We start from the raw sequence: 102,500 nt of genomic DNA, 5'->3' as shown, positions 1-102,500 counted from the left end.
GCGTGCAACTGCACATCTAGGTGAAGGTGTAACCACATGTGTGCAAATGTGTGGGTACCTGTAGGTTAAACAGTGTTGATGAGTAATTGCACATCCAGAATGAGCATGCACACCACTTAAGAAGCTCACATCTATTCCAAAAAATGTCCACACATATAGGCCTGAGTAAATGAGAATATTTGCCGCATGTACGCTGATTCCAAACAGGCATGTTGCCGTCATGTGAGGCTGCTGTCTGAGAGGCTGTCTGTAAGGTGTTATTTGCTTCCATGGTGGCGAGTGAGCACATATGGGAATCGATGAGTGTGCACCCGAACGCTGCAACTCGTTAGACACAATCGTTAAAGCACGCCTGTTTCACGGTTTCGTTGGCACCGTCTTCAAAGCACCGAATCGGCTTTTCATCTCTGTCTCACCTGCTCCACCCACACCCATGAGGAAGAGGAGCAGGAGGAAGAACCCCCACCCCTGATCCCCAGCTTGAGCCAGTGTACGCGTGTGCTCAGGTCTCACACACCTTCACCCAGGATTTGACAGCGTGGCGTGTGTGGGGGAGGAAGGCGTACGTGCGTCTACCTCACCAACTCTAGACCATACCTGCTGGGCCTGTGGGGAGACAAGCCTTTGGGGCCGAATGAAACCAGATGTGCCCTGAGTGAGCGCATGTGCATGTGTGTGTCAGGGGATCGGATTGTCGGCCGTGAGCCTGCCGGTGTGATGGGGCCAACGTGACCCTCGGTGACCCCAGAGCCTAGAGCCCTGCAGGCAGGAAGGGTTTGCAATTGGCTTCAGCTGTGACCCGCCTCCGTGGTATTCATCAAGACAAACTGTTTTTAAACACCACACAGCTTTCTCCTTCAGAAGGAGCACCCTGCAGTGGGGGGGGGGGGGGTACAGAGAGGGTGAAAGAGAGAAAGAAAAAGAAAGAAAGAATGAAAGATTGAGAAAGGGAGACCTAAAAGACAAAAAGGGCTAAAGGAGCACTGGAAAGAAGAAAAGAGAAGAAAAGGGATCACTCCGCGATGCGGGGGGGCTGAGTGATCTGAGGGGAGGCGGGGTTAAGATAAAGGTGACAAGGCAGGTGAGATGAAAGCATGGAGTGATGCAGAGGAGAAGAAAAAAAGGACTGAAGTGTAAATGATTGAAAAGCCAAATGCAGAGCAGGGCTGGCTTCCGGGTTCGCTGCCCCTGCCTGAGTCCAGCGCTGTTGTGGAAAGGCCTGCGGCTCCAGCCAAACGCTCTTCTGTGTGGCGCAAGACGGCACTTATTTCACCGAGGCCAAGTTGGTGTGAATCCAGCCGCCAAGGCCCTGCTCCACGTCCTGCCGCTTGGCGTGCTCGTCCGGCTGACGACGCCGGGGCCCTGGCTGCTTCTCTGTGGCAGCGGCCCCGGGTCTCCAGAGTCAGACTAAGCCCTCAATTTCACACGCCTGGAGCTCCCTTCTCCCTTGCTTTCTCTGTGTCCCACTCTTTCTCGCCTCGTATTCAGGATGAGAGGCAGTTCCTCTGAGTTTGGGACCATGATGTGTGTGTGTGTGTGTGTGTGCGTGTGTGCGTGTGTGTGTGTGTGTGTGTGTGAGTGTGTGTGTGTGAGTGTGTGTGTGTGTGTGTGTGTGAGAGTATATGTGTGTGTGTGTGTGTGTGCGTGCGTGCGTGTGTGTGTGTGTGTGTGTGTGCGTGCGTGTGTGTGAGTGTGTGTGTGTGAGTGTGAGTGTGTGTGTGTGTGTGTGTGTGTGAGAGTATATGTGTGTGTGTGTGTGTGTGCGTGCGTGTGTGTGTGTGTGTGTGTGTGTGTGCGTGCGTGTGTGTGAGTGTGTGTGTGTGAGTGTGTGTGCGTGCGTGTGTGTGAGTGTGTGTGTGTGAGTGTGTGTGTGTGTGTGTGTGTGCGTGCGTGCGTGTGCGTGTGTGCGTGCGTGTGTGTGTATACATGTGTATGTACGTGTGTGTGTGTGTGTGTGTGTGTGCGTGCGTGCGTGTGCGTGCGTGTGTGTGTATACATGTGTATATACGTGTGTGTACGTGTGTGTGTGTGTGTTGTGTGTGTGTGTGCGTGCGTGTGTGTGTGTGCGTGCGTGTGTGTGTATACATGTGTATATACGTGTGTGTACGTGTGTGTGCGTGTGTGTGTGTGTGTGTGTGTGTGTGCGTGCGTGTGTGTGTGTGTGTGTGTGTGTGTGTGCGCGTGTGTGTGTAAGTGCCACGGTTTGGAGAGTGGAAGAGCCTGCTGGGTTAGATTAATACTGTGCGGCCAGAGGGGGGCTAACCCCTTTCACAACTGACTGATGTCCGTCCCAAATTGATTTATGGAAATGGCTCTTAATCAATTATGTGTGGAGAGGGGAGGAAAGGGGGGCAGGAGAACAGAGGGAGGGGCAAGACAGAGCGATGAGGTGAAGAAAAATGAGGCAGGGAGGTGTTGATGGGGCTCGCAGGCAGAGTGCTGGGTGCTGGGTTGTGCTGTGCTTGAACGAAGGACTGAGCGCTGTGGTTGCATGTGGCTGTGCTTCTCAGCGTGATTTTACAGTGTTGTGTTGATTTTTGGGGGGGGGAGTTGCGCCACAGGAGGTTATGTTCTAGCTTAGTGCTGGAGTTGTGTGGGGATTTGATGCTTACAGAAATACACAATAAACTTACTAGAATTTATTGGTATATTACAGTTCAACTAACATCAATAATAATAACTAATCACCAGTGAAATAGGTAGTTTATATTTATCTTTATCTCATCATTTTTATGATATTAAAAATAAATTACTAGCGCATTATTTATCTATTTTTACATAGTATTTTTTTAATCTAAGAAATTTTGTATTTTTTGTTTTGATTTTTTACATTTTAATTTCCACAATTCCTTTTAAGCACAATTTAATTTATTTCAATATGTGAATGGGCCTTTTTTTTTTTTTAAGTACCATAATTATTATCATTGTTATTATTATTACCAAGTAGTATCCTACTCTGATGCAGAATTTTATAAGTGTCGGATACCAATATGCTGTAAACATGCAATATCTTAGGTTTCTTTATTTGTTTGAGTGTCCAGCATATGAGGCGAAATAGTTCATACATTAAGCTTTTAAATCATGTCTCATACTGCAGATCTCATACAGGGACAGGAAAAAAAGTTCCTTAGCTGTGAATGATATGATATGACTCTGTTGCCTACCCGCTTCTGTTGGCTCGAGGAGAGCACTTCACAAAGCACTTGACAAGAAAGCTCTTTTGAATGCTGTGATGTAGTTATGGCATGTGAGAGGAGTATGGAGTGTTTTCTAAAGCTCTCGTCATGCTGCCTCTATTGTGCGTGCGACATGGCAGGGGATGGGGGGTGGGGGGTGACACACTGTGCACTCATTTCTCCAGCCTGTCAGAATTCTATCTGAGATTCAGCCGGAACTAATCAACTCCAATAGGCCCTCCAATTACCCACAGTGCAATGCAGCAGGCTGGGAGGTGGCCTGTGGGAACAGAAGGGCGAGAGCAAAACTCCCCCAAACTCTCTCTCTCTCACACACACATACACACGCGCACACTCCTGGTCTACACCCACTCATACTAGCCGACACCACATACAACAGTCCCACTGTTTCACACTGCAGTAATAATAAACACTTGCAATAATATTTTCACAGCAAGCAACAGCCTGCTTCAGATCATAGCACTGCACAAATACAGCAGAAACTCGCACTGTCTCTGTCTGTCACTCTCTCTCTCTCTCTCCCTCCCTCACACACACACATAAATACACACGTGTGATAAAACACATGCAAGTAGACATACATGATGTTCTTACAGAGATGTACAGAGACTTTTTTCCTCAGTGATAACTGCAATTTCCTGGATGTTCGTGCAAGGGTATGTCCAATGAATCATTTCTGAGTGCAAATATACACAAAACCTCATCTTAAAAAACCCTGCACTATGTAAACAACGCTAAATAGCAGAGTTAAGGATCAGGAACAGCATGATAACACCACATGTAGCATGGCCTCTGTCCAATAAATGACACGGTTTCAAAGTTCTTCACCCATCCAGTGCCTAAATCACACCAAACAAGATTAAAACAAACCTGCAAGCATCAGTGCAAAAAGAGAAAATAAACTATAACACCCTGCGCAGTGGATGGTTATGGGCAAAGCACAGGGCCTGGGGCAAGCTGTGCTCCCACTCAAACAACTGGATGGCTCCGGGTAAGGTGACACGCACAGTGATACCAGCCCCCTGCTGGACACTTTCTCTAACTGCCACGTCTACCCTGAAACTTCCACTTCAGAGAAAAATGGAGGGAAAGTGAAACGTTTTGAGGTTATGTCAAAACCTCATTTTTTAAAACAATTTAGGGGAAAAAAAGATCTGAGAAGCAACTCTCTACAAATTGAAATGTTATTACTGGATTTTATCATAACTACATAGACAGAAAGCTGAGAGCAAAAGGCCAGCACAGCTCTGAGTGCTTTAATTAGTTCACTGTCCACTGTCCACTCACGACAGTGACCACACCTTACTGCACAGGTCCTGCTATGCTACTCTGCCCACTAAGGCTATCTATACTATCAAGTGGTGGAGTAATTGAGTGTGTGTGTGTGTGTGTGTGTGTGCGCGCACGTGTGTGTTTGAGAGGTCTGGCGATATGGCCCTTCAGGAAGGTGAAGTGGGAGCACTTTTTAAACGTGTTAAGAAAAGCCCAGGCTGCACCCGCCCTCATAATGAGACCTCCTCAGTGTGTTTCAATGAGCACGCCAGTCAATGACTATGTGTTTAAGTCCGTGTGAATGAGAGTGTGCGTTAGGGAGGAGGGCCAGGATAACAGTGTGTGTGTGTGTGTGTGTGTGTGTGTGTGTGTGTGTGTGTGTGAGCAAAGGAATTAATGCTTTTTCTGGGTGAGGAGAGTGTATGAGCAGACGTGAGAAATAATGCAATCGATTTCTGAGTGAATAAAGAGGCCATACACACTGTCAGCAGCAAGTGGCCTTAAAAGGACTTACACGGCAGAAACAAACTGAAAGTACTCATAATCTCGGAGCTGATATGGTCATGGTCTGGGCTGGTCATGGGTATTTTAATTGTTCGTGTTAATGTTCGTGTGTGCATGTGTGTGTGCGTGTGTATATGTGTGTGTGTGTGCGTGTGTATATGTATGTGTGTGTGTGTGTGTGTGCGCGTGAGTGTGTGCGTGCTGGGGGGAGGGAGGAGGGTTACGCTGTCTATTGACTCTTGAATGGCTTAAATGAAGGCCAGCGGATGGGAATGGGCTCTTGGCTCACAGCAGGGGGCTGCATTGAGAAGCACTGGGGCGGGGTTAATCCCCTATTCACCCTCTCCACCACTCAGCCGCTCCGCACACAAAGAGCCCCGCCCCACTCCTGCCACGTTTCCGTGACGACCCCTAACCTGGCATCTTCTGACGCGATTCCCAGCCACTCTCTGAAAGCGCACGGTTATTACCGGGTGATATTTGCCTCGTTTGATCGCCCCACGGCCCTGCGGTGCGGGCCCGGGGGGACGCAGGGAGCTCCCGCAGCAGGGGAGCGGAGCGGGAGGACGCGCTGCCTGGTCTTCAGCGAACCGGGCGGGTGTCTGGCATGCAAAAGACAGCGGCCTCGGCAGCAGAGAGGAGCAGCGGACGGAGAAAACGACGCCAGAGGAGGGCGGGACCCGTCCTGCCAGAGTAAGTGGACTGGACGCAGACAGAGAGGGAACCCAGAAACAGAGGGACCGTAAACCTGACACCAAAAGCAGTTTATTTTTTACCTGCATGCTGCCTTTGAGCCGTCACTGAGAAACATCACATGTGGAAAACAAGCGTGTATAACTTCCCATTGGGGTTCAAGGTAGCAGGCGTGTGCACCTGCAGGAATGACAAGGTTGTAGGATAATGAGCAAAGATTTCCCTCATATGTGCGCCCAGGTCTGCGCTAAACGGTCTTCTCCACCCCGTGGTTAGTGCTGGCGGTGTGGCCGTAAGTCGTGTGGCCACGGTGTCTGGCAGACATTACTGCAACGGGGGCTGAGCAGGGCTGGGCGGGGGGCAGGACTGGGCCACCTTTGCGGGACAGGACTCTGATCTCCTGCCGCAGCGATTCCATCTCCCCCATCTGACTCTGGATCAGCTGCTGGAGCCTTTGCCGCTCCTCTTCCTCAGCCTGCCGATGGCCTTGGAACTGTGTGCCCTAGTTTCCACCCACACAAACACACACGCACACACACGGGGGCTCACTTATGAGCATTGGGACAGAGACACATGATCGATCGATCTATCTATCTATCTATCTCACACACATACACACACACACACACACACACACACACGCTACCATCTTCCTGTGTCGTGCATTGAGTTTCTCCTCCAGTTCTTTCTGCTGTCTCAGCAGGCTGTTCAGGGCCTTCAGGCGTTCTGTGTGCTCTCTGGTCACCTCAGTTAATGCCTGCCTGGCTACTACCACTTTCTCCTGAAAAACACACATGCAGTTTTAATACAGCAAACACACACACACACACACACACACACACACACCTTCATGCATGTGCTTACATGCACACATGCACGCACATACACACCTTGTTAAGGTATCTAATTCTATATTGAAGGCCAAGGATGATAACACCCTTGTCCTATTTATCCATGTTTCAGGCCAAAACAGCTGTGTTAGCGAGTCTGTCCATATATATGACACAATGTGTGTGTGTGTGTGTGTGTGCCTGCATTTGTGTGTGTGTGTGTGTGTGTGTGTGTGTGTGTCTGTGAGTATGTGTGTGAGTATATGTGTGTGTGTGTGTGTGTGTGTGTGTGTATGCCTGTGTGTGTATTTGTGTGTTTATGTGTGTACGTGTTTTTGTGAGTGTGTGTGTGTGTGTGTACCTGCCAGACACGGAGCTCCTGTGTGTACTCTGCCTCTCGTATTCTGCCCTCCTGCCTCATCTCCTCCAGCATCCTGCTGCCTGACAGAGTCTGTACTGCCTCCACGTCCACCAGCTTCCCAAACTTCATCATCATCATCTGCTCACAGCGCACCTCCAACTCTGCGCACACACACACACACACACAAACAAAACAGATCCTTAAAACCTTCAGTTCAATGGGAGCTACTTAAGGTACGCTGCTCCTCCCACCCCCAGACTCGGTGCCTGACCATGGATCCTGGCCTCCATGCCCCTGCGGTCTAGGCTGAGCTGGGCATGTCGCTGCCGGGCCTGCCTGTAGAGCTCCCCCTGCTGGTGCTTCTCCTGCTGCAGCTCCCTGATGCGCTGATGCAGGCGGCCCAGAGCTGAGGCGTTCAGCACCAGGGCAGAGTCCAGCTTAGCGTGGAGGGCGCCCTCACTCACAAACTCGATCTGACAGAGGAGATAGCAGGAAGAGGAAGAGCTGCAAGTGCATACTAACAATCCAGAGAGTTCCGTCATACTGACACACACACACACACACACACACACACACCTACCTGGTGCAGTCTCAGTGGCACAACCACATCAAGCTCATTAAATTTCTGCTGCTTCTCTCGGTTGAAGAGCTCCAGATCACCCTCTGCTGCCTTTAGACTGCTCTGTACTATCTTCTCCTGACAGTGCAAACACACACACACACACACACTGTTTAGTTCTCTACTTCTCTGACTATAATAAATGGAACTGACGTGTAGAGAAGAGGAGGGAGGAAGAGACAGAGAGGAGACGAGAGGAGAAGAAAGGAGAGGAGTGGTTTTCTCACTTTCTTGGCCAGTGAGTCCTTCTCTTTCTTCAGGGCGTCTGCGTTCTTCTTCTCCTCTGCCAGCAGCTCCTCCACATCCAGCCGATGTTCCCGCAACACCAGTGTGTTCTCAAAGAGCTCTGGGTCACAGTCTTAAGACACACACACACACATACACACAAACATGCTACTCTTGACTGTATATACATTTTAGGGATGCCAATACTGATGGGGCTAGTATTTGGCCTGTTATTATCTCATGTAAACTTACTTGGGGGGCACACACTGTCATTAAGAGCATCTGCACCACCCTCTGACCCTTCATCTTCCTCATCATCATCCCAGTCTGACTCTTCCTCAGAGTCTTCATCACTGTCCTCTTCTACTTATATCAATAGACAATGTGCAAATAAGCACAAATACACAAAAACCACAGACACCCACAATCTCACCTCACCACACACACAGTCTCACCCCACCACACACACACCCACAATCTCACCCCACCACACACATACAGTCTCACCCCACCACACACACACACACAGTCTCACCATCAGTGCCAATCTTGTCTTTCTTCTTCACACGTTTGCTCTTCTTCTTGAAGACCCGTGTAAGGAAGTCTGCAAACTTATTGTTCTCCCCAAGTGAGGCCTGGAAGGAGGTGGCTATGGCCTTCTCTCTCTCCTGCAGTCTGGCTATTTCTCTCTTCTTCAGCTCCAACTGCTGCTTAAGCTCCTCCATCTTTAACTACAGCACACACACACACACACACATGAAAAAATGAGCACACAAATGGAAGGAGCTGTTTAAAGCTGCTGTATGCAACACTCTCAGTTCTTGCTAACTTCCCCTGGACGTGGGCAGGGGAAGACCCAGTGCCCTCCATTCAGAACTGCAGCCTCCATCGGAAGGTTCCTTCAACCACACACACGGTAGCACTCCACCCATTTCCTTGTGGAGAAGTTTCCTGATTGGTTAACACAGCCAGAGCTTGTTGAAATGTTTACTTGCTGATTACTGAGCTTGTCCAAAAAGGTTTTGTTTTGTTTTTTCTCAGTGATAGCCTGACAGCTATCAGTGTATAAAAAAAACAGTTTAGGTAAGATACTTTTAAAATACTCTTAGGTCAAATACACTTCAAGTACTCTTAAAAATAACTTTCCACACATTTAAAGACAAAATAGTAATCAAAGATATTATGAAATAATATCTTTATGGTAGCACACATGTGCAAACACGCACACACACGCACGCACGCACACACACACGCACGCACGCACGCACGCACGCACGCACGCACGCACGCACGCACGCACACACACACACACACACACACACACACACACACACACACACACACACACACACACACACACAGCCCTCACCCTGAGCTCCTTCTCCTCCTGCCCACGGGCAGTGAGCCTGTCCTGCAGTGTGGTCTCCCTCTTTTGAAAGTCGTTGAGGAGCAGCAGCTCCTCCAGCAGCGTGACGTGCCGCAAGTCGGCCATCTTCATCTGAACGTCCAGCCCCACCTTCTCCGCCCGCAGGATGCGCAGCTCCGCATCGAAGCGACACATGCCCTCCTCCATCTCCACAGGAGAGAGAGCGCGGGAAAGGGGGGGGAATGACACTTTGACAAAACCGTAACTGAATAGAGTCGTGCCGTAGAATAGAGACTTGCTGAACTGAACTGAACTGAACTGACAGGGAGGGACAGAGAGGACAGTGGGTGGGGACAGGAGATGGACACAGAGGCTTGGAGGAAAATCACAGTTTAAATGATCCTTACGCCGCTTAAAAAAATCCCACGTGATGTTAACCATTACAGTGTAAAAGTGCAAAATGGAATTTCAGAAACATATCTGAACACACATTTTCTTGCTTGTTGGACTCACATACAGACACACACACTGCATTGCAAATACACACACACACACACACACACACACCTGCTTAAGCAGTACGTCCTGCAGGTAGAGGTTCCGGATCTCCTCCACCTCCAGCACCTCCTGCTCCAGCTCGGTCAGCTGCCCCGCCGTGCGTGTGCCTGGCTCGCCATGGTCCCGTGGACTCACGTCTTCCTTCGCCACTCGCTCCTCCTCCTCCTCGATCTCCTGCCAGAGCAGCTCTAGCACATCCCAGGGCTCCTCCTGCTGCAGGGAGAGGGCGTCGCGGGCAGCCTCAGCCCGCAGGGCGGCGTAGCGCTGGAGGGTGGTGCGGGTGTAGCGCAGCCTCCGCTCTGGCATCTCCTCGGGTGCCATGGTAGGGACCGCAGGCGGCGGGCGGCGCTTCTCCGGGGGCAGGCGACCCTGCAGCGCCTGCAGCTGGTGGGAGAGGAGGCGGAGCTGAGAGATGAGCTCCACTTTAGAGTCCCGCAGAGCCAGCACACGCGCATTCATTTCACTTTTCTTCTGATAGATCTGCAGAACACACACACACACACACACACACACACAAACACACACACACACACACGAACACACATTATTTAACTGGTAGACCTCCACTGTGCATAAATCAGCATACATGGACCAGGAAATGGTCTTTGATTGCCCTCATCATTTCCTGCTGTCAGCTTCCTCTGATGGACCCTGTGGATGTAAACTCTGGAGTCATCATAGATATGTTGTAATAATATATTCATTATTTCTCACTCATAGCTCACAAAAACAAATGGTAAAGTGTTGAAAGTGGGGTCATGGTTAATTATCCTGATCAAACTTTATACACAGAAATATATATACATTTAAGAAGCAGTTAAACCATGAATAAATAAATGTTATCAGCTGAAAGTTTAAAATTTCTCTTCTCGTTTCTATGAGCTAAGAGAAATAACTGCTTTTTGCCACGACAGCACTGACATCAGCGCGTTAGTGTCTGTTCCCCTGCTGCTGACCTGCCGGTCCAGGGTAAGCAGCTGGGCTTTCTTCTTCTCCACGTTTATCCTCAGGTGCTCCGGTACCGTGAAGTCCTTTGCTGTTTTGAGTTTGAAGTCACCGAGGTACTCGGCAGCCAATTGGATTGCTCGCACATCCTCTGGGTCCTCTGAGTCCTTGCTGGGTTTTGCAGCATAGCTGAGAAAGGAGAGCATTGGTCTCTGTGTGTATACACGCACACACGCACACACATGCACAGGGGCCAGACTCACAGCTCCGCCCACTCCATCCTCCTCTTCTCGATCTTGGTGCGCGCTTTCTCCGCCTTCTCGGCTGCCTTGCGTAGTTTCTCCGCCTGCCTGCCAGCCAGCTTGCTGCCTCCAGCCTGCGGGTAACGTCTCTCCAACACCAGCACTGCGGCTACATCCGTTGGCTCTGCTGAAAGAACACAACACGCACACGATACACGGCCACAATAACACATATACACGCAGACACACACACATATACATTCACATACATATATTATACATATATTATAAACATGCATACAATTTGGCAATCCATCTTAACCAAGTACCATATTTTATCTCTCTGTCAGATTAGCATTATACACAGCAACCACACACACCCAGTGCCCCTTGGCCTCTGACCTTTGATGGTTTTATCGTTGACGTCTTTCTGTCCAGCCGTGGCGGCCTGCTGTTCCTCAGTGCTGGGGCCCCCTGCCTGTGTGTCTGGCCCGCGCTCACTCAGCTCCTGCACCATGCTGGACAGGGCCAGCAGCCTGTAGGTGCTCAGCTTATGATCACTGCTAAAAGCTGCAACTGTCACAGTGTCACACACCACCGAGTCCCAAAACCTACAGGGCAAGAGCGAGAGAGAGAGAGAGAGAGAGAGAGAATGACAAGTTCAAGGGACTGAACGGGGACAGAACCCCATGCCATTGTTAAGCAAACTGATGTAAGGAGCGGGAGGGAAGCACCTGCGCTGCATTTTTTGGAGGCCGATGCGGTGCCTCTCCTCCTCCCAGGCAAGCTCCCTCCTCACCTCTCTCACTCGCTCCGCCGTCCTCCTGTCTGCCTCCTCCCGGAAACAGCTGTCCAGCTCAAACTCCTAGGCCACCCACACAGACACACCCACACACACATATATATACATATCCCTGGCTGGTCTCAGGGCTATGACACAGAGCCCAGCAGCGCAGAACTGTTGTGTACACTGATAAGTAAGAGAGGTGAGAGGTGAGAGGTGAGAGGTGAGTACCGTGGGCTGCAGGCGGGCGTGTGCCGGCAGACTCTGGTTGAGCTGCAGCAGGGCCTGGAAGCGTTTGCGGAGCTCGGCCAGCTGCTTGCGGCGGTCCTGCCTTCTCAGTTCCGCCTCCCGGAGCAGACGGTCCAGCTCCAGCCTCTGCTTAGCTGTCTCTATACTGCATACACACACACACACACACACACACACGCACAGGCACAATACACATACCATCGCACATAACCACATGACTACAAAAAGCTCCTTTCTAACTCCTTTCAGTATCTTATTCTCTTACCTCCTCCAACTGTTGATCCTCTCTCTCTCTCACACACACACACACATACACACACACACACACACATACACACACACCTGTATGCAGTGGGATCCTCTATATCAAGGGCCAATGGTTCCGCCTCCAGACTGGGGCATGGTGACGGCACCGCGGCCCGCCCTCTGCGCAGGGCATCCTCCAGCTCCTCCTCGGTCACCACGCTCAGCGAGAAGATGTTGCCGTCGGCGCCTGCGCTCAACACGAAGCGGCCGTCATGGCTGGAGCGAAGCTGCCGCACGGCGCCGCCCTGCCCGTCATGGAGGTTCAGGGCCCAGTACGCCTGCATGGCGCCAGGGGCCGCATTGGCCGCGTCCACGGGGTATGCCCGGACGCTGCCGTCCTGCATGCCGCACAGCAGCAGTCTCCTGGCGGGGCTGAGAATGAGAGGGGGCGGGGCGGGGCGGGCGGGTGTGAGCAGGCACAGGTGGACAGACGCCCGTGTGGAGGTCCGAGCGGAGGTGAAGCGCAGGGGGGTGGGGGGCTTACCTGAAGCAGGTGGAGAGGATGGGGTTGCGATCCGTGCCCTGGATGGGGAGGAAGGAGAAAGGCTCGTCTCTCCTGTCTGCAGGGTCCACACCCTGCTGCTCTGAGAACTTACAGTGGTACAGGTAGCCTGAGTCATAGCCTCCCTGAGAGAGAGCAAGAGAGCGAAAGAAAGAAAGAAAGAAAGAAAGAAAGAAAGAAAGAAAGAAAGAAAGAAAGAAAGAAAGAAAGAAAGAAAAAACGGAATGAAGAAAGGAAGGAAGCATGAACCAAAGCAAAAGCAAGAAACAGTGTGTGTGTGTGAGTGTGTGTGTGAGTGTGAGTGTGAGTGTGAGTGTGTGTGTGTGTGTGTGTGTGTGTGAGTGTGAGTGATTGCACTTGTGTGTACCATTGAGAGCCAGAAGGCTCCAGGCTCTGAGTAAAACATGCAGAAGAGAGGGCTGGGGGGGCTGGGGATGTAGATGGGCGGTAGCTCCGCCTCCTTCCCCGCCTCCTCCTCCTGTAGCTCCTCCTCCTGTAGCTCCTCCTCCGTGGGCTCTCGGCTTGCTTCCTTCACCTTCCGCAGCCTCTCCTCACGCTCCTTTTTTCTCTTCTCCTTCACCACCTGCCTGCGTGCTATCTCCGCATCCCTCTGTGGAAGAAAACACACACACACGCTACTATAACTATTACACCACATGGCTTTGTAAATACAATATACCCACTGCATGTCACACGCAGAGCTGCCCAGCTGAAAGGCAACTCTAGTCCCATAACCCAGTTTATTCAGGAGCAGAGACATGTTAAGAAACAAAGCCTTTTACTTTAAACCAATCTCCCAACACAAGCCAGCTGATCACCGACTGACCTCAATACGTGACCTGATGCTGTGGAAGCAGAAGTGTCTGATGGGAAGGTTCTGCAGAAGGTACGAGCTACCCACACTCACACCGCCTAGTCCAGGAGCCTCAACCTCTACGACATGACCAGTCTGACATGCAACCAGCAGACTGTTTCTCTCCTTTAATAACACACACACACACACACACACACACACACACACACACACACACATATGCACTTATAATTTGCATGTGTCATATTTTCTAAACAACAAACCAAGGCATTTCATTAAAGTAAACAAAGACAACATATCATCAACAACAACAGCAACAACAACCACCAAACATGTTATTTCAGTGTGCCTGACTTGTTCACAGACACACACACACACACACATACGTCATGCACAGACTCACATGAGAGTGAGGAGCCCACTGTAGACCCTGCACTGGTCCTGGCACAGAGATAAAGCCGATAGGCTCATACCTGCCCCCTACTGCAAAAAAGAACACAGTGCAGTCCACACTCTGCAGAGAGAGGCAGAGAGACAGGGAGAGAGAGATACAGACAGTGAGAAAGAGAGAGACAGAGTGAGAGAGGGAGGGACAGAGATACATGTCTGGCGAGATGTCACGTGATTTCTAATACAAACCCACACACATAAAAACCTCGCCCACAGCCCCTACCCCGGTAGCCATCATCTCTCCGTCCCGTTCATAGGAGATGGCGGTCACAGGTGCATTGTGGGGCTTGAAGGCTTGCTTGAGGCGGAGCTCGGCGTCACCGGAGCGACTAATTCCGGCAACTACGCGGAGCCTCTGAGGATTGTACAGCTCCAACAGACGCACCACGCCATCGTCAAAGCCCACCGCCAGAAGACCCTCACCACTGTTCACCTGTGAGAGAGGGTGCAGTCACAGCATACATCATACAGACCACTCTGTTCCATTTAAAAATAAAGAAAGAGAGGAACACGCATGCACACCGCATGGGGGGCCCAGGTGAGAGACGTCCCACCCTGTTTGAATCGGATGGTTGTGAGCTCCTTGTTAGAGAGGTAGTCAAAGATCCTGACTGAACCTGTTAGAGAAAGATAATGCGTCTTTACGTCTTAATTCATTTTGCTCCCAACCTTACCATACAACAGTGATCTTAAAGGACCAATAAATCGTTTTGGTTTTTTTTCAAACTACAAAACAGCCATTATAATGACACCTAGTGGCCTGGACGTATCAGAGATGCTGTACTAAATCTATTTGAAACATGGCTGCCTCCATGGGCGCGACTCGCTCTATGGAGCATAAACTGGTTCATTCTGGAACTACAAAGCCACTTGATTCTTGTGAGCTGCACGTGAAAGAAAAAATGAAAAAACAAATAACCACTTTCATGAATATAGTTTGCTACTTTATGGAGGTAAAAATGACTTATTGCCCCTTCAGTACAGACTTTACAGTATCGTATTAATGAAAAAGCCAAGTTCAAACTTACTTCATACACATCCTAAAATATCGAAAAATACATGACCTGCATTTGTAATCCAAGTAGACTTGATTTGATGCAAAACTAATGTGACACAATACATATCCTGTACCAACATTTTAATGGGAACAATGTACAGTTAAATCCCTAAGTGACAGGGAGCTGTCCTGAATGGTAATGCTCTTGTATGTGCTAATATGTGCATGCATCCTGGGTCTCACAGTCCAACGCGGTGGTGGCCATCAGGTGACTGCTACCAGAAACATCCATGCCCTCAATCGCCCCGGCGTGGAACGAGAAAAGACACTCCGGGTCGTGGGTCTGCAATAGGCCCAGACACACACATAAACACACCAACACTCCCTCACCACCCACTTTATCCCTAATACAGTACACCTACACTTGCATTATGAAGCATATATATTTATACTGTTGCCACACACAGTTTTTCCATGCTGTTTAACGCTGGTCAGTGGGCACAGGCCCACAGCTGGCTGGATGTTGCATGCGTGGTGATCCACTCTTGACGTGGCAGTGGCACTGGTGTGACAATGATAGGGCATCAGCCCCAGCAGGTTCGCTGGGAGCGTTTCCACAGGTCAGTGTCACTGCGGGGCCGAGAGCTGCCCAGCCACCCAAAAACATCCGACGAACAGCGACCACTGATGACGAGCTGGAGGACGGCTACGGCTAGCACAGACGTGTGCTATAGATGGGCTATAGTCTCCAGCGATATGACTACAGAACACACATATATGATGGCTGCTAAAGAACATCACTGGAAGGCCTTGTGAAACTTACGAGATTGGAGAATGACAGGTCCAGCTTCCAGATCCCTCCGTTAGAATCCTACGGCATTACAAACAAATAGATGGTGGCTGTTCCAAAAGTGAGCCTCACGCACAAAGCCTGACCCACCCTAGGCCATGAAACACTGTAACACTGGTGTAGCACTCAGGCTTAGCAGAGTGATACACGGAGCTGTCAAATGACATTTTCATACCATGAATCTCTACATAATCAATGCACACATTTATGCGCATTTTTAATATCAGTTTGTGTGTGATCAGCTCTGTCAAGCTCGTTGTGACAATAAGGTTTTGGTGATACCGAAGCTCTGTTTTCCTAAATTCCAGAGATGATCTCAGGTGCTCTCACCTGGGCAAACCAGAAGGTGGAGTCGGGCACGGAGCTCTTCACCATGGAGGACAGGCTCACGCCACGGCCGATCATCACCTCGTTCATGGGCTCGAGCTCAAACAGGCCGCTGTCATCCACACAGTCTGCTGCGTCGATGGTCTCGAAGTCCCAACACTGCAGCAAGGGTGACATAAGGCAGGCGGCGAGAAAGGAATAAAGGCAGAGACACGCCGTTGAATCATTCTGAAACTCTGTGAATCATGACTTATTTTGGCATGTAATGGCTGGTGGATGTGATTTTCGCATATCGCTTTCTACGCAGGCTACTCGCCCGGACTGCTCCGTCTGTGCCTATGGTCATCAGCTCCCCCTCGTCCAGGGCAAACTGCTGGATGGTCCCAGCGTGACAAGTGCGGCCCTCTTTCCGACAAATCTCGACCTTTATCAAGCCCCCGTCCCACAGAAGCATATTGCCCCACTCTGAGCCCGACACCACCTAAAAGAGAGACAGAAAATGTGACAGAAACAAGGGAATGCAGCTAATAAAGACATTAATCAGTATATATGTGTGCAGGAAGCACACTGGTAGCAGACAAAACCACACCTTGCCATCAGGAAGCTCAACATATCCCTCAATATCTGTCAGAGCTGTCTTCCCAAACTTTCCCAGCATGCCTTGCAGCTTCAGGCCTGTAAAGGTGTTCGCCATCTTCCAGAACCTACCCATAAAACAGAATCCGAACCATCCCAGGAAACAAAAACCCACTCAGCATACCAATACTGGAACTAGCAAATGTAGAAGCATCTTAGCCCACTTGAATGAGCACACACTAACTTGATGTGTCCGGAGCCTGAGGTGGTGAGCTGCCCTGGATTGTCTGGGGAGAAGGTGACACGGTAGACGTCCTGGGAGAAGGCTTTGCAGCGCAACATTACCTGCTCCTCTCTCCAGTCCCAGAGGGTCAACATGTAGTCGGGCGCACTACCAACGCTTGCCAGCAAGGTGCCCTCACGGTTGAAATTCACAAAGCTGTATGCTTGACCTGTGCCTCCTGATGAATACATAAACACACAGGTTCAGTTCAGTGCAGGTGTGTTATCATTACACTTAGGGAAAAGTGCATAGTGTGATAAAGAAGCATCTCTTATTAGTTCAAGAGTTAGGCAAGTTGAGAGTCAACACATAAGAAATCTGTAGTCCATAATTCTGTTGGAAACCCAGTGAATATTAGAGAGTGTGTGTTTTTACTGTGGGTATGAGACAAATGTCATCAAAAATAACATATACAACCGCCCTGATCTGTTTTTCTTCTTATGTTGTCCCATATGAATAAAGGCATGTGAAAGTGCAGTACCTCTGAGGAGTCGGTAGGGGCGCAGTGAAGGGTACTCATAAATAATGATGTTGGGCAGCTCGCCCTTCTCCGCCACGGCAAGGTATCTCTTAGTGGGATGAGTCTTAAAATAGAGGCATAAAGAGACTGCTTCAAAACCTAGTCTAACACCAGTGTCAGACTTGGAGTAACTAAGACACTTTAGCACAAACGCCAACAAATAAATACACACGTGATAGCACGCAGAGTGTCTTCTTGATGTGTTATTATCTTTTTTTTAATGACCCATTCGTTACTGATCCCAGGCCTGTTATGAGCGACAGATAGTACCATAATCGCGCCGATGCCGCCTCCGCTACAGCTGCGGACGTAGCGCTGCTCTTTGGTGCGAACGTCCAGGAGAACCAGCACGTTCCCCGCCATGAAGGCCAGCGTGCTCTCATCCAGCAGCTGCAGGTTGGCCCGACGCTTGCAGTCGTAGCCGAACGAATACCTGGCTTGTTGTTATGGCAACTGTGACTGAAGCGTGAGGTCGGTGACACGACAGTGTAATTGTCGCAGTCACCACATGAGGACAGTATTTGCATAGCGTGTGCATGAACCTAGTCCAACTCAGTTAACGGTAGTCATTGAATAATGTCATATGTGTGATCATTTAGTGGAGTATTGTTACTATGAGGAAACAACGATATTTTTTTTGTTTATTTTGTTTTGAGAATATCATCTTAAACTTGGTACAAACAGTCCTGCGCACAGTTAAAATCCCTCTGAAGCAGACCAGAGCTTCTAGGATACGAGAGCTGCAGCAGATTCGGAGGGATGTTGGAGTCTGCAGTAGTAAACGCTTTCGAACAGAGTTCTTCATAGTCGTAATGCAGATGCTCGGCAGTTGTTCTCCTCTTCTTATCCTCATCGTCCTCACCTGCACGGGCTTCATTTATTTCAACGCCGCAAGAGACCTCTACATCTAAAACAAAAACAGTTGAAGTCCGGTACACTCAAGGTCTGTATTTAGCAAGCCTTAGACGGAGTCTGAGTCACAGTGAAGGGAAGCCCACTGCGGACTCACTCGCTGGTGGCTCGTTAGCCCCCAATTTTGCTGTGCGGGCTGTCTGGGGATCGGTACCCTGCTCATCTCTTGACTGATCGAGAGCATCCGGCCGTTCAGGCGGATAATCTGGATCAAAGAATTAAAGACATTTAAGATAAATGTTTATGAGACCAAGGGAGATGAATCTATGGGCAGTGGTAGCTCAGTGGTTAAGGTACTTGACTTGTAATTGGAAGGGTGCCCGTTCAAGCACCACCACTGCCAAGTTGTCACTGTTGGGGCCCCTGAACAAGGCCTTTAACCCTCAAGTTGTACTCACTCATAATTGTAAGTCGCTTTGGATAAAAGCGTCAGGTAAATGTATGGCATTTACGTTACTGTACTGTTATCAGTGACATAGATAACCAACAAATGTCAATCATAAACAAATATAATACATATAACTTATAATAACCTAGCAAAATCTATTAACATATATGGTAGTTAGCTAGTATAGTTAATCGATATGGCAAGGCCGCATCCACATTTTGGCTCGGTGTCAGTATTTTCAGAGTAGAGACGCCAGATGTTGAATGACCCAGCTCGACAATTAACTACCAGGTTAATAAGCAAGTTCATCTATCTATATTCTGCTAGAAAATGTATGGTAGAGGCAGGTCAAGAAGACTATAAAACCCTCTCGGCTGAGGATTTAGACTGCACCACTTTCATCTAGTTTTAAACGCTACCTTGTAAGGCCACCTCCTCAGTCATGTCCTCCGAAGAGTCCTTGTTCGTTTGGCATGTTGCCTTAGCAACCTCTGGGTGGGTTCTCGTGCTCGCAATGTATTGTGGGAACTGTAATTTGTCAGAAATCATTTTAGTTAGTGACAGGGGAGCTTTTGCCTGGAGAATTAAATGCGACTAACTTCGTTACAGCAATTATGTGTCAGGGTTTCATCGGTTAGTTAGCGAGTGCTGATAGCACAGCAAATGGTGGCCTCGTAATTCGGCTTTTAATGGGGCCAAACCTGTTTCTTTTAATGTAACCTAGATAGGGATAGCTATCTTAGCTAGGTTAGCTAACAGCTAGCTACTTCTAACTTGGGAGGAAGTGGACTTTCCGTTTTTGAAAGTGTACGCAGCCAAATATACACTTCAGTTTCTGACTGCTAACCTATAACAGAATAGTCTAGCCAAATGTGTCATCTTAATCGAGTCTGCTTCCTCACTGTTTCTGTTTTCCTCTTTTTCTGCCAGTTTTTATTTTAGCAAGTCTGTTATCTAGCTAGCTTGTTAGATTATCTTTACTGACCGTTTATGAGTAAACCGTAAATTTGACATTCTGTTTTAAGCCTTTTTTTAATTCTGCACACATGTCCTGGATGTCCTACGATGGAATCCAGGCCAGAGATGTCTCTTGATTTAGGTGGGTGCACTTTGAGTCACTGCTGTGCAAATATGGAGCGTTGCTTATTATTTGAAAATGTCCGGGTGTTCGGTCCTTGAAAAGTAAGCAGTCAGCCAAGCAACCACTAACCTTTCACGCACATACTGATGTCACTCGAAACTCGTCTGTTGTCCAACGCCAGATATAGGAATAAGGCAAACGGTGAAGGCTCATCTGCTAGCATCGCAGAAGCTCCTGGTGCCATCTCTGTACAACTTGGCCCCGCTGCTGGACTCTGCTCTGGCTGTTGGCATTCTATCTCAGGATAACTACCAGGAGATAAAGGCTGAGAAGACTCCACAAAACAGTGCCCGCAAACTGCTGGAGATCGTTCATGGTCAGATGGATGAGAGTGAGGCTACACGCTTCCTGCAGTGCCTGAAGGAATGCAAGCAGCACTATCCTCGTCTACGCCCGTGGCTGTCTGCCCATTCAGGTATCGCCCCACTTCCTCTCTTAATTTTTCTGCCACTTAAGCTAAAGTAACTAAAGTTAAAAAAAAAATTCTCGCTTTGTTTTCTTATTTAACAGATATTCCACGAGGACCCACAGGTATGTCGAAATTTGCTTCAACCCCAAATGTCGTCTGCATGAGTACATTCAGGTGTCTGTCCAGCTGTGTGAATGCATGATCTCGCTCCTTTCAGAGCGGCAGCTGCAGGCCGACTTCTCTGCCCTGTGCAGCCGTCTGGGTTCATCTGTGCTGCCTGTCTCCCTGGCCCTGTTCTCCAGCAGCACCCTCACCCAATTTGACCTGGAACGGATCCAGGCGTCACCCACACCTACTCAGCAGGCCCAGATCCTACTGGCCACCTGTCTGACTAAAGGGGAGACTGCCTGCAGGAACTTCTACACAGCTCTATACAGTGAAGACCAGCAGTTGGCTGAGGATATGAATGGTAGGGAGTACTGTGTTATTAGATTAAGCTTCATATACAGGATTAGTTGCCATGGCAAGGCAAGTAGCATGTCTCACATGCTTTGCTCTCAAAAGTGCAAGGGGCATGATTTATGTTAAAGTGTAGCACATAGAGGTGTAGTTCACTGAGTGGCATTTGTCATTCTGACTTGTAAGAATGACTGTCATACTCAAGTCCCATCCTGACTGGCCCCTTGCTTAGCATAGGGTTTATAACTGTTTGGTCAGATCTTGACTGTGTCAGGTTAACATTTACATGTGCATAAATATAGATCGGTGTTGAATATAAAAACTGGTGGAATCAGCAAGCAAATAACAGAGATGGTTGTTATCCAACTCTGCAAAGCTAAAATGCAATACATTGTAATCACTTTTTTTTCTAATATAAAAACAGTACAGACCTTCTTACCAAGCCCGACCTTTGTAAGAAAAACACTCTGAAATTACATGCACCAACCACAAAGACCTAGCACAATTTTTTTTTCTTTTTTCTCTTTTAAACCTTGTCATCTGTTTTATTTTCCACAGTCAGTAATTTGGTGAAGGATCTGTCCCTCAGCAACGACTATGAGGTCAGCAATATTGCCATGGGTGTAGAAGAGACAAGAGACCAAGAAGGAGGCCTGCTGCCTCAGTCAAGTGAGTGCTCATCTATCCGAACCCTCATCTGCAGACATGTACGCGACTGCAACTGGATGCAGCTGTTTGCTGGATGGTGACTGTGACACTGCTCTCAGGTGTGCTGCAGCAGGTGAGCACTCGGCTAGGTGTGTCTGTGGACACCAACGCCCGGCTGAATGTCTGCGAGCTGGGTGTGGCGCTGGGCCTGCCCCGTCGGGATGTCAGAGAGTGCCTCTTGGAGGGTGTGAGCATAGAGGACATGCCCCAGCTGGAAGCTCTAGTGTCCCTCTTCATGGAGAAGACGGAGGATGTGGAACGGCTCCTCAGCCGAGTAGCAGAGCTTGACATCAAAAGTATGTGGACAATTGCACCTCGATGGTTTTTAAGAGAGAAGTTATTTTATTGTCTGCATAGAGACAAATGGAATGGTAATTTCCTGTGATCTCCAGGGGTGCAGCTCTCTGAGAGGGGCTGCTTGTCTCTGAAGCTGCTACAGGAGGCTGAAGCTCTGCTCCGAAGAGGAAGCCACAGTCACCTCCACTCCTGGGACCCCCTGCACGATCAGGATCACCTGCACGGCCCAGAGCGGCTGCATGTTGGGGATTGCAGGGACCAGTGCATGGTGTGGGCCGTTTTCAGCTTCCTTGTGGGGGACTGCCTGGCCGAGGCCCTGGAGGAACCGGAGCTGAAGCCCAGCGACAGCCTGGCTGGGATGCTACGGCAGCTGCGGGGCTGTGAGTGGATAGAGGCAGCGCTCCTGCAGGAGGCGGAGCAGTGCTGGACGGAGGGAGGGCAGGAAAACCTGTTGCAGAGCGTGAGGGTTCTTGCCCAGATACTGAGGGACCTACATCCTTTGCAACACGACCTGCGGCTGTCGGCGCCAGCGGAGGGTGTGTATTCCTGTAGGCCCAGCAGGCTCCACAGGGTCACCTCCTTCCAGGGCCTGTCGGCTCGGATTATCCGGAAAGCCCTGAGCAGTATGGTTCCTGCCTCATCACGCCAGGATGAGACGCCTTACGCTCCACAGTACCGGGATGTGTGCATTTGTGTGGCCCAACTGCTTGATAAGGTCGAGTCAGAAGTGGGCACTGGTGAACTCACGAACGCCCCCGTTGCTCAAGTCACCAAGTGCATTCGCCTCTTGCTCTCCCGACCCGCCTTTAACTCGCAGGCCTTCGACGCAGGCGTTCGGTACCGCTTGCTGTCTCTGGCAGAGTTCAGTTCTGCACAGCTGGGCCTGGGCCTGGGCCCTCTCGCACAACTGCACCAGGAGACCCTGTTCAGCCTGCAGTACCACCTGCAGCCAGGCGAGCACCACAGCTTCCACCTGTATCCGGAATCCGTTCGGATGCTTGGTCCCTCACAGCCACGCCTGCTCTCGGTGCTCAGCACCAGGGGGCCAGTCGCCATAGACAATGGAGTAGAGGAGGACTTCAGTTTCAAAACGTCTGAGGCAACTTCTTTCCTGGTGCAGCTGCGCTGCCTGCGCTACGAGGCGGGCAAAGGGCGTTTGGAGGTTCGAGAGCCATGCTGCGTGCTGGCGTGTCACCTCAGGGAGGAGGGCTCACGGGCGGTTCGTTGGTTAGCGGTGGATATTTTAGGAGAGGAAGATGACAAAATGTGGGTGAGAGAGGGAGGAGGGAGCAGGTGGCGGGAAGAACTGGCAGATGTTGTACAGAGACATTCTGCCAAGCTCCAGGAGGAGGGCTGCTGCTTCAGGGTCACAAGCTCAGAGCCACTGTGTAAGGTCAGGTTTAGCTGCAGGGGTGGAAGACTGTGGGCCACACCACTTGGAGGCTGTGAGGTACTCTGAAACTGTCTTCTCGTTGTGACGTTCACTTTAAGTGGAGCTTGACAAGATGCCACACTAACAACAGGCAAACTGTGGGCAATCGGGCAAACTCGACTCCAAAGGATAATCACTGTCTTATAAGCGCTACATTGCAGGTCATCCTGAAAACTTGCACCGTTTCAAATGCACCAAATCCTCTTAAACTATCTACATATAGTGCAGATGACTTCTGCTCACTCAAGTTCATGTAAAATTTTAATCATCTAGTGTTTTTCCGTCTCCTCTGCCTGCTGGATCTGTAGTGTATGTCCAGTTACCATGAATAATGCTGACACATTTCAATGCACTTAATGTCTCAGGAAGGGTAGCCAAAGGGCAAAAGTTATAAAAACGGAACAGAAAATGGCACCTTGTTAAAACATTTCCTCATTCGTAAACGCGGATTGCCAAAGTACCAGAGTATTTTACTGTTGTTTTTTTAATATACAAGTATGTTCTCATTTGCATTGAACATTAGCGATTCATAATAGAATGCTGCCCTCAAAAAAAAAAAGAGAGAGACTTGAACCTGCCACACCAGTTTCCCGGTAAGGAGACAACATTCTACACCCTCACCCATTTGGCAAATTTACTTAAAAAGCACATTTTTAGACTGAGTGAACATGATGGCACACTTTGCAAAGAGCTTTTAACAGATCTAGTCAGGAGAGACAATTTTGCTGCTATTCTATGATTTAGAAGAACCAAAGTCATCAACTCAGCACAACCACACAGTTCCCTCTCGGCTAAAATTACAAATATGCAGCATTTATATGCAACTGTAAGCAAACCTCTCTCAAGACTAGGGTTAGTCATCCATTTCTGGGTGTGGCTCTTTACTGTAAATGAAACAATACACATGTCGATTCTGAGTGGTTTCATGTTGGGCACAGGTGAATTCACTGCAGCTGCAAGTTGACACCGGTACGCCAATTATCACCAGACTTTATGAATAAGAGTTAAATATCATGATGCTCATTTCGTCTTGCTCACGCAGTTACCATCATTTATGAATCTGGCCTAACTTTGTTTTTAAAAAAACAAAACAAAACAAAACAAAAAAAAACAGTAAAAAGCCATGCCTGTGGCTTTAAACATGGGCTGTCTGGCTGTCAGTAAAAAGACAAGCACCTCCCTCTATCCACAGACCAATTAAAGACCTACATATTTACAACTTGAGTTACAAATACCTGAAAAAATATATATATTAAAGCGATTTCAAAAGTGCATGTTCTGCATGAATGTTCACTGACTACTGCAAGTTCCTTTAGGCTTTCATTATTTCAGGTCAGCAGGTTTGTCTTTAAATCCATTGAAATGCATCAAAATGATGTTCCCAGTAACCACCTATGCTCAACCTCTGCATTAGACAGACATTAGGTTGAAAAATCCTGAAATGTTTCTTCACAACTGAGGTGTTTATAAAACACAACATGAAAATGGTATTTAAACCATTACATCAGTGAAATTATTCAATGAAATTGTGTAATTTATTAACATTTCCAATATTTAAAAAAGAACAAAAACAGTAAAAGTAAGGAGTACAGTAGCTGTGTAGGGTGGTGTGCCGCGGTCAATCCCAGCAGCCCACTCCTGTGGCACCCTTCACGGTGAGCTCATGTGCAGTGACAGACCAGGCTACCGTATATGAGTAGACAGCGCAAACCAGCCTTCTTTTAGTTTGTCCACCTGCACAAGACACAAGCATCAGCACGGCTCACATCTCTTCATTACATTTTTACTCCTTTCAGGAAGAGCAGATTTCTAAACGAATGATGAGTTGTGTTGGGGATAGACATGGGACAGTAAGAAAAATTACTATTATGATGTCAGTAAGGAACAACTATGGTTTTCAATATTACAGTATTGTTAAAATACCTAGAGCAAAATGTTAAAAAGGCACTTTTTTCCAACCATATTTCTTTATAACACTATAAATATAAAATTCACTAGCATATGCTGTTCATATTTACAGCATTTAGCTGACACTTATCCAAAGCGACTTAGTCTTAACTGTCTGATTTCTGTCCTTGGTAGCAATAAATGGCCTACTGCTATTGTCATAACTATCATAATGACGTACTGCCATATACAACCTAAAACATGATGGAAAAAGTACGGATTTTTATAAACTGGGACGAATGTGATATTTGTAGGATTTGTACAATGTCAAAGATCTATGACTGACAACTGACATAAGTCCAGTATCTGACACGAAGGCAGGAAAGATATTAATACCATGTCTATCTTTGCAATTTTGAGGGCTTTGTTGTTGGGTTTTTTTTTATATGCTTTGATGTATGTGTGTACACACCTGTGTCTGCCTTTCGCCTCCATCTACACTTAGTGGAGGAGCTGCTGACCTGCAGAAAGGAAGTTTGCAGCTAAAGGTTTTCATCCCTTTTATAAAAATTTATAAAAGTAGTAAGAGATTTAGGATCGACCAGAAATATCTTGGACCGAGATGGAAAGTACACTTAGCACAAATTCTTAGAAGCAGATAGGTTGGTGTGTGAGTAACGCACCTTCTGCCAATTCCCATAGCTTGAGAGGGATGGCCTCTCTCAGGTACAGATACACTTCCAGCATCTGCAGGAGAACAGGCTTGATTAAGAGGCTTGCATACATAGTTAAAAGCTTTTCTTCTCCCTTTCCCTTTTTATGTTTATGAACTAGAAGCTGCTACTTTAAGTCCTCTGGCCATTTTACAGCTGCGGAACATTAGAACAAAACAGTGTAAAGTACTTTTCTCTCAGTAAAAAAATAAAATTAAAGGCTGGAAATACAAGGTTCCTCCCAACACAGGCAAGAGAACACACAGGCATAACTCACTGAGACAGTCAGTGACACTAACAGAGATTCCATGTTAACATCTGTAATACAGACATTGTCGAATAGAACAGATTCACTCTGCTCACCTTTGCCGTGCTTATTTCAGAAAGATGAGAATGATTTACATGTACCAGCTCAGAACGAAGAGGCTACTGGCGTTCAGACACGCCGTACTGGCAACGGTTGGCAAGGTTTGCCATCTTTTGGTATTGCTGTAAGAAACACGCAGACACAACAACCTGTGGTGGGGCTGGTGGAGTGCGGCGGTACGGGCGAGACTGAGGGAGAGGCGCTGACGTAGGCGCTCTGCCTCTGCTGCTCTATGAGCTCCAGCAGTTTGGCCCTGGCTGCTGTACTCTGTCTGTTCAGCTCCTGCAGTCTCTCCTCCATGAGCCTCACAGAAGACTCATCTGTACCCAAACACTTCATAGCAAATCATGGGGGGGGGGAAAAAAATAAAAAATACAAAATCGGGTTAACGCAGCTTTTTTGCGTTTTTATACCAGATTGACTTTGGATATGAATTTCGCACAGTGTTTGCATATACTATGAGAAAGTGAGAATCCAACCAAGTAGTAAAATGAGTAGATTAGCACTGTTGGTTCAGCAGAATTCTTTTATAAAAACCAAAGCAAGCAGATTCACCTGTTGTGTGGGTTGTGGAGCAGTAGGGGGCGATGCTTGTCCATCCAGAGTGGTGACTGCAGACAGCCTGTCTGCACTCTCCTCACTGGAAGCTGGTGCTCCAGCAGGAGTGAAGCGGGATTGGTCCAGCTGCACCCGAATCGCTGCATTTTGGTGGGTCAGCTCAGCAATCTGCCCCAGCATGGCATCGTGGGACAGCTGGTCCGCCGGCAGGGTGCGGCGTGGCGAGACGTTGACAGGAAGGCTGACGAAGGAGGGAGGGGTGCACGAAACGTCCGACTCCTCTGTAGAGCCAAGATTAGCTGCTGCATTTGAGCTCTCAAAGTGCAAAGAGCGGGGACATGCTGTAGAGAGACAAATCATTTTACAAGCATGCAAGAGCTTATGCATGCAGGTGTAGTCCCTCATTACTCCAATCTGCTACATGCTAGTGATACAAACTATGCTCTAAATTTGCTTTCTCCTCATCAACGATTTAAAAATTTAATCACTTGTAAAAATCATGCAACAAGGTTATCAATTGCTGCACTTTACACTCACCAGCAGCAGGCACTCTGCTGTCTCTCTGATGTGGAGGGGAGAGCAGCACAGCAGGAGAGGCTGAAGCTTGCTCCTGTAGGGCTCGCTCAGCAGATACAAGCTTCAGATCAGCACCTGCATGGCCATACCACACTCTTGGTACTCACATGACCAAATGACTGATTCTAAATCAGCCTTCATTTCAGATGAACTAAAGCACAAATCTGTTTTTGATGGTACAGTGAGAGCCTGCAAAAAATGTAAAGTTTCATTTAAAACTGATATGTACATAAGATGGCTTTAAAAGGCAAATTCTTAACATCAGCAAATAGCCAGTTTCACTTTTTTCCAATGCAATAAGCACACTAATATATTTTGAGACAAACATATCTCTCTATGAACAGTGTTCATTTGACGCCACTTGAGACATGATCTCCAGCGCTACACGTGTCAGTGTTCTTCAATAACTAAACGTTACAGTATGCGTTAGTTACCCATCACAGCACCCTTTGCTGGTCCTAACTGTCTCTCTGCAGCTTCACTCTCCAGCCCTCCAAGCACAAGGATCACCACGTCCAGACGCTTTTCCAGTTCTGCCATCTGCTCCTGAAGACTTGTCTGTGTGAGAACAATACTCAGATTTTTCTGATTATTAGCCATTGTGGTTGTCATAAGATGTCATTACTTAAAGAGAACAGTTAACCTGTGTGGCAGCACTCTCCTCCCTCAGAGAGAAACATTCAGCCGTGAGAGCATTGATCAGACTCTTTTGCTCCCTCACCTCCTCTTCTAGTCGCTGCCTCTCTAGTGCCTCCTTTTGCACCTCCTCTTCTCTCTAAGACACAAGCAGACACTGTTTTTAGCATCACAGCGGAAAAGGGGTTCCTGCGTTATTCAACACACTACACCACAGTGCTGACTTAAAGAGGTCGTTTCCTCACACGTCGGAGGTGCCTGGCGATGCGTGACAGAGCAGCCACCAGAGCCACGGAGAATCCAGTGAGGCCACGGCCCTGGTGCAGCTCGGGCTGCTCTGGCGAGCCCAGAGGCCCCTTCTGTTCCAGGAAGTGCAGCTCAGTCTCCACTTGGCCCAACTTATCCTGCAGCAGCTCCAGGCTGGACAGGTTAGTGCTCCGAGAGCTTAGTCCAGAGCTGTCCAGTCTAGCCGAGTATCCCCTTTGGGTCCTGCTCTTACCACCTGAAAGACATATGTCCGTAGGTTGTTTTTGTTTTTTTTTGTTTTTTGCATTTTTGTCAAGTTCCCCAGCATAAAATGCAATTATGCCCAGAACCACCATCTCAACTTTAAATATAAAAAAACCCCCAAAAAAACCCCCAAAACCCCTCATGCATGGTGTGTTCACAGTTTCTCTCTACCTGACTGAGAGGGACCAGCATCAGGGTTGAGGACTTGATTAACCAGAGTGCTGGACTGGCTCAGGTCTGGATGCGCCTGCCGTGTCTTTAAACGCTGCACAGCCACAGTCGCGTTTAGAGCTTTTCACCATCAGTGACAGAAAGACGAACAGTAAACAAACTACTACAAGCCAACACCATTACAAGTACACAGCGACTTTGGTCAAATTACAGGAGTGACCGGGACTGCCCCTACCTGCTTGGTCTCCTGGGCCTCCCACATTAGACGTGATCTGGGCGAGGTTCTGTTGCTGGTCTGCTCTCCAAACAGGGAGCTTGGGTTTACATGTTTTCCTCTTCAGCCTAGAACACATTACATGAAATTATTTTTTAGATGGTTACAGCAAGCTTCAGTGATCGACGTATCAACGGCAGGTGAACAAGTGTTAGTACCTGCACACTTGACTATTTAAGGAGGTGTCCTCTTCGTCCTCATGTTCTCTGCCAGAATCCTCCAATTCATTTAAAGCCTTAAAAAAATTTATTATACCATGTACGTCCTTCAAAATAAGTTTGCTACATTTCATAACCAACAAAGTGACAAATAATTTGCGGGTGTGTTAGATACTACTCAATCTCATGCACCCAATATGGTATACAAATGGTGCCTTTTTTTAAAAAAAAAAAAAGAACTGTACTTTGGCACAGTACTTTTTATACATACATACATACATACATACATACATACATACACACACACATGTACATACATACATACAATAAGGACATAATCACAGTACCTGCTGATCCATCATGGTCTGGCTGAGAAGTGAAAGCTGTGTTGGTGGGTCTGGCTTTTGCAGTACTGGAAGTTCAGTATCAGACCCACAGTCGGGTACCATGGTAACACTTGGAAACCCTGCAACACGCATACAGACACACATGCATATGAAAGAAGACTAATACTTGGAAAACATTAGCAAGTATGGCAGCTAGTCCATGTGCTACCTGTCTGTCTGCGAGGTGCGTCTCCAAATAGATCTTTAACCACAGCCATGGCTCTGTCTGACCGTGCAAGAACATCCTGCAGCTGGCACCGATCAGAGAACACCTATACGGACACACATGCACATTGTTGTTCAAAAGGTAACAGGCCTTTCTAAGGCCAACTGTTCCTAGTGCTTTTGAGTCTACTAAACAGAATGCAGAGAAAATTCCTTCTAAATAATTTCACAGTCGCAATTTTGCAAACAGTAACACAATGAATCCGGGGGGGGGGGGGGGGGGGTGTTGTTTTTTCAGGCTAACTCCCAGGCAAATTTAATTTCACAAAAATGAAAGCGTGCTCTGGAGGGACTGATGCGAATTAATGTGCACGCATGAAAGACAAGAATCCCATCTGAATGTTTTTAACAGGCACTTTCACATGCGAAATACTCGAGGATAACCTTGACGCACACTCATGTAAAAGCTCACGAATGTCAACGCATCGAGGCCCTCACACAGACGGCGCTTTTCGCGTACCTCTTTGATGATTCGGAGTCGGGTCTGATCTAACCCAGTGGGGCTGGCCGGCTGAGGCTTCCTCTGCGCGCGCTTAAGGGCCTTCTCCCTCAGCTCCCACTGCGCGAGCACTCTGTTGCGGGACCTGTGCGTCTCGTGTCGCTTGGACTAACGAACCCAGACAAGCGAACACGATGCGCTCTAAGCACACGCCTTAATAAAGATTTCTTTTTTTGAGAAAACGTTGAGATATCTTACCAGGTCCTCTGGGGTAGCTTTGTGTACCGATAGGTCATTTACTGTGCTCTAAAGGAAATGAGATTTAAATGAGCTAGATGGGACAAAACATTTGACACCATGCAAAGCCGTTTATTGAAATATCACCTACCACCCATTCCTTCTTGGTAACGGACACTTTCTTAGTTCGCAACGGCCGTCGGTTAACTCTCACGAAGGACATCCCCTCACAACATAAAACATAACTGAGTCAAAACATTAGAAATCTGCCTGGCTATCTAACTGCAACTGTCAAATCTGTTAGCTCATCGATAAAGTATATTAGGCCATCTCGACCAAACCGAAATCGTAATGTCTAGCTGCATAAAACTTTAGATCCTTATAATTAGGTTGGCCAGCTAGGTTAAATAACAACAGAAAAAAACAGCCTATCCCACTTTAGCTAACAATAACAATAGATGTCAATTTTACTCACAATTGTGAAGTTAGCTAACGCTAACAGTTCTAAATTTGGTTGGCTGCATGCTAGAAAGTGTATCACGGATAACAGCTACATAGCTAAGAATGGCTAAACCTCATATTTAGCCAGTTAACCAGCTACCTACCTGGGTATAAAACTGGCTTAAGATAGCTAGGTTAGGTTGGCTAACCGCTTTCGTTGCCCCGAGAGTCGCTCGTACGCTGGTATCAGTGATGACGCATACTGTTAAGAAACCGACTGAAGACTTTTTAAAACCACCGCCAAAGTTCCTTTCAAAACAAAAGTCCTAATCGTCCCTGCTCGGATCTTCGATCAAACGTGGCCGACTTCTGGGCACAACTTTCAGGGTCAGAGAACATTATTAGAAATAAGTATTTTTCTGAATTTGACAGTAGGCTTTTGTAGTATCTTTTACAATTTTTTTAATTTTTATTTTTATTAACAATAAACTTAATGCTGTCTCTTGACATTCGAGATCTGCTTTCCTGTTATGTTTATTGTGTTTAACACGCCAAATTAAAAATGTTTAAAACAGTAACCAACTTTATTCTATTATGTTCCCTTTTTATAATACAGTATTTAACATCAAAATAACATCACAGTTAGCTCACATTATAGACGCCACATCAAAGGGCACAATATGCCTTATTGCATTAATTACATGTAGGCTACATATTATATTTTCATTGTTTTAGCAAACAAGGACATGTATGTAGCCTACTTTCTGGACAAGGAGTAGTCTAAATTAGCTCTGCTGTTCGTCATTAAAGTCATTTGTCCATCAGGTGGTGGTGTTGATTAACATGTAGTCTAGACGGCGCCTCCTTTTTAGTGAAGTCTCCCTAAGGAACACCAGTGTAATTTGTCACATCATGTGTAATTAGTGACGCCAGTGAAAGTAATAAAGAATTTAAGGTAGTCTTTACTGGTCTGTTCTAGTAGGATTTCAACCTCTGTAAAGCAGAACAAGCCTATCACTTTATAGAAGACAGATTACCTTTTAGCCTACTCACTGCTGGAAATAAAAATTGATGAGGACTGGTAGTGTAAATTTCAGAAGTATTAATTATCAGTACCATGTTACGTATATCGTATAAACGAACTCCATAGTACTAAACGTCCGCTATTTTTAATAAAGAGCGCGTGTGTTAATTGTCTTCACCGCATGGGGGCTACTGTCCTCAGGAATATGCCAAGGAACTATACCGTGACACTTGTTAGCACGGGCAGTTGGCAGAGTTGTTAAAACTCCAAAAAAACGTAGCGTTAGTGTAGGATACCAGTGCGCAAGCGCCGATGAGTAAGTAGCCCACCTCCTGGATGTCAGAAATACCCTCAGCCCATCAGTCCGGCGTGCGGCTGTAACGTAGTGAACGGAGAGGGGGGGGGTTCACGCTCAACTTCTTGGTAGATGACACCTGGGAAATCCTTGATCGCATTGTAGAGGGTCAGTCATTAGCAGAGCTCTGAAAAGGAGACTTCTGAGCAAGTAGTACCCCATGACATGGATTAGTGAGGAGAAAACCCTAACTTGCTTGTCTGGTGGAAAAGAAAGGGATTTCGTGAGAACGCATGCAGAGATTGAGCGTGTGGATTACATACAAAGTCGGTGTTGGTTTCGCTGTATCTCTGGGGAAGATATTTGAGAAGTGTATTTTCAGGAGACATGGACTGCCTCGCTTCCGCAACAAAGTTCAGCTTGAAATGGATTGATTCACAATTTGCCTGAGGTCCCAAAAGTTTGTATTAGTCGCGCTGGATGTACCGATTTTTAAATCCTCCTTGCTTACAGAAAAAAAGAAAAGGGGGGGAAAAAGCTCCGTTCGGGCATTAATTCACGTTAAGTATCCTGTTTGTCTTTCATTCAAATTAAAACTGCTGAAAGTATTGCGACGACTGGAGGATACTTCTGGAAACTTTAATCGCACGCTTGTGGATGTATTAAACTAATCGCGGGATTTCTGTCAAATGACATTATTAAGGTTATTTATTTGGTTACATTTAGGCGCATCACCTCCTTTGAACATACTTATTTGTGAAGTTACTGACTTAATCGGTGTAAAGGAACGAACCAAAAGGTTTTTGCTACGGAGCATATCTCTGGTGGTAGGATGCAAGGCATAGAATTCCCGATGGCCGTTGCTGTGGTTTTGACTCTTTTAACTGTTATTCACGTTAAGGCAAGCGGAGAGTATTGCCATGGTTGGCAAGATCCGCAAGGTGCCTGGCGAGAAGGTTTCCAGTGCCCGGAGCGCTTCGACAGTGCCGAGGCCATCATCTGTTGTGGAAAATGCGAGCTCCGCTACTGTTGCTCTAGCACAGAAGCCCGGCTGGACCAGGGGACCTGCGATAATGACAAGCAAACTCAAGAACCTAACACTGGAAACAAGGACGGCAAAAATACGGGAGCAGGTAATAATTACATAATACTCGCAGAGGCTGCAGTGCTTCTTTTCTCTTTGCAGTGCTTCTTTTCTCTTATTTTTGCAATCAGTTACAGAAGCGCTGCTTCATCACTTTTCTGGAATGGCCAGATTGCTCAGTTCAGTCTCTTAACCCAGTAAATCACCGGAGCAGATGTATCTCGGTGTCATTTTAATACCACTTGTTGCATTCAAATGATAGAGACCACAGTGCATCTTTTGCCGGCATCAAGAAATGGCAGCTGTTTTAATCAAATTTTAGTCTAGATTGGTTAACTTATTAGGTTATAGTACAACAGTAAGGGTATATCAGTGTGTGGACGACTAATCTATTTGCATGAGGCTTATTTTAAAAATTAAGCCCCTCGGGCGCTGTGTTGGAAAAAGCTCCTTCAGTGAAAATAAGTCTCGAATTTCAAGCGTCCGATTTCGAAAACTTTTTTATTTTCTGATTGCGTAACGGTATAGTGGCTGCAGGACGCACAGTTCCGTTGGACCCGACAACTGCCTTCGAATTAATCTGCATTGTGGAAAGCAACCGGCCACTCATTCACAAACGGCAAATTGTGCCGCGTGGTTATAAATAGCAGTTTGTTCTAACAGTAACGCGCTTGGGCTCAAATCGCTCAGTCCTCACGAGGATCAAGTTTGGACTTGACCGGATCCCCATAGCGACGGTGCTAACGGCTCGTTCATAAAACAGCAACGCATTTAGTTTCTGAAGTCTCTACGCAAATCCGAAAACTTTTCATTCGGTTATTTAAACATTAGTCTCCAGTTTGGTTTCTACACGGGTACCGTAAATTGGCTGCTTCTCCCATTAGACCTTTTTGATGCTTATCTCAGTTTGAAGAAATTCCGTCCACGGTGAAAGTGGAAAAACGTGTACATGAAAGTCCGTGGGCCGCGGCACAAACCAGCCGGTTAACATTTGTGTCCTTAAACAGATTAATAAAGTCAGAAGAAAAAGCTTTACAAGCACAATGGACTTGTACAACAGTTTTCTTGCAAGGACTGGGAAAATTCCCCGATTTCAACCATAGTAGTATAATAACAGTGAAATCCGAACCAGCAAACTAGTAAAGACTAAAATTGGCTCCGAGGAAATATCAGCAAGAGGAAACAGAAGACAGCTGCAGTCTACAGCCAAGGACTGTGACAGACTGTCTAGCTTGAGACTGCTGGTCCCAGTTGAACAAAAATGTAACAGGTGTGCACATACATTGAGACAACACCTTTTAAGGATTACAAGAAGGCTGGCGTCTCCTTACACCTTTTCAGTATAATACTTTCTGTTGATACTTTTTTTTATCTAGTTCATTTAACGTTAGTGTATATTTGACTCCTGCCAAAATCGTCTTAACAAAGTGTGTTTCCTAGGAGTGCAAGCATCTACATTGGCATTCAGCGACGTGTTCAGAGTCTGTCATTGTTAAAAATAGGCTTTGGATTAAGTTGACTGGAAAATGTGACTTGGACACAATAGCTCTACAGAGATCATATTTAATATAACAAGTGGCCTACTGTTTTTTTCTTATTTATATTGAAGGTCACGTTGAGAGGAAAAGCATGTGTTCCATTAGCTACCACACACTACTCTGTGAGCAGACCCCTTGGCCTCTACTCTGGGGTCTCTGGATAACAGACCGTCCCACTGTTTTTTGAAATAAGTGCTGAAAGATAAATGTCACTCCCAGATGCATGTTCTCATGTAAAAGAAAAACAGTACCTGATCTATGCTACAACTGCATAGCTAACGCTAACCCCATTTACATGGTTATAATGAATGACACTCCTCTACTAGTTAAACATGATTGACTGCCTCACCAGACACTGTGTGAAAATGATTCCCCAGTGGATAAAAGAAGCCTTGGAGTAATTTCACTAGAAACATGGGATGTACATTCCACCAGCAAACACACACACAAGCTACAAGGCCAGAGAGGTTGTGACCTGTTCCAATGGATTAGAGCAGATCAAAATAATCTTAATAAGTGCTAATGAGGGCCCAGACCCCCTGGGGTTGCAGCTCTGAACATCTCTGAACTCTCCCGCTCCATCTCTCTCAATCATCTGAACTCCTGGGCTTCAGCCAGCATTTATATCCTCCCCATCTGAAGAGCTGAAGCACTCTCTCTTTCACACCTTACATGTATGACTCCACTGTACACGCCTGTGGACTGGTGGCGGTGATGATCAGTGATGCAGGATAAATTCTAACTTTATATACACTGCAATAATTAATGAACACCTGTAACAGAACTGCAAATATTCTGCTTAATTTCCAAGTAAATCACAGTCACGGGGGCACCGTAGTTCCTTTCCCAGGATGCCACAATGAGAGTTCACTCCTCAGTGTTTTAAGCATCATCAATGCAGTTTCAGTTACATACATTATTTGCCCACAGGGGCAGTGGATGCTCAGTGGTTAAGGTACTGGACTAGTAATCAGAAGGTTGCCAGTTCAAGCCAAGTTGCCACTGTTGGGCCTCTGAGCAAGACCCTTAAGCCTGGATTGCTCAATTTGTACTCAGTCATGATTGTAAATCACTGTGGATAAAAGTGTCAGGTAAATGTAATACTGTTTCACACAAAGCAGGAATTCAAACCTGCTGTATAGTCCCTAATTTTTCAAAAGCCCTAAATTCAATATTCATATTCCGAACACAAGTGTTCGTGTATGAATCTAGATGCAAGTCTGCCATTCTAGTACCTTATAAATCCCTTCTGCCCCACACTTTTTTAAGTGTAGTAAAAAGTTGTAATGTTATTTCGGGAGGTTAGTTGTGAGCCTGTTGCTACATTTTTGTTCTCTGTCTCTCTGCAGTGCCCATCTATGTGCCTTTCCTGATCGTTGGCTCAGTCTTCGTGGCATTTGTGTTGCTAGGCTCAGTGGTCGCCGTGTGCTGCTGCCACTGTCTCCGCCCCAAACAGGAACTGGCCTCTGGGGGCGGGTCAGGGTCTGGCTCTGGCAGTGGGCGTCTCCTGGAGTCCATCCCCATGATGTCCAGTACGAGCACCTCGCGCGGCTCCTCCTCCCGCCAGTCCAGCACAGCCACCTCCTCCAACTCCTCGGCCCCGCCCACCGTCTCGCGGCCAGCCCCCGCCCCCGTGCTGCGGGCGCAGGCCTCCTGCTGCCTTCCCCCTGATGCCAGCGTCTATGTCAACATGCCCACCAACTTCTCTGTGCTCAACTGTGCGCAGGCCACGCAGATCCTGCCTCACCAGGGGCAGTTCCTCCACCCGCAGTACATCGGCTATGCCCACCCCGTCTCCCCAGCACCAGCCTTCCTGGACCCCACGCAAGGGGCCTACAGGCCCTTGCAGTCCCCCTTCCCCCCACCCACCAGTGTCGCCAGTGTCACCAGCCTGACCAATGAGCAGAAGCAACCTCCTGTGACCGTGTGAGGACACACTGGGGCCTGCGTGCCACTCAGCCCACCCGTAATAGGACCCTTGTTGTCAGGCGACGAGAGCGGGCTGTGCAGAGGGTCCAGGCCACGGAGGGGCAGAATGAAAGTCGCATGAAGGGGATGTGCTAACATGGGCTGCTTAGGTCCTGTTGTTGTGTGTCACGTGTGTAGCACAGGTCAATTTGTGTGAGTGTGTGAGTGTGTGGGTGTGTGTGTGTGTGTGACTGTGTGTGTGTTCAGGGTTGAGGGCTGTCTTAGAAACCCTGGAACACTTAATGCACTCATGTGATTATACAACACAGTTCCAATCAACTTGGACAGGGGGTATTGCCAACATATGTTCAGCACAAAATGAATGTAAGCTATGATAAAGTTTGTGTAACATTATTTGCAAAGCACATGTGTTCTCTGCAGTCAAGAGGAGTGGGTACCACCATGTTGGTAATGCCCTATGAATGTGTGAGACTGCAAATGTTTGCTTTGTATTAAATGTAGCATATGTGTGGGTATCCCTGCAGAGTGTGTTTGTGTAGCCTCCATACATGTTCCTTAGAAACGTGTGAGGAACTCGAATGTGTGAGTAATTTTGTGTGTTTGTGAGTGTTTCAGTGTATGCGCTGTGCAGTACATGTAGTGTGTAATGGGAATTACAGGTGCTGTAATGTGAAAAGCAGTTCAGGCTCCCAGTTGGACACTTAAACTCTAATGAAGTGAGCACAAGACACAGACTGTGACGCTCCACCCCCTGACCACTGCCCTGACCAGAATACACACACGTGCGCACACACACACAAACACACACTCCCACACCCATACCAAGGAGCTCACTCAAGAGGGAAGATGGAAACACACTAAACATACTCCTCACAGTGCCAAGGAACCCTCTTAACAGAAATATACAAATGTAAAAGTATGTGTGTGTCCTCAACATAGCTATGATCGGCAGTCTTCAGAAGGCAGCCGAGTTAATTATGCAGTAAAAACTGTCTGCCAAGTGTTCCCCTTCACTAAGTCTCTCTCTTGTGAAAGAGGTGTGTGTGTCTTCGTGCCACTTTTTCTCTCAGTCTGTTAGCATAAGGTACACATAAGTAGTAGTACCATAATGTTCCAGAATATTTAATCTGAAGTGGGCTTCTTTCAGCAGGTAGAGGACAGCGAAACACTACTGAGCAAAAACTCTCAAACTCTCAGTCTGTGGGAGATGAAGCCTTGTATATTGTTGCCAAAACATGCCCTTAAACTGTTACTTCCAGACTTTTACCTGGTGGGGAGCCACAGAATACACTCCAATTCCATGATGCAAGAAAACTGCTTTAGGATGTGTTTCTGTTGTGCCACATTGGAAGGACTTAAAGTAGAAGAGTGGAAGCCAGGTCAACAAAACCTTCATCCTCCTCCCAACCCCCCACCCCAACGCCAGGCAAAACCAAATGGAGACAACACAGGGCTGAAAAAAACAGTGAGCTGCATTTTGGTTTCAACTAAGAAGGCCACACAGAGGCTGCCATTGAGTCTATGAAACATTTCATGTCACAAAACTGTGTCTGCGTCCAATAATGTCAGAGAGTCAAACAGAATGGTTACTCTGATTTAAATGTGTGAAAACAGGGCCACCATATTTCATCTTCATATGAATTGTATTAATTTTTAATAAATATTAAAGTGTGCGGGGTATCAGTGATTTGTTTGTGAGCTATGCTGAGTCCGGCTATGCTGATTTGTTTATGGGCTATCTGTCAGCATATGTCGTCATGTGCTCTGGTTCCATACAAAGACCCATGATGTCTGTTTAATTTACCCTTCTATATTGAACCAGGGGCCTCAGTTACACACACAGTGAGGTGCTGATTTCAGATCAGTTTTCAGTGTGTCAGAGAAATCCATTACTATAAGTATGGTAAAGAACTGTTGGCTAGTAGTTGTACTTGGCTTCACCAGTGGCCCATCCAAGCCAGGAGCACAGAAATTCAGATGAAATGTAAAGCTAGAGGTGTGGGAATAAGACTTGGGGATGTTAAAATACAAACATTTGAACAAGCCTAAACACATTTCAGGTTTGGACACCCATGAACCCATTGGTGTCCAAAGCTGAAATGCGTTGAGGCATGTTCAAACTTGGGCAGTGGAAAGCAAACCACAAAATCTAGCAAATACACACACACACACACACACACACACACACACACACACACACAAACCTAGTAGAAACTTGGTCCATCCACACTGCTCAGAGGATGAAGACACTCAGGAACACATTGGACAAGAAACCACAATAATTACAGTCAGTTAAGCCTGTCTGTTGCCTAAAAGTGGAGGAGTGTATTCTTGGCATGTTTCTATGGAAACGGGGAGGGGGGTGAGGTGAGAGGACATTTGAGGAAACATTGGAAGGGGCTGAAATTGATCCATGCATCTCCTGCTGAGGTGGAACGGGGTTAGTCAAGGAGTGGGAATGGAGTCCTCATTTCAGAGGCGCTGAGCTGGACAAGGCTGGGACCAGTCCAGGAGGCTGGGTGTGCGCTTCCCAGCACCAAGAGCACAGGGACAGGGAAAGGGTTACACAGACTCGCTCACACACACACACACACACACACTCACACATACATGCACTGACACAATCAGAGCAGCAACTCTGCACTGGTCCCAGTGAACACACACAGACACACACACCTCATCTGAGCATTCACATTCTAAAGCAATTCTATCAACACAATCATAATAATTCAAAAACATCAGCCAGCACATACTCATAATTCATACATTATGCAGGCACTTGAGGTGAACTGGGTGGTCTCTCTAATTTCTCTCTACATTCACACACACACACACACACATTCATAACTCATACACTAGCAGTCTCTGAGCACACAGATGTATAATGTGTTCTTTGGACAGCGCGCAAATTCAAGGAGTCCCGCAGCGTCTAAATCGAGGTTAAGATCTACATATGCTCTGAATGGGTTCGTCAGATCCCTGCTTTTCCTCTCCACAATCTTACTTCAACACCTCTCCTTGGGCCCTCTTCCTAACCCTACGACTGTTGGATCGCCCCAAGAGCAGCTTCAAAAGAGCTGCAGGGGGAAAAAGAGCATGGACCCAGCAGCTGAAGAGCACCAACATGGCTAGAAACGAATCCCTCAGTAAAAAATGGGGCCTCTGATTTTATCATTTTGCTTTTGCAGAACAATCACCAACTGTCTTTGGCTGAACCCAGGAGTAAATCTCGTCTTTCCCCTCTGACAAATGGTTCTTCTGTAACACTTGAGCCGCACATCAGATGTTCTTGGACAGAGCGTTCTTTCAAATAGCATTTTTAAGGCGTTTTAAACGACACGGTTGGTGATAATAAGGGGCAAGCTCCAGTATACAGCTCAGGGATATGGTGTCTGAAGCAGAGCAAAAAGAGGAGCCAAGACTTTGGAAGAGAAACAACAACGATACGCAAGTCCTGTTTATTTGTGTGAAACAGGCAGCGGGGAATTGCCACGAAGCCAGACAGTTGCTGCTCTCGCACATTTATTCTGGATCTTCCATTTACAGGAGCAAGACAACAAGAGGACAGGAAAGAACGAGGGAACAGGTAGGCATGCCAAAGGCGAGGAGAGACATGGGGGGAGTGCTTATCCATAGAGGAGAGGAGAGGAGAAGAGAGGAGTCAGTTCCTGTCCACGGGAAGGTTTAGATGGAAGACACCAAGTGATAGAGGAAGTGAGAGAGAGGGTGTGTGCGCGCGCGTGTCGGTTCTGGAGGGGCAGTGAGGTTTGGGAGCTCCACACTGCAGGGAGGAGCAGCAGTAGGGGTTCTGCCTCAGTGCCATCACTGTGTTCTTTGGCAGTGAGGTCAGCGGTGGGAGGAGGAGTGTGTGTGTGTGTGTGTGTACATTTACTCATAGGGAGGGTCAGTGTGAGGTATGACTCTTACTCAGCCTCATTCTCACCACATACACACACACGTACACACACACACTCATTCCCACACATGGAAGTTACCACACATACCTGGGCTCTGAAAAAGGAATTCCACCACAGTGAGTTTTTGATGTTTATTTTAGAGTGCGCCCCCTGCACTGCTGATGATGGAGAGGCTCCAAGCTCAAGAGACAGATGAGAGAGAAGTGTAGACACTCAACAAAGCACACACACACACACACACACACACACACACACACACACCCACACACAAACATACACAAATGCGATCTCAGTCTCTCCTTTACATGTCTACTGTCATTACCACCAGCACACAAAAATATGACAATAGAGTCTTGCCACACACTAAGGAGCAAGTTATATAGCCAACACACACACACACACACATATTCAAACACGCATCCAAACATAGGAATAACGCACATGCATGTCAACATCCACAGGGCTGTGTGTTGCAAAGTGATACAGAAAAGAAACATCACTGCCTCCAATTTCCTTGCATCAGGATCTGTATGCTGATTGGCTCCTGGCACCCATCTGTCACAGCGTGCTGCATACTGACTGGCCATTCTGTTGTGAAAACACTGCCCCTCCCTCCTGCCCCACCCAGTGCCCATCCCACCAGCCCACCCACATTCCTATAACAATAGTCCTGCCTAGAAAGGCATGGTAATATATAGCAGGGCCTAAGCACAGCGCAGGCCATGTTCAGCTCAATCCAGTCCACTTCAAAGGTCCAGTAAGGCCACAGCAGGCTCACCCGGGGAGGGGCATGTCCTGTAAAAAAGTCTCTGTGGGCTGTTGCTTTGGCAACCCTTTCGTGAAGTGCTGCGTTGCTACAAGCTGGGCCGCTGGCGGGTGGTGTCGTAAGAGCGCACTACCTGGGACTGGGACACCACCCCATGCTCTTCCTGGGAAAATGCGTAGCCATCTGCAAAGGGCAACAGAGAGCATCACACGTTTCTACACACCTCTGACACGCGAGTATAAACGTACGATTCCGTTTAGGACTGGGCAGCACTTACGTGACACGGTCTGCTGCACAGAGTTGGACCGGCCCACGCTGGAGGGCGTCTTCCTGAACACCCGAGTCAACAGGTGGGCGCGCTCGTTCAGACTGGCCCAACAAAAAGGGAGAGGAACATATTAATGGCCAATCAGGGCGAAGGACCACCGACATGCTGCACCTCCAATCACAGGGCGGAGGAGGCGGAAAACGCACAACAAGCTAGAGGTCAAAGCACAACAGGGAACTCTACAAGCTGGTTTTAAAGACGTGAAGGACTGGGAAGGTGAATCTGAGATTAAGCATAAATTGCGTCCAAAAAACCAGCTCAAATCAGGTTAGAGATTAAATCACAGGGCATACTTCAATGACTGTCAGATTAAATCAGCAATCTTAAAACACAATTTTGGTCAATTTTTCCAGCCCTAGCCTATGCACGCACTTAGATCAAATATGCTTTGGGTGATTACCTTAACAGAACAGAGAGAGAATCAAATACACACACACACACACACACTCATAAAAAACATAATTTAACCCCAACAATAACTCTAAAATTCCAGGTCCGCTTAGAACCAGTCCTCCTCAGAGATGTATTGCAATTTTTCACCAACACCAGCTGTGCTCCTCCTTTTTTAAACCTAAAAGTACAAAATGCATCAGTATAACAATGACATGCGGACTCGTATTTATGTCCTCAATACGGAGCCATCCCATTTCAGTGGGAAGGGAGAAGCTCTCGGCTCCAAATGGAATTCCAATGCCATTGCCAATCCCATTCCTGAAGTGGAACCCCAGTGGGCCTAACCCCATCTTCGATAAACATAAGGCACAGTCTATGATTTCTCCCCGTAAATCAGATGAAAGCGATCACCCCCCCCCCCCGACCCTCCCCCGACAACCCCATCCCATGTATGAGTAAAAAAAAAGTGCATGATTTGAAATCCAGTTGTAATGGAAAATGGCCAAGCTGCTCAAGGTTATGCCTGTGACGCGCGGGGGCTGGGCTAGGGGCGGGCAGCGGTGTTATCGTTGGGAGGACGCGTCGATATGTTTGGCCCCATCACCAAGGCACTCGGCAGCCGCAGTCAAGCGTCAACAGGCGGCCAACGAAAACGCCGTCTGCTAAACAGATGAGTGGTTGACCGAGTGGGAGGTGATGGATGGATAAATAAAGAAATAAATAAACAGAACGTAAAACGAGCTCGTTCTTCCTGCACGGGACAGTGGACGGGGCCATTCAGGGACACCTGCCATGGGGTGTTCGGGGGGGGGGGGGGTTACACACTTTGTTTTTCGACACTTCCTCCTCCATTTTCTGCATTTGGCAGACGATCTTGTCCAGAGAGACTTACATATATTTATCAGAATGACAGCATGTGAGTTCCTTGGAAATCAAACTCATGACCTTGGTGCTGCCAGAACCTGCTTTAACCAGCTGAGTCACAGGAGCACACACAAGAAATTACTCATTCATGAGCCCAGGCCTCAGGGGTAGCACGACCCCAAGGCCAACCTCCTAACACGAGACACTTCCTGCGTCTGTAACCTCGGTCCGGTGCAGGACTGATCTCCAACCAAAGTTTAATTATTCAGCAGGCCTTGGGGTCTGACCCAGCACAGCCTACACGGTTATACTTTCTACAGCTGGCTGTTTACCGAGACTAACCGAGGTTAAGTGGACTGATCTCACGAACAACACAGCAAGTGCAAGCCAGGCAGCAAGCCAAAAACCCTGCTGATTAGCTGTTAGTTCTGTAAACTAGTGGGCGAAAAAGCCCCGCAAAACTCAGTAAGCATTAATGAACATTAATTCTAATAGAGTAGAGCGCTACACCACCATTCGCATGCTTAAGGTATTTGATCTATATTTACAAGAAACACACCACACAAGTGGATTCTACTCTATACACAGAGAGAGAGAGAGAGAAACACACAGGGACACACAGAGTGTGAGTAGACATACACCAGCTTCTGCTTGTATGCACGTGCACGAACACACATACACGCACAGACGTGCACATCTACAAGTGCAGAGTTCCACACACCCAGTCCTCACGGCTGCTTGAAGCTGACCAGCTCATGGCCGCCTGACAACGCAAAACATATAGGAAGAAAAAAACCCACAAACATGAGAGACACACGTCAGGTGAGATGGTGATAAGAGAAAGGTGAGGAGGGGAGAGGTCAGAGGTCACTCGTTGTGTGGGTGAGTGGAGCGCCTGGGTTCTACCTGCAGGTCTCTAGCCCTGCAGTAAGTCTACACCACCACCACCGAAGGCCTGCGGACCAGCGGTCTGGGGTTAGAGACGCATCGTACAACACATGGACAAAGAACAGTGTGTGTGTCTTCAGCACAAAGAGCTACTTACAATACTTTACACATCATACAGTGGTTTAAAAAGCGAACAAATATGGTTATAACAGCAAATCTTTTTCGGCACACCCAGTTCTGGTTTGAAATAAGTGTGGCAAGGCTGAATGGTAGCCCTGTACTGACATGGTAAGGCAGAGACTGAATGGTAGGCTTGCACTCATTGGACGTGGTGAGGAAGGGTGGACCACCCACCTGCGTCCGCTGGCGTCTCTGAGCACGGCAGCACCGGGGTCCACCGCCCGTGCCTCCAACTCCTGCACCTCCTCCAGGAGAGTCTTCCTTACTGTACGCCTCCCCCTGCAGACACACACACACACACACGGATAATGTGAAATTTATTATATTTATATATGCATGCTTGCATATCATATGCAATGTATTGACTGAATTGTGAAAATACATATGTTACATATCAGCTTTTCTGAATATTGAAAGAGTGTGTGTGTGTGTGTGTGTGTGTGTGTGTGTGTTACTCACGCATTCCACGCCACATCTTTGAGCAGACAAGCTGCCGGCACCAGTATGAGACCCAGCCAGAAGCTCCAGCACTTCATGACTCTGACAGCCTGCAATAACACCACCCACCCCCAGGGGCAACATTAAAACAATGCCAATGCCATCACTACGACAGCAGGCCTCTTCTGGAGACCCCCATTAACCCACGGCCCCCCTCTCTGCCTTCTGAGCAGCTGCAGTTGGACAAGGTCACCCCTGACCGCAACCATTGTGGGGTTTAATTGACTTTTCAACTACTGTCTCTGGCACTGAGGCCCCCCACCCCTGCCCGTCTCTATACAACTATACAGTTGTTCATGTGTTCTGTAAAGCGTTCTTAGGTATGAGTTTCTTGAATCCACTGTATCTCAATTCCGCAATGCTTCTGAACCTAATTATCACTTTTGAAAAGTGTCCCAGAAACTAGTGGTTTGTTAGGCAAAACTCCACACAATAAGTTTAATATGTCCTGTAAAAGCAGTTTTAAAAAGCTTTTAATGAAAGTGATAAGCATCGTGACTGCTTTTGAGGCCAAAGCGAATTCTGATTCCCTATATTAGACGAAACCTCCAGCATACAGACAGCCAACTGAGTGCACACCCATTCAGGAGTTTAGCAGGTCTGCTTGCTAGAAGGATGGAGTTTTCTCATCCTGATAGACTCAACCTGCCTTCTAGGGCTCCGACCTGCAGTGTGAGGATCTGTGTCCACTGTGGAGAGGAGGCTGAGAGCTAAATACTGACACTCCCAATGGAACCTTCTAGACTCAACCTGAAAACCGTTAGCAGGCATTTCCTGTGACAGCTGCATACACACCCGAGTGGCCAGCCTCCCAATGCAAACAAGGATGGTCTGAGACGAACATACGCTCCCACCACAAACACACACTCAAACACACACACAAATGTGTGTGTATTATGGAGTTATAGAAATCATTGGGGGGATTGATGGAAGAAACAGACACATGCTTATACAGAGCTTCTTGATAGCAGGAAATGAGGGGAAGAATGAAGCAATAAAGGGAGTGGAACAGAGATGAAGAGAGTGTCCTCTCTCTCTCTCTCTCTCTCTCTCTCTCTCTCTCTCTCTCTCTCTCCCTCTCTCTCTCTCTCCCTCTCTCTCTCTCCCTCTCTCTCTCTCTCTCTCTCTCTCCCTCTCTCTCTCTCTCTCTCTCTCTCTCTCTCTCTCTCCCTCTCTCTCCCTCTCTCTCTCTCTCTCTCTCTCTCTCTCTCTCTCTCTCTCTCTCTCTCCCTCTCTCTCTCTCTCCCTCTCTCTCTCCCTCTCTCTCCCTCTCTCTCTCTCTCTCTCTCTCTCTCTCTCTCAGTTCCCCTGTTACCCCTGTTGGAGAGTGAGAGCAGCTGCAGAGTTACTTGAGCACATTCCTTATTTCTGACACAAATTAAATTAATGGACTGAGGGCCTTCAGAGGACTCAGTCTCCCATCAGCCCACAGGCACATGGTCCCACCTCAACCCCGCCACACACACACACACACACACACACACACACACACACACACACACGAGCGAGCGCATGTGCGACGAACGACGGAAATAGGGAACACACACTCTCAAATCTGATGGCTCGATCGAGCACCTCCAGAGCAGGCCATAAAGCCTGGGACTCGGGTGACTCAGGCGGCAGGTGCAGCGTCTGCTGCATGCTGGGCCGGCGTGGCATAAATCTGTCTGCCGTTCCGGCCGTGCCACCATGGAACACCCAGAAAACAACCAGCAGGTGCAGGCTGGAGTGTAAGACATGCTATAAACTTCATTTTGCGTGTGTGTGTGTGTGTGTTTGTACTTGCCTGGCCCAGCATGTCTGGGGCTATGGGAATATGCGGCCAAATGACAGAATAGACGGCGAAGAAGAGCATCCAGAGCACCATACTGCCCCACACAGCCAGATGAGAGAACTGCAGCGAGACGGAGAGGAAGAGAGAGGAAGAGCATGTGAACCACAGAACGATCGCTAAAGAGAGAGGAGGAGGAGAATGGAGAAAGCACGGTCATGGTCATTCTCAGGCACAGCACACACATTCTGAATATAGACCTACAGGAGATATCCTCCGTTTCCCTTTGGAATAAGACACTTTGTGAGTTCTTCAAAGAGGCTGCTTCATTATAGGTCCTGGGGTGTGTGGACAGCTGAATGGACAGGAGATGTCGACATCCCCATCACACACACACACACACCTGTATGGGAATGTCCTGACATGGCAGTGCACTCTAAGGGTGTAGTGTAGAAGTGATTTATCCAAAGCACTGTACGGTGTTCTGATTTCAGTGGTACAGTGCTACTGTAATTGCATGTGTGTGTGTGTATGCGTGTGTGTCAGTTTGTATACGCACACGTTTGTAGACACCTACCTTTGTCCATGCAGTGGTCTCCATACCAGCTTTCAGACAGACTGTAAGCACCACATACTGGATAAACAGAAAGATAAAGAAAGAAAGACAGACGATGAGGGTGGGGGGTCATAAATAGCAGAATGTACACACACCTGTACACCAGCTTTTAATTCAGGTAACACACACTCACACATTCACTAATGGACAGGCAGGGAACAGTGACAGTAACAAACCAACCCCACTCTCAAAACATAGCGCATACACACACACGCAAACACACACACACACACAGACACGTTTGAGAGCAATAGTGGAGGAAGTCTAGGAGAAAGACCGAACCCCCACGAGAGTAATTCATTAGAACTTCAATGACTGGTGTCTTGCATCACTTCCAACATCACCAACATATTTCACAAGTGTCTCTCACTTACACACACACACACAATTTTTTTTCAATAATGAAAAAATGGCAGAACATCACCAAAGCTAATAACTGCAGGAAGTCTGATTATGAAAGCAATGTCTGGCTTTTAGGACAAAAAAAAAAGTTATTTCATCACATGATTATAATCCAAACCATGCCTAAACGTTGCTTGAATTGGGGGAAGTCATGAATCTTGGGTAAATTGCAGTGCCTGGAACCAAAGGACAGGTATAGACTATGCAGTGTTTCTTGCTTTTCAAAGCTGCCCCACTTCAGTCATGTTCCTTAACTTCACTAGTAAATACCGACAAGAAGAAAAACCCATTTACAAGTGTAAACCCTAAGAGAGAAAAAAGACCACTAGTCTCATAGCCTATGAAACAGCAGGCAGTGCTATGACATAATAATACGCATACTGCGATTGGCTGGGCTCTCACCGTGTAGACAATGTTTCCCACAAACAGGTAGTCAACGCTGTGGCCGCTCTCAAATGGAGTATCTATACAGGGAGAAGGGAGTGATGTACAGGACAGGTTCTTAGTGGCAGGTTAGTGTGTGTGTGTTTGTGTGCGTGTGGGCATGTGTGTGGTAATAAGTGGGCTGGTTACCATGTTCCAGGACTTTCAGTGGAAACCAGAAGAGGATGATGGAATGGATAAGAGCATTTATACAGTGACCCCAAAACACCTGGGGTGGGTAGAGAGGAAGAGAGAAAGAGAGAGCGAGAGAGAGAGAGAGAGATGGAGAGGAAGAGCGAGAAAGAGAGAGGGTGGAAGAAACCAGAGCAAATAAAGATAGTATATTGCCAAGAAACACATAGCCCACACAAACAGCTTCTTTACAGTTACAGTTATACAATCAGCACAGTGTCCTCCAAATTACACGCGTACACACACAAACACACACACACACACACACACACACACACACACACGCACGCACACACTTACACAAGCGCACACATACGAACAGGAACTCTTCCCCAAAAATGAATGACTTCCTTATTCCATCTTCCTGAATCTCATTATAATCCCTATGGTAACACCACTGCTGCCCTGAATCTCATTATAATCCCTATGGTAACACCACTGCTGCCCTGAATCTCATTATAATCCCTATGGTAACACCACTGCTGCCCTGAATCTCAATATAATCCCTATGGTAACACCACTGCTGCCCTGAATCTCATTATAATCCCTATGGTAACACCACTGCTGCCCTGAATCTCATTATAATCCCTATGGTAACACCACTGCTGCCCTGAATCTCAATATAATCCCTATGGTAACACCATTGCTGCCCTGAATCTCAATATAATCCCTATGGTAACACCACTGCTGCCCTGAATCTCATTATAATCCCTATGGTAACACCACTGATGCCCTGAATCTCAATATAATCCCTATGGTAACACCACTGCTGCCCTGAATCTCATTATAATCCCTATGGTAACACCACTGTTGCCCTGAATCTCAATATAATCCCTATGGTAACACCACTGCTGCCCTGAATCTCATTATAATCCCTATGGTAACACCACTGCTGCCCTGAATCTCATTATAATCCCTATGGTAACACCACTGTTGCCCTGAATCTCAATATAATCCCTATGGTAACACCACTGCTGCCCTGAATCTCATTATAATCCCTATGGTAACACCACTGCTGCCCTGAATCTCATTATAATCCCTGTGGTAACACCACTACTGCCCTGAAATGCTGTTTGCGTGCTCTAACAACCCATAGACATGATTAGTCCATCACAGAGTCTCTATCAGACCTTAAAAATCAATTACTGTGCCAAATCTCACTGTGTGTGCATGAATGTTCATGTTTATTGTTTGTGTGTATGTGTGTGTGTGCATTGTGTGCATGCATATTGTATTTGTGTGTTTATGTGCATTGCATGTATGTGTGTATTGTAATTTGTGTGTATGTGTACGTGTGTTTGTGTGTGTGGTACCTTGGTGTTAAAGCCGTCTGCGTTTTGGGTGATGCGGTAGAGCTGTGGGAAGCGCAGCATATTCTGCTGGCTACATGGCCGATCAAAGATCCCCAGTGTGAAAGGAGGGAGTGCCGTGAAGATCTGCCACATGCACACACACACACGCACACACACGCACATATAAACATGAGATTTCATTAGGAGATCATTTACAAGGATTTACACGGTCAGACCCACTCAGTTTGTAACATGCAGACAAATCTGAGCCTACTCCAGTAATCTGGTTTATACTCTTTTATGACCGTGGTAAAGGTATGCTCTAAAAACACACATATAAACGACTTGAGCACAAGGCCAGACAAACACTGAGAATTTGTGTACTGATCAGACACTCTGATAACGTGTGTGTATGTGTGTGTGTGTATGAGAAAGATAAAAAGAAAGAAAGAAAAGAGAGAGAGAGAGAGAGAGAGAGAGAGAGAGGGAGGAGAGACTCACCATGTTGTATAGGCCAATGCACCATCTCTCGAACAGAGAGAGAGAGAGAGAGAGAGAGAGAGAGAGAGAGAGAGAGAGAGACAGAGAGAGAGAGGGAGGAGAGACTCACCACGTTGTATAGGCCAATGCACCATCTCTCGAACAGAATCTGACCGGAGAAGCCATTCACGAAGGCAAACCACAGCTGTAGTGGGGGAGGGGGCAGAGCGAGAGCAGAGATGTTGGACCAGAAGCTCTCTAGAGATGGCATTTTTTAAGATAGGATCACAACACTTTGACCCTGGTGTCAACCCTTACAGGGTTCAGATCACACACACCCACACACACCCACACACCCACACCCACACACACGCCTTCCAGCATATCCCCCCCCCCATTTCTGCAATAAAGACAAAGACAGACTGTGAACTTTGACCCTGAAAGCTCTTCTTTGCTTCAGCTAATCCTCACTAATAACCCTACACACCCACCCACCCACACACACGGACCGACACACACCTACCACAACACAGACATACACACAGAAGTCAGGAGGTTGGTGGGTCATATTGCTGCACCTGCTGGCATCTTTAAAAGGACGCACAGCTGACAAATGTTCCAACAGACAGGGGCCTAGCTCTGTCAGTAAAGCTCACACTCTACTTAAGACCCCCCCCAACACACACACACACACACACACACACACACAGCTCTCGGATGACAGTACTCTTGGTATGTCCTGAACTGGCTGGACCCAGACGGTCTAGATGAGGGTCAGTGGCTATGAGTGTGGGTATGTGTGTGTGTGTGTGGGTGTGCGTATGGGTGTGTTTGTGTGCAAGTGACAGAAAACAGAGACCAGAGGAGGTGCCTCATCTATCACTGTCAAACACATCTACAAACAGCTGCAGAATGTCTCTCTTAATGTACTTTAGGGTGTGTGGTTATGTCTTTGTGTATGTGTATGAGTGTGTAACACAGAAACAGTGGGTAAGTGTGTGTGTGTGTGTGTGTGTGTGTGTGTGTGTGTGTGTGTGTGTGTGTGTGTATGCATGCAAGCAAGCGTGCATATAAAGACTGAATGAGTTGAGGTAACCTGATGAAACCTGATGTCCGAACTCAAGACATTTAAATTAAACACATTCCAAAGGCAAAAGCACTCTCTGAGCCCTCTCCCTGTCCAGACAATCAGACTCCCTTAAACACACACACTCACAATCTATATATAATATATACTATTATTTTCTGTGGGTTTTTTGGCCTCATATAAAAGCTGCATTTTGCATTACCAACAAAATGTTCCAACAATGCAGAATCTTTCCTACCATTGTAGGGACATATGCCATATGAGCCTGAGCCATCTCCCAACACACGGAAGACACACAGACACACACATTTGGCACACACTTGGCAGGCAGTAAGAGCAGTGCATTTACCTCTATAATGTATAACACCACATTCTTATAGAAACAGTACAGGATGCATTTGGTAACACGGTTGTAGCTCCAGGCTCCATGGACCAGTAAGAGCTTCTCCAAATAGGAGAACTGAAGAGAGAGAGAGAGAGAGAGAGACCAAGACACACACACACACACACACACACACACACATCAACAACAGTAACAACAAATAACAAGTCATCAGACAGCTCCATAGTCCATGCACACACACACACACACACACACACACACACACACACACACGCGCGCGCGCACACACGTACACGTGTGCTTTCGCATGCAGTAGTGTCTGGGTGCTTATGTACTAATGGCTTACATGTGTTCCTGTGGGCACAGTATCCTTGGGGAGATTAATGTTCTGTGTCTTTGCGTGTGTGTATACACGTACATATGTAGGCACAGTATCCATGGGGAGATTAATTTTCTGTGTGTGTGTGTGTGTGTGTGTGTGTGTGTGTGTATACATGTACATATGTCTTGCTCTCTGAGTGTCTGTGATCCTGTGTGTGTGTGTCTGCGTGCTGGTGCACGAGTGTGCTTGCATGTGTGTACTTGTTTTGATGTGAACGTGCATCCCACACCTGACCTATGCAGTAGTCTGATGAGTTGTTACTGTGTGTGCATTTATTTCTGTGTGTGTGTCTTGTACACAAGTGTGTGTGTTTCTATGTTTGTTTGTGTAGGAGTGTATCCCATACCTAACATATGGAATAGTCTGATCAGTTGTTGTTGTTGTTGCTGTGTTGTATGTGTATATTTCTGTGTTTGCCTTGTGCATGAGTGTGTGTGTTTCCATGTTTGTGTGTGAGTGTTTCCCACACCTGAGCGATGGAGTAGTCAGATGAGTTGTTGTTGTTGTTGCTGTGTTGTATGTGTATATTTCTGTGTTTGCCTTGTGCATGAGTGTGTGTGTTTCCATGTTTGTGTGTGAGTGTTTCCCACACCTGAGCGATGGAGTAGTCAGATGAGTTGTTGTTGTTGTTGCTGTGTTGTATGTGTATATTTCTGTGTTTGCCTTGTGCATGAGTGTTTCCATGTTTGTGTGTGAGTGTTTCCCACACCTGAGCGATGGAGTAGTCAGATGAGTTGTTGTTGTTGTTGCTGTGTTGTATGTGTATATTTCTGTGTTTGCCTTGTGCATGAGTGTGTGTGTTTCCATGTTTGTGTGTGAGTGTTTCCCACACCTGAGCGATGGAGTAGTCAGATGAGTTGTTGTTGTTGTTGCTGTGTTGTATGTGTACATTTCTGTGTTTGCCTTGTGCATGAGTGTTTCCATGTTTGTGTGTGAGTGTTTCCCACACCTGAGCGATGGAGTAGTCAGATGAGTTGGTAGCCTGCATGCCCTCATTGCCACTAATTCCCACTCCAACGTGGGCCGTCTGAATCATGCCCACGTCGTTGGCACCATCACCGATAGCCAACGTGATGGCCTTCACATGCTTTTTCACCATGTCCACTATCTCAGACTTCTGCAGAGGAGACACCCTGTGGACACACACACACACACACACACACACACACACGTCCATTCATTCCCATTCTCAGAAACCTGTCCATTATGGCCCCATTATGATCCACAGTGACATTTGCAATGTCTTTTCAGTGCTAGAACAGCGTAGATGACCATGTACCTCTTTATACGTTGCATGAACATGTGTTTCATGTCCAGATCATATCTGCATATACTCTGGCCAGATTCCGTCTACACTTCTCACTAAAATGCATCCCCACTGTAACTAGATGAGATCCAGTTTTAACCACACATGCATCGTTTCCGTCTTGCTTCCTTCTGTAAACATGGTGTCTCACCCCACTACCAGTGTATTATACGCTTTCAAATACTGAAAGGAACTGTTTGATGCGGGCGGTGAATAGTCTGGAGAAGGCTTGGACTTTGTCTTCGCTGCTGTGGTCAGCTATGTCCACGTCGCGCTTTGGTCTTGAGAGACTGCGTGTGGATAACGAAAAAACTCATTCCATTTACACCTGTATTAAATGTGGTCAGGGCCCACCTCTGAGCACCTCCGGGTGTGGTCAGAGCGATCGGATCGTAATCCAAACGCAGTGTTTCCTGGGGGTGTTTACACCCGGCTTTTCGTGCAGCCAAATCCCAGTGTGATCCAAACACCAAAAAATGGCCACAATGTGCAGGTGTAAACAGCTCTATGACGCAGGTCGTTCCAGCTCCGTCTTTTTCTGATCTTTTGCTCCAGCTGCTTGGAGACATGGGTGGTAATGTAAGTCTTGTCAGACTAAAATGACTGGGTAACCCCTCTTTCTCCTCTTTTTTGATTTCTGAAGGAACCCCCAATGGAAAACATTTGCATAAACTCATTCTGGTGTAAAGGGGGAAGGCATATCTGTGCTGGGATCCTTCAACGTTGTTCAGGCACTCTCTAAACATGGTTAAAAAAAAACAACAAAAAAAAAACAACTCCCAAATCTTCTGACATTTCTTGTCCTTTGAACTTATCTTTCTCTATCTGTCTCTCTCTCTCTCTCTCTCTCACACACACACACACACACACACACACACATGCCTGCGCACAGCTGCTTCTAGCAGTGCGTAGATTAAGGTCTTGGTAATGGTCTTCATGGTGGGATAGAGCAGAATATAAGGAGAAAGGAGTAGTTGTTTAAACAAACAGAACTCAGGAAGTTCAGAAAACACTAATACGCACACACACACACACACACACACATCCCCACGTATGCAGACGAACACACGTACACACCTTCATTCTTTCTCATGCACACAAAAACAGCCAGAGAGGATCACTATCACCCCTTAAAGGGAGTGTGTGTGTGTGTGTGTGTATGTGTGTGTGTGTGTGTTTGTGTGTGTCTATGTGTGTGCGCGCGTATGCCTGTGTGTAAGAGATTGAAAGGCTTCTGGATAGTAGGGGAAAGTGGGGAGGGGCAGTTAGCCAGTTTGTGAGGCCTAAGAGACCACAGTCCGGATATAGGATTTACACAACACGGAGGCAATTATTCCTCACACACACACACACACACACACACTGCAGTATTACACTACCTGTGCACAGAGTGCTGTGTTCTGCATGCCAAGCTTTCATTAGCACTATTTGTTTATTTACCCCAGGCAGAACAGACCCTATACGTCCACACACACACGCATGTGAAAGCACACAAATACACAAATCTCCCTCCCAACACACACAGGCATTTGCACACAGATTAACGCACACACAGGCATGCACAAACACACACCATGCATATAAAAGTGACACACAGACATACAGTAAAGCAGTAGGAAATTGAAGTAATCTTTACAGGAGTGAGCATGTCCATGTGCATGTGTGTGTGTGTGTGTGTGTGTAAGAGAAAATCTGCACCTACCTGCAGCAGATCACAGCCTTGCAGGAGAGGGCGATGTCGAGGAAGGCCTGGCGCACCTCAAAAGAGAGGGCGTATTTCAGGGTCTGCCCGTCCATGATGAGCGCCAGCTCATTCTCCTTCCTCAGCGAGTCCCCCAGGGACGAGCAGTGTGCTACCAGTGTGGCCCGTGTCGCCTGCACACACACACACACACACACACACACAGTTATTACTGCACATACACACTCAGAATGCACACACGCTCGCAGGGTTCTTTTGCCTACACACCCACCACATCTCAGCGATCCTGCTTTGTTATTCATAATATAGGCATATACTATGACCTTACCACTCCCTACACAAACACACACACACACACACACACACACACACACACACACACACACACACACACACACCACAGGCCAAGGCTCTATTGCCCATGGATTCAAGTGGTGTCACAGGGACTGTTAACACTTCAGCTTCTTTCTCACACGCCAACAACACACACAACACACACATCTGTTACACATCACCCTGTCACTCGAGACACCCTAAGCTCTCAGAGCCTACCAGGGGGAGAGAGAGAGAGAAAAGAAAGAGTAATGTGTGTGAGAGAAAAGGCACAGAGATATGAGAAATATAGAGATATCAGCCAAATGCCAAGCATCTCACTGGAAGCCAAACTCCTGTGGCACATTTGGCATTTGGCTGGGCTACCAGCAAGAGCAGTACTGAGATACCCAGAAAGCTTTGCTCTAAATGTGATTCTGTGAGTGTATGTTTATCGTAGTTACAGGCGGCTTTTGATCAACATCTGATAACTGGAAGAAAGACTAACAGAGAAAACAAACATTCTATACTCCTTAATGAGAACCATGTGGACAGCACAGCATGCATCTCACCCCTCTGACACACACACACACACACACACACACACACACATATACGCACACACACACATACACACATATACATACGCGCACACACACACACACACACACACACACACACACATATACACACACACACACATACACACATATACATACACACACACACACACACACACACACACATATATACATATACACACACACACACACACACACACAAAGACACACGCAACCACACACACAAATGCACAGAGAGAAACAAACACTCCTGGTATTTCGCTTGGTCATGCATGCACTTGAATGGTCACCTGAGCATTTTTCTAGTTTGTTTGTGTCAATGCTATGGCAACCACCAGACCTTTTCCTACACCCATGACAAGTGCTAGGGCCTTCAGAGGATAACTGATCACAGATCAGTCTAAGAGTCCATTCAGGCAGCTTCAGCTAGGGGCATGTGAAGTAGGAGCTGAGATCATACAGATATTAGGAGGACCTACTAAACTAATCATCCAGGCAGTGTGTGCATGCATGCATGTATGTATGTGTGTGTGTGTGTGTGTGTGTGTGTGTGTATATGTGTGTGTGTGTGTGAGAGTGTGTGTGTGTATGTGTGTGAATATGTGTGTGAATATGTGTGTGTATGTGTGTGTATGTGTGTGTATATGTGTGTATGTGTGTGTGTGTGTGTGTATGTTTGTGTGTGTGTGTGTATGTATATGTGTGTGTGTGTGTGTGTGTGTGTGTGTGTGTGTGTGTGTTTAGATGTAGATCATAGAGCATTTATCTTTTCAATCATGAATTCTTGTTCCTGCAGTCACCTTTCCTGTGAATACAGGGGAAGGCAAAACACCACCGGAATGGACGGATTAACCGAGATTACAAATACCGGAGCACAGAGAGTCAAACTAGTCAGCACTTATGTGGGAGTGAGGGAGTGAAAGTGTGTGTATTTGTGTGTGTGCACGTGCGTGTGTGCGTGGGAAGAATAGTAGAACAGTAACTGCTACTATTAATGTATTACAGACTGTCATAAAATTTAAAACACTCATTTCCTTTTTCTCTCTGTCCTGGATCTCTCATTTTGACACAGGCAGGCATTGTCGACCTTTCCTGCTAAATTACATATTAGCCACAGGCAGGGTGTGTTTATGATAATAGCCACATTATGAAAAGCTTATTAAAATGAATTTTTGCGTGGGCGGTCTCCCTTCCTGACTCGCAGCACTGGTGTCGTGGCTCAGACACTGAGTGTGCATTAGACAAGGACAATCTCCTTCCAGTGGAGGACTTTTGTGAATATGTGAATGTTCTATGTGTGACAGAGATGGAAGATGAAATGGGACAGATTGTGTGTGTGTGTGTGTGTGTGTGATTAGCTCCACCCTGCCGTAAACATCCTAACGACTTTGCACCGAGGTGCTAATGAGACATAACACACACACACACAAACACACACACAGACTAGCAAGAAGATAAGTTGAAATGCACACTGCATTCCTGAAAAGCATGTGAGTGAATTTAGTCCTTAGGAAAGTGATGAAACAGGGAGGGTCTACATTTAGTGTTACACGACACAGCATGAAGTCACTGGAGTTTGCATCTGTAACTGTACATGGATGTAACTACCCAGCTGTAACTGTACATGGATGTAACTACCCAGCTGTAACTGTACGCAGCTGTGACTACGCAGCTGTTACTGCACTGCTGTTACACACATATGTGGCCAGTCTTGAAGTCCAGTCTGGCATGCTGGAGATCCCCATGTTTGGACTCAGGCTGATCCGTATGGGCCGTTTTTCATTCTCACACCATGACAGTTGTCTGTAGCAAGTGGATTTCATAATCTATGCAAAATGTTATTTTCGTTAGCCACAGGGCTGGGAAAGGACTGAAATACATGTTCACACCAACACACACGCACGCACGCACACATGCACGCACACACGCACGCACACACACACACACACACACACACACACACACACACATTCATTCAGTGGTGAGTATATATGTTGTCAGCCTCTTTGAATCATATCTGTTTTATATTTAGATAAAGGGGGAAAAACTTTCTGGCAGCATATCACAGATCGCATATCGCATTCTCTCTCTATTCATAGACAGACATACACACACACACACAGACAACACTAACACCGTGACCATAGCATATACCTACTAACAAACACCCACGCAGACACATACTCATAAGTGAATAAGTGAGTGAGTTAAGAGCAACTGCTATGACAGATTGCAGGTCACCTTCTGCATTTAAAGCCAGGTTTAGATTACAGCAGTTTTTCCACATAAAGTAGAGGTAGGTCAAATGTGCACACACACACACACACACACACACACAGAGGAAAAGGGTCAAAACTTATAATCAACTCTTATGAATTCACAACCATCTGGAACATCTGAGCCAACTATTCTCACACTATATGCACACTACACACAAATGCGCTGATGCCTTCAAGCTTAATTTATAGGTACTTTATATGTGTGTGTGTGTGTGTGTGTGTGTGTGTGTGGAGGGGAGTGTCTGTGTACGAACATGTTTGACAACAGAGAAAGATTCTTGGATGTAATGATACGTATAGACTGCATACACTACACCTGACTACGCTGGGAGATGGAATGACGCAGATTGTGTGTGTGTGTGTGTGTGTGTGTGTGATGAATGAGGAGTATGACGAGTATGTTTATGGAAGCTATGTAATGCGGGCAGTGTGACAGGAATAAGGGCAGCTGCTCTAGAGATGGATGAAACGTGGAGCTCAGGAAATCAAACAGATCAGAGCATGTGATTCACGAGCCAAACAAAAGAGCAAAATGTGTGTTTGTGTGTGTGTGTGTGTGTGTGTGTGTGTGTGTGTGTGTGTGTGCGTGCATCTGTGAGGGGGGTAACGACCAAATTAGTTTGAGTGACAAAAGAAATGTGTGAGAAAGAAGAAACAGAATAACTGAATACTGCAAACACCCGAGCTGTGAGTGAGACTGTGTGTGTGTGTGGACATGTGCATGAGTGTGTGTGAGTGAGACTGTGTGTGTGTGTGGACATGTGCATGAGTGTGTGTGTGTGAGTGAGACTGTGTGTGTGTGTGTGTGTGTGTGTGGACATGTGCATGAGTGTGTGTGTGAGTGAGACTGTGTGTGTGTGTGTGTGGACATGTGTATGAGTGTGTGTGAGAGTGAGACTGTGTGTGTGGACATGTGTATGAGTGTGTGTGTGAGTGAGACTGTGTGTGGACATGTGTATGAGTGTGTGTGTGAGTGAGACTGTGTGTGTGTGTGGACATGTGCATGAGTGTGTGTGTGAGTGAGACTGTGTGTGTGTGTGGACATGTGCATGAGTGTGTGTGTGTGAGTGAGACTGTGTGTGTGTGTGTGTGTGTGTGGACATGTGCATGAGTGTGTGTGTGAGTGAGACTGTGTGTGTGTGTGTGGACATGCGTATGAGTGTGTGTGTGAGTGAGACTGTGTGTGTGTGTGGACATGCGTATGAGTGTGTGTGAGAGTGAGACTGTGTGTGTGGACATGTGTATGAGTGTGTGTGTGAGTGAGACTGTGTGTGTGGACATGTGTATGAGTGTGTGTGTGAGTGAGACTGTGTGTGTGGACGTGTATGAATGTGTGTGTGAGTGAGACTGTGTGCGTGGACGTGTATGAATGTGTGTGTGAGTGAGACTGTGTGCGTGGACTTGTGTATGAATGTGTGTGTGAGTGAGACTGTGTGTGTGGACATGTGTATGAGTGTGTGTGTGTGTGTGGACATGTGTGTGTGTGAGTGAGACTGTGTGTGTGTGTGTGTGTGTGGACATGTGTATGAGTGTGTGTGAGAGTGAGACTGTGTGTGTGGATGTGTGTATGAGTGTGTGAGAGAGAGTGAGACAGCAGAGTGACAGATGGAACCTGTCACACAATCACTGTCACAGGCTCCCATGTTTACCCAGGAGGCTTTGCAGCCAGAATTTGTTTTGACGAGATATAGCGGCAAAAGGAGATCACATTACCTCCTACTCCTTCACACACACGCACACACACAGACACACACGCACACACGCACACACACGCACACACACACACACGCACACACACGCACACACGCACACACACACGCACGCACACACACACGCACGCACACACACACGCACGCACACACACACACCCCGTTCCTGTCCATTTGGACGCTGGTGACAGCTTGTAGTAGGGGTTGCATGGTGATGAAGAGAAAGAAAGTCTACCAATTACAAAATCATGATTTATGAAGATGACCTCACTGAATACGTGACATGCAGAGAGAGTGCAGAGTATTCCCCTATACACCAACAGCCGTTGCACAAATGCACAAACAGAACACCACACACACACACACACACACACACACACACACACACTACAATAACATCTCCTCAACATGCATATTACTTCACATCTTTAACATAACATACATACATTACTTCACATTAATGGAATACGATCTTTGTTGTATGAAATATATATATTATATATATATATTTAAAACCTCACAAACAGCATGTGACTGACAGCAGGTACATGGAACACACAGAAAGCCTTGAGTGCTCATGCTTTTTGCATTGTGCACAAAATACATGCACAACGCCTGACCAAGTGAGGAGATGGAATGGGATTGTGTGTGTGTGTGTGTTTGTTTGGCTGTACTTTTTGCAGACGGACAGACGGTGCTCAGAAACTTCAAAGTGCCATGCTACTGTTTGCAGACTTTATGTCTCTGCAAGCAATGAACACAAATTGTAGCATTCGTTCTCATTCGAGTCTTTTAGGAGCTGCCTCATTCACATGAAATCAGTTAAACGTCTCGCCTAGTTTACACCCACAAACACGCTCTCTGTAATGGTGCAATGTAATGACCGTTTTTGAAAAATGCTGCACCTATACACAACAGTGGATATGTGTACTTGTTTTGTGGGACATGTGTCTGTGAGTGTGTGTGTGTATGTATGTGAGACTGGTTGTATGTATGTAAGTGCGTGTTTTGTTTGTGTGTGTGAGTGTTAATGTATGTGCATGTTTGTGTGTGGTTGTGGGTCTGAGTGTGTGTTTATATGTGTGTGTTCTGTGTGTATGAATGTGTGTGGTTGTGTGTGTGAAAGCATCTCCGTTCCTTTCATCATGCCCTCACTGATGACACCAGACACCTTAATTACCTTCACTTGTACAAAGAAACAAAGAAACACACCCACCTTTCTGTTCCACACCCTGCTTCCTAAAGACACTCACACACATATACATATCACACAAAAACACTCACATCCAGAGAGTCTTCATTGACGATGATGAGGGACATTCCATGTGTCACCAGCTTACAGGAATAAGCTAAAAACAAAGACACAATTACTTGGTAAGAGCGCTCTGGACCCACAAACACAGACCCTCCAATAACAATCACAGCCTTCTTTAGAGATTTTGCAGCTTTTCTCTTTAGTCTGTCCTCCTCTCAGTTAAGCAGTCTTTCTGTTTGGTCCCTTTTTTCTGACCCAGTCTGTGTGTCTGTCTGTGTGTCTGTCTGTCTGTGTGTGTGTGTGTGTGTGTGTGTGTGTGTGTGTGTGTGCGCTCTTTCAGTCTGTATCTTTTTGTCTATATTTCGGCTCATCAGTGAGAAGTCTTTTGGATGGCACTTTTAAGTGTCTTTATAAATGTTTATTTACACACACACACACACACACACACACACACACACACACCAATGTTGATGGCGGTCTCCTGCTTGTCTCCAGTCAGGACCCAGATCTTGATGTCTGCCCTCATGAGAGTGGCTATGGTCTCAGGGACCCCCGTCTGCAGACGGTCCTCAATAGCAGTGGCACCAAGCAACAGAAGGTTCTAACAAAGAGAGAGAGAGAGAGAGAGAGAGAGAGAGAGAATGAGAGAGAGAGGGAGAGAGCGAGAGAGGGAGATAGAGAGAGAGAGAGAGGGGGAGAGAGAGAGAGCGAGAGAGAGAGAGAGGGAGAGAGTAAGAGAGAGAGGGGGGGAGAGAGAGCGAGAGAGGGGGAGAGAGAGCAAGACAGAGAGCGCGAGAGAGAGAGTGGGAGAGAGAGAGGGAAAGAGAGAGGGAGAGAGAGTAAAGGAGAGAGGAAGGGAGAAAAAGAGGGAGTGAGGAGCCATTTTGACAGTTTGACACACTAATGGAAATACAATCTTAGCTATTTCTGCTTCTTTATCAGTTCTTCTTCTCACTTTGCTTGTTTTCCTGCTCTATCCCATAATTTCTTCCCTTCCTTGTGTGTGTGTGTGTGTGTGTGTGTGTGTGTGTGTGTGTGTGTGTGTGTGTGTGTGTGTGTGTGTGACATAGGGGAAGGGAGATACCGTGTGTGTTGGTAACACGGCGGTGTTGTTGACTCTGGTTTTATGAGGCTTTGGCAGACTGGGCCAGGTAATTATCCTGCTGTGGTCTCAACGCCCCCCGCCCCTGCTCATCAGGGAGGGAGACTTAACACACACACTCACACGCAAGCACTCCACAAACCGCTAGCCTCATTCTGCCTGCTGCGTGTGCGTGCTTGCGGGCGGTTGTGTATGTGTACTAACGTTAGGGAAGATTCCAGTGCAATAAGCGTCTATCCAGCAGGCTGTGGTTAACAGAACAGCGAGAGCGATTCCCGCGACAGCCCACGGATACATGACACCACAGCGCCCCGTGGTGGCCACATAGTGCGGCTCGGAGACTCGGCTTCGACGTTCTGCTGGACTGGACATGCCGGTGCAGGAACAGCTCAGCAACACAAGCATCTTCGTGCAGATCACCGTAAGAGCCGGCAGACTGACTCTGGTTCGGTGGGAGACCGTAAGGTACCTTTTCCAGCAGCTCGTAGCATTCCTCCAGCTTCTGCGTGCGGTCTTTCAGGATGGTGCTGACCCGGTTGTAAACTTTCAGCCAGTCCTGATACACATCCTCCTCCAGGTCCACACACGCAAAACACAGGGTGCGCAATCCTGCGAAAAACACATGCGTGCAGGAATGGGAGTCCACCCATGAATAAATACACACACACACCAACATGCGAATGCATTCCCACAGGCGCATATGTTCAGACACATGTACAGATGCACAGACATGCAGACGGCCACACACATTCGTGCAACATGGTGTACGCAGACACACATACACACACACACACACGGACGCAGTTAAAGCCAGCAGAGGGAGTTCGGCGGGGGCGTGTTTAAGTTCATTTCCTTCACCTTCAGTGGCAAACTGTTCCAGGTGGGCTACAGTCAGCTCCTTGTACTGGGAGGCTTCGTGTAGGCGCTCGAATATCACATTATCCTGTAACACAGGTACAAAATCATCTTCATGTGCCGTGACACCATCTAAACTGTGCCATGGAAAACACATGGCATTCCAGCTATTAACAGTGACATCAGTGCTGTGCGCTTGGGTTTGTTTGTTGTATATATGTGTGTGCTCTATCAATCCACTCACCGCCCCTTTGCAGTACAACCGCAGTTTTCCCGTCGGAGTTCGGACCACCACTGACATGCGCTTTCGGTTGCTGTCAGAGAGAGAACTCAGTGAAATATCTGACCAGAAGAAGGGCAATGCTCACTAGATTTGCTGTCAGCTGTGCACTTACCTGGAAAATTCTAGAACATTAAGCAGCTCATAAGTCATTTCTTCCCCACGCTGCAATAAACAAAACACACACAGTAGAGCAAATGCAAAGAATATACAGAAATTCAATGCAACAAATAATCACATTTTAAACTATTTGAAAATATATGCTGAAACTTTATGTTTCATGTAGCCTACGTGCATGAACAGAAAGATATGGTGTGAGCATAAACCGACTAACCGCTTCTATGATGACTGAATGTGGTGTTCTCGCAGTGAACACAAAACCCAGGTTTTTGGCACCTTTTACCAGCGCTCCTTCATCTAAAAACAAAGTCAAAGTAAAACAAAGTGATAACCAAAAAAACACCACCACCACCCTCCAGAATTCACATATAAAGACCAGCATCCTAAAATGTCTTGTGTGGATCACCAATGTGGTTGCAATACAAGTAGTTGGCTAAGTGCTGTGGGTTGAGGCTGGATATCTTTTCACAGTGTCGTGAGGTGATTGCATGCCACACCTGGTGAAGAAGCCTGATATATGATCTGGTTTACGTCTCGTTCAGGAACAACAGTGTGACACACTGCCATCATGGTCAAAAACTCACAAATCTGTGGAGAAGTGGGCTGTGAGTTGAAAGACAAACAGACAGACACAGAGAGAGAGAGAGAGAGAGAGAGAGAGCGAGAGAGCGAGAGAGAGATAGAGAGGGAAAAAACACAGCAGAGAGAAAAGGAAGAGCAGTTACAGAAAGCTTGCATGATAGCTGAGATTACATCGGTTCCTCCATGACACCTTCTGATAACGCTTACATGGTTCTTTTCAATGTTCTGAATGAGAGCAGGGTCTTCAAACTCTGTAGAGCTGGTACTGCTGGGGGGGAGATGACTGAAAAGTACACAGCGAGAACATGAGAGAAAGCGCCATAAATATTGACAGGGAGAGAGAGAAAATATACAATATATGAGACATTACGCCCTCGGATTAGCCCAGAATGAGCTATTATGGAGGCAGGGTGGCTCCTGACCTGAAGTCCTCCATTGATCGATCACAGTCCAGCTCTGGGAAGTGCCTGCAGACAGAATTACGGATCAATGCACAAACTCGAATAGAAACACATAACCACAGATCAATATGCTATTAGCTCTGAAAGTCCGAAAAATGCAAGGCTAAGGCCGTTACACTAACTGGAATGGGAAGGTAAATATAAGTTGTTAAATTGTGCTCTTACCCATATGTTATTCCTGCTATGGTGCATTTTTTAAAGTGCATGACATTACAGGTCAGAGTGCCTGTCTTATCTGAAAACAGATACTTCACCTAAGAGCAGAGAGACAGAGGCGAAGAGCACAAGGGTGGGGGGTGAAGAGGCTTCAAATTAAGGAACAAATTAAAGAGCTTTAGAAGGATAAGAAGTGCCGAGTGATTAGCTTAGAGCCTGAAAAGGCGGAGCTTCTCCTCACCTGGCCAAGCTCTTCGTTCAGATTGGAGGTCCGCGCCATGGCAGGCGTGTCCGTCTCCGAATAGTACATTTCCATATCCTGAGAGAACACAGTATCACCAGTCAGATTACAACACAATTCCATTGTTTTACATATATACTTTTGGACATGTGCATGCGCACACACATATAAACACTCTTACCCAGTTGATGAAAAGCGCCTGTGTAAATTTGACAACTTCCAATGTGACCAGCAGACTTATGGGAATCAGGTTATTGTACAGAATGATGAAAGTCAACAAATTGTACCAGAAGTTCAGGGAGATGTCACCTATATACAAAACACAGACACACACACACACACACATCACAGTATCACAAACAAATTACATTTCCGTGTGTGTGTGTGTGTGTGTGTGTGTGTGTGTGTGTGTGTGTGTGTGTGTGTGTGTGTGTGTGTGTACCTGTACGGGAAAGGTACCAGCAGGCCTCGTCAGTGTGCTGCTTGTTCCAAATGGCTGCACCGACGGAGCTCACCAGCGCCATCACCAGGAGGATGCAGAACAGCACCAGTATCTGCACGTTAGTCACCCGCTCCACATTCGAGCGTTTCAGAGGTGCTTTGGTAGAGTTCTGTGAGAGGAGAGACCGGTGATGCCCACGCTAGCTGCTACGTTTACACTTCTTGCGAACTTTTATGGGCTCCTGAAGGAGTCCACCCCCTTGCTTCAGTCTCGCAAACTCCAAACAAGCCTTTCTCTAAACCCGCCCTCTAGACGTGCATTTGCCATGATCGACGCTTAGCCTATGTTATTATGTTCTGTGTGCCTGTCAAGATGTTTCCTGATTAGTTAATGGAGTTGGACCACGTTGGCATTTTAAATGACTGATTACAGAGCTCAGGACAGGACATTTTTTAAGAGCAGCTATTTTAGTGGTAATTATCAGAATGTAATGACAGTTCAGCTGAACTCTTCCTACAAAATAATTCATGGCAGTGTTTAGTCATCTGGTGATCAGGACGGTTATTGGAATATTCTGACAAACTGAATTTCATAGTGAGTTTCAGGTACTTTCACATACGTAATAGGCAAGAGGGAGATTGTTCCAGCATCTCACTAACCTGCATGAGTTTTGAGTCATGTCCGGTATAGACTACAATACCCACAATCCACTGCGTATTTCTGATCTGGGCACCTCGAAGCAAAACCTGGTCTGGTCCAAGAGGCACGGGACTGCAAAGTACAGAAATGCGTGTTAACCATGTGTTTATGTATGTACGTACGTTTGAGTTAATGTATGGATGTGTGACTGTGTATATATATATATTTATATAATGTGTGTGTGTGCGTGCGTGTGTGTGTGTGTGTGTGCACATGCATGTGTGTTCCCCTACTTATGGTTATCCAGTCTCAATGTGCCGGTGAAGTCGTACAGGTGCCGATTGGGCCCTTCACACTCTAGCCGACCTGACAGAGCCACGAACTCCTCCACAGACTGAACACCAGCTGTGAGGGAGAGGCCCTATAACACACACAAACATAGTTAATAGTACATTACGTATGTAGTACTTGGAACTTGGATTTTTTTTAAATACAGGTTTTTGCAATACAGAGTTATATATTTTCACCAGTAGATGGCAGTGTGGCACACTGTGTGGGAGGTATGACAAAAAAGCACTGTTGAAAACACATATTTACCTCCACTGGTAAATCAATAACCAACAAAGTTTCTTAGTTTATGCTGCTTGTGTGTCAGTAAAATTAAAAAAAAGTATTGATGTTCAATATGCACTGGTATTCTGTTGAATTTCACACTAGGTGTAATACACACCTACACAAAGACACCAATTCAAACACAACTACACACACACACACACACACACACACACACACACACACACACACACACACTAGTATGAGTCAGGTGCAACTGACTTGTCGTATCTTGAGGTTGGTTTCTCCATCCAGGTTCGAGGTCTCCGTGTAGCACATCGCCTGGGGCTCACTGTAGAAGAGCAGCACAGCTCTGAACAGCCTCCAATAACATTAAGCTAATGCTCTATTAACATTCCTAGAACACTCTAATGACATTAACACAGCACTCTAATAACATTAACACGATGCTCAAATGACATTAATGGAATGCTCAAATAGCACTACCACAGTACTCAAATAACAAAGCAACACAAAACCATTTTCATTTCATTATGACATTCTTAAAATCACAATTTCACAAACATACAAACATGTTCTTAAGGTGCCCAGTATTACTTAAATTCCTGTAGAAATACATGAAAGAAACATACCTAAATGTATACACAAACAAATACATAAACCCTTATACATCCACATGCACATGCATCCACGCCACACCAGTCCATACATATACACACACAGTGTTGCTGACCTGGAGGACACTATGACCATGTCAGCGGGAAGATGCTGCCCATTGGTCACCTTCACTATGTCTCCCACTGCCACCTAGTGGACAGGTGCAGCATTGCGACAGCATGAGGGGAGGGAGATCCAGAATGAAGATGAGTGTGAGATATCCAGGAAAAAAGTAACTCGAGAATATGAGCAAGCGGAATAACAAGAATAGAGAACGCATGAGGACAGTAACAGAAGCACTGTCGGCTGAGCGGCACCGTGGCAGGTACCAACGTGAACAATGAAGAGGCCATCAGCCGAGGGGAAGGTGCGAGTAGACAGAAAACGGGGGGGGGGGGGGGGGAGAGAAATGGAGGAATGGGGTTACCTGCTTCCAAATGATGGTCTGCCATGCTCCATTACGCAGAACTGGAGAAGAACAGAACCGCATCAGAAAAACACGGCACACTGCTCCCATAAAATAATATCACACAGACAAACACACACACGCACGCGCGCACACACACGCAAAGGAATGGTACTTAACCTGTTGTCTTCTTTTTGTTCACTGTGTTGTCTGCCTTGTGCCTTTTCTGAGGGTAATAGATTATTAGTTATTTTAAGTCATCCGAAACACCAGCAGCTTCAGTTCACTCACACAAGGAAACTTTACATCTTCCCATGCATGCCCTTACACACTGTCCTATCAGTGACACATGGTCTAAGAACAGTGTTTCACGATCCTGCTCTCCTGGATCTTCATGAAGGGTTTGTTATTTATCTGATTATTCAGGTGTGTTAGAGGTGTTATAATAGCGGTGCTTGAGGTCCAGATAGAATGCCGCTACAGCAGTGCTCCACCAGAGGGCGATCTTACTCACATAGTCCTCAATGATCTCCTTGATCCCGGCCACGGTCAGGATGAAGATGAGCGGCACCAGAGTGGTGTAACGTCCCGTGGGTGAGACGTCAGGGATTTGCTGCACACACGGACATGCAAGGCTTAAATTGCAATTTGTGCCTACGCATCTTTCTGTTTAAATGCCCTTTAAAAAGCCACTCATATATAACAATCAAAAAGGGTTGATGAAAAGATGTCAGTGAACTATAGCTTTCGTCTAACTGAAGTGCATTCGGGTTAATGCATCTCAGGCCTTACAGGTTACTTCTTAGCCATAAAAGAGCATGAGAATGGAGCCTTTCATCTGTGACCGCTGAAAGAGGTGGGAGTGATATGGCCTTGTTCAGCCTAGAGGTCGGTGATGGATTACTCCTCACATGGAGGAAAAAAGGAGGAACTGTTTCAGAAGAAAGTTTTGGGGCTAGTCTTTAAGTGATTCTGAATGGATGTCAGACACCTGAAACTGGCTAATATGTTGAAGTTTACGTAACATTAGGTCAAATGAACAATGACTGGGACCCTTGATGTAGGTGAGGGTAAAGTGTATTTTTCTACTTTTGGCATAATCTAATCTTTACATATGTAATACATGTAACAGATGAAGTGTGGCTATGTAGAAATTTTATTAACATATTAACCTCTAAATGTAATAAATGTAATGCAATTTAGGGTCATGTCCTTTAGGAGAAAAGGTGTTTTTGTGTGTGTTTTTATTTGTGTGCTGTTGTGTGTGTGTGTGTGTGTGTGTAATTGTGTGTTTGCGTGTGCGTATTTGTGTGTGTGTAATTGTGTGTATGCGTGTACGTATTTGTGTGTGTGTAATTGTGTGTATGCGTGTGCGTATTTGTGTGTGTGTAATTGTGTGTATGCGTGTGCATATTTGTGTGTGTGTAATTGTGTGTATGTGTGTGTGTACTTGTGTGTGTGTGTGTGTGTGTGTTGGGGGGGGTGTACCTGCATTAGGGCAATAAACAGAAAGAAGGCGTTGGCGGCTCGCCGGATCTGCTCGTACAGAAAGCGGGGCAGGAAGGTGAAGATGCCGTACTTTGTTGTGCTGAGAAAGGATGAGAACCACATCAACCACAATACAGACACACCACATTGCCCCATTGATCCCAATCATACTTAAAAAAAAAAAAACCAAAAAAAATGCATTTAGTTGTATGATATCATTGGCAAATGGTGATACTGCTTTGACACTGAAACATAAGTCAATAAACTATAAAGCACTCTCTCACTTATTGGCAACTCCAAAAATAAAAAAGTCATTACAACCGTCCTTATTCTAGGCAACTTCAAAGCAGAGCAGCTCTAAATATAGTCGCTGGTGTGTCACTGTGAGCTCAGTTTAGGATCAATCCCACTTTGGCTTGCTCTTACAAAAAAAAAAATCCTCTGCTTGTGGTTCGGGAGTGTCAGCCCACACAAAACCCTGACATCATCACTCTGTCCACAGCTCCCAAGTTAGAGCAGGAGTAGAAAAATACGAACACTGTCCTTGGCAGCATCTGTCAGTCACTGGAGTCCACTGACCATCGCTGAGTGGACCTTAAATAGCTAAAAGCTACAGTAAATGTTTTAGAGTTGTAAATAGCTGCTAGGGTTGCTAAATAAAGCCCTATGGTCTCAAGGTTGGTCTTCCTCTCAGGGCTGCCTTTCAACCTATCTACAAATGGAGAGTGAGAGGCTGAGCTCACAAAGAGAGGGAATAGTGGCTATCAGAGGTCTGAGAGCATCGCGGTTTCAGTGTGCCAATACACATGGGTTCAGCCCTGTGCAGGAGTGTTTGCATGCATTAAGGATGCAGGCGTGTCCATTTCTCCTCTCTGTAAACAGGACGCAATATCACTCGTGCTGCTGACACACACACATGGCAAGTTCAAACCCTGACACGGGCAGCAACTGAAACAACAATGACATCAGATACCTGCACACGAGCTGACATGGAAATACACCAGGCTGGTTTTGATATCAGACTGTGCATTACACATGATCCTCTGCAATTTCACACACACACACACACACACACGTGCATGCACCACTGTTCTATTGTATTGATTAGGGGTTATTACAAGCTCTCAGTCTGGCATAATCCTCATTATTGATATGGAATGTTGCCTTTTGCTGGATGTATTGCATGTTGCTTTGGTAACACCGTGATTGACAGCCGAACGGGCCAACCTAATGCAATGAGAAACATAAACCGGGCTATGAATAAAACATTAGAGAAGGGGAGGAGGAAAATAAAGGAGGCGGACTCTGGTTTGAATAAACAAGCCTTTAATCTTCTAGGCATCGATTTCCACTCAGCTGGTGAGGACAGATAAGCAGGCCACATCTGATGACAGCAGAAGACTGGGAATCCGGGCCATACACAGCGTGTATGTGCACAGAACTAGCCAATCAACGGCCATAGAAGGCGTTCCCAACCCCGCCCTAATCTTGTTTCAAGAACCAAAATAGAGCCTTTCAGAGCAAAATCCAATCTAGAGGCTAAACTGCCAGGTCAATGTTTTGTGTGTGTGTGTGTGTGTGTGTGTGTGTGTTAATGTATTTTGAGATAAATGTTCTTGTGAACAGGCCACTCATAAAAGCTAGCATTTTTCACCATCTATGAGCTATCAAATGTTAAAATGTGGCCAGCTTGTAACCTTATTCCAATCACATTAGTGAACTCAGTTGCGTTATAAAGCTTTGCCTTGTACTCAGTAGTCCAAGACATTAGCAGAACACCTTACAGTTCTTACAAGCCATTTAGTGCATCAGTGAATAGAGAATAACTCTCATGGATGAAATTCGCTTATTTGCGTAACTGATTATATCCCTTACTAACATAACGCAATCATATTTTATTAACATACGACTCGTAACTTGAATGTCAAGCATTAATAATATTTAACAGGTCTAGCATAACCCTGGAGCTACTATACTTAATATGCAGCCTACACATTAACGGCGTGTTACTATCTGTGATCAGGGAGACCTTCGAACAAGCAAAATAAAGATAAAAGACGTGTGGAAACAAAAACAGCGAATCTCAGTTAATTCCGAAAATGTTTAGGCTACCTAGATATCTGTAATCAAGTCCCGTAGGCCATAACCAATAACATGATCTGAACAGTCTGTTCCGCTATCTAGAAGGTGTCTTTGGGCATGATCTCTGCACTGGAGAAAAAGCGTCAAAGGCTGGAATAACCAGAAGAAGGAGAAAGCCACCGTACCAGCCGTTTCATGAACCGTCCGCGTGATCTAAATCGCGATTACAAACAAAAATTTAATGCCGTTAGATTACAGTCACCTACTTCGCCTCTTCCTGCCTCATATGCTAGAATAGGTTTTAGGCGAATTCTATCACAACGCTATTAAAATTATACACACACAAAAATAAATAAATAAAAAAGAAACAACAAACATAGATAAATGGCAAAAACAGCATGCGCGTAAAACGAAGGATATTTAAAAAACGAAAAAATAATCCGTTAATAATTAATTTTGTTTGCAATTACACCAAAACCTCTGGGTGCGTGGAAACAAAAAGCATTACAGGGAGAGAAAACTGAAATGTCTCAAACACTCATTATCTAGTACAAATAATATACTTTTATAAATAATATACTTCCCCTAGAGGCTTACCTGACATGATTATCACAAAACTTGGTATTTTGAGGCCGATTGAGCCACACCGTCCGCGCTGAGGCATCTATGAGATCCGCCTGCGATGTAGTCCCGGACATCTCATCATCTGCCTTGCGGTAGCCAGCGGACGAACAAGCGGGTCCTGTAGCGCTCGATGGATGGGGAGAGAGGCGAGGCTAGGGTGAGTGTCAGCGGGACATGCAGGCGCTTTGCAGTTCGGTTGGGTGGCCAAAACTCTACTATATGCTGATGCAAGCCGTCGCTCGATACTCCCCTCCCCAACCCGCTTTTCAATCGGCTGCGGGGCAAGCTCCGTCACCGATACACCAGTCGCGCGACGCCCACGGGACCCCCCTCTACAGAGCGTGCTGATGAGTGCACAATGGCGCAACTAACATCGCGTGGCTTCATCGCGACCTTTGCGGAAAAACCGTCGGCGCTTGTTTATTTAGAAGGTTCGTGGAACTGCACACGTCCGGGAAGCACCTGTACTCCAAGAGCGAAGCGCTTAGGTAGGTATACAAAAGGCTATCGAAGCTACAAACCGACGCTTCCACCTTCGGCCGTTCTTGCTCTTGCAAGCGTAAACCGACGGGCCAAACGCACAGTTTCCGCGAGCGATAAATAATAGACGAACAAGGACAAGTCTGCTAGTTTACCCAGCTGGCACGACGAACACAGGCGTTGATGATGGATGTCCTCTCCTGGTTAGTCCTGTTTACCCCCCCCCCCCCCCCCCCGAGCCTCCCTTAACAGACGAGTATCCGACTCGTGTTTACGACTGTAACCCAAAGCCTGCCGCCTTCGTGTCATCGGTTCGGCTTTGGCAGTCTAACGATGCCTTTTCTTACGGTTCCTCCCGGCGCGTTTTCACGCCTGACATGAACCCTTTCCTCTCGTTCAGTCTTAACTACACCGTTCTCCGCACAGAGTAAAAGGGCTTCGCGCTTAAAGAGACAGGCGCCTTTTGCTAGTCTCACGTGAAGAGATCACTTTGTAGAATTTGATATTATAAGTATATTTCGAAATATAAGAAGTATATTCAAAATATACGACTAATAATTATATATTTCTTTGACATGTGGGAAATATAGGTTCTAAGAAATTCACAGTCAGCATAAGCAAAGCTCAGTGTGGGGCCGCTGATTACAAACGTTCGCTGAATATCTACACGTTAAAATGTTAATCAGAGAGACATGCCACTCTGCAATTTGCAGCTGGCTATTTATAGACTCTAAATGATACAAAGAAACAGAACAGCAGAACGCCATGCCGGTTGACCCACTTACAATTTTCACAACTTCACCATAGGTCCAGATGATAGAAAGGAATGTTAGATGTACTGCTAGTTCACATAAACAATTATGACTGATGGTCCCTGAAAAACAAACCCAGCTGATTTTGAAAACAGGTCGTATCTCAGGCATTATTCATGCATGCAACCGCATATGCCTGTTAGCTGAAACCTGCGCAGTCAGTTACACAGAAAGTCATTCCAAAATGCACACACCAACCGGCACACACGTGCGCGTATGGATGCACTCACGCGCACACGCACACATGCGTGCCAACTAATACCGCCATGACTCCCACCGCTCAAATTCTAAAGCTACATGTCATGCACACAGCAAAATCCCCAATGTTGAACTGTCTCTGTTGTCTACTGCGCTGAAATGCACTTTGCAGGAGTCAACACTGTGGGTTTCGCTGTCCATCGGCGGCACCCAACAGCCATAAAAATTCATGCAGAACTAAATTAGTTATCTAGATTGCAATCAGTTATCAGATGGCGAGTGTAACCGCAGTGTCCGTTCCAAACCTCTGATCTTGACAAAACCATCACCGTGTTCTGTGGAGCAGTGAAGGTCAATGACACAGTACTTTGGAATTGCTTTTTTTCTTAAGGTCACAAAGGCCGTGATTCCGGACGACAAGCGTACAGCTTTAGTAATAAATGACAACAGTCATCTTGCCCTGCCTAGTAATACATAAAGTAACAGAGCAGTTACCTGTGGGAGAGCATGCCCAGTCTGTTTACCTGTGGCAGGTAATTCCCTCGGACCGCGAGATGGTTGGAGGGCAGACTGCGACTGTCTGATTTACAGGGGCGCGATATGGAGTGACCTTTCGTGCCTCTGCTTGTGAGATGATCCAGGTCATTCCTCATTTCCTGCTCTTTTTCTCTCTCCCCACGTCCAGGTGATCAATAGGCATGGCTCCCACGAGCGACTCTAATTTGCACGGAGACAAATCGAAGTGCCGATAACGAGGTGCAGCAGTGCAATGAGTGCCTGACGACGTCGAGGTGTGGGCTCAGCAACTTATCACAGATCAGCCCATGGGGTATAGAGTGGCCTGCCGCTACCGATTACCAATAGCATTCCAGCTATGCAGACACAAATATGACAGGGTCTATAATTACATGGTTAGAGTAATTAACATGGCTGGCTGGTATGCAGTGCATTATGTTTATTCTCAGGTGCACCTAGAGTCTAAAGTGGCCATAAAACACTGATGCCTATTTGTTTATTTATTTTATTTTATTTATCGGTCTGTGGCTTTACAGAATGCTTATAATTAGCATAGTTTCTTTCAATTCCACAATCCCCTAATTCTGCCCACAGCCTTTGAGATAACCCATGCAGCTACCCCTTACTGGCACTATTACTCGACAAAACATAGAGCTTACACAGAGAATCAACGATTGAGCCATTTCTGTTCAAATGATCACACTTGTCTAAGAAAAAGGACAACGTAAGAATTAGAATTAAGGGGTTGACAGTAATTAGATAATGGGGCTTGCTGATCACATATCTCATGTTTACTGTGTCAAGTTTACCTGTGGGAACATCCTATTCACTAGACAATGTATAAGGGTGTGGCCAAGAGTCCCAGCATGCTTTGCATCTGAAATGAAACAAACGCACCTACCTGTCCGCAATACTAGAACATATCCATTTATTTTCCTGATATCAAAGCTAATATGTTAATGTAAGTCGTTTTGTACAGGAGCAACTGTTAATTGCTGTAAAAATACATTTTATTCTTTAAGGACAGCACAGTGGCTGTTGAGCTAAAATTTCTATAAACAGAACCCTCAAAGTACAATTTACCTGGTTAATCTAACAATAATAATGATATACGTAAACACATGGAAAAATGTCAGCTGTCAATTTAAGCATTCTCTGGACCATTAAACTGTGGTAACCACCACATAGCACCTTAGGAAACCAGAAACCAAACATCAATTCCCGAGAGAGCCTGACTACAGGAGACACATGCATAAAAACCCCTCCACTCGACCTGCGCAGTTGCCAACCACACCCCATCATGACCCCCCTCTCAGATTTAACTATCACTTCCGAAAAGCCGGACAGCCGTTTAATAATGAATTGAGCTGCCCTGTTATTTATTCAGGCAGAGCATGGCTAACAGTGCTTGAGTTCTCCTTGAGCTGCACTGAAACTGTTTAACGGGCAGTATCACTTGACCATGTTTGACCAGCTGTGTTGCACTGTGCATAGGCTTTGTGTTTATAGTCGTGCTCACAGACACCAGACGGCAATGCTGGTGTTGGATTTAAAGCTTCACTAACACAGCAGAGAAGAAAAACGGCTAGTCGAGAAGGGCAGATCCAGCATTGCCACACAACAGCACCGTGCGGTTCCATTGCCAAGTCCAGACGCTGTAGCGTCCGCTCACCCGGACAGGTCTCCAGAGGGCAGGGCATGAGTGCAACTCACGTCCTGATGATCTGTCCTGCTCCCCTGGCTGGAAACTCCCGCTGGAAGTTTCTGGACTGGTTACCTACTTCCCGCCTCCTGGTCTGGGCCTGCTCTCACCACGTCATGCTGTCGCCCCCTTACATGTCTCCGTCACTCGGCAGAGACCGATGGACGCACGCTGCGCCGTGGGTCAGGTCACCCCCATGATGTGCCAGAAATAAAAGCCTCTTACGGACGTGGGTAATCCTCGGCCTGTCACCTCGGCAAGTACTCACCTCTAATCCTGGCCCAGGCTAATCTCGCAGACGTGGCACTGCAAACCAGCCACGAGGGCTACCATGCACCCGCTACCGGCATGCGACCTGCTGCTTAGCTAGCCCCTTTAGTTTCTAATATGCAGCAACACAGACTTAAAAAAGAATTGAATCCAAAAACTATTTTGCAGTGGACACATGCATCTCAGCAGTCCCCCACCTGCATTCTTCACACCCTCCCAGGGAAACGCAAGCAGAGTGAACAGATGCCGTGCGAGCATGTGCAGTGCGAGCCCCTGCACTTCTGCGAACCACAGCCTGTCCATGCAGTGTGGTAGCGTAAGCACCAGGACGCTGCACACCAAATTAGTAAAGAAGCAGCTTCATGCACCTGAGGCTCTGAGCAGAGAGCACAGCAAGGGATGGGGAGTGGAGTGTATCGGGGGTGGGGTGGGGGGGGGGTAGCAGTGAGTCTTGAGCAACAGCCTGCATGGGTTAAGGGGGAGGTGGGTTGGTGGTTGGGTGGGGACTCACTTTTCTCAAATCTGTCAGCCAGGTGGGAGCACATGTTGGAGCTCCTGTGCTGGTCCTGCTGGCAGGCTCTGTCCTGGCTAAGAGGTGCCAACACTAACTGCTCTGGAGGATCCCGTAGGAGAGAACACACAAGACAGCAGGTCAGTGGAGCTGCTGGAGGCAGAGCCGCCAAGAGCTGGCGAGCGACCGCCACCTTACATGTTCCGAGAAGAGGACTAAATGGATGCGTAACAGCGGCACAGCAGTTTGGGCCAGCCCTCCTCTGATACCTCCAGTGATTAGGCGCACAGCCCTAGACTGCTTCTAAGATTAAACTTTTGCAAGTCTTTAACTTGATGGGTGTGTAGTTAATTACTGTAAGACAGTAGAAATAACATTCAGAAGCGAGGTTACTGTGCAAGTACGAGAACTAGGAAGAGGCAGAAATCTTATCCAATGAAGCCTCTGGTGAATAATGTTTGTGTGCACTGGCAAGTTGAACCCAATTTGGCATAAAAATGGTAAATAATATGTTTTAAATGACATTTATAATAGGCCTGCATATAATATTCTGATTAATAAATGGCTATATACATGATATTTATCATCAATATAATTGTGTCTAGTGCTTCACGTTTTTTGTGACGGCTTGACCTCCTATTTTCTTCACTTTACGTTGTGAAGGCAGCGAACGAGGACTGCATTTTACTATATGTAGTAAAGGCTGCCCCCGTGTGGCCTTATCACGTAAACGCAGAGAGATGGTCCGATTCCGGCCTAATTTATTAGGTAGTGACAAACATAAGGATACAGCTATGGCAACGCATCAGTTTCATCGTACTAGAAACGTCTTAATCAACTCGCTCTCTTTCTTTCCCTAAAGCACACGCGTTTTCCATCGCGAATTAGCTCCGAAAAAGAAGAGCCTGCCGTCCCTCATCTGTGGGGGCACGACAGTTGGAGTAGATTAATTAAGAGCTCTCCTCTGCGCAATTTATTATGAGAATAAGAGAATATAGTGCAGCATTCCAAGCAGCTTTGTTCATTACTTTCCATAAGACTTCGACAGCACTACCAACCAGTTCACGGCGTTATAAAAGAAATATGCAAAATTCAAACTGTTGGATAAAAAATTAAATACAAGTAATATTCATAAAGGTTGCGTGAACAGGACAGAGGAAATGTTTATATTAGCTGTTGCCTACACACTTGCGCGGATAAGAGAATCCTTTTACTGGCATGTCCCTTCTCCGTTCCTGGTGGAGCCCTCGACACAATCGCACAGAGACCCACAATGCATGTGTGCCATTCAGTCCAAAGATCTTGCCATCATCGGTACATATCGACCTAAAGCATGTTTACTCTGGGTAAATCCTAGGTTCAGCCGATATAAAAGAAGTCTTTCCTTGGATTCCGCCAACACGGTTGAAACAGACGCGCTCCATTAACCGCGACTGCGTTGCCAAAATGTAGTGTCTTCTAAAACCACGACGTGTGCTAATCATGGTTTTAATCTTAATCTTAACTCACGACAGCAAATCACTACACGTTGCTCCGCTGTATCTTCTTAAACGACAGCCAAAAATACTAACACTGTATCACGCCGAAGTCAATGGAATGATACGGGGGATTTACGCATGCTGTGGCCCGTGCGCTCCGGTAGTAACCCACAGTTGCGACATCGTGGTTATTCTAGTGGCGCATTTTTTACTCTTTCAAAAGGCTCGAATAAAACATGCAAGAACCTCCATCATTCTTATTCGTCCATTCACTGTGCTATTTCAAACCTGTCTGAACTGTGGCTGAGAGGGACATTGTTGCAAACGCTGGCTGCGCGTAACCCGAATGTGTGAAGTAACCCTTCGGTAACCCAGGGCAAGTAGGCAGCGCGTTACAGGGTCGCGTGACGCGTAGACAAAATTATGACCAGGGTGCCTCAGGGTGCCCTCATGAGCGAAATTTACAATCCAGCTGGTATATTTATTATTTATTTTATTTACTCTGGATAAATGGGGCACTTGAGCACGGTCATTAGCACATAACGACGACCGTAACGGCGGCAAGAAGTCACTCTAGCAACCCATCTCTTTACATCGTATTAACCTTATGCCAATCACTGCATCTTACTCGCTCGAGAAATCTAACATTGCACGTTGCGCATTTGGAGCATAACATCGTTTCGCTATTCTCGCCATTCCCGACGCTGATCAATAGGCCGTTTGTTTTCGTGAGGACAGGGCCGCTTCCGTGCCGCATCCGAGTCAAGAACTCATCTTCATCAAGAACCCTTTCATCAGTGCATGCCTCGTGCAAACTGCGAATTTACATTCTAACTGCGACAGCAAGACGTCCGACACTTGGTACACAGTGTTTCAAAATGCATTTGAAGGTTATCGTATAAAATTTTCCCCAACTCAGCGGATGCGTTCTGATTCCTAATATGTCGCTTACCTCCCTCGCCGTGTATCTTCTTCGATCGCCTGTTAAAATACATCCTTCACGCATGTGTACGGGGTCCCGGCCACGAGGGCGCACAGATAGCATACTCGTGGCTCAGGAACACAGTGGGCGACTGCGGGCCAGGCACGGAGCAGCAGCGACCCTTAGTACACGGAGCAGAATCGACGTCGGGTCATCACAGCGGCGCGCACAGACGCGGGCACGCGCTCCTGCCATGCCCCTGATCCGACGCAGCGCTTGTGTAAAGCCTTTTGTAAATCCCGTGCACTCTGCCGCTCTGTCACTTCAGCTCCGCCTATGCGAACTGAACAATGAACTACTATAGCTAGAGAGAGAGAGTGTGTGTGTGTGTATAGTTCAAACCACAGACAAGAATAACTACACCACAGTTATACAGGCATAACGAACCTTAAATTTAATTTCATTGTTAAGGAGCAGAAAAGAAAACCAATTTGCTCATTTTATTACATAGTAACAGAATACATATTCTTAACTGTTTTAGCATCACATTAGAACATAATACATAGTCATATTTCATTGATGTAATTTCTTCTCATTAAATAGGAACTAAATAATTCATTCTGGACTTAATTGCCAAAGGCCCATCACACTTTCTGACAATCAGATGAATAACCTTTTAAAGACCCTTTTGTCACACTCTCATACCAATACATACGTGTACACATGCATCACACACACACGCTCACACACACAGAGGCAAAATATAGGGACTTTTCCCTTGCATTAGGAAACAAAACATTAAAGAAACAGGTCATGGTCTTTTGTTGTGGTTTCCTTCTTTGTCTAACTGAAGCTTATGCTTGAAGGTGAAAAAGCAAAAAAAGTACCGATTCATTTCTTTAGACAGAAATGAGCTCCTCCATTAAGGTTTTGCCACTGGCTTGCTCTCAGTAAGTCAGCATCAGTGTAAGGAATGGACCTTGCTCAAGTGCAGAGCAGGTTCTTCCCAGATAAGAAAATGGAACCCTCACTGACCACTCAACCACCATCATCCTGCCTTTGAAAAGGAAATGCCTTTCAAGCAATTTTTGGAGAAGAAACGTTCATTCTGGATCCCAACTACAACATCAAAGATTTTGATAAAGAGCAGTCGTCACAGATTTTAAGACCAATGCTCAGCTCACAGCTTTGCCTATCTCTGCCGAGCTACCTGTCCCGGCAACGAAAACAGACTGTCAAAACTGTGTTGTACCTGTTCTCATTGTGAATCATTATGTCAATGTACTCCCACTGTTTGGAAGAAATAAATAAATAAAAAAACAAAAAAACAAAACAAAACAAAAAAAGCCAACCCAAAAACCTAAATGTTGAACCTAATGTCACACGGAGAAAAAGGGCCTGGAAGACAAAAAGGTATAAGACTGGAAAAACTGCACATTAAAGACCTCTAAAGTGCCTTTAGAAAAGGGCTGGGGAAAGAATTTAAACCGCCTGATGTGTGGACCAGTGTGCATATGCATATAAATTAACCAGAAAAAAAGAGAGAACACAAGGCTCCTAACAATTAAACATCTTCACTAGCAAATCTACCAATACCCTTCCACTCCTCTTAAATGTCACTGCACAACCTTTTTAGAGGTTTGTCCTGTGATAGGCTAAAACACCATTACCCTACAGGGTTCCTCCTTATAAGTGCTTCAGGAATAAGAAATGACAAACTGATTATCTTTCATCATTAAAATATTGCAACCTGTGTTCTGGGGTGTATCTTACATACGCAGGGGAAATAAAAATAAATAAAAATAAAAAATGTGTCATGCACTCAATGGGTCAGACCATACAATATAAAATAAGCGGATTGGCTGTGAACTACTTTTTTGCACCAGAAATGTGTATCACATTCAAACTGGAAAGTATACTCAGACCAGCATAAGCCCATTTCTTCATTATATGCAAGTAGTGTTTGTTAAGTGGCTGATTACTTTTTCAGTTCATAATTTTTAAAACCACAAATTCACAAAGATTGTAATGGCTAAAAACTCAACCAATTAGAGCAGAGATCCATCATCAAGTTAACTATCACACTTTGAAAACGCACTTCTAAAAGAGCGTCATCAAATATTAAGAGCTTCAAAATGGAAGATTCTGCTGCACGAGCTTTAAAATAAAGGCTTCGGCCGCAAGCGCTTAAAACTAACGCTGTTAAAACACAAATTTATAGAGCATAAGTATCTTTCTACACTGTGTTTCAGTGTCAAACCCCAAAATCACAGGCAGTCATATATTTACATATCCTCAGAGTTTTGAGGTCAATCTGTAAAATGCATTTTGTGAAATCAAAATGAATGCAAGATTGATTAGCTGTTGCTAACACTGATTCGTCACAGTTAACGTCTGTTAATGTTACCCAAGAGCATGAGGTCACAGAGAGGAGACTATGCAGACAGAAGGCGGGGAAAAAAATGCTGAAAACAAACGAAGTCTAAAAAAATAAAGCTTTGTTAATTATCTGTGTTTGTTTCTCTCTTTTTTTTGGTTCTACCTTCAGCTGAATACAGTGGGTCTCAATGAATGAAAACATTGATTGAAGCGCTATGTACAGGTGCCACCGGAGATGGGGTAAGTCAGTCAGTCGGTCGGTCTGTCGGACGGGAACAGCCCGCCGTCAGTCCTGGTGGCTCGAAAGGATGGGCTGCCTACAGATAGGGCAGGTATTGTTCTCGGAGAGCCAGCGGTCGATGCAGTGGATGTGGAACTCATGGGTGCAGGGCAAGCTTCGTAGCTTGTTGCCCTGGGCATACTCGTTGATGCAGACGCTGCAGGCACGCCCCTGCTCGCCCTCTAGGCTCGCCTGGCCATAGGTGCGCGTGGCCAGATTGTCGATCTGCTCTTTGGTGAGGCCGCGCGGGTGCTCGTCGTCCTCCTCATCGTTCAGCAGGAAGAAGTGGGCCAGGCGCAGGATGGGCAGCGTTCCATTCTCCACCAGGTTGTTGGTGTCTCGGCCCCCGGGCCGGCTGTCGAGGCCGTTGGCGCCAGCCCGCACCTGGCCCGCTTCCCCCGACACAGTGCTCTCTCGTCTAGACTCCGCCCCTGCGTGGCCGGCCCCTCCTTCGCCCACCTGAGCTCTGGGCCCGGCAGGCTGGCTGGGCGCAGACGCTTCGGAGTCGGCCTCCGTCTCCATGAGGGAGCTGAGCTCTCCGAAGCCAGTCATGATCTGGCGGAGGATGGAGCGCAGGGCGGTGGAGCTTGGCTCGCCCAGGCCTGTTTCAGAGATGCGGCGCAGCGGGATGCGGATGGTGCTGACGTAGGTGCGGATACCGGCCCGCTCCGAGCGGGAGATGGTGCGGCGGAAGCCGCCGCTGTCACTCTCAAACGTGACGGTGTTCTCGGCTGCCCGGGCACGGGAGCGGGTGCGGCTAGCAATGCTGTCCCGGTCACGGTTCTCTCCCGGGCGAATGCGCCGCACCTGTAGGTCCAGCATGATGGTGGGATGGCGCCGCACTCCTCCCCCCCCTCCTGACGTAGGTGTCTCGCCCTCCTCCACACCCACCTCTAGGGCAGGGTGTGCTGGAGCCACCGTTTCTACACCAGACTCTGTGGCAGCTGCTGTGCTCCCAGTGGACTCTGGCACTGGTACACTGGTGCTAAGGGTTGGGCTAACGCTGGGGGTGGGATTTCTGTCCAGAGGGGACCGGCTACGTCTTGAGGACCTAGATAAACCTCCGGTTCCTGCCACCCGGCGCACACGGCCGCGTGAACGAGTCCTACTTGTGTGCGTCTCACGGCCAGCTGCCGCCCCCTGAACGGCAGGCTGAGACACAGAGTCTGGACAGTCCAGGCCTTCGCTAGCATCCTGCCCCTCCCCATTACTGACTGAGGGGGGTGGGGCCTGTGTTTGACCAAGCACATTACCACCGTCCTGCCCTTGGTTTTGAGAAGTGGGTGGGGCCTGCAGAGGGGGAGGAGCCAGTTGAGGGAGAGCAAGGTTCCTCCTAAGTGCTGTATATGGTGCCTGTGAGATCAAAGGCGGAGTTATGGGAGGAGTAGTGCTGCTGCGTGTGCGCCGGGCCTGAGCCCTCCTCCCCAGGGCAGGCCGGACTGAGGAATAAGGGCCAGCGTGCTGGATGGAGTATGGGGCAGGCCTCGGAGGTGTACGCATGGCCGCAGAAGACCTTGAAGGAGCAGGCACCGGAGGTTCGGTGGAGTCAACCACGTCGCTGTGCTCGCCCGGCTCAGGCTGCTCATGGTTGATGTTGATCTCTAGACTGAATCGGAACTCGCCACTGTTGGGGTTGGTGCGGCTGACGGCACGCCATGTCTGGTTGCCGCTCTGTCCACTGCGGGTAGCATTGCCCGTGCGCCTGAACGTGTTCAGCCACTCCAGCAGCGAATCTCCGTTAGTGTTCTCCGCGCTCGGCTCAGCTGCACCTGCAAAAAAATGTGAAGACAATGCTTTCATCACCCTCCATAAAGAGCACCCTGCCTGAAACAGAAGTGAAGCCTGCACTGTCCATCACTGGAGGACATATCTGCCATGTTTTCACTGGAGCGAAGCCAAATGTTAGACTTAACCAGATTTAAACAAACAATTATTAGCATGAAATCTAGCCTGCTAATGAGCATCTATTTGTTTAAGTAATCAAATCAATATCCAGAGGAACTTTTCCAAGAAACGTTTTGTTGTGAAATAAAACAAATCAGACCACAGTGATTAAGAAACTTTCATGAATCTTGTCCCTTTGGCTCCAGACATCAAATTTCCAAAACTATTATTATTATTATTATTATTATTATTATTATTATTATTTACATTTATATAGCACCTTTCTCATATTCAAGGATGCTTTACAGATCTATAATAGCTTTTTTCCTTTGGACAACTGTCCAAAAGGACTGGCCTCAAAAAGCCTGGCGCATCCCTTTCTGAGCACTCTTAACTCACCACTGCTGCCCTCCTGTCCTGCCTCACTGTTCTGTGGGCGTGGTTCAGGGCGGGGCTGGGAAGACACACGTTCCTTTGCTCCGTCCAGACGCTGCCGTAACTCCTCAGCTGTGACTTCACCTACACTCAGGGAAAAGGCAAGCCAGCACAACGTAGTTAACCGATGTAGCATCATCTTACTGGGTGCAAGAGTTGAGCTGAGACACAAACAAGCCAGCTGAGGATGCTTAAAGGTTTGTGAGTAAATGTCAATTTGTTGCTTACAGATGCATGCTACTGAGCAACCTCAGTCCTGTAGCTTACTAAAGTAATGTAATTGAAGTCAACATTTACAATCATTGCTGAATCAGGACCTGCAGAACAGCATTCCTATATTTACTTGATTTAAACATGATTCTGAATGTCCCCTTACTCCCTATGTAGTGTACTACATATGGCCTGTAATAATGATTTTTATGCCCTACTTAGTGCTTTGCTTCTCAAACAGGGAGCCATTTGGAATGCAGCCTACATATCATGATGGGTGCTCAAGCAGGTTCTTTTGCAGAAGAATGTGGCCTCACGCATCTGTGTGAAAGAAATTACCAGGTGTGCCCAAAAGGTTGCTGTCCCTCATTAGCCGATACTCCTCCTCACTCAGTTCATTGATGAAGTGATAGTATGCCTCCTCCCGCCGAAGACGCTCTGCCTGACGGCGACGCTCATCTCGCCCGCCGGGAGGGTCCATCACCTTGGAAACCGCTGTTCATGGAAATGGTTGTCCCACAGACAGAAGGACACAATGTTACCACTGCAGGCTAGGCACATTTACGTGCCCATGAATGGAACTGAAATGTTTATGTACAGCAGTGCCTTTTTAGAGTGCAGAAGAGGCAGTTTTGAGCTCATACTATTAGTCCAAGGGCTACTAAATTACAATTGAATTAATCACAGAAAAAAGCACTATTCATTCAATTTTAAAAATGTAAAACAAAATACATTCAATTATTTGCTCTTAATAACCAAATACAAAAGAAAAGTGTTTACACCCGTTGAGAATATTTAAGGGGAAAAAACAAACCATATATATAACAAAGAAAAAATATAAAAATGATATGTTATGCTACGGCAAGTGCTAGGAGCGCTACGCGGCAACCGTGTAGGCCAGGAAAAAGCTAGAACCCCGGTGATGATGCACTTTCAACACCTTGTTACCCCAAGAGTGTAAAATTCGTTGAGACGCCAATTATCGGTGGTGTCTTTATGTAATCATCACTGGAAAGAGGTTGTCAAAACGTACAAGAAAACATGGAATTCCATATGGCCTCTCGATAAAATAAGCAGGATTTTAATAGCTTGATTAGCACTGACACAGACCCAGTCTCGTTATCTGCGACAGAGGAACGAAAACAAAACTATTTTCGATTGCACCCTGTTTAAATAACATTGTTGTCCATGCATAATCTACCATACAGTAGGCCACGGCGAAGAATGCGAAGCAACACCAAACTGACGGTGTCAGCCCAGCTACCAATCACCGACCCGCCAGCGATCACAGACACACCGGCTGTCCACACAGCACTGCTCGGAGGAGGGACACGACAAAGAAAAGTCGGGCACCATGTAAGCTAGCATTGTATCTGAGACACAATGAAGAGGGGCTGTCTTCCTCTTAAAACGCTATTAAAATACAAATTTAAACCTAGCAATAAAATGTCGCTATACTATCACTGGTCAAGTACAGGGAGGGAATGCGAGGGAATGAGCTGTCATTTCGTATGCGCAACGCATTTGTTGGTGTCGATAGATAGTTAGCTGACAAGCTAACCGCTGGCTAATGAAAAATGTTTTGACAATTGTTTAGCCAATATATGAAAAATAGACATCAGAAGATAACACAACCAAATATATTAATAAGATTAACGTTATTTATAGTGAGAACGAGCCGGGATGACAAAGCCAAAAACGGGTATTTTGGTACCTGAAACAGCAGCTATAATATGGACGAGTCCTCTTTCCTCTTCGCTCTGATTACAATGTAGCTAAGATGGGACCAACGGAGCTACACAAACAAATGTCCGATCAACTACATTTGACGAAAAACACGTTCCTCTTCCTAATGCGCTCTCGTTGCATCATTCCGAACTGATGCACACAGAATTTACATGTAAAATTATGAGTGCCAGTTTTAGTTTGGTTTGGAATAACTTTTTTACATACATGGCCCTATATTAAAAATCATATAATTTGATTTGTAGTCAAGATACATCTTTATTACTTTTCTGCACATTTTCTTTCTTTAGCTTACATGCTTGCGATTGAACCAGTCGTAGTTATGTGTATGTTCAAAGGCAGACAAAGACCACTCATTTTTGGCGACAGTAAAGATCCTTTGACATGATACGTAACGTAACTTTAGAGCTACAGAAGCTACACTAACTATACGAAGGTATGTGAAAGATTTTGTTAAAGTTCGTAAACAGCTTTTTTTTGCTTCTAAATACTTGCTTTATTAACAGCTAAAATCCACGTGGTACACCACAAAGCCCCATCCTTGCAGTGCTTTTCATATCAGAAGGTTTAACGACGTTTTGCGACACTGCCGTACGTAGACGTACAGCTCTCCCGAGTGAGATACCGGTTGAGAAGCGCAGTTGCAGAAAAATATAAAGGAAATTGGATTAGTCAAAGAATAACACCGTGTCATTTGCGCAGAAGGAAATATATTATTTCCAACATACAAATTGTTAAAGGTAAATGTGGAATTTAAGCTGAATACAAAGCGACGCGAGGGAAGGCAACTAATTGTCTAACCGGGGCTCCAAGTAAGTTGCCTCCCTAGCGGCGCTTTAAAGGGGAAAGACACACCAGATAATAACAGCGGTGAAAATGGACTATGATTTCAAAGTTAAACTAACCGGAGAGAGAGAACGCGTAGAGGACCTGTTTGAGTACGAAGGATGCAAAGTTGGGCGAGGGACATACGGTCATGTGTACAAGGCGAAGAGAAAAGATGGGTGAGTTTCGCGACTTGTTAGCTAGCAAGCTGAGGCCTTCGTGCCCGTGTGATTTATCTAAAATTTTAAATATTCTACTACATCTTTACAGATTTTACTAATCGATTCCGGTTGGTTTCTTGACGCACAGCTCTGCGTCAAATGAAGGTTTCCAATGCGCAATTTTCCGTTTCACTGAAATCAGTATTTTGTCAGTTGTGTATCGACGTCAGCAGTGCAGACCGGGGGATGTTGCGCTCCACCCGTTCGGCAAGCCCTCGTCCACCTTGGGCACTTGGACAGGTGCAGCGCCTGCCGTATGTGTTTGCATCCTTGAGAAACACAAAGCGAGCTAAAGCACGCATTCGACCAACTTCTTACAACAAAACGACTGAGTGCTTTTTCTTGTATTTCTGAGGGTAATAGATGTTGTAACGGTTCACGTGTTGTTGTCGTCGTCAGAACAGGTTTAGCGAAACTAGCTACAAGCACTCCCACAGGTAAATGCTTTGCCTTTTACTTTTAAGATTTCGAAACACTGACTCAATACTCTTGCATTTAACATCTCACCGTGATATGCCTAATTGTCTCAATGGAAACCGACCCCGCATGCAGACAGCCGGATCCATTATTGGAGATTCGTAGTGCTGATACTAGTTATATAGCCTTTACGGGCGGTTGGGCTGCTTGGGAGTTGTATTAGTAATCGTATCCTGCACCGTCACTACAGATAAAACAAGCAAGCATATACATCATGCATTTGTAGGTTGTTAATTTATACTATGATTAAATATTATAATTATCAATAGTTATACTATTGTTACTCTCACTAAGGATAGACCTATGTAAACCATGTACACATAAATGGAAAAAAAGGTATTCTGTGGTTTATAGTGGAAATACACGACAGGGTAGTGTTTGGACTGCCATAGAAAGTAGGTTATATCAGATGGGAGACTTAATTGATCAGGACTGTATAAGTAAGAAAGAGGCACTAATTAAGTTGCAATAGCAGCTCAATCCCTGATACAAAAATATTTACCATGTTTGTTATTGTTTTACTACGTAGACAGAGAATATGGCACAAAAAACACTTGAGAGGGTATGATAATGTTGTCTTGTATAACTAAAATGACAGTGAAAGAAAAGATGGTGAAAGCCCTGCTTATCTCGCTCCAGCTTGCGCACAGACCCAAACTGAACAAATGGGTGTGATTAAAATAGAAAATGAAAAGTTAAATCCTGTTAAGTGAAATAACAGAAGTGTTTTCTTGAAGAAATGTGTTTGTTACATTCCATGAACTTGTAAAAAAGAGATTATGACAACAAAGATGACGCCTAGTGATATAAAAGATTTAACGGTTGTGGGCTGGTTTTAAAGGTGTAGCTCTAAACTTTTTTTTCTGTTTAATAAGAACAGATTAACTAAAGCAAAATTTTGTTGTTTGCCTAATCGATTATTATTTATTGCTGTTCGGTATCAGTGAAGTTACCATAAAGTGAACACACAAGGTCAGAACCATCTCATGGCTGAATGTGTCTGTTGTAAAGCAGACAAAAAGAAAGACCATGTCCTTTCTACTGTTAATGTATTATGAAGAATCTGGGGGGGGAAAGGTGATCTGGAACAGCAAAACAGAAAAAAGAGATGACACCTAATTCATACTGACTGGAAACCCATGCTCAGGCTGGTCATGTGCTGTGCTTCGTTTTAAAATACATAATTGTATTGTGTGTCTGCTTATGATTTATAGTGTGTCAGTTATACTGTCCTGCAGTCATAAGAGTGTACAAAGAATTATTACAGTAAATGAGCAGTTAAGACGTGGTCAAATGTCTTTTTTTAAATTATGTTCTTGTAGTTTATTTCTTCTTAGGCTTAGCTGGAAATAGCACTGACTACATAATAGGGTCACAAGCCATACTGCTTAAGATGAGAAAATGCTGTTCTAACACTGCTTTTAATTTGACTCTCCTGTTTGAATTGATATATATACTGAGTATACTGACTCATGCAGAAAACAGTTGGGAGTATTTTCTCAGACACATTCATGGGCTGTAATTGGGTACCCATCTTTGTGGCAACAGTAGAGTCTTGCTGTCCTCACTGGATGGAGAACTTATTATGCCTAACTGTGTACCCATCACATGAGGAGATTTGGTACTCAGGCTGGCGGCTGTGTGACGCACTGGGCTGTCCAAACCTGGGTGATTACAGTCCAGACAGCCTGGCGGCCAGAGTCTCGTTAAGCCATTTTAAGTGTTTAAAGATGGGTTTTTTTTTTGGTCCACCACTGGAGCAGGCTGTTTGTGACTGGTTTACAGATAAGTTGTTCTCCTGCATTTGGATAAGGCCACAGTAGGCACCAGTTTTACTGCCCTGTGGGCCCTCAGAGGCTCACCTCCTTGCCGGGTTTGAGCGCCATCCACTGCCTTGGAACATTTGTCTGGAAGGTTTAGAAATTTAAGACATATGAGGCGAAAGTACTGGATGTTTGATTCCCAAGCCCCGTACCCTAGCCATAGACCATTTCTTAATTAGTCTTGTAGTCCTGCATGAAAACAGCAGCACTTGGTAGTTTATTCAGTTTTGACTCTGAAAATGTAAAGAAAACAGAAGAGAGAAAAATGCTCAGAGGAAGAGAATCCTTTTGTAAAGGGTTCACACACAGACAAAATTGTCCTTTAAACAAAAAAAACTCTAAACGGACATCAGTCTATGGATGTGTTAAATATGTTAAATATATAATATATTTATTATATTTATGTCAGCAGGGCTGACAGCGTGCAGTTTAATGAGACTGAGAGTGAAGTCCCTGCTCAAGTAAAGGGGTACAGCTTGCAAATGTCTCCAATGCATTTGAAAAGAAGTGTCTCCCTGCCATTTCTGTTGATTCTTGTTTATTTAACACTATTGAGTTTCACCTGTACATTCCCCTGAAGAAGCTGTCAGATCGGCTTTGCTCTGCATCACATATGGCATCTGCCTTTAGGAGAAACTCATCATGATTGTGTTTTCAAGGGGACTTTGGAACTTGTAGTGCAGTGCGACATAACAGTGGACCCTGTCTCCATTCACAGGAAGGATGATAAAGACTACGCTCTGAAACAAATCGAGGGTACAGGCATCTCCATGTCGGCGTGCAGGGAAATAGCTGTAAGTTGGGTTTCTGTATGGATCAGGGGTGCCCGCATCCACTATTGTTGATGTCACCATGCAGAGTTTAGTTCCAATCCTAATGTAGCACAGCAGATCTAGTTCATCAAGGCCTTTGGCAGCATCTTTAATATTCGATCCAGGTGTGCAAGATTAGGGCTGGAACTAAACTCTGCAAGATGGTAGATCTCCAGGACTGGATTTAGGCACTCCTGGTGTACATGATCTTTTTAGGATACAGGGGGGCGGTTCTCCAGACATGGATTAAATCTGGTCTTGAACCTATTTGCAGTGGCAATGTTGAATTACCATTATAAATTTCTTTTAGTGTAGAGTTACAGTTAATCTGGGGCTGGGGAACAGGCCTAAAGTCTTCAAAGAGACAGCATTTTAGATCTTGAACAAGAGGTATAGTAAACCATCAGAGTTCAGTGTCATTATGCAGCAAAGTAGTTTTCATGTACATTACATAAATGCTCTAATTTTCTCTAGTATTTTGTGATTTTCAGTGTCTACAGTATTTTCATGTATGCAAATTTAAAATTTAGTCCATAATATGTACCATTTTTATTATATACATATGTAAAGGAACATTAATAAATTAAACTTCTATTTTTCTCTACTTTTTTTTAGATGATGGTGGGGGTTGGTTTACAAAATAACTTATATAAATGTTATATAAATGTTATATATATAATCACACACACACACGCGCGCGCACACATGCGCGCACACACACAAAGATCTATAACCTGGAGGTCTAGAATGAAACTGTGCGTGTGCTTATGCATGTGTGGATTTTCTCTCCAGTTGCTTCGAGAGCTGAAGCACCCCAATGTGATCTCACTGCAGAAAGTTTTCCTGTCACATGCAGACCGCAAAGTGTGGCTTCTCTTTGATTACGCAGAGCATGACCTCTGGGTAACCTGCAGACACAGACCTACATTTCACACACTCTTGTTTATACACATTTCATATCTTCCAGCTCAACCTTGTTGTGTGTCTCTCTGCAGCACATCATTAAGTTCCACAGAGCCTCCAAGGCCAATAAGAAGCCTTTGCAGTTGCCACGAGGGATGGTAAAGTCTCTCCTCTACCAGATCCTGGACGGCATCCACTATCTGCACGCTAACTGGGTCCTGCACAGAGACCTGGTGAGACCGTCTGTGTGTGTTTGTTTGCACGTGCACATGCACATTCGTGTGCATTTGTGTGTTTAAAAACAGAATATGAATTTTCAGTTATCTCCCCTAAATAGTGTAGCTTTCCAAGTTCTCTGCGCTTGTTTGGAAATGTTTTGGTAGAACTGAAGATTAATTACTGGAAACCCGTCAGTGGTGGAGTGAATGTTAGTCAAGTTTCTCATGGAGAAATACTGGTGCTTCATGCCAGAAAAATATTCCCTGTACTGCCTATTGCCCTCTTAACTGGAACAGTGACACTGAGGACTAGTGCAGTCAGAGCATAGTGATTTCATCCCTTGAAACTCATGTGCACCTCTTAAATTGTTTTATTTTCAGGTCTACACACACATACACACAGCTAACACAGGTTACTGTTCATACCAGAAAACACTGATTGTTTTGCCTTCATTCAGTTTTAAGCTTGGTTAAGAGAACTTGGCTTACCCTGTAGAGAGAGATGAGTGCGTTTGAGTAACCTCATTCTCATAAGTAGTTAAGTAGCTCGGTAGGGATGGTTACAAAGCTTTTATGTCTCTCTAAACTTGATTAATGTCCCTGATTATCCTTAGAGGTTTCAGAAGGTACAGCAGGTTCTGTAATCACACGTTTCTGTCCTGCAATACTAAATCGTTTTTGGCTACTATGTGGATAGAATGAGAATAATCAAATAAACTGAAATAAAAGTAGCCTTAAAGCTTGAAAGATTGTGTCCATAATGCTAGGAAAATAACTTCTATGACTCCTCCCAGTAACTCTTCATACAGTTTATTGTTGGACTGAAGAAGCATAAAGGGAATTTTCTTTGGACTGTAAAACTAAATTTTATCCACCAGAGGGCATAGGTGGTGTACATTTTCCCCCAAATCCAGTGGCACGTAATGTGTATTAATGTACGTTTTATGTGTAACTTATCCTACTTTTTTTTTTTTTTGTCTGCCCTGTCCAGAAACCTGCAAATATATTAGTAATGGGGGAGGGACCAGAGAGGGGGCGTGTAAAAATTGGTATGACATGACACTTTCTTTCATTTGTTCCCCAATTACACATTAATATATAAGGGATAATCTTTTTATAAGAGATATTTACACATCTTTTTTTTTTTGGTTTCATAATGACACTGGCGTGTGTGTGTGTGTGTGTGTGTGTGTGTGTGTGTGTGTGTGTGTGTGTGTGTGTGTGTGTGTGTGTGTGTGTGTGAAGCGGACATGGGCTTTGCACGCCTCTTTAATTCACCACTGAAGCCTTTAGCAGACCTGGACCCTGTGGTGGTCACTTTCTGGTACAGGGCGCCTGAGCTACTGTTGGGAGCCAGACATTACACCAAAGCCATCGGTAAGGTGTGTGGGTGAGTGTGAGTGTATGGGTGTGTGTGAGTGCCTTTTTGGGTTGACATCTGCATTGATTTCGGGCAGATATCTGGGCGATCGGCTGCATTTTTGCTGAGCTCTTGACATCGGAGCCCATATTCCACTGTCGGCAGGAGGACATAAAGACCAGTAACCCGTACCACCATGATCAGCTGGATCGCATTTTCAATGTTATGGGCTTCCCTGCAGGTACAGCACCTTGCCAGCTTACGATGAGTGCTCATATTCATGAAGTGTAATGAAGGGATGCACTTCAAAGACGCAATATTAACCTCTCGTTATAATAAGCTTCTAAAAAGAGCTTACTGCCTAATCTCTTTCGATATGCACTTGCAGCTGTGTCATTGAAGGGATTCATTTAGTCTTCAAGGCTTCATATAATTTCCTCCTAGACAAAGACTGGGAAGACATTAAGAAGATGCCAGAACACTCCACTCTGATGAAAGACTTCAGAAGGAACACGTGAGCTTGCGTTTTCAGAGTCCACGTGATGCTTGCTGTCCACTGTGTACGTGACTGCTTGTCCTCTGTCTCCTTTCAACAATGCCTCCTCCTCTCATTGTAGATACACTAACTGCAGCCTTATAAAATACATGGAAAAGCATAAAGTCAAACCTGACAGTAAAGCATTCCACTTGGTGAGTTTACATGAATGTCATTCAAAGAGCAGAGAGAATAAAAAGCATTGAAAGATGGCCTGGTTCTGCAATGCATCTGTCGCTCTCTCCCTCTCTCTCTCTCTCAGCTGCAAAAACTGCTTACTATGGACCCGATCCGCAGGATCACGTCTGAACAGGCCATGCAGGACCCATACTTCCTAGAGGAGCCTCTTCCCACCTCTGAGTGAGTAAAGCACTGCATTCTGGGTTCATTTGCTGGCTGGACTCAGGAAGTGAGAACTGAGCATGCTCACTCCCTCACATAGGACAGTAGGCTTCAGAAGGGCCTCACTTATCTGTTAGGATGTAATTGAGTCTGTTGTTTGCCTCTTAGTGTCTTTGCTGGTTGTCAAATCCCTTATCCCAAGCGAGAATTCCTGACTGAGGAGGAGCCTGAGGACAAGGCAGATAAAGTAAGAAAGTGTGAATGCGTGTGCATTCTTGTTTGTTTTTTTGTTTTTTGTTTTTTTTTCCATGGATGATTATATATTTGTAACTGCAGAAGAACCAGCAGCAGCAACAGGGGAACAACCACACCAATGGGGCAGGGCACACGGGTAACCCCGACAACAGCCATGCACAAGGCCCCCCTCAGAAGAAAGTGAGAGTGGTTCCACCCACCACTACCTCAAGTGGCCTGATCATGACCTCAGACTACCAGGTAACATGCCAATCTATGGTCTGTTTGTATATAAATGTTTTAAAAGAATTATAGATCATACTGCCAGTAAAGGACTATGAAAAAAAAAAATGAAAGCACATCTCCAATAGATTAAAAAGGAATAGCGTAGTATTAGCTGCTTCGCTGCTGACTGATCTTTGTCATTCTTGCAGCGTTCAAATCCACATGCTGCCTACCAGAACCCAGGACCAAGCACATCACTGCCCCAGAGCAGCATGGGCTACTCCTCTACCTCCCAGCAACCTCCACAGTACTCCCACCAGACCCACCGCTACTGAGCCTGCCCACGTCCTCCTGGCGCCCAATAGTGAGAATGTACTGGGGGGGGTGGATGTGGCCACGGGACCCAACTCCAGCCATCTCTACCCCACGGGCGCTTGACGTGTAGCGTTACCATAGAGACACCACCACAGTAACTAAACACAAACTAACCTAAAGACACATCCCATCGCCGTGCCGACGGAGTGACATTGGAACATTGTCCTCAGCCGACAAAAAGGAAACCGGAGGAAGAAATGCAAACTGAAAACAATTGGAGGTGGATAAATACATGTTTGTGCCATGGGTCATCGTTCCAAAGTATATGACCTTCCTCAAAAAAGAAGATAAAAAAATTGAAAAAAAAAAAAGTGATGAAGCTAAATGGCAAAAAACAAAACAAGCGATCTCATCATGTGGTACTGGTTTGGCCTGAGGGTGGATACCCCCCCCCCCTCGTGTTAGCATCAGCAGAGCTCCCTTGCACCAGTCCCACCTGCTTTGAATCTGATGGCTCCTCCACAACTAAAGCTGCTAAATGACTGCCAGTGGAGCGTAATGTCTGTCCTTCAGTCTGTCTGTCTGTCTCTCTGTCTGCCCTTACACCTTACACAAAAACACATTTATAAGCGCATACAAAGGTCATTGCTGAGGCCTGTGCTGGAGTTACAGAATGGAGAAATAATGAGTACGTTTAGTGCCCCCTGCTGGAGAACAGTGGTAGCGGCACCTGGGGAGGAGGGGTGCAGACGGCAGACAGAAACTTGAGTTTAGTAGTTTATAATTTAATGTTTTGGCTTTGTTTTCACGTTAGGAGAGGTAAACAGCTTCCGTTTTTGCTGTGCCAGCAGCAGTTATGTGCAGTGGGCAAGCCTTAGAACTTCATGACAACCAGTTGCGTGGAGAGCAGATTGAACATGCATTGTACTGTATTGTAATGAGAGATTTTACATGAAGCAAGTATCCTGACAATAAAGTTGGAAATGTTTAAAATGAAATGTAGTAGCATTCCTCTTAGTGTGTCTGTAAATTTAAATATATGTTTATTTTTATGCACTACCAAATATGAATAGCATTTCACATGTTGCATGTGTTCGTTTTATGTTTCATTGTTCAGTTTATTCAAACGGATTAGTGTCCTTTTCTTCACCTTGTGACGTTCCATTCCATTTTTAATGGTTTAATGCGTGATGTAGCTCCTTGTTAAGGACTGAGAATAATATAAAATCCCATTGATAGTTGGGACGCTCGCGAAAGTACATTAAGAAGTTTGAGTATGATATATTTTAATACTTTTTAAAACGTAAGCGTAACTTTGTATTGAAATAAAAAGAAATCGTTTTTGTTTTATATATCTGAAAAGACACGTCAACAAAGCAACCACGAAAATATTGCGCGGAGTGTAGGCATAAAATGAATTCGTGCATCTATTCTTTCACACCCACCCTTAAGCAGCTAAAGCCCGCCTGCCTATGGCCGCCCGCTGTCGATTCTATGTCAGTCATTTCTTCCTAAGGCTCCGGTAGGAACAAAGAAACGAATGGTGCCGGATAAATCCTTGCTCTCCCTTTGTGATTGGCACAGCTCAGACGTAACTCCCGCCTCCTTTTGGATTGTTTGGAGTGGTAAAAGGGACTGATGGGGACACAGGATGGCAGCCCGGACTGGAATACTCTGACCCTGGACATGTGTTCGAACTGAATTCTTGCAAAACTCGAGCTCGGTGAGCCGTTCATTGTATTTAAATATCTATAACAATGTAATGCGTATTTGCAATATTTATGTTATATTTAACTATTTACACATCCGTTGCCCTTTTTAAACTGAAAACAAAACGATGTCACAGCGGTGGGTCTCTCCAGTCGACTCCGTCTCGGTGTGTATTAGGAGAGTTGATTGCGAACTGTGAGAGTGTATATATGACAGCATATAGCTAGTACGCAGTTTAACATTGTTTGTAATCGACAAACAGATGGTAGCCTGGTAATTCTTACATCTTTCTCCGCACAGTTGAATTCGTAGTGCTTATCAAACGATATAAAAGTTAATCTGTCATTTCATACGGTAACAGCGTAAATTGTTGCCGTAATTAAAGGACATCTCGCTCCCATAGAGCCACTGTGGCGACGTTTCATTGATTACAGTTAGCAGCAAATGTGTACTGAATTTGAAATTTGCATCTAATATACATCTAAAGTAATAGAGTCCACATGTTTTTTTTTATATACTGCGGATGATTGTAGTTCCTCTAGATAGGCACAGTCTCAAAGTACCAAACCAAAACTTTCATCCTCCTACTGGAGTGTCTGAAATATGAAAAGAGACCCTTGCGATAAGAAAAAAATAAGCCACGCTCTGTGCACAGTTAGAAACCAGCTTTAAAACGTCGTGCAGAAAGCAGGCTCACGCCCGTCCTCATCTGTAGTGCAATATTGATGCGGCTTTAGGAGCAGGCCTGTGAGCGGTCCTCCTTCCCTTATGAATAGGTAATGCACTCTTTCCTTCTTAATGGAATTTCTCCGTTCGGGAAAGAGCGCTTCGACTCCCGGTGGTTCCGCACACGTCTCCCCCTTTCATTAGAGTGCGTCAGTAAGCAAAATGAACGTGCTCTCCTGTGGATACAGGATGGACTTGATTAAGTTTAAAGGCCCACGTAATGGCCTTGAAGTGTTATTTGCGAGAGTGACGTGGTTCTTCGCTATATGTGCGAAGTATTCTTTTCTGGCATTTTGTTTGTGTCCGAAGTGCTCTGTATGGGAGTTGTCCCCTTTCGATGGGTAAAGGGAGAGTTTCCATGGAGAAAAGCAGGAAGGCTTTCTCTTATTTTGAAGAGAAGATTTGGAGGGGTGTGTGTATGGGGGTGGGGTGGGGGTGTTGGTTGGGGGAGGGAGCAGCATACATGGGAGAGCTCCTCTGTTGCCGTGTGAACGGAGTACTATTGTCCCAGCAACCTTTCAGAGTGCCTTCCCTGAGGTCCTCGCCCCTCCCCCTCACTCACAATTCTCTCTATCCCTCTCACACAAACACCATAACCCCGTCTGGCCATAACACATGCACATGCTGATGCTCCAGTCCTCTTTGGTAAACTTATCGGACCATCTCAGCTATACACACTCATCCACACATCTTGGGTCTTCCTCTCTAAATACACACACACATACACGCACGCATGCACCCACACACACACACACACGCTCTTAATAAAGCTCTTCACAGCGTTCAGGCTGACATTTCTTTACCTCCCTCTCTCTCGCTCCATTGACCTTGCAATTTCAATTTCATATAATTTCCACACTACCACTCTGCCCCACACATGCAGTTGCAGTGCCGTGGGGAGGCTGAGCTCTTAATGACCGCCTCGCATCGATGACCCGGGCTTCCATCTCTGACCAGACTTTATTACCCACGAACAACAGACACATCTGTGTGAAGCCTAATTGCAGTGTTTTCCACAGTGGCTGCTGGTGAAACGGCCTAGTCTCGGCTCTTGGTCTTATGCCTTGTGAGCAGATGCTGGGGTGGGTGGGGTGTGGGTGATGGGGTGGGCGGTATTGGCAGGGGGTAGCATGAGCTACAAAGCCAGCCACACCGCCACCTGCGTCCAGAAGCCCGGATTCACCTTACCATATTACGCTGACAGATGTACCAAAGCGCAGAAGCCTGAAAGCTGGCACGGGGCCAGGGCTCGTAGGTTGGGGGTGCACTGACATGTTTCATATCAGTGTCTTTCATTTGCAGTGTGGCATAAAACGAGCTTTTTGTTTTACATTGGGGCGGGATGCGATTCTTGGGCTGTGGTGTTCAGTTTTTTTTGTGTGGCAGGCAATCATTTTTGTTGCGTGTTGTGCTGCTTTTATAAGTGTGAACATTTATGTGTGTGAAGGGGATGTATGTATTTGTTGAGCTTTCCCATCTGAAATTTCATGTGAGTGTGCATGGGTGGGCGTGTGGGCGTGTGTGTGTGTGCTTTTGGGTGTGACCTCATGGCATTGTTCGATCCTCCGGAAGGACAGGAAGGGAGAGGAGAGGAGAGGAGACGGAAGGGAACAGGATGCTGGCAGCTGGGTGCGGAAGTGCAACACAGGAAGTAGAAAGACAGGCAGATAAGATGGCCACTCAGACACTTCCCAAATGGCCCTTTGTCCCTTTCCTTTATCCTCGACCTACAGCCACCCTCATCCAATCATGCGGCAGATGGCCTGTCAGCTGGCCAATCCCTTTAGGGCTCAATATTTCACGACCCTCAGCATTCTTCATGACATAAGTGAGCACAAGCACCAATGAAATGAACTGGTGTATGTCTGTGATATTTTGACATACTTTTGAACCGTAGACTGTATGTATATGGACTGCCAAGCACTGGACTGCTGTAGACATGAGTAGGATTAATCTGGCTGCAGCTTTTCACTAATGCTTTGTAATTCTCGGGATGGCAGTTTTACTGGGCTGCAGCACAAGCTGCCAAACAAGTCCCTATTGCTAGGCGTGTGTGGGTGTGTTAGTGAGCAGTGGATTTGGGCTATTTTTAACTCCTGTATTGAAGGGCTTTTGGGGGTTAAGGGTCACGCTCGTGTGATCAGTGTGCAACTGGAGCTTTGCCAGGTTCATACAGCAGTGGAAAGGAACAGCTGGGGCCGTGCTGATGCCAGACGGGGCTGGCGGCCTGGTTACCAGGCCAGCGTGGGATGCCCCATTCACCAGCGTGACGTGTGTCTGTGGCACGCTGAATGGCCTAAGCAACTGGTCGTGACGCCGCACGGTCCATTGTTTACCGACAGGCCAAGAGAGGCACGGTGCTGAGGGAGAGCCATGCCGCTGGTGAAGCGGAACATCGAGCCCCGGCACCTGTGCCGTGGGGCACTGCCAGAGGGCATCGAGAGCGAGCTGGAGTGTGTGATGAACAACACGCTCTCTGCTATCATCCGCCAGCTCAGCAGTCTGAGTAAGTACACATGCACGCACACACCATAGGATACAAGGCTGTGTACCAGCTTCTCAGGCTATGTCAAAGGATGGTTGTATTACAAGTACCTCACAGCAAGTGCAACAAATATTTATAGGGATTGTAATGTCCACTGTGCTGTCACGGTCTCTTAACGCCATTACACATTACACACTGTTTTCTCCCCTAGAGTGTTTGGACTTTCATCCGTCCATCTGGTAGCATATCCTACTACACACTGAAATCTGTTTCTCTTAAATCTCCCACATGATTGTGTGAGTGTGCATGTGCATGGGTGTATGTGCTTGTGTGTGTGCATGTGTGCACATGCGTGCGTGGGTGAGTGAGTGCTGTATTGTACATGCCTGTAGAGGGAGTGTAGAGAGGCTTTCAACAGCAGCTGTGTGGGATAAATATAAATGAGTGAGCACAATGCCCCGGGGGTGGGTTGGGGTGGGGTGGGGTTGGTGGGGATGGGGTCCAGACAGTGACATGGTCACTGGGCGTGTTAGTGTGTGTGTTTTTGCATGTGCTAGATTGGGAGGATATGTGGGAAAGCATTTAGGCAAGAGTATTCACTGCATATGTGTGTGTTCAATGTCGCAGGTCAGGCTTTGTAGAAAGCCAGGGCCACACTTCCTGTAAATATTTTTTTTAAACTGCAGGTCTTTTGTTTAACTCCACTGTTAAAAATAGCTTCCATTGTTTGTGCTATCGTTTGTGTTTGTGTACTTCTGAAGCCTGTGCTGTTCTCTTTAATGCACACATTATTTCACTGGGATTTCACTTTATACTGGTTTAGCCTGATACAGAATTGCTGCTGGATCTTTTTCCATTAGCCCACTAGATGTTATATGTATGGACTCCTCAGGCATTTACATATGGTTTTATGTTTTAGGAAAATAAAGTTCAGAATGTGTTTAAATGGAGCTGAGCAGTTCACATGCCCAGGAATGCTGTGGAGTTTTTCCATATTAAACACCTTTTCATCTTTCTCCTCATCTCCTCTCCTGTCCTTTATGTCTGCTCTCCTCTCGTCTCCTTTTGTCTCTTCTCCTCCCTTCTTGTCTCCTGTGCCCCAGGTAAGCATGCTGAGGATATATTTGGCGAGCTCTTTAACGAGGCGAGTGTATTCTATCTGCGGGCAAACTCCCTGCAGGATCGCATCGACCGGCTCGCCGTCAAGGTCACTCAGCTGGACTCCACTGTGGAAGAGGGTGAGAGGCCTTCTGGGAAGTCGGTGTTCTGGGTCATCACTTGATACATTTCTATGCCCGCCTGTCCAATATTGCATCTAGGGTTACGTAGCCTTGGCATTAGATCACTGCCACTGGAGGTCCAGAGTATAAAAAGTGTAAAAAAAAAAATGTAACTTTGGTTTCAGGATATTTTTGGCACGAAGCAGTAATGTGGTTGTTTTCTCTATTGTTTTGGTTTTTCTTTTCTGCACACACATGTGTGCAGTCTCTCTTCAGGACATTAACATGAGGAAGGCTTTTAAGAGTTCTACTGTACAGGACCAGCAGGTGGTATCCAAGAGCAGCATTCCTAACCCTGTTCAAGAGATGCACAACTTGAGTGACAAACCACCTCCACTCAACAACCTCACACCGTACAGGTATGTGTGTGTGCTAAAGTGTGATTGGGTGTGCGCGTGTGTTTGCATTCTCCATGATAATTACTGCCCAACCTCAGGCGTAGTTGATGTTGACCTCCCTGTTCTTCCCGCTGCTACAGGGATGATAATAAGGAAGGATTGAAGTTCTACACAGACCCCTCGTACTTCTTTGACCTGTGGAAGGAGAAGATGCTCCAAGACACGGAGGACAAGAGGAAAGAAAAACGACGGCAGAAAGTCAGTTCTTTATAGCCTTTAGCTTTAGATGTGAATTCAAGTGGGATGTGTCACATTCCCACCACACCAGTACTTCATAACACAGCTATGAGACATTTATAAATGTTATTTAAGAGGTTGTGAATGTTAAACTGGGGCAGGAGCAGAGGCGGTGTGTGGATGGCACGCTTCAGAGGGAGGTGAAGAAGGTGCGGAAGGCTCGGAACCGCCGGCAGGAGTGGAACATGATGGCCTTCGATAAGGAGCTGAGGCCCGATCAGCACACACACTCCCTGCACAGAGGAGCCGGCTCCGACAGCTCCATGTCGCCGGAGAACAGGTCGTCCACATGAAGACCTGACTCACCTGTGAACATCACATAAACAATTTTCTTTCTCTGGAAATAGAAGCTTTATTAGGCACTTCAAAACCAAGACTTTAGACATATATCTTAATAGTTATTAACACTTAATACTCTCTCTCTGTCTCTGTCTCATGCACCAACTGTAGGTCCCATGCCCAAGATCACCTCGATCACGGCTATCTTACGATGCCTAACCATGCAGGACACGCCCACACGTACTCTGGCCCTCCGCTCAGCATGGCGGCCCTGTCGGCTCACGCCCAGATGGGCATAGAACAGGACTGCAGGGCGGGCTCTATGGCATACCGCGCCGGCACCCTGGGCCGTCCGCACCAAGCCCCGCCTCCTCCACCACCAACGGATACAATGCACAGTTCCATGTCCATCCCACCTGTGGACTACAGGTTTGTGCCTTTAATGACATGTACCACTGAGTGAGTGGACTAAAAGCTTTATTAGAATTCATGGTTTGCAATCAGAGTCTAAATTAAAAAGATGTGAGTTGGCTGAACCCACAATATTACTTGCCAGTTTAACATCATGTAATCCCAAACCTAATCTTGCTACCTCAAAATTTATTAGTTTGTGCATGTATACTTTGTCTTTTAAATGCTACCACCTTGTGGTAATAGAGATAATAGCCTTGGCTAGAAGTAACATTTATTTATTTATTTTCTCTCTCTTTTAAAAAAAATGTATTTATTTAAAAAATATATTTTTTTTTATATGGCCTTGTTAGAAAGTACATGTTTTTACATTTTACTACCTACTTTTAGAGATTGTGACATATATAGGATGTCCAGTTTTATTAGCAATGATTTACTTGTTTCTTTTTTCTTTTTTTCAAAGTATTGATTACGTGAATGCAGCATCACCCCCTGCACCACCAGCTCCCCTAATTCCATCGGCACAAACCGCTTTTGCCATGCCCCCCATGGGCCCGGCCCCGCCTTCAGGCCATCCAGCACCAATGGGTGCAGGTGCAATCTACATCCCTCCTGCTTCACCTGCCTCTGGACCAATGGCTGCTCCTCCACCACCAGGGCCCCCGCCTCCCCCCCCCAGCGCAGCCCAGTCAGTCACACCCAAACGTCCATCTGCACCAAGTGATGCCCCACCCACTAATGATGCTCGTAGTGACCTGCTGGCAGCCATACGTATGGGTAAAGACTTTTCCACTGCATGCTGGTTGAAGAAGGAGTAACTCACTATTTGTGTTTCAGCTTGTCATACTAGTCTGTCACATCTGTTGCTTGGTGTCGGTGTAGTGACCACAACAGAAGAGTAGGAAACATATATCACTACTATATTGCCAACACCATATTAGGCCACCATGTTACATGCTATTATTTAGGACTGATTTTGTTTTCATCAGGATTTTAATCCAATCCTACCATTAACTAGAGAAATTTCCAGATATGTAAAATGTACATGAAGGGTCCAGTTTTAGGTAAAGTGGTTTCTTTTGTTTCTTTAGAAGGAAGGAGATTTAAATGTTGAATTACATTGCAGAATATTATGTGTTAATTAGATAGTACACACGAACCAATATTAACTGAATGTTTTCATTCCAAAGGGGTTAACTTGCCAGTAAGGTATAGCTTTAGAACAAACACTAAAGCAATAGCTACTAGAAACATTTTTCAAGTAGAAAAATTATTTAAGGATGTAAAAATATTTTGTTGGAACTACATGCATCAGACAAAGGTGCATTGGTGTAGAAAGCAAAATGTAAAGTGGAATGTGTGGTAGTGCAGATCAGATCCACAAGAACGTTGAAGTACAGTAACAAGGTAGATGTGCTCCACTATATACATTTAATTGGTCACTACAAGAAGCACTCTAAATGTGTGTGTGTGTGTGTGTGTGTGTGTGTGTGTGTGTGTATGTATGTGTGTGTGTGTGTGTG

At 46.1% G+C, this 102,500-nt stretch overlaps 8 protein-coding genes across 21 annotated transcripts in view; 4 read left to right on the top strand and 4 right to left on the bottom strand.

The window, feature by feature from the left end:
• Positions 1–5,711: 5,711 nt before the first annotated feature.
• Positions 5,712–20,085, bottom strand: cfap44 (cilia and flagella associated protein 44). 3 transcript variants are annotated; one of them, XM_081717792.1, is made up of 34 exons: positions 19,981–20,085; positions 19,190–19,298; positions 18,480–18,587; positions 18,206–18,377; positions 17,741–17,903; positions 17,432–17,534; positions 16,912–17,128; positions 16,681–16,795; positions 16,408–16,572; positions 16,095–16,250; positions 15,738–15,785; positions 15,158–15,257; positions 14,440–14,534; positions 14,141–14,350; positions 13,871–13,981; positions 13,480–13,632; positions 13,021–13,263; positions 12,636–12,778; positions 12,188–12,523; positions 11,828–11,990; positions 11,547–11,677; positions 11,215–11,423; positions 10,834–10,999; positions 10,582–10,759; positions 9,635–10,105; positions 9,071–9,274; positions 8,237–8,432; positions 7,954–8,067; positions 7,704–7,834; positions 7,438–7,554; positions 7,129–7,330; positions 6,858–7,018; positions 6,313–6,447; positions 5,712–6,168 (listed from the first exon to the last, which is right to left on the bottom strand). In XM_081717792.1, the coding sequence occupies exons 2-34, from the start codon at positions 19,212–19,214 to the stop codon at positions 5,914–5,916; spliced, it is 5,496 nt and encodes a 1,831-aa protein (XP_081573918.1). In that variant the 5' UTR covers positions 19,215–19,298; positions 19,981–20,085; the 3' UTR covers positions 5,712–5,913. The 3 variants fall into 3 exon arrangements, with proteins under 3 accessions (XP_081573918.1, XP_026863865.2, XP_081573909.1); XM_027008064.3 differs by lacking the exon at positions 19,981–20,085 and having other exon boundaries at positions 7,954–8,064; positions 19,190–19,311; XM_081717783.1 differs by lacking the exon at positions 19,981–20,085 and having other exon boundaries at positions 10,834–10,996; positions 19,190–19,311.
• Positions 19,306–25,516, top strand: LOC113576118 (uncharacterized). Of its 2 annotated transcripts, XM_035526350.2 has the most exons (8): positions 19,306–19,577; positions 19,847–19,869; positions 20,033–20,326; positions 20,422–20,442; positions 20,538–20,789; positions 21,338–21,448; positions 21,547–21,783; positions 21,880–25,516. In XM_035526350.2, the coding sequence occupies exons 2-8, from the start codon at positions 19,854–19,856 to the stop codon at positions 23,241–23,243; spliced, it is 2,295 nt and encodes a 764-aa protein (XP_035382243.1). In that variant the 5' UTR covers positions 19,306–19,577; positions 19,847–19,853; the 3' UTR covers positions 23,244–25,516. The 2 variants fall into 2 exon arrangements, with proteins under 2 accessions (XP_035382243.1, XP_026863848.2); XM_027008047.3 differs by having other exon boundaries at positions 19,306–19,869.
• Positions 24,814–31,072, bottom strand: spice1 (spindle and centriole associated protein 1). 4 transcript variants are annotated; one of them, XM_081717831.1, is made up of 18 exons: positions 30,955–31,072; positions 30,505–30,579; positions 30,375–30,422; positions 30,138–30,284; positions 29,622–29,724; positions 29,414–29,532; positions 29,067–29,143; positions 28,870–28,976; positions 28,635–28,754; positions 28,199–28,455; positions 27,961–28,092; positions 27,752–27,875; positions 27,279–27,392; positions 26,739–27,082; positions 26,333–26,516; positions 25,787–25,850; positions 25,576–25,624; positions 24,814–24,950 (listed from the first exon to the last, which is right to left on the bottom strand). In XM_081717831.1, the coding sequence occupies exons 2-18, from the start codon at positions 30,574–30,576 to the stop codon at positions 24,900–24,902; spliced, it is 2,112 nt and encodes a 703-aa protein (XP_081573957.1). In that variant the 5' UTR covers positions 30,577–30,579; positions 30,955–31,072; the 3' UTR covers positions 24,814–24,899. The 4 variants fall into 4 exon arrangements, with proteins under 4 accessions (XP_081573957.1, XP_026863867.2, XP_081573959.1 ...); XM_027008066.3 differs by having other exon boundaries at positions 30,959–31,040; XM_081717833.1 differs by having other exon boundaries at positions 30,505–30,598; positions 30,959–31,026.
• Positions 31,073–32,204: 1,132 nt separating this feature from the next.
• Positions 32,205–38,337, top strand: shisa2b (shisa family member 2b). Its single transcript, XM_027008117.3, has 2 exons — positions 32,205–33,246; positions 36,085–38,337. The coding sequence occupies exons 1-2, from the start codon at positions 32,946–32,948 to the stop codon at positions 36,663–36,665; spliced, it is 882 nt and encodes a 293-aa protein (XP_026863918.2). The 5' UTR covers positions 32,205–32,945; the 3' UTR covers positions 36,666–38,337.
• Positions 38,338–40,698: 2,361 nt separating this feature from the next.
• atp8a2 (ATPase phospholipid transporting 8A2) lies at positions 40,699–78,469 on the bottom strand. Of its 5 annotated transcripts, none has more exons than XM_027008061.3 (38): positions 78,258–78,466; positions 75,828–75,929; positions 71,312–71,456; positions 68,633–68,732; positions 67,659–67,757; positions 67,325–67,370; positions 67,166–67,206; positions 66,815–66,888; positions 66,343–66,412; positions 65,802–65,929; positions 65,529–65,640; positions 64,870–65,038; positions 64,609–64,736; positions 64,428–64,505; positions 64,196–64,284; positions 63,992–64,036; positions 63,777–63,852; positions 63,485–63,590; positions 63,202–63,284; positions 62,983–63,032; positions 62,832–62,901; positions 62,591–62,675; positions 62,202–62,341; positions 61,093–61,231; positions 60,660–60,724; positions 54,495–54,667; positions 52,436–52,619; positions 51,111–51,221; positions 49,805–49,879; positions 49,216–49,338; positions 47,861–47,939; positions 47,690–47,751; positions 46,847–46,903; positions 46,285–46,392; positions 44,460–44,548; positions 44,175–44,279; positions 41,625–41,716; positions 40,699–41,530 (listed from the first exon to the last, which is right to left on the bottom strand). In XM_027008061.3, the coding sequence occupies exons 1-38, from the start codon at positions 78,298–78,300 to the stop codon at positions 41,436–41,438; spliced, it is 3,636 nt and encodes a 1,211-aa protein (XP_026863862.1). In that variant the 5' UTR covers positions 78,301–78,466; the 3' UTR covers positions 40,699–41,435. The 5 variants fall into 5 exon arrangements, with proteins under 5 accessions (XP_026863862.1, XP_026863863.1, XP_081573934.1 ...); XM_027008063.3 differs by lacking the exon at positions 40,699–41,530 and adding an exon at positions 43,654–43,695 and having other exon boundaries at positions 78,258–78,469; XM_027008062.3 differs by lacking the exon at positions 75,828–75,929.
• Positions 78,470–78,655: 186 nt separating this feature from the next.
• Positions 78,656–85,220, bottom strand: rnf6 (ring finger protein (C3H2C3 type) 6). Its single transcript, XM_027008108.3, has 4 exons — positions 85,130–85,220; positions 83,755–83,910; positions 83,170–83,289; positions 78,656–82,655 (listed from the first exon to the last, which is right to left on the bottom strand). Exons 2-4 carry the CDS (start codon positions 83,894–83,896, stop codon positions 80,893–80,895), a joined length of 2,025 nt encoding a protein of 674 aa, XP_026863909.2. The 5' UTR covers positions 83,897–83,910; positions 85,130–85,220; the 3' UTR covers positions 78,656–80,892.
• Positions 85,221–85,473: 253 nt separating this feature from the next.
• On the top strand, positions 85,474–94,449 carry cdk8 (cyclin dependent kinase 8). 4 transcript variants are annotated; one of them, XM_027008074.3, is made up of 13 exons: positions 85,474–85,597; positions 89,226–89,301; positions 90,112–90,222; positions 90,315–90,455; positions 91,432–91,489; positions 91,686–91,817; positions 91,898–92,041; positions 92,245–92,314; positions 92,418–92,490; positions 92,598–92,695; positions 92,846–92,924; positions 93,014–93,172; positions 93,346–94,449. In XM_027008074.3, exons 2-13 carry the CDS (start codon positions 89,278–89,280, stop codon positions 93,469–93,471), a joined length of 1,215 nt encoding a protein of 404 aa, XP_026863875.1. In that variant the 5' UTR covers positions 85,474–85,597; positions 89,226–89,277; the 3' UTR covers positions 93,472–94,449. The 4 variants fall into 4 exon arrangements, with proteins under 4 accessions (XP_026863875.1, XP_026863874.1, XP_081573890.1 ...); XM_027008073.3 differs by lacking the exon at positions 85,474–85,597 and adding an exon at positions 85,761–86,165; XM_081717769.1 differs by lacking the exon at positions 85,474–85,597 and adding an exon at positions 85,762–85,901.
• A 574-nt stretch (positions 94,450–95,023) lies between these two features.
• wasf3b (WASP family member 3b) overlaps positions 95,024–102,500 on the top strand; it is an 8,955-nt gene continuing 1,478 nt past the window's right edge. The window contains exons 1-8 of the mRNA XM_027008076.3: positions 95,024–95,174; positions 98,230–98,393; positions 99,476–99,610; positions 99,858–100,011; positions 100,131–100,248; positions 100,389–100,567; positions 100,738–100,995; positions 101,441–101,754. Coding sequence (XP_026863877.2) covers positions 98,261–98,393; positions 99,476–99,610; positions 99,858–100,011; positions 100,131–100,248; positions 100,389–100,567; positions 100,738–100,995; positions 101,441–101,754 — 1,291 coding nt within the window. The 5' untranslated portion in view covers positions 95,024–95,174; positions 98,230–98,260. The remainder of the gene's footprint in view (positions 95,175–98,229; positions 98,394–99,475; positions 99,611–99,857; positions 100,012–100,130; positions 100,249–100,388; positions 100,568–100,737; positions 100,996–101,440; positions 101,755–102,500) is intronic.

This window comes from Electrophorus electricus, chromosome 1 (assembly GCF_041902795.1).
Source record: "Electrophorus electricus isolate QZ-2024a chromosome 1, ASM4190279v1, whole genome shotgun sequence".
In the NCBI taxonomy this organism is placed as follows: domain Eukaryota; kingdom Metazoa; phylum Chordata; class Actinopteri; order Gymnotiformes; family Gymnotidae; genus Electrophorus; species Electrophorus electricus.
Note: the sequence above shows the minus strand (reverse complement) of the source record. Positions and strands in the feature narration are given on the sequence as shown.

Excerpts from the sequence above, each read along its gene's own strand:
- cfap44 (XM_081717792.1), bottom strand. The coding sequence starts at position 19,214 with ATGACTGAGGAGGTGGCCTTACAAG. Across the intron at positions 14,351-14,439 it reads TCACCTGGGCCCCCCATGCG|GTGAACAGTGGTGAGGGTCT; the intron begins GTGTGCATGCGT and ends CCTCTCTCACAG. Across the intron at positions 9,275-9,634 it reads AGGACGTACTGCTTAAGCAG|ATGGAGGAGGGCATGTGTCG; the intron begins GTGTGTGTGTGT and ends TCTCCTGTGGAG.
- LOC113576118 (XM_027008047.3), top strand. The coding sequence starts at position 19,836 with ATGGAATCCAGGCCAGAGATGTCTCTTGATTTAG. Across the intron at positions 20,327-20,421 it reads GTGGCTGTCTGCCCATTCAG|ATATTCCACGAGGACCCACA; the intron begins GTATCGCCCCAC and ends CTTATTTAACAG. Across the intron at positions 21,449-21,546 it reads AGGCCTGCTGCCTCAGTCAA|GTGTGCTGCAGCAGGTGAGC; the intron begins GTGAGTGCTCAT and ends CACTGCTCTCAG.
- spice1 (XM_081717831.1), bottom strand. The coding sequence starts at position 30,576 with ATGTCCTTCGTGAGAGTTAACCGACGGCCGTTGCGAACTAAGAAAGTG. Across the intron at positions 28,755-28,869 it reads AGGCCCAGGAGACCAAGCAG|CTCTAAACGCGACTGTGGCT; the intron begins GTAGGGGCAGTC and ends GATGGTGAAAAG. Across the intron at positions 27,083-27,278 it reads CAGCAGAGTGCCTGCTGCTG|CATGTCCCCGCTCTTTGCAC; the intron begins GTGAGTGTAAAG and ends GTCTCTCTACAG.
- shisa2b (XM_027008117.3), top strand. The coding sequence starts at position 32,946 with ATGCAAGGCATAGAATTCCCGATGGCCGTTGCTGTGGTTTTGACTCTT. Across the intron at positions 33,247-36,084 it reads CGGCAAAAATACGGGAGCAG|TGCCCATCTATGTGCCTTTC; the intron begins GTAATAATTACA and ends GTCTCTCTGCAG.
- atp8a2 (XM_027008061.3), bottom strand. The coding sequence starts at position 78,300 with ATGTATTTTAACAGGCGATCGAAGAAGATACACGGCGAGGGAG. Across the intron at positions 65,930-66,342 it reads CCAACCTCAAGATACGACAA|GGCCTCTCCCTCACAGCTGG; the intron begins GTCAGTTGCACC and ends TGTGTGTTATAG. Across the intron at positions 64,737-64,869 it reads CTGGTACCTTTCCCGTACAG|GTGACATCTCCCTGAACTTC; the intron begins GTACACACACAC and ends TTTTGTATATAG.
- rnf6 (XM_027008108.3), bottom strand. The coding sequence starts at position 83,896 with ATGGACCCTCCCGGCGGGCGAGATGAGCGTCGCCGTCAGGCAGAGCGT. Across the intron at positions 83,290-83,754 it reads CAACCTTTTGGGCACACCTG|GTGAAGTCACAGCTGAGGAG; the intron begins GTAATTTCTTTC and ends CCCTGAGTGTAG. Across the intron at positions 82,656-83,169 it reads AGGACAGGAGGGCAGCAGTG|GTGCAGCTGAGCCGAGCGCG; the intron begins GTGAGTTAAGAG and ends ATTTTTTTGCAG.
- cdk8 (XM_027008073.3), top strand. The coding sequence starts at position 86,038 with ATGGACTATGATTTCAAAGTTAAACTAACCGGAGAGAGAGAACGCGTA. Across the intron at positions 89,302-90,111 it reads CGGCGTGCAGGGAAATAGCT|TTGCTTCGAGAGCTGAAGCA; the intron begins GTAAGTTGGGTT and ends TTTTCTCTCCAG. Across the intron at positions 90,456-91,431 it reads GGGTCCTGCACAGAGACCTG|AAACCTGCAAATATATTAGT; the intron begins GTGAGACCGTCT and ends TGCCCTGTCCAG.